Genomic DNA, 129,714 nt, shown 5'->3' on the forward strand with positions numbered 1-129,714 from the left:
GACACTTTTATTTATTTAATTTCAAAGTCTCAACAGCCATTAATACAAGTTATTCATTTTTTAGCCTCGGTACATAAGAAAAAACATATTTAAACTGAAATTTCACATAAACAAGGATTTGGAGCTGATAAAATGGACAGTGACAGTAGGAACAAGGAGGTGGTCATAATGTTATGCCTGATTGGTGTTAATGGTAATATGTGTTTCTTATTTTTCTTCTGACACGTAAAAATAACTTGTTCTTAATGTCTGTTTTGAGTGGAAATTGAAAGAATGAAAGAGTTGTCTCTGACTTTTGCACAGTACTCTATATCATGAAGATGTGCCATTTACATAAGGCATAATAGGCAAATGTTTGACTAAACAAACATGGAAGGTATAAGACAGTAAAATTAACCACCTTACCCTTTTGTCATATTTAATCAATGTGGTTATCAAGCCTCTTAGAAGTCACCAAACTACAGAAACTACAAACTGCAGCCCTCTTCATTTACAAAAATTCAAAGGTGGAAAATCGACAAAAAAATGATAATTAAGTGAAAGTATGCACTCTCAGAAATAAAGGTATGGCAGTGCCCCTCTTGTCACTGGGTTGGTACCCTCAAGGGTACATCTCCACACCTTTAATCAGGGAACATAATTGTCCCATAATCCATTAAAATTATATTTGTATTGACTCCACACCACGTCTTGTCTCCAGGCTTTTCATTGTATTGTTCTATTTAAAACGTTAGGTTATGTAAAGGTACAAATACGTACATTTCACCTGGGAAAAACTTAGGGTACATATTTGGACCTTAAAACAGCTGTTGTACTTTTGAGGGTACATTTACATTGTTTGTACCTTGATGAACAAAAAATGTACCTGCACAGTACCTTGATTTCTAGCAGTGTGGGTACTGTTAAAAATTGTACTCAGTTAAAATTATTAATGTATATAGAATTAAAAAGTAAATGGTTGATCAGGTGGAGCAGCCACAACAGCCTGGTGCTGAATACTGCAAAAACAGTGGAGATGACAGTGGACTTCAGGAGGAGCCCTCCAACCCTCCCAGCACTCACCATCCTGGACAGAACTGTGATGGCAGTGGAGTCCTGCAAGTTCCTGGGCACAACAATCACCGGGGACCTGAAGTGGGACAGCGAAATCACCTCCATCATCAAGAGAGCCCAGCAGAGGATGTACTTCCTGCAACAGTTGAGGAAGTTCAACCTGCCCCAGGAGCTGATGGTGCGGTTCTACACAGTCATCATAGAGTATGTCATCACCACATCCTTCACAGTGTGGGGTAGCTCAGCCATCAAGCATGACCTCCACAGACTGCAGGTCTGCAGAGAGGACAATTGGGGTTAAGTTGCCCACATTACTGGAACTGCATGCCTCCAGAACCAGAAAACGTGCAGAGAAAATCTCCACCGACTCATCACACCCTGGCCAACACCTGTTCCAGCTCCTTCCCTCAGGCAGGCGCTTCAGCCAAATGAGGATCAGGACATCCAGGCTACAGAGAAGCTTCTTCCTGCAAGCCGCCACTCTCTTGAACAGTTAATCATTACACATTAAAATATTCCAGTTTCTAAACTGCACCTCTAAATATACTGGTATATAGTATCACACTCAACATCCTATTCTCTGTAACTACCATCTCAGACCAGTGTTGCTTCTAGCATCTCACTTACCTGCCTTATCACTCCACTTATCTGACTTATCCTTTTCTTTGCCACTATACACCCTTTAACTGCTGCTGCACTCAGCACTTTAACTTAAAACATATGCTTTGCACAATGTAAGGTTTACAGGTATGACCGTGTGTGTGTGTGTGTGTGTGTATGAGTGAGTGATGTTTTTTTATTTTATTTATTACATGTAAATGTTTGTCAGATACTGTGCACTATGAGCTCCTGTAACCAAAACCAAATTCCTGGCCAGTAAAGCTTGATTCTGATTCTGATTCTGAAATGTTGAACTGAAATGTTCTGAAATGAAACAAATAAATGAAAAGTTTTTTTTGTTTGGTGATGCTGATGTGGAAACCAATCGGCAGTACTGTTCCTCACACAGAGGGAAATTATCATAGTTGTAAGCAGCATCATTTTACAATCATATGAATTTGGTTGGATGTTTTACTGAAAACAACAAATTAAAATGCATCAGAACTCAACTAACTGTCAAGAAAAAATCCTGGCCTTTGAGATTTATAACAAGTCCAAATGAAAATGCAAGAAGTAAACAGTAAGTTTTTTGTCTCGGTAATATAATGAGGTGTACTAGTATTCAAATTTAATAAAAATCTTCCCAAACAATTCAGTTTAGTAATGAAATACAGTGCAGTATTTTCCATCCCTGCAAAAATGTTCATTTTTTAGACTGAAATTTCACCACTGCATTCTCTTAGAATTAGAGCTCTGGGCAGACCTGACAGAATTGTGTCCGTACAGTAGATGTCACTGTCTTCTTTAAAAATACATGGAGGACGGCAGGAAAAAAGACAAGCAGACCAACAGAGAAAAAGTGAGAGCCAGAGTAATTTATTCAATTTATTTATTAACAAACGCTGAGAGAGCCTACGTTTTGAAAGTACGTAAATTGACGATTAATTGACTATAACTTCCAATCCTGCGGCTCCAAAGTCCATTACATTGTGCTGTAGAGAGCCATAAAATCATCAACCTCTTCAAAAGAAAGGCAGTGTTTGCTACATAAAGAGAAGCAGCAGTGAGAATAACGAGTGACAAGAATTACAAGAAGTTTTTTATTATTATTTTACATTTTACAGAAAGATTATCCATTATATGGTTTGACAGTTATGTCTGTCGCCTAGTGATCAGTACAATCTCCATGTCCCTTTTGCTAATTAGTCTTTAGTTGACAAAGGGATTTCTTGACCTCTGCATCCTCTGTTTCAACTCCAAATCTTAGACCCTTAAACCTTAAGAAACCTTAACTGTAACACAAGCACACATAAATCAAAAGATGTATGGATCTCATAATCCACTCAGGCCTTTTAAATACTTGTAACCAGAAAGAAAGACCTAAAGGGGAACTCCATTGATTTTTCAAAAATTCTGCATAATTAAATGGTTGAGATCTTCACTTTCTCTTTTCACAGTGGAAGTGATGGGAACCAGACGTCTGAAGAGTTTAATACCTCTGAAAGCTCCCTCACAGAAAGTTATTACATAAAGTGGTTAGATATATGCTGCTTGATGTCTGACACATTGTTTTAACCCTTTAACGTTCTGCTCAATTATTTGGTAGAGCACATTTTGAGTCACTATATATGCCACAAAGTGCCATCTCGACCGTTTGTTAGACGTGAATATTTACCAATATTCACCAATTGTTTTTATTATTGCCCCAAACAAATAAAAAATACAAAATATAAAGTTCCATTGCTTTGTTCTTGGTGAGGACATTAAAGGGTTAAAGTTTTGTGGTACCATTTTGGCTTAAAATGTACTTTAGTCCAATAGTTTTGATCCATTCATGGCAGATGGATACATATGCTACATTGTAAGGCAAAACAGTCCCCAAAGAGATCTTATTTTTTCTTATATTTATGCCTCTTTTACCATTACATATCAAAACTCAGAAGACACGTGCAGGTTCACTGGTGGTTTTGGATAGAAAATAAAATGGCTATATTTGTGCTGTAGGCATGGCAACCCCTGATTCCTGTCACCACCACTGTAAAGAGTCTCTGCAATGAACCACTTCACATCAAACCACTCTGAATGACTCTGTTTACATCTCAAAGACTGAATTATTCACAAATTTTGAAAAAATAGTGGAATTCACCTTCAGATGCCCCCTCTAACAAAGTAAACCTTTATTCCGAGTGGCACGTATCCAAATTACACAAAGTGAGTTCCTGCAAGGAAAACTAGAAACATTCTGGTCTGAACAGATATGAACAGTAGGTACATTCCTTTATGATCCAACAGCGTGTCTCTATAAAAGTGTGATGAGTGAAGTGATCAAGATATTCTAAAGTAGGTCACCATAAGTTGAAAACCACTCGTCATAATGATCAATGCCATGTGGATAAAAGTGGGCCCGAAGTGAAAATATGGGAGCCTTTCCAAAGGAAACAGTGTCAGTCTGTCCCAAGCATTGCTGAGCCTTGGTTCTGCACCTTCTCACAGAAACATCAGTCCAATTACTAAATGACCATGCCACATGTAAAGGAAGGTGCTAGATAAATGTTTTAAGCAGCACTTCTCAGGTTGTGATACCTTAATAGAATATGGATCTTCTATTACTAATCACTTAAACATGTCCATTTCTAAGGGAATACTGTCTCCTAGTTGCAATCACAGTTCATACCGTAATTCAGTGTAAAAGTCAATGAAATTACTTGAGCCATATAATGTGAAGGTTGAAGGGTTTTGTCCCAAACAGAAAAGACTTAAGAGCTGATGAAATAAGAGTGCTCTATTGTGAAATAGTTTTCCTACCCAATGAAAAATGTTTCATGTTGACCAGGATTTCCAAGCCTTGGTAATTCTAGACTACACATGGTGTGATAAGATCACTGGCAAAGACAAACACACAGGTGATTTTTTTTTTTAATGAAAGTGAATACTGCTCTTAGATTAAGATATTGAAAAATCACTTTAATTCTGCTGATTCCTTGTCCAGAATGCATATTTTAGTTAATGGCTTAACAAAGAACATGAGACGTCTCTGGATTATTTACACTCACAATGGAAACCTCATTTCAATTACCAAAAACTTTTCTTTACAAAAAGTAGGTCATGACAGTCAAACAAGTTCATGGGTAGGTCTAAAATTTTTTTTCAGAGGGCATCCATTTCACATTTGTTACAAGAATTATCATTCCATTTAAAAATCTTGCTCCACATTAACTACGCATCTGTCACTAATCTGTATTATACTGACAAAAAATGTATCAATAAAGTGGTTCCTGAGAAACTTTACGACTGTGCATGACAAATGCCCCCATGAGAAATTGAGTTTTTATTCTACTTTGTCTAGATGGATTATTATCATCCCTTTCCTCTTTGTTATCTGTTGGTAGAGGTGCCAGCCCCACTTTGCAACCATCCTTGATCTCCGAACCTTTTCTGGGACCTCTCCAGGAAAATAAATCCGTCACTGCCTTTGAACATATGGGTCAAACAAGTGATCGCTGATGTTTGTCCTCACAGTCCAGTTGGGCAGGAGTTGGCCAATCTCCTTAACAGAGCAACAGAGATTACTTAAGCGTACTTAAAGTTGATTGGCTGGGAAAGAAGAGGTCAAAGGTAAGCAAGGTTTCTGCCTGTAAAAACAAGAAGTAAAACAGTAGGTGCGGGTGATTACGAGGGTCTGGTCAGTGAGTGAATGTTTGGCTCAGCTCACACTGGACATTTAGATAAAATGCCGATAGGAAACAATGGCCTAGTTAAACCTTGTTCATGTTCCAGGGAACACGAGCGCCCAGAAATACTACACTAATGAGTTTTTGGAAACACTGATGAAGCAAGCATTCGTACTTACGAGCTGGTAACTTTGAAAAATATCACAGTGGATGTGGATATGACTAGTCACTGCACAGAGTACACTACTGTGGAGCACTCAAGTAATGCTAACACAGTGGGTAGAACAGTCTTAAAGGGATTTCGACCTTTTAAAATATACTGCAGGACATTGCAGAACTCATTGTTACTTTCCATGGGGCTCTGTCCTTTCAAGGACACAACAAACACATTGAGCTTTTTCTAAAGTACCATTTTTTAAAATCTTTCAGTAAGTTCTAAGGTGCTTTAATTTTTAATGTCCAGCTAGCAATGGCTCTGAGTGAAGAAATGCCAGCTGTAGTTCATTTTATGTTGCTTGGTACAGAAACATCAACTTATGTATGGCAGATGATAAATATTCATATTAACACGCCATATTAAGTGCACACCTCAGCCTAATTCACTGATGCAATGTGCCGAGTACACAATAACAAGATCACAAGAAAAAGAGTTCCAACAGAATCTGTCTTTACAATATTGTAGCACATAGGAACGCTACATTTTTAACATTATCATAGCACTTACGAATACTAGGAGTACTACACTTTAACAGTTAGCACTTACAATCACATTTGACAATGTCATAGCATTTGGGAATATTTTAGGCTGAGCAATACAAGTAATATCACCAATGTTAGGATGTTGTTCTTGTACACATTACCATGAACATTCTCTAGAAAATACCCAAGAAATATAAGATAATAAGACATAAAAACATCAAAAATTATACAGAATATACTTCACTCCTAAATTCCTACAGCCTTTGGAGACATCCTGAACACTGTAATATACTGTGTATATAATAACAAACACAGCAATGCAATACCAGTTATGTCAAGAGCATAAGCTAATAGTCTAAAGTTGTTTGTAAGATCGTTATTTCGTATCTTCGGCTTCAAAAGCACACATTACACCACTATTTGGCAGTGGTTTTTGAAAGCAATTAAAAGTAATTTGAGGAGAAGACAAGCTGCATCACATCACCACCATCACCACCACACCACCTCCTCCCTCGTTGATCAAATTAATAAAGTAAATTACATTAATAAAGTAAATAACATTTGAGACTGATTAACAAAACGTGTGTTCGGACACAGCCCTCTTCTGTCAGTATTCCCCTGTGGTGTGCATATGTATGTTTTAAATATAGGCTCACAAGTGTAGAGCACACTTTTAATATTTTAAGTACTATTTTTTTTTTCAACCTTATGTAATTCTCTTTCTTGATGCCTTTAAAAGGACCTTCAGGGAGGATCCCAATTTCATGGATTAATACAGTTTTAAACTATGCTCAGACTTTTCCATAAAACCTGTTCAAAATGTCCAAACCACTCTTATAAAAGCAGAGGAATATTATCTCTGATTGCACTTATGCCACTACAGTCAGCCACATGAATAAATATTTAAGAAGTAGAACTATCTACACATCTGAAATATGTTTTTTTCCATTATGTGGCATTTCATTTCACCAGAATAAGAGACCACCCTTTTTCCGCCTGACTAATTTCAGTGGCCGTTGTCATTTTCTGTGTGGTTTACATTCAAAATCACACAGGCACCCGACTTCCTCAGTTCATTTTTTTCTATTTCTGCATGATTTGCTCTGGATGTCTCATTCCAAACATATAAGTCATCGTTATTGCTTGTCTCTCTCTGTATAAGCATGCCTTTGTTTTCTAACAATAGCTCAAAACCAAGGACAAATTCATGTTCAGTCTCGTAAAAGGTTTTTTCTATTTCTTACGAGGCCTGATAATGCTTCACCAACGTCATTTCAGTTGCTTCAGAAATCTCAACTCATATAGGAGGATATTCTCAGAACTATTAGAATGTCATCATCAATATGAGAACATTTGCTTCTCATAACAGCAGAATGTCAAAATGTCAGAGCTTGGTATAAGCATCCAGAACACCATTTTGTTGTGTACTGCATGAAACATTTGTAAACTGGTGACTCCCAGACGACACAGACCTCTGAGACGAGTGACGGAACCGCTTCTTAAACACTGCACTGCTCTTTTGCCTCTCTTTCAAGTACTCCTGATAATTTCTGGTCAACAATGTGTAAAGGAAGGGGTTGATGCAGCTGTTGCTATAAGCCAGACAGGTCACCACAAAGTTTATGTACACCATTGTACTACGGGACAACTTCCCAGGTCCAAAATAATAGATACTGAGTAACTGCCACAACCAGAAAGGCAAGAAGCATGCCCAGTAAGTGAGAACTATACCAAAGATCATGTAGAGCACCTTTTGTTTGGGACACGTATTCATTTCTTTGGATGAGAACACAGTGGTTTGGGAGAGCCAGTAAGTCCTGGCCAGTTTGAGATACAGGTAACCAATGATGCATCCAGGAGCCAGGATGCAGGTGTTGAAGAGCACGGTCAGGTACACCTTGTAGGCTGTGAGTTGCCAGGTGGGGTGGCACATGCGCTTCTCCACACCATCCTGCACATGCTTCCTCAAGTCGATCATGATCATGGTGGGAAGGGCGAGGACGAATGAGGCAAGCCACACGGCCCATGCCACAGCTCTCCTGCAGCGCCTGGCCCGGGCCAGAGTGTCTAGAGGGTTCACCACGGCCAGGTACCTCTCGGTACTCATCACGGTCAGGATGAAGATGCTGGCGTGCATGGTGAGGAAGTCGAGGCTGAAAAGGATCCGACAGCCCACGTCACCAAAATACCAGTCCTTAGCAAAATAGGTGCACACCACGAAAGGCACAGTGGCCAGGTAGAGCAGGTCGGCCAGGGCCAAGTTCACGATGTAGACATACATGGTTCCGGTGACGCGGACAGAGATATTCATCACCACCAAGGTGTACACGTTTCCGAACACGCCGACCACAAACATGAGGATCAGGACTGTTCCCAGAACACATGTAATTAGGGTGTCTTTTGGAGAAGCTGCTGGCTCTGGGAGAGGGGCTGTCGGCGAAGTGTTGGCCAACATACCCAAGGAGCCATTCAGCTGGACCCACTGACTGACTGCAAGACGGTCAAGTGTCCCCATATTCCCAGAAGGTAAGAGTCACCAATTTATTAGGAGGTCCGAGTTGAAAGAGGTTCAGGCAGCATCGTTATTCTGAAGGAAATGTGGACAGCTTGGCCAAATGTGAGCGAGTTACATTCCAGTCACGTTTTCAGACAGTGACGAGCCTAAAAGTCCTAAAAAAATGTTCACCATTAACAGACAGGGTAGGTTACAGTCAATTCTGTTGTAATTTTAAAGAAATAAACAACGTACAGACTACATTTCACTAATAATTAACGCTGCGTAAAATGTTAGGTAAAGTGTTACCGGTAGAAGAAGATGTCCTCCATACACCTCGGCGCCGTCTCCGTCCTCTGAGCGTGGAGAAGGGAGCTGTTGAGTCTTTAGTAAAGAGGTTAAAATGAAGATGTTATCCGGAGGTGGCTGTGAAGAGGAGAAAAGCGCGGGAAGGATCAGAGCAGGGAGTGAAACTCCAGCGCGCGGAGGCTCCTCTGCTGTGCGCGTGCAGTGTGATTGCGGTTTTTTACCTCAGAGAGCGAACGCGCCTCCCTCCCGTCTGAACTACCGGTAAGATCAGTCAAAACACAGTACTTACTGACCAAAGCTGACCAAAACACAATCCTTTCGTTTCCTACTGTGGGTTTACCGGGGGAAAACGCCCATCTTGAGGAAAAAAGCGGTCTACCAAGAATTAAATGCGCGCGCACTTCTAAGCGAAATAAGAACCATGTTTTTATTTGACAAAGACACTGTCGGGGGACGTTTTACCTCAGCAATGGAAATAATCCTCTCTTTGAGGCAAAATAATCCAGAAGGGTCAGCAAAGGCGCGTCCAATATATATGTTTCAGTGAAATTCGTGAAATCTACATTTCACTGATTAACTGTCTTTTCACCATGGTGTATATCTATTTGTGAAGCCCTTCATGTGTCCTACAGAGGAGCTACATTTCTGCCCGTGTATATGAAGTTTCGTCTTTTCACCTGCTATCTATCTTTTGGTAGTTTTCATTTTTATCCGTGTAGATTAAAAATGCTAAGCTTTTTAATATTTATTTTATGTACATCAGTAATGTAAAGTGACCCCAAAAGGTATATGGACACTTTAACCCTAACCATGCTAAAAATTGGCTAATTTTAAAGGCGTCCTTTAGGTTACTGCATAAAATGTTTAACAAAATGATATTTGTTTCAGAGAATAACACGTCTAGCACAACGTCAGACTGATAGACTCTTTGTGTGGAGAAAACCTGGAGAAGAGTTCCAACCAGACTTCACTAAGAGTCCTGCAAAGCACAGAGGAGGAAACAAAGTCTGGAGCAGTTCTTCTTGCAGTGGTTTTGGTGAGCTTGTGTTCACTGTTAAAATAAATAGTACTTGGTTTAATATTTTGTTTCTTAACACAGTGAACTTAATACATGGTTAAGTATGGCACAAAAATGTTCAATTACTTCTGGGGAGTCACTGTAGTACACTAGTTTACTTCTACAGCTTAGTATTGACTAATAAAGGAAAAGACACTAAATGTAATCACTTAAAAACACACACAGCTAAAAACCTTAACATATTTCTGAAGACAGTTTTAGGACGTTTTGGGATTCTAGCATAATGCCACCCTATAAAACAGTGCTTCCTATCTCCAGTCCTGGAGGCCCACTGCTCTGCACATTTTAGTGCTTTCTGTGCTTTGCTGCACCCTCTTCAAATCTAAAAGATGTTGTTAAAGAGCCCATTAGTTGGATCAGATGTGCTGAAGCAAGGAAAACACCAAAATGCAGTTTAGTACTGAGTGTCTAAATGGCTACATTGAAGATATTTTTATTCTGCATTATGGGCGGCGCCATATTGCCAAGTTGATGACGTTGGTTATACTTACCCCTTTCCTCTGCTAGTCACTGATTAAAAAGCACGGCTCTAACTAGCAGCCAACAACTAAGCAGTTGAACATCAAACCTTAACTGTTACCCGCAATACTGCAGTACTCAATAGGTTCTTGTAATAAGCAAAAGTAATAGAATAAATCAATAATTATTTTTTTCCCAAATATTATTTATCATTATTTTATCATTTATGATTTTGTTTCACACCTGTTTTGGTAACATGTTTAAATGTCAGCCCTTGTAATCAGTACTCCAAGTACATAGCTAAATCCAGTGTTAGCTGTTGTTGTGATGACATCATGCAGGATTTGTGAAACAAACCTTTTTTTGAGAAAGTGTGAAAACCAGTGAGATTACATTCACAGCCGTGAGACCTCAGCAAAGGCAAAAACGTGATTCTCACAGGTGAACTATGAGTAGTAGCTATGTAGGTTAGTAGCTATGTGTTACTAAAATGATAGCTAAAGCCTACAGTTGTGCAGAAGAGTGAACAAAAGTAATAAATGAACTAAAAATGATAAACAAACTTACAGACTTTGATATGTGATTACAAACTTGTTCTGTTTTAATAAAATACACCAATAGAACACCAACCTTAAACAAACCTGTAAACATTTATTGAACATGCTGCAATACTATAAATGCAAGTGTGTCAGATCCTTTGATGGCTGATCGCTGATTGGTTCAAAACCGATTAAAACACATTTATTGTATTTTTCTTTTATTGTTTTTTTATCAAATAACATTTTAATTTATTACCACAACACACTATATGTGTGTCTTGGTTTCTGTGTTTTCTTTCCCTTTAATGATATGTGATCTTTCAGAAATTTAGATGAGGTTTGGAGGTTTAAATAAGTAGCCTTGTGTTTAACCCCAGTGTTTATCTTCATGCTTCCATGACTGATACATTGCAGACAGCCCTATTTAAGACAAACACTGTTTTAAAGGACATATCAAGATCTTTCTTTACTGTATATGCACGGTTAAACTGTGCAGCCAAAGAGCAGACTGAAAAATCTTCTTTCACCCCTTTTAATGTGTGCATGGATCAGTGCCTTTCATGAATTATCCATACATTCATTTTCCCCCATTTTCCTATTTAAAGTATTACCAATATTGGTCTGTTAGTAGCACAGGGCTTGCACTGTACATTTTATACCACTTGCTCTCTCTCTTTCTCTCTCTCTCTCTCTCTCTCTCTCTATATATATATATATATATATATATATATATATATATATATATATATACATTTAGGTACTGCTCTCTGTGAACTAAGACATCAGTTAATGGTTGACGACTTCTTTCCTGTTTTCGTCATGTACATTATGCTTCCTCACACGTTTCTGCCCTTCTGTACTTACTCAGTGACAGAAAGGTAACAGTTGGCCGGCAGCATGTGATTATACAGATCTTATTTCCAGCATTAAAGTGCCATGCTTTCTTTATCTTTAGATTAAAGGGCACAAAAAATGATCTGAGGGAAATTTATCTAGTCTCAACAGAAAATAGAAATCCAATTGCAATCCATATAGGCTAATAGTCCTGTCAGATTGGCTTGCAGAAATCCAGACCACCTTCATCCTGCAACTGTGATAGTGACTTTTTTCCAGTCCTTCCTATAATAAGAACAGAGAAGCAAATAGGAATGGCAAGTCTTTACATATGTAGCATGGTGTGAGCAGTTGGAACACGTATGGAAAGCAGACCTTGCTTTAGACTATTATTCTGGTCCTTGGGCCCTGTGCAGTCATTGGACATGCTGTCCAGAGCCAGGCAGTTGTTTGGATGACAGTCAACGCTGGTACAGCATTTTCCAAATGTACCATCGTTGAAGGACATTTAAATCAGTGAATGGAAAGGACAGTTTAAAGTCAGTGCTCTGTAGAGGAATTATTAACGGTGATGTATCCTAAGGTTACATCCAAAAGTGATTTTCTTCAGGATACCAACAACAGTGTCGCATAATGCTAGATCTACATCCTGTCTTTACAGAATCCAAATATTATGCCATTGATATATCAGCTACTGCTAGATGAAACAGAGAGGTCCAAACTTGCTGTTGGCAAAGAGCTGTTCTGTGGATTCCGCATCACTGATGGACTGCTACATCAGACATGTGCATCAGTATAAGCAGCCTTAAAGTAGAGCCCAAAAAAAAACAACCAGGCAGGGGAATGGGAATATCACAGCTTCTTTAAGGCTTATCTGTAAAACCGTTCAAAACTGCGGGCGCAAGAACAATCGAAGGCCAACTGAATTCAGACGTTATTACTTAACAAATAAGATTCTCTCTGTGTTCTCTTTGTATTCATTTCAAGGAAACCATACACATCTTTATACTCAATTGTAGTACGTATCTCAGAGTAAAACCGTCTCCATGCATTTCACATGTCTGTTACAGAAAGATGCTGAGAAGTGAATACGAGGCCTTGAGATGAATGTAAGGTGTAGATCATCAAGACCTCAGCATCTTTCACAGTGTAGGTGAGTGTGAGATATAAGGCAATAAAGTCTCAGTATTCACAGTGTACTATATACGTGCCTGGATCCAGATTGAGGTACATTTCAGCCTTACCCCCTGCTACTGCCTTTGGCAGCTTTCATGATCAGGTTTCCGATTTGTAGGGTCTACCACTCACAAAAAGAAACAGTACCAGTTTAAGTTCAAGACATTTTACATTTGAATAGATAAACAAACATACAAGCAAATTCTGGCAAGCACAATTGTGCATATTAGTAAGTAAATCCAATAAGAAAATGCAAATTCAGAGAAAAGGGCTTGTTAAGCTGTGAAGTGTTGTAAATAAAGTAGATGAGACCCTTCAGGCTCTTAAAAAGGGTGGAGAACTTGAGCTTTTGACTAACGATTAGGAAAAATGAAAAGCTTAGAAGAAACATTAGAAGAAAAAATAGTCAGTTGTTCTATACAAATCACATGGAAAAGAGCTTTCAATATTATACATTTCAGAGGCCGGTGGTATCATAATAAATACTAATACATACATTTAAAACAATGATTTAAATATGTAAAAGATAAAACGTTTCATGTAGCATTAAAATACATTATACCTTTTTATATTTTAAAAATGGAATATTTGGGCTCCCGAGTGGCGCAACCGTCTAAGCGTTGGCCCTATCATCAGGAGATCGCGAGTTCGATCCCTGGTGATGCTACAGCCATCCGTAGTCGGGAGTCTAAGAGACCGCAATTGGCCTCGCTCTCTCTGGGTGGGTAGGATGGCCCCTCCTTCTCCCCCCATCACTCAGCGCAGGCGTCTGTTAGCTGACGTAACAGATCTGGCGGTTGGCGCTTTCCTCCGAGCGCGTTCGGCTGTCCAGTGACGTTGCGTGAGCGGCAGCTCGAAAAGAAGCGGTGGTTGGTTTCACAGGTCTCGGAGGAAGCCTGTGTTAGCCTTCACCCTCCTAGCGTTGATAGCATCGTGTGATTGGGGGAGTCCTAACTAGCGGGTGGAATTGGAGACGAAAAAATCGGGTAAAAATAAAAAAAAAAAAAATGGAATATTTATTTTATAATATATTGTATATATGATATATTTAGTTGTAATGTAATATTTTGTAACTTAGAATCTGCAAGAATGACATATTCATCACAATATATCTAAATGTAATGAAATAACTCTGCTGTGAGTTGCTTCCTTTTTTCTTAACTCAATATACCAGTGCTTATAGCAAAACAGTGTCATGCTGTTATCTGCTATCACATTAGCAACATTGTTTCCCGAAAGGCACAGCAAATGAAACATGGTCAGCATAGTGAAACATGTTGTTGCAGAGTTTCCAATACATTGCAGCTTCTGTTCACAGAAGCTGTGAACAGTGATGTTCACCTTTTGATCTTGATGGCTACCTCATTAATGTTCAAGTTGTTAGAAAGTCTATAGAAAGATGTGTGGGCAACTTACCCAATATCCTAAAAGTTTATTAAAATGGCATCACCTGCTGCCATATACAGTTCTTTGTAATAGTCAGAGACAACCCTTCATTTATTTAATTTTCAGTTGAAAGTATTAATTTTTCAGGAGCTATTTATGACAAGATTAGATGTAAGATAATCCACTTGCATAAAGAAGTGGAAAGTCAAAGGATAGTAAGGGGAAAAACAAGAGTTTCCAAAACTGTCACCATAAGAAAGAGAGAGAGGAGAAAGTTAAGCTGCACGCTTTTTTGGACTGGCCACCCCAGAGTGACTGACCTCAACTCACTGAATGTGTCTGGAATGATTTGGATCCTAAGATGCAGATAATATAACCAACTTCTAAGACTGAACTGTGGAGAAAACAATGCAGATTTCTTTGAAAAAACAAAAAGCAAGTCACTTGGAAAGAATGGAAGCTGTAGAAAAGGCAAAGTTGATATAATATTTAGTTGTTAAGGCTTCTGTGTCATTTTCTGTTAAATATATGTTTTCCGCTTTTAGCCTGACACTGGAAAATGAATAACTTGTACTTAATGACCACTGTGATTGGAAATTAAATCAATGAAGGGTGCCCTCTGACTTTTGCACAGTGCTGTACATTTGATTTATATTTTGTTTTTTTTGTGTTTAGTTTTTTTGTCCCATAATCATGAACAATAGAACAAGATAGTGAATTCACTTAAAGAAAGTGACTGTCTTGTGTTTGAAAGGCAGATATTATTTGACAGCTCTACTGTGTTTTTTTGTCCATGAGATTCTGTCTTGTGGACTTTTAAGGTTCTATTACCCTCACATGAGTTTGTCCCTTAGGAGGTAAATTTTCACGGCTAATTATTGATGATTTAATAATAATAATAATAATAATAATAATAACTAGAAAAGTGCATTTCCTAAAGGAAACGCGGAATGGTTGCACTGCGGTTACTATGGAATTCTATAGGAGGAATGAGGGATGAAAAAAGTACTCATAGAGGAGTGCGGGTCAGGACAACTGTGGATTAGAGCTTGGAGCCCTGATCTGAAAGAGTACATGTACTTTGGTGGCTGTTGAGAAAAAGACAGATTAGGACTTTATTGTGAAAGAACATATAAATTGGATGCTATGGGAGGAACGAGGGATGAAAAAATGACAAATAGATGAGTGCGGGTCAGTGTGGCTGTGGATTAGAGCTTGGGAATGTGCCCATGCATTTCGGTGTCTGTTGCACAATGGAAAAAACAGGGCTATGGTTTGGCCGAAAATAAATGGGATTCTAAGGGAGGAATGAGGGATGAAAAAACAAAAAATAGATGAGTGCGGGTCAGGAAGGCTGTGGATTAGAGCTTGGAGACCTGACCTGAATGAGTACATGCATTTTGTTGAATGTCAGGCAAAGAAGTAAGAGTTTGAGTGGTGGTGAAAATTAAAGGGACTATATGGGAGGAACGAGGGATGAAAAAACGACAAATAGAGTAGTGCGGGTCAGTATGGCTATGGATTAGACCTTGAGGGTGTGCCCTGAATGAGTACATGCATTTCGGAGGCTATCGGACAAAGAAGTAATACAGTTTGAGTGGTGGCGAAAATTAATGAGGCTCTATGGGAGGAAAAAGGAATGAAAAAACAACAAAGAGAGGAGTGCAGGTCAGTATGGCTGTGGACTAGAGCTTGGGAACATGCCCTGAGTGAGTACATGCATTTTGGTGACTGTCAGGCAACGAAGTAATAGAGTTTGAGTCGTGGCAAAAATGAATGAGACTCTATCGGAGGAATGAGGGATGAAAAAACGACAAATAGAGGAGTGCTGTCAGTATGGCTGTGGTTTAGAGCTTGTAGACGTGCCCTGAGTGAGTACATGCATTTTGGTGACTGTCAGGCAAAGAAGAAAGAGTTTGAGTGGTGGCGAAAATGAATGAGACTCTATGGGAGAAATGAGGGATGAAAAAGCGACAAATAGAGGAGTGCGGGTCAGTATGGCTGTGGATTAGAGCTTGGGGGCGTGCCCTGAGTGAGTATATGCATTTTGGTGACTCTCGGGCAAAGAAGTAATAGAGTTAGAGTGGTGGCGAAAATTAATGTAACTATATGGGAGGAACGAGGGATGAAAAAACGACAAATAGAGGACGTGCGGGTCAGGACGCCTGTACATTAGAGCTTGGGGACCTTCCCTAAATGAGTACATGCAATATGGTGACTGTCGGGCAAAGAAGTAATAGAGTTTGAGTGGTGGCGAAAATTAATGGGACTATATGGGAGGAACGAGGGATGAAAAAACGACAAATAGAGGACTGCGGGTCAGGACGCCTGTACATTAGAGCTTGGGACCTTCCCTAAATGAGTACATGCAATATGGTGACTGTCAGGCAAAGAAGTAATAGAGTTTGAGTGGTGGCGAAAATTAATGGGACTATATGGGAGGAACGAGGGATGAAAAAATGACAAACAGAGGAGTGTGGGTCAGTATGGCTATGTCTTAGACCTTGAGGGTGTGCTCTGAGTGAGTACACGCATTTCGGTGCCTATTAGACAAAGAAGTAATACAGTTCGAGTCGTGGAGAAAATGAATGGGACTCTAAGGGCGGAAAAAGGGATGAAAAAACGACAAATAGAGGAATGTGGGTCAGTATGAGAGGATAAGAGCTTGGAGCAGTGCCCTGAGTGAGTATTTGCATTTCGTTGGGTGTTGGGTAAAGAAGTAATAGAGTTGGAGTGGTGGTAAAAATGAATGGGACTCTTTGGGAGTAACGCAGGATAAAAAAACGACAAATAGAGTAGTGCAGGTCAGGAAGTCTGTGGATTAGAGTTTGGGGACCTGGCCTGAATGAGTACATGCATTTTGGTGACTGTCGTGTAAAGAAGTATTAGAGTTTGAAAGGTGGCGAAAATGAATTGGACTCAATGAGAGGAACGAGGGATGAAAATATAACACAAGGAGGAGTGCAGGTCAGTATGACCGTGGATTAGTTCTTGTGCTAGCTAAGTACAATTCCACCTTAAAAGCAGTTCCACCTTAAAATAATCATTATGAGTGCTGATACTGCTGAGTATTAGGCTGGGAGCGGGTGAGACATTGGGCTCCGTGCGTGAGTTTGGATGGGTGTGTGGCATGCTGCCAACAGTCTGCTCAATGTAAGTCTATGAGAGAGACGAAAGAGGGAATAAAACGACAAACGGATGAGTGCGGGTCAAAACGACAGTGGATTCATGCTCGGGGGCCTGTCGATCGGACAAGCAGAAGTACCTTAGATTGGCGTGCAAATGTTCACCCCATTCATTCTCTATGGAAAAAAATTCCGCAAAATTCCCTTGCCACACGGAATCCATGCATCCGATCAAAAAGCTGTATACAAGCACGCATCACACAATCAGGCCGGACAATCTGGAGTTGGAACAGTGTTGATATCTTGAAAGCTGCGGGACTAGTTACGGGGCAAAAATCCGGCAGAAAAATAAGAATAATAATAATAAAAAGAATAATATAAATCGGATAACAGTATAGTTGCGCGTTGCTAAAGCAATGCGCAACCATAATAATAATAATGGATGATGTTTTCAGCATTCAAAGCATAAATGAATTTCTTTAATGTGTTGGTTACTGGTTCTATGAGAGGTCTTAAACTGTTGTTGTATTAGGCTTAAATGAGAAGTACAGAACCCCACTATAAATCAAGCCTCAAGAAAATTCTTTCCACAAGAATTTACATGAAATCTATCCTGTTCCTGCTACACCGAACATGGCATGACCATGTCTGCCAGAAAAGGTTTCCAGTCATGGAAACTCCACACCCACATGAACATGATACCCATAATGTTAGAAAACATCAACTTAGTCTTGCGATAGATCACCATGACTTTATTAATGTAACTCTTATCTGTTAAATTTGATTTCCTCTTGTCATAAAGCTCTGAAAACTCAATTTATTTATCATGAATTTGAATAGTCCCACTGAGACATGAATCAACATACTTACATTTAGACTCAAAAGAAGCGTTCTGTCTAAAATGTAACGATACTTTGTATCAGTAGGTTTTTTTGTAAAATTAAGTGAAATTAAGCTGTCAACACCCCTTCACTTGATTAAACAGAATCTGATGTAGGCAGATTGAGATACTTCAGAGAACAGCTTATGGACCAGGTTTCACCTCAGGGAAGATCCAGTGCAGACTGATGATGAGAGCTGAAAAGGCCTCCATTGCTCTTGTGTTGCTGGACCTACGATCTGACTCATGGTGCTCAGAATTTACTTGATTCAAATGTGTACATCATTTCCACATTAATAAAATATAAACATAGTTCAAAATACCTCAACAAAAAGTAAGCCTGTGAGTGTGTGACAATCAGTCAAAAATAACAATTTTCATGTTTTTTCAGGGAGTCCAAAAAGATGTGTTCAATGTTTTTCTTTTTCAGGGAGTCAAAAATAACAGTTACAATGTTCTAGTGAACTAAGCAAAAGTAAAACCTATCCACAAATTATTTCTGGCCAAAATACATGATTCATTCATAGTAGTCTCCCGGATAGCAGTCTCACCAAAGGGAAAAAACTCGCCTTGTGGCATTCAGTAGCTTTTTACTTAAAGGAGCAAACCATGGAACATCACAGGGGTGTATGGAATAATTTATGTGAGATGTAAAAACATGTTCACTACTTCACAGCATTTTTACAGACCTTCATACATGACTTCTTGAAGATAGATCTTATACATTTGAATGAACATTAAAAGAACACATAAAGTACCTTGTCATATTTCTCTATGATTTGGATTCCCCCCTTAGAAAGTCACCAAATGGCAAGTTCTTACATTACCCAGATGTCATAGCAAAGATGTAATGTTCAATCATGCTTGTGCTTCCCTTTAACCCACCACCTGCTGACCCATGTTGCAGACACAGATCCTAGAGGAGAACAGAAATGAAGACAGCAGAAATGTTAACACGTTTGAAATATTAGTAAAGTGTCAAAGCAATACAAGGTAAAACTACCCATTATCAATCTCTCCCTTACTAGATTGCACTCCTAGCATTGAAAAGCTGACCTATTTGCTTTTCACTTTTAGTGCTGAAACCATGTCTAAAGGGACAACATGTAGTTCAGTTCATATTAAATTAATAATATACCAGTACAACTGCTTTAACACCACTGACATGATGAACAAATAAAATTATTAGATAATAAGTATAACTTGGCAATATAGACTATAATGGTTTGTGTTCCATAGTGCTGAGCTAACATACCGTAAAACATAGGCATGACAGCCCCAGGCTCATGCTTCATGTGCGAACCTCATTTTAAGTCGGCCATTACAAAACAGAAAGTAAGTAAATTGAAAAACAGAACTGTGGTGATGTGATATAACTGATTAACGTGGAAATTATGTACACATTTTAATTGAGTAAATTTATTGCATGGAAATGGAATCAGGGAGTCACGCAGAGACAAATGGAGCAGCATTGTCAAATGAACTAAGCCAATGAACTTCTCAGCACCTGCAAATAGATAAATGAAGATAGAATCCAATCACCAGCACTGTATAGAGGTATAATAGATAAATCAAGGTTATGTTTGATTGTTTACAGATTATTGTATAATTGGCAAACCCTGAGTTTTTAAAGATTATACATGGTAGCTAATAATGCTATGGGGTCAAAGTCGTGCACAAAGAATATGATTCATTGGGCTATTGGAGCCAAGATGTTTGGTCTTGAATTTCCTGCGTCACATGTTCATGATCAACCGATCAATCTATTTGTCTGTATGTGAAGTTTGTTAAAAATGAACAAGTAGTGAAAGGAGCTACAACAGTGTACATACAGCCCTGTGCAAAAATCAGAGACCACACTTCACTTATTTAAGGCGCAGGCAAAAAGGACATTAAGCACAGTGTCACAGTGTCAGGAAAAAAGCAGAAAACATATATTTAACATAAAATTACACAGTAGCCTTGGGAATTAAATATAATATCACATTTGCATTTATTACTTTACATTTTTTAAAGAAATCCGCCGGGATTTTATTCCACACCTGCAAAGTTCAGTCTTAGAAGTTAGTTGGATTTTCTTTTTCTCTTGATCCAAATAATCTCAAACATAGTCAGTGACGGTCAGTCTATTGTTCTGAGATAATCAGTAGCTTCTTTGTTTGATCTGCCTTTTTTCCTGTAAAAGCTTCTTGTCAGCTACATATCATTTCAGACTCATAGTGTTGAGTTGTCTTCTCACAGTGGAAGGATGGACAGAAACACTAGTAAATTGTCTCCTCTCTTTCTCCTTTGTCTTTCTCTCTCCCATTTTCTCTATAGCTTTTATTTATCTATTTATTTATTTTCCTTGGACTTTTTTTGCCCTTATGCAAGTGGATCTAACCTAATCTAATCTCCTTAGAAATATCTTATAAGTTCTTATATCCTCAGAAAATGAATAGCACAGTACTGTACCTTTAGATGGTAATGTCTTAATTACTGTGCATGGAACACAAGTCACTCATTAATATGCAGTATTTTACTGTTGGAATCCCCTTTCTTGGTGATCAGGTTTTAGAAAAACCTCTTGAACATTCTGAAGCCCATCACATCATCCATAAATAGAAGATCAGATTAATGCACATGGCCCACAAATGCATTTATGCCATAAGTACATCCATTTGGCAGTTAAAGGACTTTATAAGCACATTGGGTGCCAATAATAAATCAGTTAGCCAAAGTAATTAAGGAAAATAAAAGGGATTAAAAGAGGGATTAAAAAAACAAGCTGATCAATTAAAGAAAACAATCAGAGGAAGGAAGTAATGAACAATAAAGGGACTCAAATGTGTCTGTCAATACTGGCACAGAAATAGCACAATTAGTGATGAGTGATTGCTAGGTGAAGACAAATAATTTACTGCCAATTATCACCTCTCATGGAGAGCTGGCCACCTGCTAGACATTGTCACTGGGTGGGGACTAAATGACCTTGGCGGTATAGGAGACCTCTTACAAGCCCTTTACATTGCCCAACTAATCACACAGACCATCTCGTACCCTTCGCAATGCACTCTCCTTCCAAACGCAAGCAGAAATTTCCCTCAAGGTCAGAGGAAAGGAAACGCATCATGATCATTTTCTTTGTCTGATAAATGACATTCTGTAAGAGCACTAGAGCGTGCATGATTCAATTAGGGATCTTTTCTTTGGCAGTAAATGTTCCGCCTTAATTACTAGGACATTAAATGGAAACTTTTTGATACATGAGTCCCACAAAACACATCCACAGAGATTTGCCAGTCAGGGCTGCTTCCAGCTCAGCTTGAGAAACAGGTAAAGTTCTGATGCAACACTTCCAGTGCTCTACATATCAGAGGCAAACACTTCATTAAGATTCAAAGGGAAACATGGAGAGCTCTTCCACAGTGCATTTGTGTATCTCATCGCATTTCCTGGATTTGTAGCATTTGAAAGAGGCCATCCCAAGCAAAGGCCTTTGTTGATAAAAGAAAAATGGAAGAACCATATGCTTTTAAGCAAGACATTATCATAAGATAAAAGGCATGGGCGCTCTGAAGTAACAGATAAGAAGCCATTTCTCCTCTTTAAGTCACAGACTTGTGAACAGAAGACGAAATGAACAACAAAGAAGCGTTTTGACAGTCTAGGTGCCAGTCACTAGGTTACCCAGACTACAGACTGAGAACAGAAGATAGATTCAGCACCAAATCCAAATCCAGAATAACGCAATTACAACACAGGGATTCATGTTGAAAGTGATCTAAAAGGTGACTTCTCAGCCTGTGCAACTGGTGGCATTGTAAAATGAAAAGGGAACTGATTCTGTGTCTCGTTTTCATAATATGGCTTGGAGGGACGTTCAGTGTGATCAGCATATTGAATGTTGTCTCGAAGTGAGTAATGTTATTTTGGTCAGAGACACTATTGATTGCACTGCAGTTTCCATTTATGCTGTAATCTCTAGATTCACCTTCTGTGCCCTTCTTGATATTGGCACAGAGACAAAGAATGGAGGGCGGTTCCTCGGCTCTGCAGATTGCTGACCAGTCGAGCGGCAGTCCACTGACGTAGATCAGAGATCTCAAGCATGTATTCATTTCACTGGTATTCAATAAATGTGATGCTTACAGCAATAATGTTACCCTCACAGAACAAAGTATCATTTGAAGCTGCCATTAGAACCTAAAATTGTCTACCAAACAATGAAAATCTATGTGGAGTGGTTTTCCATATACTCAACGTTATATCATATTGATTCTCTATGAATCTCTTTCCCCAGTGATCTGTTCCCTATTCCAATTAGGGTACAAATAAGCATACATACATTTAGAAAGAAGCTTAAAATTCTATTGCTGTATCCCAGTGTATTAATGTGAAAACAAGTCTTCTAGGGCAATATACATAGCTGTATACAGTGTCTGTTAAAATGGATTAACATATTTTTTGCCATATGTGCACTAATGTAATCTACTTTTAATCCCATCTGATGATTAATGTTTGAGATTACCTCTGTGACAGTTTGTCATCATAAAGACACATTAATCTCATTATGTATTCAGGTAAATTTACTGAAAATGCTTCAAAACATAAACATCAATCAAATGTGTTACTCATGATAGCAATTATGGCTCCTCAATTAAGAATTCTCCGAAATGCTGGCAGTCAAATAGAACTGCATAGAAGCACATCATGCAGTGACGTTTACCAACTGTTTTTGATGTGTTTTTGAAAGAAGATTCTCTTCTGTTCATTTAAAGAAGAAAAAATACAAAAAAACCAATAAAGCAATGCAATATGCCATACCACTCATCAAGTGAGAGAATAGATTGAGGAGGATGAAATTCAGGTGATGATGCTCCCAGAAAAATTATGAGATTTTAATCCTTTTGAGAACTTCTGGGAATATGTTGAAAATTCTGCTGAAAAACCCTGGAGGTTGGGAATCTGTGATTTAAAGGAACTGCTTCCCATGCGTTCTTCCTTGCTGTCCTTAGACCATCCATAGTGGTTGGAATTTTCTTCTCCACATATTTTCCAACATATTCCTAAGTTTAAATCTGGTGATTTTTCTGAACCTCTCATCACCTGAATTTCTTCTATCTCAAGCCATCCCCTCACGTGTCGAGCAGCTTGGCATCTTGCATTGTCTGGTTGGAATATCTAGTCATTTTTTGTGGTTTTGCAGGACCAAGTTTAAAATCCATTGCTTTAGAGCATAAAGTACCTCTGCCCAGCACATTTCATACAGCAGGGGTGTCCAGTCATATCCACAAAGGGCCAGTGTAGCTGTGGGTTTTCATTCCAACAAAGCAGGAGCACAGATGATCAATTGTTTCAAGAAGACCAAATGATTTAACAAGGAGAATCAGGTGTGCTAGAGCTTTTTTTGGAATGAAACCCTGCAGCCATACCAGGCAGTTGTGAATAAGATTGCACATCCCTGCTGTACAGTTTTCTGTGCTCTTACAAACCTGCTCAAGAAAGGCTTGTTATTTACCTTATAAGTTGAATAACATTAAAAAACATTTATAGAAGAGCCCATATCATGGAAAACCACTTTTTTGGAATAGAAGAGGTTGATGTAGTATGTAAACATTGTTAAAACCTTAAAACATACCATTCATTCCCCAGTCCATACAGTTTCCCTATGTGGAAACTAAACTGCTTCCTTTTTGAATGATGCACAATACAGCACAGCCAATCTGAACAGTGCTCATTTGCATATATCAATCTTTAAGACTTAAGACAAAAACAGCATGTTTGTTTCTAAAGAATAAAGAGAGGTTGTGAAATGGTCATATAAAACTGAATTTGGCACATAAAAACATACAAACATCGTAAGTCGACCTCAAGGGAAAAAAGTTAAATAGAAGAAAATTTTAATTTAATATAAAGTCTAGTCTTTTTGTCTTTTTGTCTCTGTGGGCTCGAATGCAATAACGTTCCTTTTTCTGTCTTGCAACAAGTAAGATTTATAAATGTTGCAATTTTTTCTGTTACATATTTGACAGTATTTTAGTGCAAACGTGGATCACTGGGACAGTGTTTGAATCAATAGGTCTACAGCTTAATGCAGTATGTACAGCAAGTGACGTCTTAAGCCAAAATAATGGTCCAAAGCTACTGCAACCTTTTTGAACTGTAGGAAAGCGCTTATGTAAAAGACCATGTAGGATTTATTTCTTGGAAGAGCCTATGCAGTGCTCTGTGGGGCTCGCTATCTCACTAGCATTATCCAGCCATCTCTGCTAGAAGCATTCATACATATGACAAAATGATGGGCTCTTTGTAACAAATGCAACAATGACATACCCACATCAGCGGCATCTCCCCATATTGCTCCACGTTGAAAACTCAATCTCTGTTCCCTCTAGAAGGACATCAAGGATTTTTCAAATATTTCAAAGGCCTGAGAGATCTCTTTGGAAAGAGATGTTGCAAGAGAACTAATGGAGGCATTTCTTGACACCTTTAGCTCTTATAGACAGGCATTAGAGGTGAAGCCTCTGCTTTCAACTACTCTTATTATGTGCATCGTTGGGAATGGAAAAAGAATGAAATTCAGTGGAGATGATGGAGGCTTAACGGATAGACTAAGTATAGCCCTAAAGCACAATTCTGAGATTCACAAAAATGCTACTGTGAATTGGATTCTTTCCAAGAAGTCCTTATGTGGAGTTAAAGGAAAAGCATAGAACAAAGAGGTTACACTGGCATCTTTCTTTTGAATAAGAGAATCAATAAACACTCAGAGAGCTGTTTGCAGTAATTGTAGTAATTGCAGCAAAGAAACATCATCAACCGTGTCAGTTCAAATGTTCACTCTTAAAATGCTGCTTGCAGAAGTCCAACAATTTGTGCTGAAAGTGATCTAAGAGGTGACTTTCTACTAAAAGTGATCTAAAAGGTGACATTTGGATCAAGGACCATTGTTTACTAGGACTGCATATTGTGTCTGAGTATGTATTAATAATGAAGTAGTTATCGAGAGTCACTGTCTCTTACTGAGTCACTGACTAATCTGTCCCTGACTGACACCAGCTGTTGAAACGCACATGTGCAAAAGTGTCACCAAAGACAAATAGTAGGTGGTTCTAACTAAATCCATAGTGACCATCCATAGTGGTTGGAAGTTAGTGGTTAGTGGTTTTTGCTCGTATTTTCTATACTCACAAGAGAAGTAAATTTGCTTGACTTTCCATATGATTCTGTGTAACATCTTGTGAGTGCATGAGAGTAGAAATCATCTTGGAGTTTGTTATCATGCTAACAGTCAAGCCTGCTAATTTAGACTTAGCAAGGGAGCTAACCAAGTCCATCTTCATGCATTATAAAAGATACAGCATGTCAAAATTCTAAAATGAACCCAGAACAGATTTTAGTCTTTTTTTTGATGGCAAACACTTGTATGACACAAACGGGCTACCATCCAGCCGATGGCAGTCCAGCAAAACTCGGCTTTCTAGTCAAGATAGCAATGGCCTTGACATCTATTACTGCATTTCTGGTAATTATTACTTTCATTTAGTGATATTATGTAATATTAGTACTACACTGTCAAGAAGAGGGAAGAAAAAATCTGTTTTAATTTGTGTAATAAAACGTGGTAAATTAGGTACATACAGAAACAGATACAGTCATACAGAAACACTGTAAAAATGACTATCATTAGGATGATTCCCAGCTTGTTATCTACCCCAAGCTGTAGCTTTACGCTGGATTACAATGGCTAATGCTGTAGCCTTGTTTGTTAGTGATAGCTAGCTAGTGTAGTAGGCCAAGCCGATTTATTTACTTCGATAAATCTGGAAAAATGTTTCTGCATCTAAATGTGTACTCCTGTGTCTCCATGACACCTACGTATGTCTAACTAGGGTTACTGTGTGTCTGGTTTTGGACCAGAGAGTCTGGTTTTGAGGCCTGGGATTTTAAGTGGTTAACATGCAGAAAATCAGTTAGATACTTCACTGTCCTTGGTTCAATAACTCTTAATAGACTTGAATATACAAACAGCTAAGCACATTTTCAAAACATACAGTGGTCACCAACCCTGGTCCTGGAGATCTTTCCTGCAGAGTTTAGTTCTAACCTGCTGTCCTGCCCCTCAGGTAATGCTCCAGCTAATTAACCTCTTCAGAATTCCAATTAGGAATTCTGGACTTCGGAAGACGTTAATTAGCTGGAGCAGGTGTGACAGATTGCAGTTGGAACTAGACTGTGCAGGACGGTAGATCTCCAGGGCCAAGGGTTAGTGACCACTGCTGTACAGCATATGTATACCATATGTATTTCAGTTTGTCCTGATACTTAGAATTTTATTCATAAACATTCACAAGAGGAAAAAGCTTATTGGTTAGAAGTATATTGGTTAAACAACACATACGCTACATAACAAAGTCTCCTCATTGCTAAGAACATCTGGCCTTCTCTAATTTAAGTCCTTCAGAAGATGGACGATAGGGCTGGGACATAAAAAAACCTGGCTAGTTGCTGGTGACTTAAGATTTTGTAATAGATGTTTATAGTGGAACAAATATCTGAGCTCACCTAGACAGTTGTACCATTCTCTTATTCTCTCTGGGAATAAAATGATCCACCACATCAAAATGTTATTGTTTTGTTGGTAATATATCCAGTTTCACACAAAGTAATAAGTATTAGAAATCTTGGAGGTTGTTTACACCTAAGGATAAATCCATGTGACTGAAACATACAGACAAAATAAGTCATTTTGTTCCAGTTCCAATTTATACTTCATGCATGCTTGCTGCTCTTATTGTGGATAATAGCATAACATATAGAGAAAAAATGTAGATGAAAGATTTAATAAATAAAAGGGTCCCTGGACTCTATCTGTTAAATGCATTTAGCAAAGAAGTAAACTGCTTGGTTCCTTAATTTTTTAAAAACAAAAAATCAAAGCATAAAATTCCTGAGTGAATAATTTAAATGTCCTCAGTTTCTGTTGTACTTTCTATGCAATGTTCAGCCAGTACAACCAATAAACGTGTCCAGTTCTGCAGTATTTGTTGTCCAAATATTTCATTTTACTATTTATGCCATTTTGCCAAATAAAACACCTCCCTTAAGAGCAGGGTGGTGTTTCATTTACATGAGTTATGCGAGGATCATATCACAGCTACACTTAGCACACATGATTGAAGGTGACATTTTTTACTTTAGTTAGTGGGTTTTTTTTAAGTGAGACTTGAACCAGAAGGTTCCTGTAAATAAAAAGAATACCATGGTAACGCCTACAACTGATATGATTTAACAACACGTGCATGAAACAAACATCAGTTTAAAGGCATCAGTAATTGCAGTGAATATTTGCAATTGGTAAATATGGCTGTATAATACCAGTTCTGTAGGTCATTCCAAGATTAAGGCACTAGGGCACCAAATGGTTATAGGCTGTTCATGCAAGTCCAATTTCTTATAGGATTAAGCATGATAAAGTATGACTGACTGGAATATTAGGGGTAAACCTACATTAAAGTTGAAGACATACCAATGTTTTAGTGTGTAACTTTTTTTAATGTTTTAGTGTGGGAAAACTAGCTACTGTTGAAAAGAACAGTGATGAGTCAGGAGAACTTTTGGTTTTGTGGACATTGTATACATGGATTAAGTCTAGTCTTGGACTATTCATCAGGAAAATCCAGGATAAAATAACCAGGAATAATGTGTGATATCCTCCTGTCTTGATACAACTGTAAATGTAACATGAAGGGCCAATTTTCCACACAGGGATTAAGTCCTGGACCACATTTTCCTTTTGATCTATAGAATAATGTGTAGTCCAGGACTAGGCTTTAAATTGTGATTTAACACCTGCTGATTGTGATGATTTATGCTATTTTAATATTAAATTCTACAATCTTTATTTCTCAAATGTTCTGAAAATAATAAAGTAAAACATGCAAATGTGTCCATTTGTGCAGTCATAGATGTAAATTTCACAGCTGCTTAACAGTGACGTGGCAGTAGTTGATGCCTACAATTTGATGTGTACATTATTTTTCCTTCACCCATATTCTGACATGATATTGCATGATTCATAAGAAATGACTGGATCGTATTAGCCAATCCAAGCTCAGGTGGCAGGGTTTATCGGAATATGGGAGGGGAAATATATAACTCTCTGTGTGGATAATACCCAGTAGTAAAGAGCTTTTAGAGGAGTGATATAGGAAAGTGTGACTCGCTGTCTAGCCCCTTTTTCCAAACTCATTAATCCACGCAGCAGACCAGTTTGGTCTGGATGAAAACTCAGCCACAGCACCACATTAACTCTGAGCTCATGTGTCAAAAATGAACTAATTAGACAAGTGACAGTTGTAAAACTGGGCTGTCTAATTTGAAACTTCTTCTATTCATTTTCTTCAATTCAATTAAAGTTTTATTTGTATATCTTTTTTCACAACTGCTGTTTTCACAAAGCAGCTTTTCAGAAATTTGGGTCCAGTTCCCCTAGTGAGTGAGCCAAGGGTGACAGTGGCTCAGAAAGGTGTGCTATATGCTTAATAAGCAATTTAAGTCACAGGCAATGTAATATCATTTGTGCTCAAAACAAATTTAATAAATGAATGCAGATTTAATTATGAGTTTAGAGCTGTGGCCTTGATGCTTGAAAGAGAGAGAGAGTTTGAGGCATTAGAGGCAGCTCTATCTTAATGCACTGTTGTGAAGTCCAAAAGGCAGCTTATTAGACAGCCTTGATTTTTCAAAGCTCATTCAGAGGGATGACTGTAGTTCTTTCTTTTGGTTTCTTTTTGTATTATTTTGGTATCACTGTCAGACTGTCTGCAGAGGAGACTTCGTAATGGGCAGGAATGTCTTCCAGGGACAGATTTGTGTTTGCTTAACTACAGGTTTGGGATGAAAAGGATGGTAGTTAATTTCAATGTGTTTTCGTAATTACTCTTTAAAAAAGGACCTTGAAGGTGCCAGTCTTTCCATGAGATGTAGCTGCTTCCTTGATTCATGGACAGAATAGGAAATTCATTTAACAACTTCAGGAATGGAAGTACTAGAAGATTTATTTTCAGCATAGACACTAGCATTCCAAAGTTTGGAATCACTTGTCATTAGCCTCTACAGTGTAAACTGAAATACCCTAGGTTAGATAGCAGAAGGTATTTTAAAGGTATATGTTTTGTTAAATATTTCAACTTTTTTTACTTTTCCCAATTTTCCCCCATTTTAGTCATATCCAATTCCACCAACTAGTTAGGACTCCACCAAATCACACAATACTACCAGCACTAGGACGGCAAAGACTAGCACAGGCTTCCTCTGAGAACTGTGAAGCCAGCCACCGCATCTTTTTGCACTGCCACTAACACAATGTCATTGAACAGCTAAACGTGCTCGGAGGAAAGCGCCAACCACCAATTCTATTACGCCAGCTAACAAACACCTGAGCTGACTAGAATTGTGCTGATGGGGCGACAGGACAGGACACCCAGAGAGAGCAAGGCCAGTTGTGCTTTGGACTCCCAGCCACGGATGGCTTTAGCGTCACTAGGGATTGAACTCTCCTGATGATAGGGTGATAAATACAGGCGTTTAGTGATAATTGTGCACTACCTTGATGTATGTGTGCCTGTCCAACTACCCAGCAAGTCTAGGAGTGTTTAATTATCTTCTGTTCATGTGGAAGTATCTGAACTTACCACACCCCTTTGCTTTCTAGGTGGGTCTGTAACCAAACACATTGCTACAGAGCATCTTCTTTGGCAACATCACACTGATGTCAGAAGTGCAATTGGCAGAGCCAGCTGGAAGAGATGGAGCAACTCCTGAAAGAGATTGACCAGTCTGTGACTGGCAAGAAGAGGAAATGGTACGCTTGTCTGGCTCTCCCAGATGAAGCTAGCCAGATGCAGCAGCTTTGGTGGTGGAGCGGAATCCATGAATTTATGCCTGAAGTATGTCATCAAGGGACCTGTGGGGTTGGTAATCAGCTACATGAGCACTATTTCTGGCTTTCTGGCTCACCCTCGTTTGAATTATGGAACACTCTACAAAGATCCAGCTTATCTATGGGGGACCAGAGGCAACAGGCAAAAAGGGAGATGGTGAAAGATTTGTGTCAGAGCAGCAGTGAAGTGCTTGATGAGAAACAAACCCAGTGACTGTGGGGGCTGCTTGAGAAGGACTGCATGAACACTTTGAGGAGGACTGCATGTGACTTAGTAAAGCACCACATCAACACCAGCATGGCAACCCCTATTTAACAACAACAACAACAACGATATAATAATAATATATTTTTTTTTACAGCACTTTTCATGTTGGTGGCAGCTCAAAGTGCTTTACAGTATTAATTTAGAATCATATAAGAAAATGACACATCAAATTAAAAGATAAATACCAAGAGGTGTAGAGTTTTAATTTAATGCTAGGTTAAAGAGATATGTTTTTAGATGCTTTTTAAAAGTGAGCACTGAGCTTGACTGTCTAATAACAGGTGGAATTGAGTTCCACAGTTTAGAAGCATAATAATTGAACGAGGCCTCTCCATGTTTTCTGTATTTTACAGAAGGTATTTGCAGAAGGTCCGTATCTGCAGATCTAAGATCATGTGCTGGAACATAAACAGATAGACACTCTGTGATGTAAGCAGGCGCTAGGTCATTTAGAGTCTTAAAAACTAGTAGCAGAACTTTAAATGATTCTGAACAATACAGATAGCCAGTGCAGTTCTTTCAAAATAGTAGTGACATGATCTCTCTTTTAGGATGCATGCTGATGCATTTTATTTACCTACCCTCATCATCTCTACCTGGCAAATTGGTAGATAGTGGAGCAAAAAGTAAGGCAAATGGTAGCAACTGGGGTTACTGAGCTGGCTGGCTGTCATTGGACAGCACCAGCTAATAGTAGCTAGCAGTTCTGTGTAGATTATTACCTTCCCAATGGCATCACCAAGCTAGATGCATGCCTGCTTCTCCACATTGAGTGCATTCACATGCACTCAATAATCCGATTATAATCGGATTTTTGCAGTTAGTGATTATTCAAATCGTCATGTAAACACCATACTCCAAACGAGAAATCCGCTGGATTTTAGCTCAGTAATCGCATTTCAGTGCATCTATACTCGTACTCTGATTTTGTTTGGATTTCTCAGTCTGCGCATGCACGAGAACAGATGGTGGTACCAGCAGCGTTGCTGCGAGATGTTACCCACTACATTCTACTGCCCAAAAGAAATCTATATCGACGAAGGTGGCATTTGAATCCAAATGTGTAGAGCACAGTAGATTAGCAGTACCTTTGCGACCTCCTCGTCCATGCAGATTACTACAGTGCTGCAAGAGTGAGCTGGCTGCTAAATAAAGAGCATTGCACGTTTTCCAATACGCTTCCTGGTCTCTTTTTTGCCAACATCACAACGCTCTTATTAATTATAGCTATTCCTTGCCATCGACATTTGATCACTTCAAATACAGAAACTCTTAATGTTAATTTTATTATAACTTCATTATCAAAGTTTTACAGCTTTCTTAATTAACTCTAATTAATTAAATAAACTCTGGACTCTACAGCTCCTGACTAATAAGTCAAAATCTGTAAAAGTCCAAAGTTGTGAAGTTGGATAACCATAATAGAATTATTTCATATATTTATATGCAACATTATTTATTTTATTGAAAACAGTACTTCCAAATACTTCAACTGATTCTACATTTTGAACACTAGTGAAAATGCGATAACTCACACTAAATTTCATTTCATGACATGATCATTTCCTAAAAGGTGCAGTGTGTAAGATTTAGTGTCAGTCTTGCAGATTGCAACCAATTGAATACCCCTCCTTCACCTCTCCCTTTCTAAGCGTGTAGTGGAAGCTACAGTGGCCATCAGGTTTTCGCTTCTTTCATCCTCCTTTACTTTTTCTTGTGCTAAATAATAAGTACGCTCCTCCATTTGTCAAAATTTGGGTTCTCAAACCTCTCACAACACAAAATGGTTAGCCAGCAATAGCAGCAACAACTGATTCTTCTTCTTTCTACAGTGCTGTGGAAAAGTATTTGCCCCCACTCAATTTCTTCTATTTTTGCTAGTGTGTCATATTTAAATGTTTCTAAACCTTCTAGCCTGCTTCACATTGCCAGACAGGTTCTATTTAAGTGATGTTCAGATTCAACAGGTCTGGCAATAATCATGCCTGGGGGTACCTAGTGAAGCTGAACACAAAAGTCAATTAAATTTGGTTGATTTAGTAGCACCGCGACCCTAGCTGGACTAAGCGGTTAATGACGATGATGATGATGATGATTTAGTAGCTAAGGGGTCATTTACTTTTTCACATGGGGCCAGTTAGGGCAGAAGAGCATTTTCCCTTCAGTAATTGAAATCATCATTTAAAACAGCATTTTGTGTTTACTTGTTACCTTTGTCTAACATTAAAAGAAACATTAAAGCGTGACAAATATGCAAAAATAGAAGAAATTCGAAAGGGGCAAATACTTTTTCACAGCACTCATCTTCTAGCTGGTGCTGTAATGGCACCAAATTCAAGCTGCCGCTTCAATGTAAAAACACAAAAGACACTCTCTAGAGCAGGGGTGCACAACTCCGGTCCTGGAGGGAGAGTGTCCAGCACAATTTGGTAGTGTCCCTTCTTAAACACACCTACTAAACCTGGCAAATAACAGATGAGTGTAATCAGGAATGTTTGAGCTGGTAAATCACCAAACTGTGCTGGACCCCAGCCCCCCCAGGACCCACTACAAGCTATAGGAAGTGCACCCCTAGAGCCAGTGTTTGGTTTGTCCATACTGGGCTACTGTAGAAACATGGCAGCGCAACATGGCGGCCCCTGTTGGAAGAGGACCTGCTCCCTATGTAGATATGAAGGAATCATTCTAAACTAAAAAAAAACACATCAATTCATAATTACAGGTGTATTATACACTAATGAAAACATAGGTTTGTATACTATATTCCTTTTCTGCTAATAGATCCTCCTAAATCTTACACACTGCACCTTTAAAGGATTCAGACCATTAGTTATTGTTCTCCTGTGAAAAATGACAAGTTTCTGCTTGAAAGCCACGAATATTATGGCCTACACACTCACAGAACAGTGGCAAAATGTCCTTGTGTGTTTGAGAGATTTAAAAAAAAAAATACTAAGAAAGAATTTTATTTACTTTTGTAAATGACTCATAAGAGATACTCTTGGCACCAAAATGGCTTTGGACTTTTGAGACTATAGCCAAAATATTCTGAATTCTGAAATGATGGTGAAAGTAATGGCATATCATTCCAAGACAATGTTTTCTCAAATGTTTTGACTACTTACGTTTTGTGATAACTGGACCATCGACTTCAATGGACTATGAAATAAGTTTTGAATATTATATCAGATTTTGATAATGGTAACAAGTATTATTTAATTATAATAAATTGAGAGTTAAATAATGTTACTGACGCCCATGTCTGACAATCAAGAAACAGACATTCAGAGGTTGAATGAAGTGTGGATGTAATATGCAGGACTTTTTTTTTTCATTCAATTATTGCTTGTAGCTCACGTAATACATAATGTCCCAGTGCAGTCCAACTACTTTCTCTCAGTTCAGTAGTTAAAGCCCTGCAACCTTTCCTTACATACTGTGTGTGTGTGTGTGTGCATATATATATATATATATATATATATATATATATATATATATATATATATATATATATATAGATCAGGCATAACGTTATGACCACCTCCTTGTTTCTGAGAGCAGGTACAATTTGGGTGGTACTGCTGTATCTGATCCACTCGTACCAGCACAACACACACTAACACACTACCACCACGTCAGTGTTACTGCAGTGCCAAGAATGATCCACCACCCAAATTGTAGCTGCTCTGTGAGGGTCCATGGGGGTCCACGGGCATCCTGACCACTGAAGAACAGGGTAAAAGGGGGCTAACAAAGTATGCAGAGAAACAGATGGACTACAGTCTGTAATTGTAGAACTACAAAGTGCACCTATATAGTAAGTGGAGCTGATAAAATGGACAATGAGCGTAGCAAACAAGGAGGTGGTCGTAATGTTATGCCTGATGGGGCTGTGTGTGTGATATATATATATATATATATATAAAAATCACTGTTGTATGATAAACACAATTCTCTCAGTAGAGAGATATAGGTCAGAAGGAGAGACGGAGAGCAGAAGTATTTTCAATTTAGTTTCTTTAATATAATCTTATTTACATGGAATCTTTTCAGAAATGTTTAGTACATTGTAAGTTACATTATTCTTGCATCCAATAAACAATGACACTCAGGACCTTATAATTGTACATAGTAATGATACTGGTCACATCATTTGGAAAAGTTGTTTTTAAAAACAAATGTAACTTGCAGGCAAAGTCCATACTCATCCTCAAACTCACTAGTCATTCCCACTATTACACAACATTAAATGTCCAGCTCTTTTGTGTTTATCCGAGTTTAATAACAGATCACCACTCTAGTCATCTGGAAAAACAAAGGACTCGGTTCACACAAACGCTGTCAGAATTAAGCTCTGTCCAATCTGTTACATGTAAGAAATAAAGACATGTTAAGACAGAACCAAGAGTATAAAGGTGTCAGATTTTATTGCATATATCACAAATATGAACATGACCACCGGGGTCCAGCCTACATCAAAGCTAACTCAATCCAGGCCAAGGGACAGGCTTCTTTGAATTAGCAGCAGGTTTAAATACTTTGATTCATACATAAAATAAAAAGAGAGTAGTGTACAGCTTTCACAAGAAAATTGGCCTTTTCTGAAAAACAGGGAATAATGATAATAGCAGCAATACTTAAAAGGACATTACATAGTAATAAATAATTAGTTTAGGATCAAGTGGTTGCAGAACACTTAAAACTAAAAATTGGCTCATTTTTTGTCAATTTTACGAATAATAATCTGGTGCCATGCACATCAAGCACTACATAATGAAATCCTAGACACCTCACTGCTCTGTTAAATCCGTATGCCAAGACCTAAACGTAACGTGCCTGAAGCCAAACACTAGAGAAGAGACGTAAAACGGAGAGGATCACCCCAGCTGAACAGGGATTTAAAGCACTGCCGTCCAAGTCTTTAGCTTTTTAATTTCCTACAGGGGAGAACAAGTCACGCTGCTCGGAATGAAAATGAGGGATGACTTTACTGTATGTGCTAGTGAAAGTGCCATAGAAAAAATGTTAGTTTTAAAAAAGTGGTTTCAGTGACAGAGACACATGAATAACAGTCTTGCGGTGAATGTGAGTGAAAGCACTCATGTACAAATGCAGGCGGTACACGTGGTACAAACAGTTAATGCTAAGTCAACAAATAAAAACAAATCAGCATTGTCCAATTAAACTTGAGGACAATAAGAGCTTCTTAGAAACATTCATGATTCCAAAAAACATATTTTTCATAAATCTCCCATGCAATGGAATATGCACTACGGCTAGTAGTCTGCTTTAGATCTGCGGGATAAATCTGGTAAAAGGAAACTGATGGAAACTGATGAAAAAAGTGTGTTTTTAGAACCTGATGGACTACTTGATACATGGCATCACTCAAAACCACCTCTCAAAGGGAGCCATTTGTTGTTCAGACAAAAAGGTCAGCAAAATAAAAACACTAAAAAGAAGAAAAAAAAATTTGTGCAACATGCAAAAAGATTAGAAGTTTAAAAGATTAAAACATGTCATTGAGAATACTGGCTTATTCTGGATAATGCTGACATCGGAATTTCCAAGGGCTTTCTGTCCCTCTTTAGCCTGTACGTGGTCTGTGAGCCGTAACAGATGTGCTTCTGTTAGAGAAAGTAGAGACACGCACACTTGCGCTGTGTAGCCATTTCATTAAACGGTCCCAAAAAGGTCTAAGACTTGCCAAGCTTTTGTGGCCTTGATCGTATGGATGGGAAAAACTTTTCATTAATACCTTTCAAGCAACAAGCAATCAAGTTAAAATGTCTAATACAAATGACAAAACATAAGAAATGGATACCACTGAAATGTACAATGTCATCCTATAATAGAACTCGGACAGAAAAGGGTGAGGGATGCTGTGTGTAGATATCATTCATTTCAACTTATGAAACAACCAGTCCATGTGTTCCTTAAACAAACATATTAGGTAGACTGGGTTTTGCCTTTAGAGTCTCCTGTAAAGGTTAAGATCTTCACCACAATTAAAATATGACCTCTACTTCAGACCACAGGCTCAGAGAGGATCACATTATTGCAACTAAGCGGTACAAATTCAAATTAATCAGACTTAAGACTATGTTCCACAGTTTCAGTGACCAAAAAAAGGCTGGATTTTAGAGAGATGACAAAAAAGGACATTGATCTGATCTCTCTTTTTTCTGGTACCTGTGATTATAATAATGCAAATAAAAACTTGCGTTTCACAACAAGAACCAAGAATAAATAGACCTAGAGTAGCCTGAAGGTTGTGTGGGAGTAACCCAGGCTGTGCATGTGTGCAAGTTCCTGCCCCTGGGTAGTGGCTCCCCTCTCTGTGCTCCTGAGAGAGGGGCTGGCGGGTGACGCTCAAGCCTGCAGGGAGGCACCAGTCTGTCAACCCCGGGGGAGAGTAGGGGAGAATGAGAGGTCTAGAAGGGGCTGTTAGGTGGGTTAGTCAATGCTGGCTGGCTGGCGAGCTGGACGAGGCATTTCACTCCACAGCAAACCCACACGTCTCCTCCACGGCAGTCAGGAGCTTCTCATAGAGCTTCTCGTAAGACTCATAAGGCGGGATGTCGATGCGGTTGAAGCTGGAGAGAAAGAAGAATTGGAACATTTACAAAAACAACCCCATCTTCAAATGCTATGTTTAATTATTATCAACCTGCATAAATAGCACCATCATTTGGCTAACTCACCATGTATGGGCTTTAGGCAAATTATCCGTGTTGGCATCGATCAAATGGATAGTGAAGAGTCTTGGTCCTGCAGAACCTGTAGAACCTTACAAAGATACATTCTAGTTATCACTGTTCCCAGTCTCATTACAGGTAAAGTACCACTAAGCTTCAAGAATCATTTTTCATTCTAAAGGGAACGCTGACTGTTAAAGACATGTACACCATTCTGAGGCTCACAAGTTCAATATCACTAAAATATGTTGTATGAACTGAGCAAAGTACTTTATTCAAAATAAACAAAAGACGATTTGTCAACAGAACCAATAAATCAATAAGTCTTATAAAAGATCTAATAAAAGAATGTGGTGTAGGGAAGTCATAAAGGGTTCCTTAAAGCCACACTTAGCATGATTTCAATATTGATTCATTTGGGCTTCTGAAAATGCCACTTGACACTTTTCATGTTCAAAGAGACTGATAAATACAAAAGCATCTTAAACTGGCTCATATCAGGAGTTGCTAGATGGTGTGTTTTATAGATATATAAAAAAAATGTCATTATCTACACATAATTCATGTAAAGGAACTTCATGTCTAGTGCTTTAACCCCTTCAAATTCCAGGCTTATTACATACCAAAACTTTTTATTCAGTAACTACAGGGACGTCAATAAAAACTGGCTGAGCTATTCTTAGGTTTTAGGAGTATGTCATAAAACTTTGGGCCATGTAAAGGGTTAAGAAATGGTATAACTAGGTGCGTGAGGGGTGTGCATGGCTCATCTCTTAGCCACCTTGCAGTGCTTTGAAGCCTTGCAGAGGGACACGTGTTGAACCGGTGACGAACTGGAGCAACCTTCCTCTTCTCTCCTCATCAAATGACTCCACGGCCTGCCAGAACCACTTCACTATGTTACTGTCAGCCACGCAGTGCTTCAGCCGCGTGTTTGCCTTCCAGTCATTCAGATCGATCTTTCCTAGGCCTCCAATGATCAGCTGCAAAAGGCACACACAAGGCATTAACTGAAACATGCTGAAGACTGACCAACTCTACAGTATACTAATTATTACAGCCAGAAAAAGTGAAAATAAGTCAAAGATTCCAGTATTAGAGACCGTTATTTCAGTGTTTAAGTAACTCTGTACCTCAAGTTCCTTGTTGTCAAAAGGCTTGAGCAGGTGTTGTGGGATGAGCTCATTGAACCCTTTCTGCAGAGCAAGGAACTGGGCCTCAATACCCCGCATGAACCTCCAGTTCACATAGAGTCTAAAGAAAACATTGGAAAATCATGAGAACACTGCAGAAAGACAGTCAAACCGTAAATCCAGGCCCTTGAACAGTTTACAGATTGCTCACATCTGGCATTTGCTCACCTACAAATAAAGACCCTATCAGGAGCTTATAAGTCCAGGATTACTCAATCATGCTGACAGTGGAAAAAGCATGAATACTCTGCCAAACTCCCCCATAGTGCTGCCCTCTGCTGGTAGATATGCTTCAGACAGACAGACACGAGCAGAATTATAGCTGCAGCTTAGATCACAATGGGTGCATCTCTGCCATACCTCACATATTCTTTCTTATTCTCCTCGGTGACAGGGATGTTTCTGCCATTGGGCTTCAGTTCATGCTGCAGGAATTTGCCAAAAGCATTGTGTTCTACGCAGAACGTATGATCCAGAACAGACGTGATGTCATTCTCTCTGTATAATAAAAGAAAAATAGGCATTGAGGTATTTCTTTAAAGCCTGAGAACAAAGTCATTCAGGTTTTAATTCCTCACACACGCTGCAAACTAGTCTATGCTCTCATCCAATAAGCATCTAACAAACACTCTATTCAAAACAGAGCCACCAAATGTACAGTATGATGACATAACACCGTATAGTGTAAGGTGTTTTTTTCTGAATAACAAATACACGTGTAAATAAATAAATTTAAATAAATGAATAAATGGTTAGAGACCAACATGATCCTAGGTCACTCACAGGATCCAGACGAGGCTTTTGTGAAGCTCAGGGTCCACAGTCTCCAGGTCGGACAGTTGAATGGGCTTCCCCAAGAGCTGCTTGTAGAAGGGCAGCGTGAAACCTCCATTAATGTAGTGCCCATGGAACACTGCCAGGCCCATGATCCGTCCCACAAAGTGGAAGTAAGACAAGTGGTCCTAAAACATAGCATAAGGCTTAGCACAGGGCCCAGTCTTACCAGACTTGCAGTCACCCGCCTGAGACACATGACTTCCAAATGCTGGAAATACCAGAGTTGACCCTTTATTTGTTTAACCTTTTCTAAACAAGAGTGATTTGCAAAGAGGCAGTGACGTTCAGGATAACAACTCTGCCAAAGGAGGTTACGTAACTCACAGGGTTGATTGATGAGTCTGGGTTGATCTGCAGCGTGTAGATGTTGTCTGTGGAGTACTGGAATAAGCCATAGTATGGATTCAGCATCTCATGACAAAGAAGGTACAGCCACTCCCTGGGAAGCAAGATTTCAAACACAGAAGTTACACCACTTACAAATGCATTTGGGGATCAATGCAACAGTTCATTAATCTAACCCTCCTGTCACATCTGGGAACAGATGTCAGAGCACCTGCAACATTGTGGATGTTCTATCTTTTTCTTTGATAGGCTTGGCTAAGATACAACCAAACTGTTTAATTCATTTAGTTTGACGGGTCTGAAGGAGGAAACCTGAGGGGAAGCTATTAAGCAGGGAAAAGAAGAAGAGGAAGCCAAGACTAAAGCTAGATCGCAAAACTCTAATTGATGTCTTCTCAATTCCTCCCTCCTCTGTCCTTCAGCCCATGACCTGGCAATCAAATGAAATCTGGCATCTTTAAGGACATACCAATTCTTTAAATGCGCCTGGAGGATTTGAAGAAAGAGAAGGCATTTCAGAGCGAGGAAACACATGCATTAGTCAATTAAATTGTTGATGTATCTGAATTTAAATAAAGCACACTGATGTGAAAAGTCAGTTGATAATAGGATTTTAGAGTTATTATCTGCAGATTCTTCAAGCCCAGTAAAAGCTGATGAAAGTTACAATCTCATTTGTCAAACACATTTGGCATCTCTTCCTCACGTTCTCAGATTAAGAAGCTGAGACATGAGGAAACGATGCAAGGAAAGGAAACTATGACACAATTAAAGATATGAGATCCATCCAGGGTCTCACCTTGCTACTCCTCCGTAATCCAAGCCCTCTTCTCCACGGAATTTAACCATCAGCCGCTTCTTCAGGTCCTTGGGCCTCATCTTCATGATCTGCCTGTACGACTCCTGTGAGACACACAGGACATTGCATGTACTTAAGTGACATCAACCGGCAACCAAAACAAACATTGAAATCAAAGCAGCTCCAAAATGTTGCAATCCAAGTAAACGTCTGTAGACTTCAGTTAGTGGTGATGTAGAAAACGATGTTGTACCTCAAAGATCTCCTCTCGTGATACCTCTATGCGGCAATGCCCAGCCTGAGGCTGCTGCAGGGAGAGCTCGTGGCGCAGCACCTTGAGCTTTTGGACCAGATCTCTCTCATAACGCACAGGCAACTCTCCCTCACCTTCTTCTACGGGAACTTCCATCTGCACCGGCAGAGCCTGGCTTGACTCCTTCACCTGAGAGTGCTGGCTGTTATACAAACACATATTACTGGTTAGTCTGCACATCAATAATACATTTTGAACGTCTAACATATCGTCTGGGTTAATTTTCACTTCTACAGCTCAATGAAAATGAACTGCTACAATGTAAATCAAAATGAACAAACCCAAACATGAGCAAGCCATTATCTTAATTTGGGTCTCAAATTATTCAGGGGAGAGTGCTGATTGTAACAAATTATAAACATAATTTAATGAGGGATCATTAAAAGGGGTCAGTAATCAGGTGTTATGAGCAGAGGCACAAAGACAAAACACGCGAGTGTAAATCCTGTGTGGTGTGTTTACCTCATGATGTGGTGTAATCTGGGGTCTGTGAATTGTGTGGTTCTGTTATTGTGGTCGACAAAATAAATCCTTCCTGATACTGTGCTCCTGATCTCCCAGCCAGGCGGCAGAGGGCCCAGCTCCTCACAGCTCACACTGTTCAGATCCCTGCAGGGGCAAGGGGACTGATCACCATGCCGTTTTACACCAACAGATATGCATAGGACTAGACCCCTTACTTTCCAATTTTGTTTTTTCCTGACCGTTTCATGTCTTTTCTTAGTATCTTTTGTGTTCAGATATTCCTATAGTGTTTTATTAATGAGTGCAACACAACACTGGTCATCATGTTAGAATACTGATTATCATGTTAGTTGGTCAATAATGAACTTGTAAGTTTGAATGAGAAGAAATGGGCTGATTACTTTAGTGAAAAAGGTCATGAGGGGTTTAAACCTACCGTGGTATTCTGGGATCATGCCAAGTGCTCACGCCAGTCTGTGTGTGTAGAAAATAAACCTGGCCCTGCACGGTGGTCCTCTGCTCTGTAAAGGGGCACAGAAGAGAGCAGATGATCCCCAGGCTGTTAAGACAGCAAATCATAGATGGGCCAGTTCTCTTGAGGCCCAGGCTAACAGAGGTCATACTTTGTGCCCAGCCTGAGGCTTAATTACAGCTTCTGTGTTCACTGATCACAGCACAAGGGTCATGCTGCCACATCAGAGGGGTCAGCTGTTAGCTACTCTCCCGAGAATCTTAATGGTGCCTGTACGGTCAACGCAATTTAAGCAGGGCAGCAGGGTGAATGTGTTTGGCCTATCCACACTTCAGTCACCTCACCTCAGCCGCCTCTCAACAAGCTCACAGTGGCACAGGCAGCTGGAGCCAGTTTAATTACACTGGTGGAAGATAAAAGAACACAAAACTTCTTCGAAGTAAGGAGCACAAACTCAGGACTCATTTACCATAGCCCTCAGGCAGGTCAGGTGACTGATGCCCATGCGGCCGGTTCTGTGGGGTGTGTGCATGACTTCTAGACTCCTGGTTTCTAATTCGTTGTGCTTGGAGCCTCTGTTCCTGATTGGGCGACTCCAGTGCACGGCAGCTACCTCCCCCAGCAGCCCCCGTGGGGTCTGTGTAAGGCAGAGGCTCCTCCATGAAACAGCTGAGAGGCCGTCCAGGTCCAGAGTCCTCAAAGACCGGCCTGAAAAGCACACATAAGCAGTGAAGTGTAAATACTCCAAAAACCATGGCTCTCCGTCAGTATATGATTTGTGAGTGAAGATAAATCTAATCCTTCCAGCAGGGGGCAGTGCTGATCAAGTGTATCCATCAGAAGAAAAAAGGACCGTTCTGCTGCAGAGCTCCCACTCACCCTTCATTTTCTAAAAGTCCTCTACAGTCTACCACAGGCCCACCACTGCCAATCCTGTCTCTGGTCTGGAGGCTCACTAAAAACAGAACATTGCAAAGGATATTTAGTCGAGAGACAATTTATGACTTTATGGTGTTTCAGAAGGCAAGGTGGTATTCCCCAAGACAGTTCCACGTTTCATTGCTACGTACCAACTATCTGCCCTCGCACAGCATCGCTGTCGGAGGCGTTCAGCTTGCATAAGTCCAAACGCTGGTCTGTTGAGATGACAGACATCCAAAAGGTCAGTCCTCAAAACATTCAAGTTATTTAGAAAGACAAATGATTAATATTTCTTCATTGCGGCCCTTTTACTGCACTACTAAATATGAGTCGTGTGAAGACCACTCACAGCCTGTATCCTTGAGTCTGCTGATGGCGTTGGACAGGAGCCTCACACAGCCTAGAAAGCCAGCCCCCTGTTTCTTATGGATCTTCTTATGGTTCCACACACTAATAGTGATGGAATCGGTCTTCCCAATATATCTAAAAATCACACAAATGAAGAAAATTCTTAATATAATAATTAAGGCTGTTCAGAATAATTAATTGTGATGATTTTTTGTGTAGTTAATCGCAATTAATCACATTTGCTTCTTTGCTCTAATTTGACCCCAAAGAAAAAAATTCCCCCCTTTTAAAAAATGCAGCATTTTGTTACAGCTATGTGAGTGGCTGTATATAATGCACAGTTAAAAGTTTCAACTCCTGTGATTGTATGTCTTGTGTTGTACAGTGGACAATCTCGAGGGCAACTGTAACAGGTTAGATGAAAGATGATTTAAAAAATGATACTGCAAGTGCAAATTTTAAACTTAAGCCAGGAATATGCTTACAAGTCATAATGCTGGTTCCACTTGGGGTCCAATGTGCTCTTGACTGTGTCTGTGGAGTGGCATTGACCCGAGCCGTCAACAACAACTTTGGCAAAAGGGTCAGGCAACCCTGCAAGAGAAACCAGTGTTGCGGAAGGATTAAATCTGAGGACGAAAGAACCACTATCTATTGCAATCTATTGCAGTGGAGCACGGCAGAATAGGAAACGCCCTCACACCCTTTTCCAAAGTCACTGCGTGAAAATTCACCTGGGGCCTTTTGCATCATTTTATGACTTGGATTTAGAGCTTGATTCATGAACTGCACTCATTCATAAGGCAATCCTCATGCCCTGAATACATAGCAAGAGAGGTCAAGTGCTCAAGAGCTCTCCAATTAATACAGATGTGCAGCGAGAATACAAAAGAAGCATAAATTATGAGCTGGGAAAATACTCAGCTTGCCTCTTAGGGAATAACTCTGAGCTGAGAAACAGTCGCTGCATAGAACTCTTAGATTTGTCATTGCTGTAGTCACACTTCGTCTCTCTCTTTTACACATAGTCCATCAATGATTAGCCGCTGTCACGCCAGAGCTCAGTGCAATGGTTTGAAAAGCCAGCCCTATGGATGTGGGCTGAATATGACGCATTCACACTTCTGTCATTAGCATAATATGTGGGCCATGAATGGTTCAGGGCAGTGGGACAGACAGTCATGTCTGTCACTCACAGCAGCCTTGTTACTCTGTGTAGCCCTGACTGTACAGCAAGTTTCAAGCCCAGTGCTGCGTGTCCAAATATCTGTGGGTGGAATGTGATTTGGAGCTAGTGAAAGAGGAGGTGAATTCCCCAGCTGATGGAATAAAGAAGCCAATCGTGGGTGGTTCTGAAAGCTCCCCATCATTTGGAGATTCTGGGATAATAAATGCGATACAGTCAAAAAAGCCTGTGTGCAAGAGGCTCTTCGGGTTGAAACGCAAACGTTCAGCTACACTTTGTTGCTGAGCATCTGAGAGGAAAAACAAACATCTACAAAGCTGTGGCAAACATTGGACTATGTGGAACAGACACAACAAAACGAGAAAGAAAGCATGAGTACTTACGGAAGAAGTCTTTCTTTGCTAGGTTCTTGGCACATAATACTGAAAGAAAATCAGAAAGTCATCCATCATTAAATTAAACACTCACTGCTTTCTAGTCATGACATGTCTGAAAACTTCACTACTGTGTATATAAACATTAAAGTAAAAACATGGCCCATGCTAGGGCTGTGTTCAAAATATAGATATGGCAATATACCATGGATAAGATTGTGGCGATATGCATATTGATACAGTGATGACTATCAATATTCATGAATGTACTTCCACACGGCATGTGTATGCACGAGTGGAACCGATAATTATTCAGATCTGAAAGTGCAATATATTTAAAGCATCCAGCATTTTATTTTCCCATCATCAACATTACATATAAAACTTGGGTAGACTCACTGGTGGTTTTGGATAGTAAATAAAATGGCTACATTTGTGCTGCAGGCCTCTGACGCATGAACCCTGGTTCCTATCATCACTACTGTTAAGAAATCAGAATCATTGTTTCTCTACAATTAACCATTTCACATCAAACCATTCTGACAGTTTACATTTCAATGAGAATTATGCTGAAATAAATGTACTGTGAAGTTATAATACTCAGCCCTAGCCTAAACAAGAGAAATTCATGGTTTAGTTATATAAATGGTGTTCTCTGTATATGTGCAGGCATTAAGGGAGTATGTCCAGGCAAGCTGCTTTCCTCAGACTGTTGGGAGAGGTTGGCATATTCACCTAGAAGCCCACAAGAGTGACCTCAGGGCTACCCCAGCACCCCATCTGAACAGAATGAACCATCCCTCTCAGTCTGTATTTCTTTACCGCAACCCTCCCTGAATATCTTAAGACTTAAGCTATCAGCCTAAGAGGCCTTTCCTGTTTTTTCCCTTGGCAGCACGTAAAGGGAAAATATCAAAGGTCATTGAACATTTGGTCAAACAGTGCTTTTAGATCGTTTAAATTCACTGTACTGAGTAGTGCCAGTGCAGACCACAAAGAAGATTTGTGCCAGCATGTGTTAGGCAGGTGTGAGATTAGGTGTGGTCAGTACAGCGAAACTTTACTTATCAAAAATAAATGGTGTACACTAAGAAATGAAAGAACATGCTAAAAAGAAATTATCAGGACCGAGTTTCCCCGATACCAATTAATCATAAGGTTAACGACTGTGAAACAACTGTGCAAAGTTGCTTATTAACTGTGTCCCAGCACAAGTGAAACAGACAACACAGATTAACAGTAATCAAACAATAGACTGAAAATAAGAGATCTGTTTTGTCAAGCCGTGACACTGCTGGTCACAAGTATGAGGACATTTCTACTGTTTTACAGAAACAAAACATATTAAACATAAAACAACATGATACAAAAGCAGTGAGATAATTACAAAACACATATTACAATTAATAATATAATTACAATAGGTATTTACAAGGTATTTTTGGCACATTGTGTGCACATATAAAGTATAGATTGATTGGTTACTGATCACGATAACCACAGAAGTAACCACACTGCTTATAGATTTTTTTTTCCATTGTATTCAACTATTACTGTAAAAGCCTACAGTGGCCAAAGTTGGGTCCTGTCCACTTCCAAAGAAACCCTGGTTCAGTTCATTTTTGTGATTAACTTCACTGAACGAGAGAAATCAGCATCAGCACGTTTTTTCCGTTTCTTCTAGCAGCACATCAGTGCTGTACTGTCCACATAATCTGCCAATTTCATCAGAAGCTCATAAAGCTATGTAGCACAAACTACTGCCAACTGCAGACAAGTAATAAAATAACAGCAAAGCAATGCCTTTGATTTTGGCACATAGATCGTGAAACATCTTGTATCAGTTACCTGATTGGTTACATTGAAATTGACAAACTAATAATAAAGAACCAGCTATCGAGCAAGGCTTGTTATTGCTTTGACTGTGATATAGTTGTTTTCTTTCAAAGTACATTTTTTTTTTTCTCAAAAAGGTAGCAAATGTGAGAGCAACAAAAATTGAATCCCTGCAAAACCTCCAATAAATAAACTAAGAAATTAGCAAACACATGTAATTTGGTGCACTTTAGCCATTGCAGTGTGAAACCAACTGAACCAAATGAAAAAAATACAATGTCACAAAAAAACTTTCCATTTGCCAAAGTCTGAAACAATGTGTGAAAATATCCTTTCATTCATTTATTTGCCTCAACTTAACAGATGAAAATGCACCAAATTTACACTCACTGTAAAACAACTGGTCAGTTTAAATAAATGGGCAATGGGCGATTACGTAATAATTGAGGCCTTGTTACTAGTCTGTGTAATAAATAAAAAAATGCAGACATTAGGAAGAACACATGTGCATGACTGAGTGTCACAGGACAGTGAAGAATCGTCTGTATTTCTCACTGTACCATGACAATGCTGACTACGAGGAAATGCTCCAGTGGACAGTGAAGGCCTCGTCACTGTGTGGGTGGACAAACACACATCAGTAGTGTCCTTTCTGTGAAGGACCTTCCTCAGCCGCCAGCTCATTTTACAAATTTATGGATGTCATATAAACTCACGGTGCAATGGGCACTGCTCTATATGACTGTTCACACACACATCTGATCTCTCGGCAGACTTCAAGCCAATAAAACATTTACACAAGAAGCAGCTGATTACTGTACGCTACCCTTTCCCACAAATTAGCCATCCCTTCACCCCTGGCTCAAATAATTTAACGCAACATATCACTGTCTTCATTAGTTGGCAAAAGATAGAGTTACGTATTGTGGTGGGGTTTTTTTTGAGCCCCTTTGTATTCACTGTCATTCATCTGAAAGAACATAATGCACCCACCTGGTGACATCAACAGCTAGATTAACAACCAATAGTCTATGCAACGGACAAATAACGTCTCTGGGTCTACTCTGGGGTGTGCAATCTTATCTGCAAAGGGCCAGAGTGGCTGCAGCTTTTCATTCCAACAAAGCAGGAGCACACCTGAACAGCCATTTGAAGACAGACTAACAGATTAAAACAAGTGGAATCAGGTGTGCTGCTGCTTGACAAGAATGAAAACCTGCAGCCACACCGGCCCTTTGCAGATGAGATTGGACACCTCTGCACTATACGGTAGTTTCAATTTCATCATGATTATTTATCGTTCTTAAATTTAGGGTATCTGCTGAAACCCATATTCACAACTGTGATTACATGTTGCACCATATCTGTTAGTAACTACATGCGAGTTTAAACAAGATGACAGAACTTCTACACAATGCTATGGACTCTGTTGAACTGTAAAAGAGTGCCTTAAGCAACTTGAAACTATGAAAATAAGTAGCTGTTGTTTCAAAGAACAGTGTCCACAAAACTGTTTTGTGTTAAATGATGACAAGGAATTGATCACCAGTTGGTATGTTTGTGCAAGGACATCTGTTAGCAGTGGATAAGTGGATATTTGACATAAATGCATAAAACATAATCCCTGTGTGCCCATGATCACAGAGTGGTCAAAGATCACAGATTATCTGAGCTGAATAATTGAACAGAGTAGTGCTGTATGGCACAACACCAAGGTGTGTGTGTGGGGGGGTATATAAATAAAATAAATCACTAAACTAGAAAAACAGCAACATGGGTAAAAGGATTCTGATTGACTGAATGACTGATTAATACATACATACAGACATACATAAGCAGGCAAGAAAGCTAAATTTACCCAAACTTAGAGTCTTGCACAACTTAAGGATTTTGTCCTGTAGCAAACTACACAGATGTTTAGATACTAGGGCTACATTTAACAATTTCCATAATCAATTAATTGATCCATTTTGGGTTAGGGTTAGAGTAATCAGTCTGAAAAGAAAGTACATTTATTAGTTTGTGAATAATTAACACCTAAAAAACAAAAACAATACAAGCATTTTTTCTCCTTATATTTCTCCCCAGCATAGTGCTCTTTCAAACATAAAACATCATCCCTATCCTCCAACTCATCTTTACCAAAAAAAAAGGACTATATCCAAGGGATCAGCAACAGATCATCAATGCTCATGAAAACACTATTTTAATGAGTGTGTACCATGTTAAAAACAATAAAAGGAACAAATAAACAAATAATTTTTCCTCTAATGATAAATCTAATAAGAAATATATGTTTACAATGCTATTTGGACAAATCGTTTCAAAACACAACTTATTCCTTCAACCAATGTGGTTTACTTCTCTGTTGACTAAATCAAAACAGAGCAGGCTGAAAATCAGACAATGACACACTATTTTTGGCTTTTGATTACAGTTTGGTAGCATAGTTACTCACCATGCTGAGCTTCTGCTAAAGATGCAGTGTGTTTTCTGCTACTGTATGACAGCTGTTGTGGTACATGAGATCAGTTTAACACAATTTACAAGATGATGTAAAAGTGAACTTTCACATTTTTTACTTTTTGGGGTTTTGCAGGACTTGGCCCTGTAGAGTCTGTTGTCTGTATTTTCTTTTAAGGAAGTGAGGTGTCATCAGATGGGAACTGTAAGCGGCGTCAAGCCAACTAATCTATAACAATATGTGTAGGCAACTATTTTTTTATTATTGACATTATCAATTTTACCGATCCTTGGCGTAACAGCATGTTCCATAAGGCTGCTAGGCCAACACTAAGTGGGTGCTCCTTATCAGGCTGAGGGAGCCCCACAATCAATCTTCATTCTTAAGTAACATGTAGTCTACTGTAGTAGGTTATTGTTATCAAGTCCTCAGGCTGGGTTTATGGTTCAATTAAGATGTTGTTCCATGCATGGAAGGTAAAAATGAGCAATACAGTTCTCTCACCCCCCCCCCACTGACTACCTCTGCGTGACGTGAATGATGCAGCAGTGTGACTGGAACAGCTCGCAAGCAATGGCCATTCATACACAGCACTGACGCTGCAGAGCTGTTTAGCAGACCTATACTGGAAATTCTAACCTACCGCAACAAAGTTCTACAGAGATTACACACAATTAGTCTCCTGTCATCCATTTAGCTGTGCAATAATAAAGATCGTGTTAAAAGCATGTGCATTTATTTACCCCCGGCCAATTTCTGGTTTGGGATTGGACAATCATTTCAAGCCTATACCTTCTGAACACCTGTGTAGCACAGAATGTTTAACTCATTTTTCATTTAGTAACAGCCACAAACTATATAATTAATGTAATTAAGTGTGCAGCGGCTTGTCCATACGTCTGAGACATAAAATAAATATCATAAGAATGAATCATACGGAGCGGACACGGAGCGGGTTTTCTCGTGTGAGAGTGAGGTATGAGTAAGAAGGAAGTAGAAAACCTGGCATGGAGTTGGAGCAGAGTGATTACAGAACGCTTTGAGTGAGGAGCAGAAATGTCTGCCGGTCCAATCCACTCACATACTCTGGTGTAGAAATACTACATAGCACAATTATTGCTCATTAGTCTTTGCACAGTGCAGTATAAACCATCCCATCTGATGAGTGGGGCCATAAAACATTTTTTGAACAAGAAGGTGAATAGAAGAAACCTCTTCCCTCAGGCCTGAGCCCCATGCTTATATCAAAGGCAGGCACACAAGTCCCCTTTGCTAAAGCTTACATGGCTGGGGAAGCAAAATGCACTGGGAAAGCAAGGGCTCACCTCTTCCCCTAGCCTTTTCGACATTACAGCTGTACAGAACCATGAAGAGAGAAAGTGCTATCTGTGATTCAAATGAGGAGCTAGACCGTGTTAGGAGGCCAAGCTACTGCTGAATGTTAATCATGCAACAACAGCAGCTGCTAATTGAAAGGTCCATGCAAAGCCTTGGCCTTGAGTCCAATTTATGACCCGACAATGAACGCTTCGGGGGGTGGGGAAGGTTAGAGGGGGGGTTTGGGTGCAAAAATGCCACAGCAGTTTTACTGTGGAAATGGAGGGAGGGGAGAGAGTAACTAAAACACAGTAGATGCTGCAGCGAGCTTGACACCACACACCTTCACCTCCCCCACCTTTTACAGCCCTCACTGTAGGGAACACCTCATTAGACCTGAGCTTCATCACAGCATGCGTGGGAGAGCGGGGGTTGGGGGGCATCAACAGGGGGAGAGAAAGCAGGAGAGAGAAGACAAGTAAGAAAAATATATGAGAGGAGAGAGAGAGGGAGAGAGGGAGAGAGAGAGAGAGAGAGAGAGAACATGACAGAGTGAGAGAAAGGATGCATGACAGTGAGAGAGAGGATTCCACATTCCATCTCTCTTGTGGCCACCAGGCAGTCCATCAACACCCAATAACGGTTACTGAGGCAACCAGTGGATTAACTGGAAGAGCCACACTGCATAAGTAATGAGTGTGAGATCAAAGTCCACTCGTATGATTAAGCTCTGTCTCTGCCCTCCAGTTAAGCAGCCAGGGAGAAATGAACAGGGAAAAAAAAAAAAACCTTATACCTGCTATTTCAAAGACTCGAGCAGAAAAGTCACCCCTGCCTCCCATACGCCGCTTACCACATCTGTAGCCATGGAAACAAAGGCGGCAGAAACTTTGCAACAAGAGGGAGGTTTTATCAGACAGTCAGGACTGTCAGATCTCTGGAGTTGATGCCAGTCAGACAGATGCCAAAGGTCAGAATCAAAACATCAATAACAATATTGCTGGAAGGGGTGCATTTTTCACATTCTTCCTATTTGCCTCTCTGACACTTTCCCCATTATGTGAAATAACCTAATGAGTCAGAAAACCAGCCCATCTCACAGATTCTATAAGAGGCAGCTCATACAACTTGCATCAGAAGCTCAATCAGTCCAGCACAAGCTGGGGTTGCCCAAAAGGCACCAAATGTAAACACTTGGTAATAACACAGACTTGAGTTACTAACTTTTACTAATTGTTGCCCATATTTGGAGCTCTAGACGAAACATAAAATACATCATAAGTGTTGTTTATTTGGCAGGAAATCAACTCCTAGTTTCTAAGTTCTGAAAATAGAGCTGATGAAATCCTTGGCTTCAAACAAAAATATTTCAACAAACCCCATTACTTTAATATCACCACTGATTGGCTCCTCCAGACATGCAGAACAAGGAAAAAGAAGCACAAAATTGTGGCGTCAGTACAAACTAAGTGCTTATTAAAAAGTCTGTTCATTCGGCAGCCATCTTTGCAACGCTGCTGAGCAGTTATTTCCAGGCAATCCAGGCTCTTATCTATTTCAATGAGGAGAGACCTATAAACTTGAAGGTCAAATTACTGTTGCAAAAACATATTTGAAGTCTCAGATAAATTTTGACAAAAACCTCATAAGTAGTTTGTAGCATTTGACTCAATAATGCACAAACGTGTTTTTTCGTAACCAGTAAGCAGATTGGCTCTTTTTCTTATGATAGACAACATGTCAAGCATTACACGCTTTCCTCTTTATATTTCAACCAGTGACCGGTCTCCTATAACATCTCTGGTACAAATCAGCAGTAGAAAGTCTGGCTGTACTTTCCAAAACCACACTGCCACACACCTTAACTGGTAACTCACAAGCCTGGTAAATATGCTAATCCAGGTAGATCTAATTCCAGATTTTACATTTTATAAATGCGTGTGTATGGGCATCAGCATCAGCACTGACTGATATAAAAACAGAGGGATTCTGGGCTGATGACGAGATCTAATTACAACCCAACTACAGAGTGTATTGTATATTATTGTGCTTTGCTGCATTTTTTGCTTTGAGAAAATGCTTCCATAATCTAGAAGAAATTTACATTTTCTTTTCTTATGCTTTGTGGCAACCACTGGCAACAATGAACAGTGCTCACTGTTCTATACAGGACCATATCTTTACTAAAGAACTCCTGAAGAACCATCTTCAAGAGTATAGGCTTCTAAAAGTTACAGCTCACGCAAAATAATCTAAAAGAAATTATTTTACCTCAAATTCATTTACTTTTTTTTGAGTAACACAGTGTTACTCTTTATTCAAAGTAACACTGTGATACCAGTATGAACATTTCAAATGATTACGCAGCTCTAGTTCAAGCAAAAGGGGAAAAAAGGAAAGATCAAGTCTACTAACAGGGACGCTCAAGATATTGTCCAGTACCCCTCCAACATCTGGCAACATTCCTCCAAGCGAGTTTTTAGGGCAGGCGGAACAGTCTGCAGCTGGGACCTTAAACAGAGCTCTTCTTGTTGCTTTACTCCTGTCTTCTTGGTGAGCAAATGGCAAAGCAAACATGGACAACATGTTCCAAGTTAGTGCCGCCCAAATGCACACACTCGCACGCAAACACACACACATGCGCGCGCGCGCACACACACACACACACACACACACACACACGGCACATGCACATGTGAGATGTGAGAAAAGCAGAGTATTATTTGGCCATCATGTGTCCAGAGGCCTGCAGGGCTGTCCAAACATTCTTCCCCATCTGCTTTCATTAAGCCTTTTTGAGAGGAGCCCAAACAGTCTGCTATGGCGTTATCAGGCATGGGAAATCAGACTTAACCATTTCATTACGCTGGATTAGCCTGTAGAAACCAGTGCTCAGAAACAGCAGTTCAGCCACAGCTGGAAGTCTGGCCACTCATGAGCTCTCATATCCATCGACCACCTCACGGTAACTTACAGCCTCCTGCTCTAAATTTAGCCTGCTGATCTTTATTGAGAGTCACTACGTGGTGTCTGGGCAGCTATGCTGCTACAGGCAGACACTGGGGGAGGTTTTGAGAAGATTTCCATTCCAGTTTAGGGTCATGTACCCTAACTTTGTCAAACAACTCAATTTCTCCTAGGGCAGCAGTCAACAACACTGGTCCTGGAGATCCATCATCCTGCAGAGTCTCCTTCCAGCCACACTCTGCCACGCCTGCTCACTAATTAACCTCTTCAAAAGTCCTTGTTTGGCTAGATCAGATGCATTAGTGTTAGGTAAGGGGAGGGGGAGCATGTTCGATGCAGGTTGGAACTAAACTCTGCAGGAAAGTAGATCTCCAGCAGGAGGGTTGGTGACCACTGCTCTAGTGAAACAGAACAGGCTTGGTTTATTAACTGACAGCTTAGGGGATCATAGAGTTTCTGACTGTCTGTATGGCAGTGAACCATCAACAGCTCAGAGCATTCGTCGTTGGTACCAACAGTTCCAAAAAAACGTTCACCAGCATCACCAGATCTCACCTCGTGTGACTTTTTTTGTGGGGGTACGTTAAGGATTCTGTTTATCTGCCACCACTCTCAAAAACACTATGATTTCCGAAATCGCATTGAAAGAGCCGTGAGTGCAGTGACACCCGATGTGCTCAATTAAGTACGGGATGAATATGACTATCGCGCTGATGTTGTCTGTACAGCTGGAGGAGGTCATATTGAGCACTTGTAAAATTACATAATAAACTTTATGCTCACTTAAACCATTTACAATTTACTGCATTGTTCTGTAATGATTTACAAGTGAAAATCATTTTGAAATCAGATGAATCGTTTTGAATCACCCTGTACTTCACTAATGAGAGGGTGTAAACAAAGTGAAAGTGATACTCTTATCAAAAATACAATGAAAAAAGATCTAGGATATCCACTGGAAATGTACATTTGAAGATAAGCATTTTATATGGTAAGTATGAAAAGTGGGTTAAAAGACTACATGGTTGCAAGGAAAAAAAAAGGAATTTCAACACAGGGATAAGTCAAAGCCCCTTAACCACTCTGATTTATCAATACAAGCATAGCAGCAGTTAGAACAGCTGTGCCTTTGAGTCTATCTGTGCAGAGGGAGGAGAGATAAGGCAGGTCTACCGGCTGGGCAGAGAGAATAATCTCCCTATTCCTCTAGCGCTGGCTTCTGCAACCTTATCAGTCAACTATTGCCGTACATGAACGACAAGGCCAAACGGAGCAATGGCCAGTGGTTGGGGAGAGCTACCTGCTCAACTGGGCCTCATCCGCTCTGCTCTTCTGCTATCTCTGTCAGAACCAGAGACACTCTCTTACTCACATGTACCCCAGTCCCTCAAATACAGCCTAGGTTTGAGTTACAGCAGCAGGAAGGCTATGCGGATATGAGACGGGCCGGATCCCACACAGTCGTTTTAAGCCCTGTCAAATGCAGGGGCTGAAACACAAGCCGCTAGGCCCCCCAGCACCAATGAAATATCCATGAGCTTTTCGCAGAGTTATCTTCTGCCCTCCTCCCTCATTTCTTCCTCCACCTCTCTCTCTTGAAAATCCTTCGAGTGGAGCCATGCAGATTACACTAAAGGGAGCCATTTTGTAAGGTCGCCAAGGCAGCAAAGGCGCTGCGGGCTTTTTTAAAAATACATTCCCATCCAGCAGCGCGCAAATGAGCGTTGTCAGTCGGGAAGCTATTTAAGAGCGCCGCACGTCCATGCGTGCATGACTGGACATGACATTTCCTCAGGCTGAGAAACAGTGGGTCAGTCAGCCCACTGTGAGTGCACTGCGAGCTTCCCCCGGAAGAGCTGCGGCCAGGCAGACTTCCCCAGCATTGAGTCACCCAGCCGGGGCGCTAGTAGTAAACCACAAAAGACAAGGGAAACCTGAGACACACCTTGAGGGTGAACAGACGGAAGTGGAAAACTGCACAATGCAAAAGAACTACAGCAGAAGGCTCATGCCATTGCAATGCGTTTAGTCAGACAGTGTTAGTGGAGAAGGACATTCTGAGTCCAGTGCGCTGCACATTAATCACAGGGCTGAGCTCCACACGGACATGCCGCGGTCTTACAGCAACCAGAGGATGAACACACACATGCCTATTTGTACTGGTAACTGTTTGGCTGACATACATTCACTGATGTTCAGATACGAGACGTAGTTAAATGATCATTATTACCTGTCCAAACAACATTCCCTAAAGTGGCCTTTAGTAAGGCTGTCTTGGACTGGGCGCTTTGAGTAAGCTAATTAGTTCCAGAATGCCGACAATAAACAAGACGGGGACTTGCAGGAATTAACACAAGCTGAAAATCTGCCATATCTGTTGGTCCAGTGAAATATGCCCTTCAGCAGCTTGTGTTCATGACAATATGGGAAGGCCACTTATTACAGTGAAGACTACTCAAAGCACACGACCCAGATGAAGATCTGCTCTGGGCAGTGATGACAGGAGATAAGACAGTACTGACAGAGAGAGTGAAGGCGGGGGGGATCAAACTGGCCTAGTTTTCTGTCAAGTTTGCGAATATGAAACACTGAACTGAAACAAAAGTAAGTTGGGAAATCTGAGTGAGTGCAAAATCCCGGCACACAGCTTTTCTTGTTTACAACAGCGGGGGAGGAATGCAGCCTAATGCGCTGTGTGTGTCCTAATGAGGGAGGGGGTGGTGCGGGGAGGAGGGCGGCTGACCTCTGGGCGCTGGGCAGTAACCTAAATCCAGATGAGGTGTACGGGGTGGGAGCCAGCCAGGCTGCTGAGAGAGGCTGAAATCTCCACATGAGCACTTCATCCTGTCTGGAGGCCCCACAGTAGTGTCTGCAGCTTACCATGTAGATCAACACGGGTATCTTTCAGAATGCTTTACAAAAGTCAACACAGTAGTGGTCGAACCAGCTGACTGCACTTTTCTCATTTGGTTGCTGCCTATAACACAAACAGAACACTACACACAGGGCTGCAGGGGACAGAACTAGACACAGTCAAAGAAACACATCTGGTGCGGTTTATTTGGCATGACTGCAGAATTGCGGCAAAATAAAGATGTAATGATTCCAAAGTGAGGTGATTTCAGCCACTACATGATAAGTGAGTAATAACACTCAGATCCAGACATCAGCTGATGCTGGCTAAGAACTGTAATGCAGACAGAGAGATGGACTGATTTCAGCAGCTTCTGTATGCTGTTCTCAGCCCTGCTCTCAACAGTGCACCGCAGAGACATTAATCTACTGAAGAGTGGCACTCCAAAACCCTGACAAAAGTACAATATGCTTACACACAACAGCACCAGAGCTACACTAAAACACAATAAACTGTGAGCACACACTTACTATTAAAAGAGCTTTGCATGATAATCACTTCTTTTCATGGTGTGTTCATATCGCAACCATCACAATAATTAAACTTGATTACTCAGTTCTAAAAAATATTTGATGACATTTTACCTAAATCAGCAGTAACTAACCCGATAACAATCTGAACGATGATGATGTATAGGGATGTCCCAAACCAATCCAAAGTATCAAGATTGGATGTCAATTAGGCATTTCAACAGATCAGGTAACAGTTATATTAAGCACAATCAAATTCAGATCCTTTGTTTCTTGTTTTATTGCATCCAACTTATCCCACTGTTGTAGAGGTGACAAACAGGCATTACCCACAACCTGCAAAACTGAGGTATGCTTTCAAACGTTAACAAAGAGTTCTAAATGTCTGCAGTGAAAACGATTTTACAGTTGATTATCAAAACCTGTAATATCTGCAGCGCCATTATTTCGACATTATTTGCCATAGACACATTTCATCTAAACACAAAATGAAAGCACACAGCAAGTGTCATACTACCAGAAGCATGTACAAAATACACTCCTGCCACTTTTTTCACTCGTGAGTTGTAACTGGTTGAAAATAAATAAAAAAATAAATATTAAAAATATGCATATACTAAAAAATGAAACTATTTTAGTTTAGTACTAATTGGCAGTCTAGCATTTTACCTAAATTATATGGCTGTAATATCTAGAAAACTGAATTTGTCCTGCCAAAATTTGCTTGAGTTTGAGTTTATCTTCCACCCCCCTAATTAATTATCAAATTAATTGGTAGATTGTTTATTTGACTTTAACCCATGTACCTACAGAGAACTGTGCCCATATGTGAGCATATTTCACTAGTTCAATATTGTCTTGTGGACGGGCACAGTTGGGAACAGTTGGCAATAGTCTTAAAATGCATATCATCTGTTAAAGGATAGGACTGATAATTCACATTGCGCTGAACAGACGACCAACCACTTTTCGCCACACTTCTTAATCGATACATTTACTATCCATACCTCCTGTATCGCCTCCGAAACCTCCTGTTGTCCAAATCCAAAGAAGCATCTATTTACACAGGCTGGGTAACAGCCTAGGTCTGATCAATAGTGTCAGTTTACGGAGCGTGGTGCAGCAGACAGTCACTGAGGACTGCATAATTAACAGCAACCCCACGACCCACCCCCAGCTGGACTAAACATCACACAGAGGAATGTCAGAGGGGCCGCATGCTCTGAATGCCTACACAGTCATGAACATGAACGCGCTCCCTAGAACCTGACCTATCCGTGTGTGGGATGGGGCGAGCGACTGAATGAGCAACAGAGAACGGGACAGAGAGAAACGGAGGCAACCAGGCCGCATGTGATGAGAGCACTGACGGGGTTTAGAGTAGACTCGTGCTTTGCTCCTTACTGAATAAGCAGGATTCCCCAGCCCTCCACCCTTCCGTGCTAAAACAGCCTCACAGGCACAGTAAGCCTATTTCTTACCACCACTTACCTAGTTGCTGTGTTCCTTCCTGGAACCTGGCACATGCCTTGCCTTTGTCATTTCACAGCTTTTCATACTAAGCTTAATCTGAGCCTGGATCAGTCCACAAAAGGCAAACACACACATGCAATAACAAAGGATCACAACAACCTATGCCTTTAACACTGTAATACAGACCCAAAGAACAAAAAGACAAATTATAGATGAGATGGTCAGTAAAATTTTAGCGTAATCAGCCAAAACAAAAACAACTGAAAAAAAACTGCCTAAAAATACTAATGCAAGTTTAATTGCCGGTTTGCCCAGCATTCAGCAACAAGTTCCAAAACTGAACCAACCAACCTGGCAATGTGGTGTGGAAACAGCTCTGAAGGGCTATTTTTCCATTACTGCCCCAATCATCCCTGGTGGCATATGTGAAAATCAAAGGTTTTATAAATTATTCATAGCATCTACCATAAAAACAGCCCATGGCTTCAAGCAGACCATTTAACAGGTCAACCTGGGAAATTATTTACGACCATTTGTGGCCGAAATGTTTACCGTTCCAACATTGTCAGGGTGAGTCAGACTGCTGAGGCGTAGAAGTCTGTTTTGAGACACCTCAGACAGCACTGAAGGAGAGGTTTTAAAACAGGTTCAAACATCCTATCAAAGAAACTGAAAATGAGTAGGCCTAGAGATGAGAAGAGATACTCAAGAGGGCAAACGGACAACAAAATCGGGTACTGACAATCGATTGCACTCATCAATTCAGGACTGTGCTCAAGACAGGTGGTTAATGTTAAGGTGATGAATTCAATGCAGGCAAATTCCTCTTGCAAAACTGCCCAAAAACTGAAGGCACAGGTCAGATTTAACACTTCTTGGCACTCCGAGTGCCCTGCAAACATTCCAAACAACAGTCCAATCCCATTTACCTTTTAAAAAGAAGATAGTCTACAGAGCGTGATAATTATTAACATACACACACATAACATGTGGATGCCACATGGTTAGTCACCCTTTCTTCCCTTTCTCATCAAACATAAGACTATATTTAGTAGGCCACAACAAACAAGTGTGATACGTCAGCATTAGTTTCAATTTAAGAGTGCCTTAGTTTGATTAACTGTCCTAGTCTTTATACAGAAAAAATGAACCAGACTTTGTTGCCACTTTTTGTGACAAATGACTAACGTAAATAACTTGACTGATAGCAGTTATCCAGAAAAATGTGCATTTAAAGTGATTCTATACACCCAATATAATTTCTGAAAACATACTGTTTGTGACCGCCCATGTGTCATTAATCAGAGGGTTGAAAAACAGCTTCTAACTGTTGTGGCAACTTTATAGGTCTAGGTCACAGACGCCCGCATCTGGCTAGCACATTAAGGTAAACACAGCTGTTTAGCAGTGACAAGCAAGCCACAGTGCTTTATCCCTCTCAAGTTTGAGTGATTAAGAGCTTACTGTACTTCCTTGTTGTGTGTGTGAGTCTGAGGTGGGGGAAGAGACAGAGAGAGAGAGAGAGAGAGAGAGAGAGAGAGAGAGAGAGAGAGAGAGAGGAATATTTAAGAACTTAAGAATGTTTTGGTAACTATGGCTTTACATTCTCGCATAGCTGCATCCAGGCCATCTTGTACATTAACACAACAATAACTGTGAAACCGCCCCATTAATCCCCAATCCCCAGGGCTGAAACCCACTCCAGGGCGCAGCAGAAAACATGAAAAAGAAAATGCCTTTACAAAGAAATATCAACAATAAAGAGAGAAACAGCACTTCACAATATTGACCTCTCGGATCACCAAAATGCTGTCATGGCTGTTTGTTTCAGGAATGAAGTACAAGAGTTTCGCAAAAGGAGGGAAACTGAATAGAATGAGGGATTTTTTCAGGATTTCCTTTTTAGTCGTAATGAAATTACTCACAGCTGCCTCAGGCTCTGGGCCACATGTTTTCACAGAAAAGGCTGTGGCCACCAATCCCGTTCAAATCAACTCAGGTGTTCTTTTGTGAACGAGGTTTACCGACCTGGACGTGTTTCTTCTTAATTTCAGTAAACCTTTCACAAACAATTTATGTTCACTGTGTGACTGGCAGTAAAAATATGCATATAAATGCAAAATAATAATCTGACACTTCCTGTTGCTGGAAAAACCAAGCTGACATAAACACAGCAGAGAAACAGAACTATAAAATCCACTCTACAGTCCAAGGAATTCAGGCAATTCAGCCAGGATTCCAAAAGCAGGGGAAATGTCTTTTTTCTTCATGCAACACCTATCCAAAATACTGCTGCACTTGAAGGCACTGCATTTTCCCATCCTAGTCAGCAACTGTAAAATTGAATTCCCATACAGTATCAAAAAACAGACACTCTGTGTCAGTGAGGGACAGGAATTCAGAAAACACTATAATTCAATCTTCCCACCATCTCCCCTTTTGTGAAGGAATGTGTCTTGGGCACAGCACTGTGCTTCACAATCTACAGTGGTCTATCCCCCCTTCTATGACCCCTCATTGATGAAGAAAAGCAGAACAATACATTCACAATTTCCCAGGCTGAAGTTAGGTGAGGGGGAGGTAGAAGACAAAAGTTGCAAAAGGTGTTAAATGTCAACACTGTGGGACAGCGTAAAGCCATAACATGGACAAACAACTACCAGGTATTGGCCTGTTAAGACACACTGACTAAATATTTGCCCTTAAAATGAGTCGAAATGAGAACGCCAACACAGAGGAACACACTCTTTCACAAAACTGGGATGGTTTTAAATTAAAAGAAAGGTTTAAAATCAAATTTACATAATTGTTCCTCTACATGAAATTGATCAAGTTCTGCAATGGAGCTATGAGGCTAATACAGCCTCCAAAAAAGTCCATCACCCAAAAAAGACACATACCTCATTTACCTTTAAGCTACATAAGTCTCATAGCTTTTAGTTCAAAGCTCAAAAAGAAAGCAAACTTTGGATACCAAACAAATCTTCACCAGCTGACTATGTTGGGGTTAAATTTGGGTAAATGAGATTTTTTCGCTGAACAATTCCTTTAAAATACGAGGGCAGACTCTAACACAACAGAACACTAAGATGTCCAAGATGCCACCATCTTCTTCAAACCTGCATGCAGGCCGCTACTGTTAGCGATGAAACAAAGCACTTTTGTACTCCGCAAGCACTGTGAATACAATGGTCTTCATGTTGGGCAACAAAATAATTGTGCTTCAAAACAAGGCTCATGTGTTCATTGAAATTCAAGCACACACTTTGTTTTTCAAAGCAAATAATTAACAAATAAATCATTTTGTTTAAAAATAAAACACACTGACACTGATAATACTACAAAAAGCAGTTAGACAAGTAAAGCTTTAAAACTCAGGCAAAAAAGTTTGAAACATCCATTGGCCCTATATCTTCGTTTTTAACTCAAAAGGATCACTAAGACTCTGGTCTTTCAGTAACTTGTTTTTCTGATAAACTTAGTTAAAATAAAAGAGACACAAAAGGAAGATTCTGTGGAAAAAAGACGAACCCTAAGACAATAAGACGCTCATATGGCCTTGAGGAAACTGTTATAACTAATCTAGAGAACAGAAGCCACAGCTTCCACTGATCTTAATCTGGCAATAACCCCGTCATGTCCTTACTGTGCGTTACACTGGATTAATGAACACTATTAAAACGCGAGCGGTGTTCCACTAGACCCATCACTTAGGAACACAAAGTTTGGATAGATCTTTTGTGAGCGCATTGACAAGTTAATATACAGCCAACATAGTAATCAAGTAAATTACGGGCATCATAAAATATACATGAACAGTTTTTCACCTTTACCATTTATAACGTGTAATACTCAAGCCAAAGGGCTCACCCTAACTGCTAGCCAGCTTAGCTAAAAAGAGCTAAAACACCATTTTTCAAGACATGCTGGCAATTTCACAAACTATCACACCACAGTAATTAACACAGCTAACCAAATGCTTCACATATACCCGCAAACTACATAACTGCCAAATGACTTTTTGTGATGTTACTCATCGACCGAATGTTAGTCTACTGATTACTCCTCCGTGGCTAAGCTAACACTAACGTTAGCGGATACATAACTGTCTCTGCCGGACTCAGCCTGCCTGCTAGCCCGCATTAGCGGCTAGCTGAGCATGTTAGAGCTCCACATATTAAGAGCCGAGAAACCTTACTCAACAATACAGCCAGTAAAATTAAACCCCCCTGCATAAATCGACAAGTGCCAAAAGGGGGTATCACAGAAACACTGTTACTCGTTATATTTCAGGGCGTGTAAGCGTTGAGTTTTTACCTGTCAGTCTGATTTTAATGCTTGACCCGTTCCTCCGAGTCCCGGGATTCGACATCACTCCTCACAAATATCGAACCAACTTTCTCTCAGGAGAGTCCCCAGGCGCTAAACCCAAAGCCAGGCTCGGTGTTTAAAAACCGCACTCCAGCAACGTTAGGTTTATACGGGCGTTTCTAAACGGAAAAATTATATTATTTCCGTCTAGCAAATCCCTCCGTCGGCTCCAGATTTAACTACATACGCTAACATTTTCGAGCTCGACAGCGTCCTGACGTCACGCGAGTACGTGCTCGCCCACAGGAAGCGCGTGTCCGCAGCGCTCCACAGAGCTGCATGCTTTCAAGAGGATGACGGCCGTGGAGATCATACAGAGGAATTAAGGTGTTAAAGGACGTTATTTTATTGCATTTCCTAAATCTTTGTAGTTTTATCAGCCTATTTACAGTACTCGTTATCTTTGTATTTTAGAAAGTGCTGACATTGCAGTGCGCTATGTTGTAGAGTTTGTAAAGTGTCCTGATGATGCCTGAATACATGATGATGATGATGACTCTTAATACATCATATTACTTTATTTATGTATCTAATCTAAAATTATTCCACATTGTTCAAAGATGATCAAGGCCAGAGTATTAGTCCATTAGCTAGATTTTTTTTATCATTCAGTCCTAATTGTTTAATCTGATAATTTAACCTGAGGAAAACTTTTTTTACACTGTCCATTCTGCAGCACTGGACAAATAACAAATTGCAGCTGGATTTGGCACATTACTGTGCTTAGAACCGCCAGTCGTAACTATAAGATAATGAAACACAAATCTACGGTTCATTTATGGGTTCGGATCAAGAAGAAAAATGCACCATTTTGACCCAAGCATTCCTGAACAGTCAAATCCAAGGATGTAGATGTAAGCTGGTAAGCAGAGCGTGGGACTTAAAGGGAAATTCCACTGATTTTTCAAAATTTCTGCACAGTTCAGTCATTGAGATGAAAACAAAGTCATTCAGAGCGGTTTGATGTGAAATGGCGCGTTGTAGAGAAACTTACAGAGTCAGAATTGTTCACAGTGGTGGTTGTAGGAAACAGATGTCCAAAACATTTATTGTCTCTAAAGCTGCCTCACAATTAGTGGTTACAAATATGTTGCCTGATGCTTGAGAGTTTTGAGATTATTTTGAGACAAGCTTTTGGCCTGAAACAGATTTCTAAAATCCATTAATGGCAAAAAGTACATGCAGGGTGTCACAAGGAAAAACAGTGCCAAATGAAAATTTGTTCAGATTTACCATTATCCGTTCAAATTAACATTATCAACACTACATATAAAAAGTCAGAAAACGTGTAGGTTCACCGATCATTTTAGACAGTTAATAAACTCGCTGTATTTGCGTTGTAGACATTGTTACCCCTGGTTCCTGTCACCACCAATGTAAAGAAAAACATAGTTGGCAAATTTCTCTATAATGAACCATTTCACATGATGTTACTCTAAAAGCCTTACATCTCAACAATTAAATTCTGCAGCATTTTTGAAGAAAAAAAAATGTGGAATGATGGAAGAACCATTTGCATATATAGTACCATCTATATAGCAACAAAAGGAGTCTTATATTGTCCCCAAGCTTGACATTGTAACAGCAGCAGATCCATTTTTGATGCCAAATAGAATCATTTTCAAAAAGGTTCAATATAGAACCAAATACAACACATTCTCCATCAATCTAAAGAATGATTTTACCATGCATCAAACCGTTTAAGCATGCAAATGGTTCTTTGAGCACTCATGGTTCTACATGGTTCTACAATATCTTTACTAAGGAACTGTTGAAGAGCCATCTTTTTAAGGAATGTACCTCTAAAACTTTTAAAACAAACAAGCAAAACACTATAGTTTTTATTACAGGACACAATTAGCCTTCTATACATATCAAGTGCTAAAATTCAAAAAGAAATTGCTATTCCAAAGTATTAAATGTATAAATATTGTGCGTTCTCACAATGATTCATGCCTTGGCAGTGCTATAGTCCGGTGAGGCCTGGAAACATTCAGTGCCATTTCACTGCACACTAGCATAACAGTGTGTGTCTGCAAAATGCTTAAACATTCACAGGAACAGGATTAGTGAGCCATGCATTGCCAGTTCATCTGTAAGCTTTTAGAAACCTCTCTGATCGCAAGATTTGGATTAACAAATTGATTGCGACATTTAACCACATAATGAAACTAAACAGCAAAACAGAAGCAACAGTCACGGAGTAAGTATTGGGCCTGTCGGTTTGCTTGAGTCACACAATAAATTATGAGCATAAATGACTTTGTTTAGTCTCTATATGGTAAACAGATCAGTAGATCAGTCTTATTTCTCCTGGGCCTGGAATAAATAGCACTAACTTAAAAACAGCAGCAAAATGTATAATTCCTGTTAAGTTATTCTCTGTTTAATGAAGTGTTAAAGCCACAATCAGGATTTGTAAAGCTGCTTTTAGTCACATCGGAGTTGCTGCATATATCCACTGATTCTTGAAGAGAGCATCATTTAAATGCTTCATTTGGCAAGTTCCCCATCATAAGGCGCAACAGGAGGGCCTTTTTCAAACTGAAATAATAAAAACCTAGCCGACTCATTTAGAGCCTTATAGTGTTGTTTTTCATCTCATGGATTGTTTGTTCTTGCATTCAGAGTCAGGATCCTAAGAAAACAACTTGTTTTACAATATTGCAGGGCTACAACCACTGATTATGACTTTATTGAGAAAAATGCATCTCACAGGCTATAATTAAACCTTAGTGAGATGTTCAGTCTGTTTCTTAAACAGTATTTCACACAGCTACAGTGGTCAGCCAGATTTATTTTACGAACATTAGAAAACTGAAAAGCATGTTTGTTAACAGTTTTAATTCATTTAAATCACGAAATAGCTCAACTCTGCCACCTACTGGAAGTGAAGTGTAAATGAATTATAGTGTTTGCTAAGGATAGATTATGCAATGCTACATTTAATGAATGAATGAATGAATGAAGGCTGGTCGCCTTACAGAAACAGTCTGGAGTATGTCCAACACTGGGGCTAAATCAGATAATGATATTCACTTTGACTGTAACAGTGCCTAATTCTTTCACTACATTATATTTCATATATGTGCAGGATTTTCTTTTTCTGTGAGTTTGTCTGCCCAGCGGTTATTCAAATTCAAATCCATCTACTATAATACTGGAATCTGCACCCAACCATTTACTTAAAGGGTCCACATCCTACACTTTTCTTGTATTTTATTTTTTTCCCTGTTAAATGTTTGTGTGTGTTTACGTACCAAAAACAGTCAAATTCAATTTATGTGACCACTTTCTTACCTCTCTTTACCCACTAGGCTGCCACTAGGCTGTTTTTGTTACTCTCCCTTTGATACTCATATGTGTTCATATATATGCTGCCTTGTACTGTGGCTCATTCAAAAAGTGCTCTCGGCTGAAACACTCTTTAACTTAAGTGTAAACGGGCGGGGCTAAACCGCTGTAGGCTGAAAAGGGCAGATATATGTAAATGTGTTGGTTTTCATGACCAAAAAAAACAACACATTCAAAACAGACTGTTTTTGCAGCTAAGTTTTCATATGTGGAGTGCATACATTGGGGCATGAAAGGTACAATTTCAGACTTTATCAGTGTTTATACACTATGTCAAAATAAAGTCTTTTATTTTGAAAAGGTGAGGAAGTGAGATGGGCCTTTTAAATTGATAGCTCAGAATTCCAGAACAAAAGTCAAATCTTCTCCAAAGTTCAGTCTTAAAAGATGGTTGAATTTTCTGCTTCTCACCATTCAAGTAATCCCAAACACATTCAGTGATGTTGAGGTCTGGGCTCTGGGGCAGAAAACCCATTGTTCTGAGAACATCAGCAGCTTCTTTGTTTGATTTGCAAATTTTCTTATTTATTGTCCTGGTCTGGACTGCCCATCAGAAGGCCAAGGAGATTTCCCAAGAGCCTGGTCGGTCAGGTGGCCCACACAGTCAGGCCAGATGCAAAGATGAACAAAAATGTAGCTGCATAGAGCAGCTCAACCATCTAGATAGTTCAGTAATCCCCTGCTCGCCTCTCTGCCCTTGTCTCTCACACGACTGGTCAAAAATAACTTTTTGAAAACATGCGCGTAATAAACGGTCATATGCAGTTCTGACAGTAATTTGTCCTACCCCTTGAACGGTCCTACAGAGCATGTGCATATCATTAGTACAGCATAGCAAGGGGTAGGGGGACTAGGAACTGCCCTCAGGGTGGAGAGAGAGAGGAAGAGATGTGATCTGGGTAGAGAACGAGTTGTTAGAGAGAAAAAAAGCATCGCTTATGTACAGCGTGGCTGTGGCCAACAACAGCTGTAAAATAAAGCACAATGACGTTTGTGAAGGCAGTGCCTCTTTTAATAGCAGTGAACGCTACACTCTTTAACAAGATGGTTCTGCAAGTGTTTTTTGGTGAAGACAATGGTTCTATATAGAACGATGAACACTCAAAAAAAAGCATTCTTTGCATGATGAAATGGTTCTTTAGACCAATGGACAATGGTTCTACATAGCACCAAAAATTGTTACAAGTTTGACATCGTAACATTAGCAGATCCTGTGTTGATGCAATTTAACAAATACATACAACGACTGGAGTTCAAACTTGTGTTCTTCTAGCTGGTTTATTCTAACCAGCATATTCATGATTAAAAGAAAACATTCTTATGTTTCACTGTATTTATGTTTGTTTGTATTTTGTATTACTGCCAAGACAAATAGTTTTAAACAGTTTTAAACAGTGTGTGAAATACCCCATTCAGTATTCAGGTGGTCCTATGTTGACTGGCTACTCCAGCATTGGTTAGCTTCTAGCTAACTCACTCGCAATAGCGGAACTGATGCTAGCTTTAATGGCAATGAAATGTTTTTGAAAATGTGGTCTTCCACACATTGAGGTCTTACATTGAGATTGAGATCTCCTCTTCTGTCTTCAGTTTGAGAAATGAGTAACAATTCAGCCCTTCCACCAAAATCTTGAGAAAGTTTTCAGATTCAAAAATATGCTGCAGCATATTGTAAAGTTCTTCAGACATATCAAAGGCAGAGTTACAGTTGCTAGGCTGTGAGGACTAATTGGGTGAGTCAGTTTGCTGCATTGTCACCCTGAGTCAGATCAGTGCTGCATCTCTAGTAGGTTAAGAATTCCAAAGTCAGAGGCTCATTGTTTTGTGGGTGAGGCAGCTAAACAGTAAACTCTCCCTGAATTTGTATTTGAGCATCTGTTTTCTCCATAAAGGACAGCATAACATAATAATACGTTTATTTTCAGGGACCCCCAAGAATTTTGATATTGAGACATTCAGGGGGTCCAAGAGGTTAATTAGGGGGTTCTGAACTCCACAGGGCCCCCTGTATATCGTATCTTGGTTTTAAACTGCCCTAGACTTTTGCAATATGTGTGTGTGTGTGTGTGTGTGTGTATGGCCTGGGTTACATTCCCCGCCTGAAAAAAGATCCCCACCCGGCCCTGTTTTTGTCTGTTTCTCAGTATCAGCTTCTTGTCAGCTACACATCCTTTCAGACCCGTAGTGTTGAGTTGAAGGATGGACAGAAACACCTGTGGATTTTTTCAGATCTGAATCAAGAGTGGAGCTTGATTTTCTCCTCTCTCTCAAAGATGAAAGCTTTATGTACTGTTTATCTGATAGTGATAGTTGATAATTTTGGTGGTCTACCAGGTCTTATACGGTTGTTAGGAGTCCCATTTTTTGTATTATAATATAGAGATGATAATTTAATAATGTTTAACTCCAGTTTTAAACTTAGGTTCATTTTCCTTTGCCTTTCACCTTCCTTACGCAAGTAAATTGATTATCTTGTATCTAATCCCACCTGAAAAATGAATAACTTTTACTTAACGTTTTATGTTTTGACTGGGAATTAAATAAATGAAGGTCAGTCTCTGACTTTTGCACAGTCCTGTAGGCCATCAAGATGTTCACCATAAAATGAACATTAAATTAAACTGAAACCATGTTCACGACACTGGATTGCCGTTCCTTGTTGCTAAAGAACTGCAGAGGAAAAAGCTGCCATATAATCTTACATGGAAAATTCCAGCAATAAGACTATTCCCCGGTGATAATCCATTAATGATATACAGAGGCTTAAGCTCCATCAGTGGCTGCCTCTAATTGTTTGCTGTGTATATTCATTTCACTCAGCACTTGGCAAGTGGCAGCCGTAAAATTATCCTGGGCTTTGTCCCAGCAGAGTGGAGCCTCTACCCGTATACTCGTATTAAGAAGTCAAATATAACCTCACCACAGCCCTCTGCCAAATGTGGATGCTTAAATGATGCGTGAACTTGTCAAGAATATCTGCAGTGTAGCCAGGGAACAGCATGTGTGTTCACAGCTCTGGGTAACCACGCTTAATGATCCCCTCTTACGTCCACACCTGCCTGGAGGACAGCGTTTAGCTGCATTTTGCTAGAGTGTCCGGGATTAACACAACATGCTGACATTACAAGCAAGATATCAAAGGCAAATATTTCTGTCGTGTTCTGTTTTTCAAAGCAGCTGTGGTACAACGACAGTGTCACCACCTTCCAATTAGAGAAAAATGGTTCTGACTTAATGGTTTTCAATGCACTTTCAATGTATCTGTTCATTAAGAATTATTATAGATGCAATAATTACCATAAGACAGATTAGTGTGCTCATGAATAGACCTCTGTTTTTAAGAGATATATAATTGCTGCAGTCACTTAGATATGACTTTTATTTAAATTATTAAATAGTGCATATCTAAGTATTTAAATATGACTTTTTATAACACAAACAAACATGCTGGGCATAATCATTTCCATTTTTAGCCCTGTGTGAGCAACAGTCTGTATGGTGCTCTGCTTCAGATAATCATAGACCTTAATTAAACACAACAGGATAACATTGCTGTCCAGAAAAATGCCCAGAATGGCAGCTTTACAGGAGAAGGCAAAAACATTCATAACATTTTATGTTAGTTAATGTAAATTTTATTCCAAGTCACTTTAGAGCATTTCTGTTGGTCCATTCATCATGAAATTTTGACACAACAGTCACAAAGGGACAGCTGCTGTTTTTCTACAAATGGTGTAGAAGAATAAAAACTGAAAAAATTGAGATACATTTTTGTTTCTTTATTTTTTTCAGCTATGATGAACAAAAAAAAGAAGAATAATTTCTGTTTCAGTTTTGATAAACGCTAAATTCTTTTTATTAATGCATCATGTCTCTGAGGAAAAGGATAGATTTTATTTCGTGCATACCCTAAAAGGTCACGCTGTGGGTTCCCCTAAACTCAAAGCAATCAACTGATTTTCCCTTGACAGAACAGTGCCAGCCTACTGGTAATGCCTTTCTTAATAGTTATGACCAAATCAGGATGCCCACTGCTCATATATAACAGCTTGTCCAGAATAGGCATCCACATCAGCAAATGCTCCCTCTCTGTATTGTGCTCTGGTAAGTAAACATTTAGCATTTACCATTGAACTTTGAGTGACTTGATTTTGAATCATATTTGCTTGATATTAAAGTAAAATTCCACCAACTTTTCAAAACTGCTACATAATTGAATCATTAATCATTAAATAAAGTCGTCCAGAGTGGTTTAATAGGAAATGCACCGTTCTAGAGAAACTTACCAAGTCAGGATTGTTCACAGTGGCAGTGATAGGAACCAGATGTCTGAAGAGTTTGATGCCTCTGAAAGCAACCGAACAAAAGATTACATGAAGTACTTAAGAATATGATGCCTGATGTTTGAGTGTTTTATGATAGTTTTTAGATAAAGTTTTGGCCTCAAATGTATCTTTAAACTCCATTAAAGGCAAAAAGGTACATGCAGGGTGTTGTAAGGCACACAGTCCACAAATAAAATGTGTTTTTTACAGATTTAACACTGTCACATCTGCAAATTCACTGGTCATATTTGTGCAGAAATGGTGACCCCTAGTTCTTATCAGCACCACTGTAAAGAAACACGAGTCTGTAAGTTTCTCTACAATTAACCATTTCACATCAAACCACTCTAAATAAATTTGTTTACATCTACATGATTGAATCATGCAGAAATGTTGAAGAATCAATGGAATTCTTTAAATAAACTGTTAAACATTTGTAATAACCTCTAACAATTTGTTGAGTGTTTGAAGTCTGTGGTTCCTGCTGTTGGAGTACCCTGCAAATTGTAGTCCTCAGCTGATCCAACTATTCAGCCAATTAACAAGCCTTTCCTAGGTTCAAGTACGTGTTAGAGCAGAGAAAACATTAAAATATGAAGGCCAGACAGGGGTCCTCCACACTGTAAAAATGACTGAATGTTTTAACTATCTGGTTGCCTTGAAATTTTGAGTTCATTCAAATAGTAAGTTAATAGGACAATAATTTGTTTTACATTGTTACCTTATTATTTTGAGGTACAATGAATTTAATTTTTTTCTTAAGGCAACTAGGTTACTAACTTTCACTTAAGTTAAAACACTGAATCATTTCCACAGTGCAGGATGCAGAATCAGGGTAGGGAGCCATTGTTTTAAGCATCTTTTTAAATTGGTATCTTCTCTGATGTAGCTGCCTGAGTGAAATCCTTCTTCGACTGGCCAGTTTGTGTGCTAAGGAACTGAGCCACCATGCCAGGTGCCTACAAAGGTGAGTGTGGGGATGATGTGGACCCCATGCCCTTCCTGGCTCCCTTAGAAAAAGAGAGGCTGGAGGCCATGAACAAGTCCTATGACATCAAGAAGTCCTGCTGGGTGAGGGATGAGAAGGAGGGCTTCATCTCAGGAGAGATCCAGTCTGAGGACGGTGACAAAGTCACTGTGAGGACAGTCAAAAACATGGTATGTTTACGTCATGCTCATGACATGTACACTGTATTGTTTTGTTTTTATTATTTTTTTAAATAACATCACCCTAATCAGTCTCTGTCCCATCTGGGCATACTTTTTCAAAGTTCATGATAAATGCTTTTTTTTGCGGAATTAAAATTGAATTTAATACTTGACAGTAATCTTATTTTAAGTTCCACACAGCTGATTTTGCCTTTATTGCAACAGACAGTCACTGTAAAGAAGGATGACATGCAGCAAATGAATCCTCCAAAGTTTTATCAGGCTAGCGATATGGCTAACCTGACCTTCCTGAATGAGGCCAGCGTGCTGGAGAACCTTCGTTCACGCTACGTCCACATGAGAATCTATGTAAGTCCAATGTCTTCTAATCATCTGTTGTACAAAAAATACAAACTACACCCTTAAAAATTTGTTTGTCAATAGTTCTTCAGTAAAGGCAATAATGATAGATACCGTGAGAACTTTTGCATGGCTTAATGGTTCTTCTCTAAGATGGAAAACTTGTTTTATATGGTTCTTTAAAGAATCTATAAAGAAGAAATGTATTCATATAATTAATTATTTTATCCACTTTGTTATAGAACAGAGCTTGTTTAGCATTGTAACGTTTTTACTGTCACCAGTCCATACAGTACATACAGTTGTATGCAAAAGTTTGAACACCCTGGTCAAATACCATGTTTTGTTGCATTTTACAGCATAGTTTTCATTGATTTGCTGAATTTAACATGTTTTGCACAGGCGACATTTTATGTTGTTTTTTTTTCATATCTGTTAATTTCAGAAAGCAAATAGTAATTGTGTATTAAAATGTACAGAAGTTCTCTGTAGAGGATGTGTGAATTCATTTTCACCTAGACAATCAAGAAAAGGGGTGCCCAAACATATACATATGACTATACATAAAAGCTATGTTGCAAAAACAGAAAGTATTATTTTTATGATTTAATGAAAACCATTACACATACATATATCTGCCTACTCAGCCTGTAGCAGTCTAGCTCCACCCATTCATGCTAAAGTTATGAGTGTTTCAGCCTGGGCTGTTTTTTGAACAGTACAGCGTAGCCAATTAGAACAGAGCTCATTAACATCAATCAGTCATAAAGGCACAAGCAGCCTATTTCATTCAAAGAAGTAAAGAAAATGGTCATATTCAAAAAATGAATTATAGCTGTTATAGGGATATGGCCCTTTCCTTTAAAATGGTTCTGTATAGTACCAAAAAGGGTTCCACTATCAAGAAAGAGGGTCAAAGAACCTTTTTGTGGTGCTATATAGAACCATTTGGTGTATGACAAATATAAAAATAATGCAACAATGTCATCTGTATTTGCAGACCTACTCTGGGCTCTTCTGTGTGACTGTCAACCCTTATAAATGGCTTCCAATTTATGGGGCGAAAGTTGCTCAGATGTATAAGGGGAAGAAACGCAATGAAGTTCCTCCTCATCTTTTCTCCATCTCTGACAACGCATACCATGACATGATGATGGGTGAGTGATGAAATGGCAAACTGACTTCAGTGGTACAAATTAGACATAACACATTTCAATATAAAGTATTCCTCTAGAAAATATGCTGTTAATAAGTTCATTTATTGTGCTTATCATCTCTAAATTTAGAGCAAGAGAACCAGTCAATGCTGATCACGTAAGTTTTTACTGTAACAGTTATTATAGAGAATGGTTGTAACTTTCCACATGTATCCAATAGTTCTTCATGCCAACCATTATTGTTCTTAATATGGCTTTCAATTTGGCTCATTTTATATTAAAGAAAATACATCCAAAGAACGCTCCTCTAATCCATTCATTAAATATCCTTGTTCCTAGTGGAGAATCCGGTGCTGGCAAGACTGAGAACACCAAAAAGGTCATCCAGTATTTTGCCAATGTGGGTGCCACTGGAGGAAAGCAGGCTCCAGATTCCAAGGCAAGCAAATGTTGTTGATGTTCTTGTGTGGAACATGATGCTCCATCGGTTCCAAAATCCAATCAGCCAAGAGTTCCTGTTGTTGCTCGTGTTCAGTAATGGAGATGATCCTTAATGGTGAAAATATGCTTTTACAGGGCTCCCTGGAGGATCAAATCATCCAGGCTAACCCAGTCTTGGAAGCATTTGGCAATGCCAAAACCACTAGGAACAACAATTCTTCTCGATTTGTAAGGAATCTTTGTGTTTGATTTTAAAACAAATATAGTGCCTGGCCAAAAAAAAGGTCACCACCTGGATATAACTAAGCAAATAGGTAAGCGCCTCCCATTGGATAATTACTGCATGGGTGATTATGTTTCAGCTGGCAACAAGTTATTTAACCCTAACTGATGCAGTGAGTAGCTTCTCATTTGTTAAACAACCATGTCGAAAGACACATCCTGTGGTTGTGGAAAAGATGTTAATCTGTTTCAGAAGGTTCAAATTATTGGCATGCATGAAGCAGAAAAAACATCTAAGGAGATTGCTGAAACTACTAAAATCGGGTTAAGAACTGTCCAACGCATTATTAAAAAGTGGAAGGACAGAGGGGAAAGCATCATCTTCGAGGAAGAAATGTGGTCGGAAAAAAATCTTGAATGACAATTCAAGGCAATCACTTAAACGTTTGGTGAAATCAAATCTTAGAAAAACAACAGTAGAACTCAGGGATATGTTTAATAGTGAAAGTAAGAGCATTTTCACATGCACAATGCAAAGGAAACTCAAGGGATTGGGACTAAACAGCTGTGTGGCCTTAAGAAAACCACTTATCAGTGAGGCTAACCGGCAAAAACGGCTTCAATTTGCTAGGAAAGCATAAAGATTGGACTCTGGAGCAATGGAAGAAGGTCATGTGGTCTGATGAGTCCAGATTTACCCTGTTCCAGAGTGATGGGCGCATCAGGGTAAGAAGAGAGGCGGCTGAAGTGATGCACCCATCATGCCTAGTGCCTACCGTACAAGCCTGTGGGGGCAGTGCTATGATCTGGGGTTGCTACAGTTGGTCAGGTCTAGGTTCAGCAACATTATGTGCCCAAAGAATGAGGTCAGCTGACTACCTGAATATACTGAACGACCAGGTTATTCCATCAATGGATTTTTTCTTTCCTGATGGCACGGGCATATTCCAAGATGAAAATGCCAGGATTCATCGGGCTCAAATTGTGAAAGAGTGGTTCAGGGAGCATGAGACAACATTTTCACACATGGATTGGCCACCACAGAGTACAGACCTGAACCCCATTGAGAATCTTTGGGATGTGCTGGAGAAGACTTTGCACAGTGGTCCAAATCTCCCATCATCAATACAAGATCTTGGGGAAAAATTAATGCAACTCTGGACAGAAATAAATGTTGTGACATTGCAGAAACTTGTGGAAACGATGCCACAGCGAATGCGTGCCGTAATCAAAGCTAAAGGTGGTCCAATGAAATATTAGAGTGTGCAACCTTTTTTTTGGCCAGGCAGTGTATAATGTATATAGTGATACTTTATACTCCTGAATAACTGCCATATTTGTTTTAGGGAAAATTTATCCGAATCCATTTTGGGCCAACAGCTAAGCTGGCTGGTGCCGACATTGAAAGCTGTAAGTGTCTGAAATGTATTCTGAATTTCATACTGTTTTGGCTAACATTTTGTAACATTATTGTAATATGTAATATGCTTTTGCCTAAAGATCTACTGGAGAAGTCTCGTGTGATCTCTCAGCAACCAGCAGAACGCAGCTATCACATCTTCTACCAGCTTCTGTCAGGGAAGAAACCAGAGCTTCTGGGTAAGCATGACAAAATTTTATCAGACACTAGACTGTTAACCTCTTAAAATCCCAGGTTATTACATATGAAGATTTATTATTCAGTAACTACAGGGACTTCAATGCAAACTGATTGAGTTATTTTTAGGTTATAAAAGTGTAGTTTAGGGTTGACATGATGATTTAGTGTAATTTGTAAGTACTAGGTCTGTAACAGGTTTTGTTGCTTTTGTTGCAAATCCACTGGATCTAAAATGAAACAATGACTTTGAGGTTATAGTTCAAAGGTGTGTACATGTATATTGGGTAAACCATATAGGATTTACAGCTATTTATTTAACATTATTAGTTTAACTCTTTAAAATCCCAGGCTTATTACATATTACAGCTTATTATTCAATAACTACATAGACTTCAACCCAAACTGGTTGAGCTATTCTCAGTTTATAGAAGTGTGTAATAAAACTTTGGGCCTGCTGACAGGCCCTGGCCAAGGGATTAAAATCCTTTGCATTAATGTTTTTTTACAGACCTAGACATTGCATCTCTTCACTAGTGAAATATTCTTGACTGGCCAAGTCGATCACTTGACCTGATAACTGAGGTCTTTTAGGCCTTTTTCTGATCTTCTTTGAGAGGTTTCCTATGATTCCTATTTGATTCCTGTATAGAAGTAAATGCCCATAAGCTGACATTTTCTAACTTCATAGTCATTGTTTCATTTCAAATCATGTGTGTTGGAGTACAAAGTCAAAGCTGTTAAAACACTCTAATTACTTATGAAGTGTACTTTACATTCCCACAGATTTTTACCATTTCTTGGTTCCTTACAGAGGCTCTCCTTCTGGTTCCTGACCCTAAACAGTATGTTTGGATCTGCCAGGGAGTTACTGTAGTGGATAACATGGACGATGGTGAAGAACTAATGCTAACTGATGTAAGCCAAAATGTATCATTAGAAGCATCCAACAAAAATACTGTCCAGTGTTATAAGAAAAAGAAATGTTATATAGAAACACATGTTTGTTTTTCTGTCTGTTCAAAGATGGCATTTGATGTTCTTGGCTTCACTGCTGAGGAGAAAATGAGCATCTATAAACTAACTGGGGGCATAATGCATTTCGGTAACATGAAGTTCAAACAAAAACCGAGAGAGGAGCAGGCTGATGTTGACACAACTGAGGGTGAGCAGACATCATCAGTTTTTAACTTGTGAAATGAACTAATGGAATGTTACACACAAGGGTATTTGCTATCATAATAATCTGCATTAAATCCTCAAACCCCAAGTTTATTATTTTGTAATAAATCTTTAGATTTATTTTTCAGTAACTACTATGAATTATTCAGAAATTACTATGAAACTAACATGCAAGTTATCTACAGTATTACACACAAAAGATGGTTCTTTAAGGGTTCTTTAGTAAAGGGATTGGTTCTATTTAAGACCATGCATTCTATATAGAACCATTTCCATGCTTAAATGGATCTTGGCATGGTGAAATAGTTCTCCAGCTTGATAGAGAATGTGTTGTTCATGGTTTTATATAGAACCTTTTGTGAAAAAGTCCAGTCATAGAAGTTGGTTGCATTTTTGGCTTCTCATGATCCAAGTAATCCAAACGCTTCTACGTAGTACTATAGTTATGAAAGTGAGTCCATGAATGGGTCATTAGGGTTTAAGGGTGTACTCTCTTGCAATGCACTTTCAGTGGCTGACAAAGTTGCCCACCTCATGGGAATCAACTCTGGGGATCTGCAAAAGGGGATCACAAGGCCTCGTGTTAAAGTTGGAAATGAGTTTGTGACCAAAGGTCAGAACCAGGACCAGTGTGTCTACTCCATCGGAGCTCTTGCTAAAGCCGTCTATGACAGAATGTTCAAATGGATGGTGAACAGGATCAATAAAACACTGGACACAAAGTTGCAGCGCCAGTTTTTCATTGGAGTTCTAGATATTGCTGGCTTTGAAATCTTTGAGGTAATTGTTATTTTTTTGTGCAATTATGCTGAACAGACTGAGTTTTGCATCTCAAACTGGCCAAGATGTTAAATGTGTTGTTATTTTCTGGCACCTCTTTCACAGTTTAATAGCTTTGAGCAGCTGTGCATCAACTTTACAAATGAAAAACTGCAACAGTTTTTCAACCACCACATGTTTCGTCCTGGAACAGGAGGAATATAAGAAAGAGGGGATAGACTGGGTCTTTATAGATTTTGGGCTTGACCTGCAGGCCTGTATTGACCTGCTGGAAAAGGTTAGTCAAATTTAAGTCTATGAGGAATCTGTGCTGAAAATATTAGACTTCCCTAATTTTCAGCATTTCCTCACTTCCAAACTGTCTTCTGTATTGCAGCCGATGGGTATCTTTTCCATCCTCGAGGAGCAGTGTGTGTTCCCCAAGGCCACAGATGTCACTTTCAAGACATCCTTGTATGACAATCATCTGGGCAAGTCTGCTAACTTCCTCAAACCAAAAGGTGGGAAGAAAGGTCCAGAGGTGCACTTTGAGCTGATTCACTATGCCGGCACTGTGAGTCTACTTAGATGTATTTTCACAGTAGTTTTTTTTTTACCTCTACAGACTTTGAGATTTTACTCACTGTGTTTTCCTAAATCCAAATATTCAGGTTGGATACAACATTGCAGGCTGGTTAGAAAAGAATAAGGACCCGCTCAATGAAACAGTGGTTGCCTTGTACCAGAAGTCTTCCATGTCCCTCCTGGCTCAACTCTTCAAAGAAGAGGAAGCTGCCGCAGGAACCAAAAAGCAGAAAAAAGGCTCTTCCTTCCAGACTGTATCTGCTTTCTACAGGGTACTAGAATATCCAGTTCCTCATTTTTTTAACAATTTTAATATAGGATTAAATGTTCTGTTCCTGACTCTGCCTGCTTCCATCTCATTCAATAGGAGCAGCTGAACAAACTGATGAGCACCCTGCGAAGCACGGCACCCCACTTTGTACGCTGCATTGTACCCAATGAATTCAAACAATCTGGTAAACATGAACCATAAAATGACCAAATGCTTTTGCTTAGAACGTTACAGAACGTCTTACCACTATGTAATTAGTACACACTCATAACAGTATCATTCCTGTGTTTGAGAGTGCTTATGTAAGTCATTGTGTTTGACCAGGTGTTTGTGATGCAAATTTAATCCTGCACCAGCTGGCCTGTAACGGAGTCCTGGAGGGAATTCGCATTTGCAGGAAAGGCTTTCCCAACAGACTGCAGTACCCTGAGTTTAAGCAGAGGTATTACTCTCTCATACAGTGTCTTAGGCAACGGTGACTAATTACCGCCCTTTAAGAGATCCCAGGTGGTCAATATACACCTACACTGCCTTTCAAAAATTTAGACCCACTGTTTTCAGTAATATCAAACCGATTTTGTTGTAGATGCTTTTATACAACAGTCAACAGTTAGTTCTGATCACAATCTGATTAGTTGTATAACAGCTATTTTTTCTGCATCATTCTGCTGAGGAACAGTTGCTAACTAACAACTTTAAATAGCTGTTTCTAAGTTTCTACATACACACAAAACAGAAAATGATTATAGTACAAAACTTGTATAAGATATTTGACCAGCAGCCCATTTGGTCATACTATGAAGAGTGAGACAGCAGGTCAACATTCAATTTTCAAAGCAGTCATTGCCCCTGAGAAAGCACATCTAAACAAACTGGAATCAGCTGGAAATGAACAAAATATAGTTTGGCAAACAAGACAGGCTGTCAAATGCTTTCCAACTGTCTGTAACAAATCAATATTTAGGTTAATCAAGTATTGAAAAGGCTGATGTAAAACTTTTAGTTTAATGGCCATAATACAAAAGGCTACTACTTTTTGGCAGAAACATTTGTCACATTTGGGGCCAATTTCCCAGACATGGATTAGGCCTAGTCTTAAAACTAAAGACTAAATTGCAATGCTGGTGGTGAATCACCATTGGATATTCTTTTTTGTCTAGGGTTATGCTTCATCTGTATCTAGAAAATTGTTCCTTGATGCAATGTTTATTGCTTTAATACTTTCTTTATTTTCTTGTTTCATGACTTATGCTGTTGTATAAAAGCAATAAAATCATTTTGTACTTAAGCAATAGAAGTATGTTATCCCTTGCATGTACCATTTTTAAGTATAAAGTGATTTTATTAAGATTCTTATATTTATAGGTTTCAATTACTTTGTAGGAAGTTGCAGACATCTAAGGAACATTAGATGTGTCTAGAATGATGAACAAAGCTGTGGGTGGCTCCATAATAACTGAGAAAACTGTAGAACAGCAAGAAGTTATACTAACATTAACATCCAAAATGCCTCATATTTGAAAAGTGGTGATCAAATCTGTAGATAACTAAGTGAGAAATTTAATCTAAATATATAATTACACTATATCACACACTATACACACATGCACACATTATCTAAGCCACATATCCTTCTGGGTCATGAGGGGTGCTGGAGCCTATCCCAGCAGTCATTAAGCGGAAGGCAGGAAACACCCTGGACAGGCTGCCAGTCCATCACAGGGCAGATACACTGTGTCAGCATTTCTGAACCCAGCTCATGGCATCCCACAGCATTGCGCAGTTTCTTTATTCTCTGCACCAACACACCTGCTCAAGCCTATAAAGGGGTCAAAAATCAGATGATGAGCTGGATCAGCTGTGCTGAATCAAATACTACGAGGCACAGGATTAACCAGGGCCAGGGCCCACTGGTAGGCCCAAAGCTTTTTTACACACCTCTATTACCTAAGAATAGCTCTGCCAGTTTGCACTGAAGTCACTGTAGTTACTGAATAATAAGTCTTAGTATGTAATAAGCCTGGGATTATAAGGGGTTAAGAAATGCTGCACTATATTATTTATGATTTACCAAAAAAAACTTGAAATATAAAATAAAACATCTGGCCTCCAGCTTAGGGTATTTCAATTTAAACAGTATAAATTTTAATTGCATAAAATACCAGCAATTTTTAAGATGATGAGTGATTACAAACTTTTGAATCGTATACTGTTAACATTTTTCAAAGGTACTACATCCTGAACCCCAGTGTAATCCCAAAAGGTTTTGTGGACAACAAAAAAGCCTCTGAGTTGATTTTGGGCTCAATTGGGCTGGACCATATGGAGTACAGGATCGGACACACCAAGGTACGATCACTGGACCACAGTGTCACATGTTTTAATACCTGAATGCAGAATGTTATCAAGTATGTCTTGAATGTACATTGTAGGTGTTCTTCCGTGCTGGAGTCCTGGCTAAGCTTGAGGACATGCGAGATGAGCGGCTGGCTAAGATCATGACCATGCTGCAGGCCCGTCTTCGGGGCACGCTCATGAGAATTGAGTTCAAGAAGATGCTTGAGAGAAGGTCAGTCAGCACTCATATAACTTTTCCTGTTCTGCTTTTTAGCCTTTTCCTTGTCTCTTTTTGCATTCATAAGAGACCTCTCTTATTTCAGAATTGCTCTCATTGCCATCCAGCGAAATGTGAGGAAGTTCCTTCAGCTCAGATTCTGGGGTTGGTGGAAACTCTACACAAAGGTGAGTCTAAATTATAAGGCTGAAGACTTTTGAAAGGTTTTTTTTTTTGCTCATTTCTTATCTTCTCATTTACCTTCAATCATATTTTTTCTTTCTTTCTAGGTTAAGCCTTTGCTCCACGTAGCTCGTCAGGAGGATGAGCTGAAAGCCAAGGAGGAAGAGTTACGAGTTGCGCTTGAAAAAACAGCGGAAATGACTGAGAAGATCAAAGAGCTTGACGAAAAACTAGTCACTCTCTCCAAAGAAAAGAGTGACTTGGCCTTAGCCTTAGCAGCTGTAAGTTTAAGGGTATAATCATAACATATAATCATAAAATACATGTGGAGAGAGAATTCAGCTGAAAATTATTTGATGGCACTTTTTTTCCACTCATAGGAACAAGACAGCATAGCAGATGCAGAGGAGCGCTGTAACCAGCTGATGAAGCAGAAGATGAACATGGAGGAGCAAATTCAGGATATGAAGGAGAGGCTGGAGGAAGAGGAGGGTGCAGCTATGGCATTGAGTGCTCAGAAGCGCAAGCTGGAAGGAGAGTTGATGGACCTGAAGAGAGACCTCGAAGGCTTGGAATCTACTCTGGCAAAGTCAGAGAAGGAAAAACAGGTGAAATGCAAGGCTGAATTTACCCAGTGGAGACACCACAAAGCAGAGAAGGCCTAACGACTTCTGTGAAATAAAAAAAATATATATTTTTAGTTTAATATAATAATCATGCTTGTTGTATCTAAATAAGTAATGTAGTACTACTCTTATTTCATTGTTAAGTTTTATTTGGAAATGCCCAATGGAAAATTGTTCAATTGAGATTTTATATTTCTTCATAGCATCTAGGTAGACACAGCCAAGCCAGGGAACTAAACTGAAGGTCTAACTTGTCATTTTAATCACTGAGATAATATAACTAGGAACTGACAGCAGAATCAACCAATCACATTTTGATTTCCAATGGGTGGGACTAACTTAGAGGGAAGCAATATCACTCTAGGCCTTTCAGAAGTCATAGATACACCACTGACATCAAATAGAGGTGGTAGCCTGATTAGTGCATTTCAGTTACACGTTAGAAATTGAGAACAGCAGCAGCAACTCAATAACAGGGCTCTTTACTGAAAGAGTAATTGAGAAAATGCTACAAGGTAAAACATGTAAATATGTTTCTTACAAGTTTAAAATAACGAAATTTTACAAGTTTTTACAAGTTTCGGATGTCCACATTCAATGTAGAACGGTCAATAAAAGTAAATGTGAATCGCCATTAGCTGAATACTAACATACTATTAGAATCCCACAGGGGGGCTAGCAGAAATTAGTATTATCATAGAGTAGGGGTGGGCATGTTGACAACATTTTAGCATTATCGGGATAAATTATGTTACAATATGTTTCCATGAGCATATTGTGGATATGGTCAATACTTAAAGAACACTGACTAACTACATGTTTCATTACAAAGTGAGCATAACTAGGCCTGCTTAATAGGATTTAGTGCAATGCAGTTTACAAAACATTGAATCAAAATCATTGCAGTTGTAGGTATTTTTCATATATGGCACTACATGGTTTATTTTGTCTGTTTGAACTTATTACATTTTGGAAAAAGTAAATATCGTGATGCATGTCATGTATCATGAAAGTATTCGTGATTGCCATATCGCCCACCCCTATCATACACTCTCAGAAAAAAAGGTATGAAACTGTCACTGGGGCAGTACCCCTTTTGTCACTGGGTTGGTACCCTCAAGGGTACATCTCAGTACCTTTAGTCTGGGAACATAATTGTACCATAATCCATTGAAATTATATTTTCTAAGTTGTATTGACTCCACACACCCCGTCTCGTCTCCAAGCTTTTTATTGTATTGTTCTGTTTTAAAACATTTGGTTATGAAAAGGTACAAATCCGTACTTTTCACAGTTGGACCTTAAAACCACTGTTGTACCTTTAAGGGTACATTTACATTGTTTGTACCCTAAGGAATGATAATGTACCTGCACAGTACCTTTATTTCTAACAGTGTAGAGGTCATAGAGATAATGTCTTTTACCTTGTTTTTTAATTATTTATGGCCCGGATTGGCTACCAGGATAGGCACCAGCTCCCCCTGCAACCCAGAAGTATAAGTGGCTTAGAAAATGTGTGTGTGTGTGTGTGTGTGGGTGTGTGTGTGTGTGTGCGTGTGGCCCAGATTGAAGGACTATTTCTAATAGTCAAGGTTTGCCACTGTATTAAACAAAATTTTTTTGGACTCTGACCAAATGGGCTGCAGGTCAAATATTTTTTTGGAAATCTGACAATTCCAGACTTGTGTAATACAGACATGATAGATTCACCCAGAAAAATAAAAGCAAACAAAAGCACAGTGATTTGAAAAGAAACATTTTAAAGATTCACTTGTGGCATTCCAGGGCCTGGACACCAAAGTGCGTTCTCTGACAGCAGAGCTTGGTCAGAGAGATGATACCATTGCCAAACTCCAAAAGGAAAAGAAGGCTCTGGAAGAACTGCAACAGGTTAGGCTCTGCCACACAGTTTATTTCTTCCCCCATATTCCACGATCATTGCCATATTGAGACATATCAATCCACTTTTCCATTCCCAGAGTACTCTGGATGATCTTCAAGCAGAGGAGGATAAAGTAAACCACCTCACAAAAACCAACAACAAACTCACCACACAAGTGCATGAGGTGAGTCTGAAAAAACAAGACATAAGGAAATTGTCTCAATGAGACACTATAACAAGAAGAATCATGTTTCTTTAGTTGGAAGACAACTGGGAACAGGAGAAGAAAATACGAGGAGAGGTAGAGAAAGCCAGACGCAAAACGGAGGCTGACTTGAAGATGACCATCGACAATCTCAACGAGATGGAGAGAGCTAAAATCGATCTGGAGGAAGTTGTCAAAAAGTACGCACAATAGTTTTCACACTCTAGCTAATCTTTACCATCATTAGCATATTTTAAACAATGCAATTTCATTTCAGGAGGGACATGGAAATTAACCATCTGAATGCAAAACTGGAGGATGAGCAATCTCTCAGCTCCACTCTGCACAGGAAGCTCAAAGAGCACCAGGTTTTTATTCTGATAATCTCTCACCCTTATTTCGGTCTTCTCTTTCTAGATGATTATGCCAAGAAAACAAATGACTGCTATTCCCTTGCAATTCCACTGACATATTTTCCTGTCACCCAGGCCCGCATTGAGGAGCTTGAGGAGGAACTGGAGGCGGAAAGGGCAATAAGAGCGAAGGTATATGACTCTGTTCATTTCACTCCAGTGCATTTCCACACGTTCTGTTTTCTAGTCATTAGTTTAACTGTGTCGTCTTTTCTAAGGTTGAAAAGCAGCGAGCAGATCTGTCCCGGGATCTAGAGGACCTCAGTGACAGACTGGAAGAGGCAGGAGGTGCCACTGTTGCGCAGGTAAGCACGTATAATTGAAATCTTGTCTATATACTGCAACTTGTCACATTTCGAATGTTGGACCAACTCACTGGAACAGATAACCTTGCCACTATGCTTAGTGGCATCACAGTTCTACACAGGGGTAGAGTCAAAATTTTTGATTGTAAAAATATATAAATAAATATATATAAACAAGTAAAAACTAAACGGCACCACATGCAGAGGACGGGAGCTGTGGGTGCTCAGGAATCTGTCTCTTTGTCCCTTCATGTCCAAAGTGCTATTTTTTGTTTTTGTTTTTTTTTTTTTGCAAAGCCTTGCCCTAGGCAAAGTTTCAAAGTTTATCAGAGTTGCAAGAAAGAACTGAGTAAATTCATCATTTATTTACATTCTTCATGTTAAAAAACTCTCTTTCACGCACCATTCTCAAGCTCTGCCTGAATTTCTTGGCCCTCTAATAACTGCTCCGCAACCTATCCAACCATTACCTCTGTAAAGTTTTCAGTTATTTAGATGACCAGCGTTTCTCCTGAATATGATTTGGATGTACAACTATACCTATGGTCATAAGACGTGCTGGGGGAACACCCAATATTTTGACACACTGAAGGATATTCTTTTCAAAACTGATCTGTTATGTCTTGTGGGCGCTGATAGGATTCATAGCAGTTAGATAGCATTAGGGTTGTTTGTAGACTGCTGGTCGTACTGGAGCACTCTCTAAATTATGGGGGGCACAGCCCAACCTCTTTGCTGGCAGAGGTGTCTACAATAGGAATGAAGGCTGCATCCAACTTTGCTAACCAGGAAAGTTGTCCAACCAGGTGCAATTAAAAGCTCTCTTTTTTGGGTGTGGAGACTGAATCAATCTTATTTGCTTTGGACATGAGTCTTGTCACTGTTCTATTTGTACTTTTGTGTTGAAGATTTCACACACATGCATTTGAAATAATTCATTTGAGACAAAACTACATGCTAATTGTGATTTTGTTCAGGCTAACTGGCAAATGAGAAGTTATTAACTGCACACTGTCCATTTATTTTGAAAATGAAACACAATATTACTGGCATATTAAATTCAATTACACAACATAACTTTCTAATTTAACTAATGTTTTTACTGTCACTGTCCCAAAAAAAGTATCTCTAATTTCTATGATTTTCAGTTTTCTGAGTAACTTGAGCTCAACAGATGCCCTTTACATGTAAAAATGTCATGATGAATGGGACAATAGAAATGCTCCAAAATTGGAATAAAATCTCTTCATTACCTTCCATTAAAAGCCCAGGCCGTGATGTAATATTTAGTGTAATATATATATATATATATATATATATATATATATTTTAGTATAATAAAATATATACCAATATATTTTGGTAATATTGGTTAGCCCTAACATTAAGCATTTGCATTACTTTAGCTGCTCAAAGGTTGACTTGCTGTTAAATGCAGATTGATAAACGACTGTATATCTATGTAGATAAATACTTGAGTTTGTCCACACTCTTGGAAAAATGGCTCTTTATAGTACCAAAAAGGATTCTCTGGCTTGTAACAAGAGTGGAACCTTTTTTGGTGCCATATAGAACCCTTTTTAAACCATCTACAGCATATTCTCCAGCAATCTGAAGAATCCTTTCATGATGCAAAGAACCCTTAAATCATGCCAAGGGTTCTTTGAGTGTTCATGTTTCTATATAGAACCATTTTCTTGACTAAAGAACGCTTAAAGAACCATCTTTTTTAAGAGTGCATGTTTGTCCTTTAAACATCACATGCCCTAATAAACTGGGTCTAGTAATGACCCCTGGATAGCATATTAGGTAATGTTAAGGCCTTGTATGTTGGTGATCGTGGTTCAAATACCTGTTTGGGTAGTAAAGCTAGTATTTTTGGCTGGCCTTTTCCTTGATTTCTTGATAAGTGTAGTTGCTACATTATAAAGTTTCATTTATGCCCTTTTTCCTCTTGAGCCCCAAAATGTCTGCCCAAGGGTCTGTCAAGTGGTCATACATATAAAATTTTCTATATATATGATTAAGATTAAGTGACCCTTATTAGTCCCACAGTGGGGAAATTTCACCTCCACAATCTAACCCATCTGTACAGAGAAACACCACATACGCACTAGTGAAGACACACACTTGGGGGCAGTGAGCACACTTGCCCGGAGCGGTGTGCAGCCTTATCCGCAGCGCCCGGGGAGCAGTTGGGGGTTAGGTGCCTTGCTCAAGGGTACCTCAGTCATGTACTGTCGACTCAGGGGATCGAACCGGCGATCAAAAGGCAGGTTCCCTAACCTCCAGCCCACGACTGCCCCCTATGTTTCACATATGTTTCCACATGTGTAGATTGAGCAGAATAAGAAACGTGAAGCTGATCTCCTGAAGCTCCGCAGAGAGCTGGAGGAGGCGGCTCTGCAGTCCGAGGCCACCGCCTCTGCCCTGAGGAAGAAGCATTCAGACGCCATGGCTGAGCTGGCTGAGCAAGTAGAGAATCTACAGAGAGTCCGCATCAAGCTGGAGAAAGACAAGCAGGTCATGAAGGCGGAGATTGATGATCTGAATGCCACTGTGGAGTCAGTGCAGAAATCCAAGGTGAGAGATAATCACCAGCAATACATCACCCATGCAGTGATTTCTCAATACGTACCCCAGCAATGATTATCTTTTATTATGACATAGTATTAGTTGTTTACTGTAGCTCAAGATCAATGCACCATAGTTTGACTGACTCCTCTGAACACACAGCTAAACGCTGAGGTCCATGTCCGTAAGCTGGAGGACAGCCTAGCAGAGGCTAATTCCAGACTGGCAGAGATGGAGAAGTCCCAGACTGAGCTCAATGCCTTCAAAATCCGTCTGTCAGGTAGAGACAGCACATCCCTGCCCGGAGCTAAGATTACTAGCATTACTCATGCTATGAATAAATCATATGAATAAAATGTCTCTATGATCTTCTCTCAGCCGAGAACAGTGATCTTAGCCGTGAACTCGGGGAGGCACAAAGTAAGCTCAACCAGATCACACGGATCAAGGCTTCACTGACCACTCAAAATGATGAGCTGAAAAGACAGGTGGATGAAGAGTCAAAGGTGAATGTTATTGAAAGATAGAACAATAAACTCTGAACATGCAGAAGATCAGAACATAGCGGACATAATACGATACTTCTGTGCTTTAGTAAAAGTAGAAATACACTTGGTAATTTATTTCTTGCATAACAGTGTAAGTATTCTATCTACATTTCTACTGGAGTCAAAAGTACAAAGGTATTGATCAGGTTCTATTAAACAGGAATACTGTATTGCTCAAATGTATCTGACGGGTTGGAGTCTTAATGGTGTTTCTCCTAAAATTCCTTGGGAAATGGAGAAATGGTGGAGTTCCTTTCTATAGTTCAGTTGCAGATAAAGATGGATGTTATTTTCTTGGCAAATCTAAGCATGTGTGACTTTACTGAGATCTACTAAAACTCCAGAGGAGACGTGAGATTACTCTTTTTCTCAGGAGAAATATCTGGGCAGCAGGAGACTTAAGCAAAAGTCTCATTGTTGACTAGGGGAAACTACAGAAATATGAAGGTGATTTTTCTTTCCTATGGTTGCATGACGGGAGACACAAAGACCTTTTTTCACATCTACAGTCACAAGCGTCTCTATAATAGAACTTGTTAATCAATGTTACCTGTCTCTATAATAGAACTTGTTAATCAATGTTACCTGTCTCTATAATAGAACTTGTTAATTAATATTATATAATACAAACAACATCTCTATATACCTTTATTGCATTGTGTTGCCATATGGCAACAATAAGTTTTTGCCTATTATTGTCCTTAACATCATAAAATTCTTTTGGGAAACTGAAGTCTTTATGTGTAAAATGATATACTTTTATCTGATCATAAGCCTTCTTGTTGCAGTCTGTTGCAGTTGACGTGCTGTAGGTTTTACCTAAAATGATAAAATATAATTGTTACCACATGGCAACAGCATGCAATAATGGAACTGCTATCTGCGCTGCATACAATTAGAATAATTGAATTGGACACACTGGACACTTTCTAATAGTTTTTCTAACTATTTTATATTCCAAGTTGATTATTTTATCAATACCATAATTTTCATATCTTTCTGTATTCTAAACAAATACTTCTGCTAGATGGACGTTATGTCCATGTTTTTTTTGTTTTCAAGCCAGGATAACAAAAGTGGCCAATGTCCAATGACAGTGGACTGGTTTCCTCACATTGTATGAATTGCAGCTTGCAATTTCATTATCACGTACTGTTGCCATATGGCAACAAAATGCAAAGTATCACTCCAAAAATATTTTTTCCAAAACTTTTTCAGATTTCTATTAATTGTGCCATTTTGAATCAGAAAAATCATTTTTATATGTATTTCATATTCATGCAGTAAATGGTTAAGTACATCCACAAGCAAGCACTTTTGTACTTTTACTCAATTATGAAAACCGATACAATACATTTTCTTTTATTCAAGTAATATTTAACAAAGATTATTTTTACTTTAACTCAAGTACAGAAGCACTTGGTGTGTTGAAAATGAACCTAGCTTTATCCCAATTCAGGCTCGAAGTGCAGCTGTCATTGGGCTGGCTAATGCTCAGCATGACCTGGACCTGATGAAGGAGCAGCTGGATGAAGAGCAGGAAGGCAAGACGGAAATGCAGCGGCTCATCTCTAAGCTGAACTCTGAGGTGACTACCTGGAGGACCAAGTATGAGACTGATGCCATCCACAAAACCGAGGAGCTGGAGGAGACCAAGTAAGCAGATGAATGCTTTATGCATGATTTAGATAACATAAAACCCAAGCACTGTTCACAGGTATTTCTCCATAGGAGAATTACTATGCAAATAAAAAACTGATATTAAAAAGAGAGCCTTTCTCCTACAGGCGTAAGCTGACCCTCCGGCTCCAGGAGGCAGAAGAAGCTACAGAAGCAGCCCAGGCTCGTGCAGCCAGCCTTGAGAAGGTCAAGCAAAGACTTCAGGGAGAAGTGGAGGATCTGACTATTGACCTGGAGAAGGTTAAGACTACTTACTCATAGAACATTCTATTCCATAATCAAGTAAATGGTTTCCCACAACAATTTATACATTTCTGATAGCTCTCTTCCAAGTTAGCTGAGAGTGGGGGCTTTTTCTCTTCATTGTAGTCCAGTGCTGCTGCTGCTGCCCTTGACAAGAAGCAGCGCACCTTCGACAAGATGATTGCGGAGTGGAGCCAGAAGTGCGAGGAGCTGCAGCTTGAGCTGGAGAATTCCCAAAAGGAATGCCGCTCCTACATGACGGAGGTGTACAAACTCAAGACGGCCTATGAGGAATCACTTGATCACCTGGAAACTGTTAAGAAAGATAACAAAACCCTTTCTGGTAAGATGACATGCTAATAAGACATGATCATGAATTACCCCAGCTAACCCTTGTTAATAACTTTTATGAAAATGATATTTTCTGTGAAGACTACTTAATAAAAACACTTCACAGAAGGAATGGGAGGATGTGCAGTTAGCACCTTAGTAACTTGTCATGCTAATACGGTAATCATTATGCTAATGTTTATTGATCATACTAATTGCAACTTTCATTTATTGTTATCCACAAGTCTTATGCGAAAGTTTGGACGCCCCTGGTCAAATAACATAAGTAAGTTTGAACAAACTGAATGCTTTGACCTCTAGATGAGATCCGAGACCTCATGGAGCAGCTGGGTGAGGGTGGAAAGAGTGTTCACGAGCTCCAGAAAGCTAAGAAGAAGCTGGAAGTTGAGAGGGATGAGCTGCAAATAGCCCTGGAGGAGGCAGAAGCCTCTCTGGAGGTATAACGAAGGATCTGTATACACTGAACCACTGTATATGTATTTTGTTGTCTTAGTATTGAGATGAGTAATTCTGATTTTAAGCACTCTAGCCTGGTGTGTGTATGTACAACTGCTCTCTTCTATCTTTTTATGAAGGTTGAGGAAGGTAAGGTGGTCCGAGTCCAGCTGGAGCTGGCTCAGGTCAAAGCAGATATTGATCGCAGAATTCATGAGAAAGAGGAAGAGTTTGAAATCACAAGGTTAGAATCCTCGCACCAAGTTACGTTATTGATTAAAATGACACTTAAAATACTCTGGAAAAAATAAGAAAGATGGAACCGCTTTATCTCATACTCACCTCTTAACTGTCATGGTTTTTTCCAGGAAAAACCATCAGCGTGCCATAGAGTCACTGCAGGCTAGCCTGGAGGCAGAGGCCAAAGGCCGTGCCGAGGCTTTGAGACTGAAGAAGAAAATGGAGGCTGACCTGAACGAGATGGAGATCCAGCTGGACCATGCTAACAAGAACAACAGTGAGCTGGTCAAAGCCCTCAAGAGGCTGCAACAGCAAATCAAAGTAAGTCTTGCACTTAATGATAAACTCTTGATAAGGTCCATTGTTTCCCACAGGCCTGAAATAAGCATTGGGGAGGCATGAGGGTAGCATTGTAATATATATATATCTTTTTACTTGTGCTGCACTATGTAAGATTTTTTGTTAATACACCATTATGTGAGTGATGGTATTTTTTGCTCTTGGGATCCCCCTACAGTTGGGGAGAGTATTTCACTTTTACACCACTGTCATAAATCCAAATTGTGCTGTGAGTCCCCATCATGTACACGTGCATTTGTCAGCGAGCTGAAGCATACAGAATCCTGCTTCGCTTCACATACATGTGCGTCACAGAGGCATATGGATGCTACAGATTACACTTGTGATTTCTATGTTTCTATGTGTAAATAACTGAAATCGCGATTCTGAATCTGCAGCGTTCATGTGCCTATATGACGTGCGTGCATGTGAAGGGAAGTCAGATTCTGCTGGAGAGTCAGAATTCGGCACAACACTGGCAAACACAACATCAGAAGAGAGTTCTTAACTTGAATTAAAAGGTAGTGTAATGTTACAGGATGCTAATATAAGAGGTTGCAAACTTTAGAGGCTTATTTGGCATCAGATTGATAAAGACTGACCAAACACAAAGATAGGAGTACAGAGCTTTTAAGACGGTTCTTTCAAGTGTCTCAGTTCTTGAGACATGCAGCAGTCATGCTCGGGGAATTGTGAGAGCAGCAGTGGACTGAAGCAGGTGATGAGAGGGAAAAAAGAGAGAATTTTGGAACTTTTTTTTGGTAAATTTTCAAAAAGCATTAACAGTGAATTACATGAAAAAAAAAATAGTAACAGTGAGGGATAGTGTGGGTTAAGTAAACGTGACCACAGCGGAGTTTCCCCATGTCCCTTATCAAGAAAACTAATTCTAAATGTATAGTGAACATGTTACCTTTATGTATTGTGAAAGAATACATTACTGAATACATCGAGAACAGTGTATTCGGTATTCAGCCAACTACCCAACTCTGGGTATTATAGCATGTAGTATAGCGATGATGAACAAATTACAGCTCCATTTAAAGCATTTGAATCTGAGCAGATGTTCTCGTCTTCTCTCTGCCTGGCAGGATATGCAGATGCAGATGGATGAAGATGCACGACTGCATGAGGAGCTGAGAGAGCAGTACAGCCTGCAGGAACGACGACTCTGCCTGCTGCAGACAGAGATGGAGGAGGTGCGCAGTGCTCTGGAAGCCTCAGAGCGCTCCAGGAAACTCATCGAGCAGGAGCTGGTGGACGTTACTGAGCGCCATAATGAGCTCAATGTGCAGGTAAACGCCACGTGCTGCAACAGAGCACTGTTCACTGCTGAAAAAATATATGATAATAAAAATAATGCAAAAATGAATGTTGTACATGGTGTGTGCTATAATAAATATTTAACTAATAATAATAAATAACAGTGATAAGTACTATATAGTATAGTACAACATACTTTATAGCACTGTTATTATTATTATTATTATTGTTGTTGTTGTTGTTGTTGTTGTTATTAGTGCTAAAACAACAAGTACAAGAAACAAACAACAACAACAATAATATAGCTTTAGTTTTTACACGTTTTTACAAGCTGCAAACCCTTTAAGGGGGACATATTATGCTTTTCCAGTTTCTTTTCTTTAGTGTGTTATATAGATTTTTGTGCATGTAAATGGTCTACAAAGTTACAAAGCTCAAAGTACGTGCCAGAGGGAGTAACTCTCTCCCACAGAATCCAGTTTTCTCAGCTGCCTGAAAGGCCTTGCTGGAATTCCAGCCTTTTTCCTTTATTACAAGATGATGCAATCTTATAACACAATCCTTATTGCCCGCCTACCTGCAAGCTTGGCACACCAACTACTGGAGGCCGCAAAGAGTGTGTTTAGTTTTGTAGCCGTATTGAGAAGACGCTGACCTGTCTTTCAGGATCAGACACAGGCTCAAACTCAAACCGACACCATTGGAAAAGTAGCCACACCAGTGTTTACAGTTGCTCAGGAGAGAAAGGTCTGTCTGCAGACTGCAAGATGGGTGGAACATGTAGGGGTGGAACCATTCTGGCGGTGGGCAAACTGACCAGTCAGAGCACACTGGGCTTATTGGGGAGGGCTAATAGAGATGTACAGTATAAGAAAAGTACTGTGTTTTTGGAACATTGAAGCATGTGAATCAATTCTAGTAGACCCCAGTAGTAGGTCTCCTTTAAACGTCATCAGATTCATCTGGATTACAAATGACACTTTAATATTTTGTGCTGTGTCATATTTTTAAAAGATCAACCCTCAAAATGAATTAACTTAGAGTGACACTGGTTTTATGTAAGAAAATATTCTATGACAAAAAAAAAAAGACTAACTGAAAAATGCTGTTCGCATAAATATTTAACCGCTGTCCTGTGGAAGCTCCAAGTTTACACAGATGAGGATTTTTTATTGTCCTAATGAGGACACAGTCAGCTTAAAGTTGGCCTCTACCTGTGAATCATTACAAAAGTTCATCTTTTCTTGCTAAAAGACCCCCTTAATTTAAGTACTGCTGATTAGACTGTGAATCTAAATGATAGTTGTGAAAATGAAGAATAAAAAACATTATAAGGAAGTTATAGACATGCAAAATAATATCCAAATGTTCATATATCAGTCTGTTGGATAAACTGTAAGGAAATGGAAGCAGCATCACCCAGGCACTGCCTAGACAAGGCTGTCCCTAAAACTTAGTATCACAGCAAGAAGGCGACTTGTGAGGGAAGCCACAGAGAGGCCATCAATCACTTTGATGATATTACAGAGTTCAGTGGCTGAGACTGAAGTGAAGGTGCACCAGTCAATGATATAAAGAGCTGTGCACACCACTGGCCTGTATGGGGTGGTGACTGAATCACAATCAATCTAGAGTTTAGAGAAAGCATCAGACTAACCCAGCTAATATGTGGGATAATGTTTTATGGTCAAATGAGACACAAAATGGAGGTTTTTGGTGAAAACTTCAAATTGCTAAGTGTGGTGCAAACCTTAGACTGCCCATTCCTCAACAAACACCATCCCAGCAGTAAAATATGATGATGGCAGCATCATGTTGTGGGGATGCTTTTCCTCAGTGGACACTGGGCGTCTTGTTAACATTGAAGTACAGATGGATGACGCAAAATACAGGGAGATACCGCAAAGCAAGACAAGACTGCTTTAGTCTGTTCAAAATCTAAAGGTTGGAAGAAACTTCAAACAATGGGCCTTACTCACCAATATCTTCTAAGTTTTTACCTAAATTTGTTCTTGAGAAAGGTCCTAAGAAAAAGTCAGATGATCATGAGGTGTTCTTAAAGTGCAGAATTGTGCACACCTTTGTGCTGTTGAGTGTGTTTAGATTCTGTTGTTACCTAAGAACAAATCCCAAATAAGAAAATACTGGTGAATGTCAGAATCTTCATGAAAACTATGTAAGAGTGTTTTAAGAAGAAATTTCTTCTGAAGAACAATTGGTGAATAAGGCCCAATGATCCCAAGTACCCAAGTAAAGCTACAGCAACACAGGAGTGGCTCAACAAGAAAAGGTAAATGTTCAGATGTGTAAATGTCAAATTTCACATCTCAATCCAGTCAAAAATCTGGGCTATATTTGAAAATTGCGATCTAAAAGCATCATCCCACCAACCTGAAAGACCAAATCTGCCATCAAGAAAATCACTACCAAACACTGTGTAAAACTGGTAGAAAGCTGTTATTGCAGCAAAAGTTGGTTATAATAACAACTCCAGGGGTCGGCAACCCAAATGTTAAGAAGAGCCATGTTGTCCTTTCAGCAAAAAATCAAACCACCTTGGTAGCCACAACATTTTATGTTCATTGTACCATCTTGGCTGTAAATATGTCTCAGTATGTGCTGATGTGCTGGTATAGGCAAAAAAAAATAATAGAAATGAAAACGCAGACATACTTTGCTCTGCTTTAAGCTTTAGCTGAGCTATAGCTGCATTTCTCGCATCTCGGGCAGGAAACTTTGCTGTGGAATAGTTGGAAAAGTGGAAGAGTTTTTGTAAAATGTCTCTCAAAGTTTTTTTTTTTGTACGAGGCTGAAGTCAGCTTCTTATTCACCAGCTTCTTGTTTGAATTTTCCTGCTCCACCTTAAATAGTGCCTGAGGCGCCAGAATGTAACTGCTGCACATTTAAGGTGGAACAGGAAAATTCGAACAAGAAGCTGGTGAACGAGAGTCTGACTTCAGCTTTGCGACTTTTGTGTTTGACAGTTTCTCATTGCAGATTAAATGAATCAGGAAAGCTGCTGGAATGATTATAAACGCAAATAAATCAGTTGAATCTTTCTCTTTGCCTTTTCATTAGCTACTAGCTAGCTAGGCCAAAAGTTGGTGAATAAGCAGATAAAGGCTACAGTAACTCCAGCGTTTAAGACCATTTATTCCTAAAACTGTGGCAACAGGGCAGTAGAAGAGTTGCAGTCTAAAGGTGCTGAACGCTTATGCAAGCAGCATTTTTCAGTTTGTAATTTTTTCTTTTAAAATTCTGCTGACAAATAATGAATACTGACTTTGAAAATTCACTTTGGAAGCTCATTTCTTTGCGAAAAATATTTTGGCTGGAATAATCTCTGTATGTTTCATTTGTAATCCAGCATGAATGTGGTGACTTATAATGGGTTGAGTAATTTTGTAAAGCACTGTGTATTAGTATATTCATCACGCATGTTCTCTCCCACAGAACCAAAGTCTAATTGTTACCAAGCGTAAAATGGAAGCAGACCTGACACGCCTCTCCAACGAGAATGAAGAGCTGATTAGTGAATTCCGTGCAGCTGATGAAAGAGCCAAGAAGGCCATCACAGATGTTAGTATTGGACTCATCCCTGAGAACATCTCCACAGTCATTCAAATACCTGTGAACCAGATAAAAAAGACTCTAGTGGGTTTTTCATCTCTTTCCCAGGCAACTCGTATGGCAGAAGAACTCCGGCAGGAGCAAGACCACTGCATCCATCTAGAGAAGATAAAGAAAAACAATGAGCTGACGATCAAAGAACTGCAGCTGAAAGTGGAGGAGGCAGAAGAGCTCGCATTAAAAGCTGGCAAACGTACCATCCAAAAACTGGAAGTCAGGGTGAGCCCCAAACACCTCTCTCTCTCTCTCTCTCTCTCTTGGATTCTCTCTCTCTCTCTCTTCTGATCACTTTATTTCATGCACACACTCACACAGGGAAGTGAGAAGTGAGGGTGCTTAGGGTGTTACAGCACCCCCTACTTTCAGGACTGTTTAAAGACCCTGCACAACAGTTTCTGTCCTGAAAGAGAACACAAATAGGAAAAACACAAACTAGGAGTGGAGTTCAAATATACAGATATCCAAATTCATCTTAGAAATTGAAGCCTTAAATGTGTACTAAATAAGTGTTACACAAGAACGTGTTTTTGTTTAACCAGCTTAGCAGAGCTTGGGTAAACATGCTAACAGGCCCATGCAATAATATATACAGTTAGGCTTTAACTTTAAGCATTTATTAAAGAATTTAGTGGTGTTTATCAGATAAATAAAAGTAATTTACTCCGTTAATTTTTCAGTGAAAGCACACAACTGCCACATGTCAATGGGTATATGCCAAAAATGAAAGGTTAATGAATTTCCTGGAATATCCCATGCTTTATTTTTTGTTATTAGCTACAGGTTGTTCTAGGCTGTGGATGAAGATGACCACAGGTAAATAAAAATACAGAAAAAAATTCACTACAGACCCACACAGAAATTTGAGCCATTTGAGCACTAATTAACCACACCATGACGAACATTGGCTTTTAAACTTCGCATTGGTAACAATTGGATTGGACCTTTTCTTCTTTGCCTGGAGAACATAATGTCCATTATTTTCAAAAACAGTTTGAATGGTGGACTCGTCAGACCACGACACACCTAGTGTCAGTGCATCTCAGATTAGCTTTAGCCCAGAGACGTTTGTGGTGTTTCTGGATGTTGTTGATATATGGCTTCCACTTCGCATAGTAGAGTCTTAACTTGCATTTGTAGATGCAGCGACAAACTGTGTTTACTGACAAGGGTTTTCCAAAGTATTTCCAAACCCATGTGGTTATATTCATTACTGTAGCATGTTGTTTTTTAATGCATTCCTGTCTGAGGGATCGAAGGTCATGGACATTCAATTTCAGCCTTACCGTTTATGCACAGAGATTTGTCTGGATTCTCTGAATCATTTAATAATGTTATGGACCATAGATGGCGAAATGCCTAAACTCCTTTCAATTATGCATTGAGAAACGTTAACACTGATAGTCCTTAAACTTGCACACTGTTTGCACAATTTTTCACAAACTGGCAAATGCTCCTTTAATACCCAATCATGATAGCTTCACCTGTGGAAAGTTCCAAAACAGGTATTTTGATCATTTTACAAACATCCCAGTCTTACATCAGGATAGATTTTAAAGTTCTGCTACTAGTTTTTAAGACTCTAAATGACCTAGCGCCTGCTTACATCACAGAGTGTCTATCTGTTTATGTTCCAGCACATGATCTTAGATCTGCAGATACGGACCTTCTGCAAATACCTTCTGTAAAATACAGAAAACATGAAGAGGCCTCATTCAAATATTATGCTTCTAAACTGTGGAACTCAATTCCACCTGTTATTAGACAGTCAAGCTCAGTGCTCACTTTTAAGAAGCATCTAAAACATATCTCTTTAACTTAGCATTTAATTAAAACTCTATGTCTCATGGTATTAATCTTTTAATTTGATCTGTCATTTTCTTATATAATTCTAAATTAATACCTATAATTTCTTGTATTAAGCTTTATCACCTGTCTGTTGAGCACTTTGAGCTGCCGCTGGCATGAAAAGTGCTATATAAATAAAATAATATATAATTGTTATTGTTATTATTATTATTATTGTTATTATTATTATTATTATTATTACATTGCCCTGTCCCAGCTTTTTTGGAATGTGCTGCAGGCATCAACTTACTAGTGGAATTAGCATATATTTAGAAAAATTAACAAACATAAAAAGTTAAGTTAAAACAAGGTGAAATATTACATATCTCTTCTTTTTGCTGTTTTCTGTTAAGTACCTGTAAAATACAGTTTTTGTTTTTATTTGCATTTTACCTGCTGTCCTAAGTTTTTTGAAATTTGGTTTACACTCATGTATGTGACGTAGATGCTGCTTAAAATTTCAGCACCCCCAACTTAAAACACCTTCCCGTGTCACTGCACTCATACATAACACATGAAGTGATGTGCTCTTCACTGTGAGCAGGTTAGAGAGTTGGAGAGTGAGCTTGATGGAGAGCAGAAGCGGCACGTGGAGACGGTGAAGACGCTGCGTAAAAACGAGCGCCGCCTTAAGGAGCTGGTCTTCCAAACAGAAGAAGACCACAAAACCAACCAGCGCATGCAGGAGCTTGTAGAGAAACTGCAGAACAAACTGAAGTCTTACAAAAGGCAGATAGAGGAGGCTGTGAGTACATTCCTTTTTTGCCTTCACTGCACATGTATTACATGTTGGTAATAAAGACAGCTTGCCTAAATGCCTTCCTGGCCTAAGATGTTTGTAACGTTGTTGCAGGAGGAGCAAGCAAATGCAAGTCTATCCAAATACAGAAAGACTGTGCATGAGCTTGACGATGCCGAGGAGAGAGCAGGCATGGCAGAGATGGCGCTGAACAAACTCCGCACTAGGAACCGAGCTTCTGTGAGCAAAGGCTTCACTAATGTAGAGATTGTGCAGGTCACTAAAACATCCAAGAGTTCCTCTGAGGAGTAAGAGGTCCGACCCATGCAGGAGGTTAGCATCAATGCTAATTCAGTTTATTTTTATTTTTTCCCCAAATTGATATCAGGACTCAGTTTCCCAAAAGCATCTTGGTGTTCAAATGATCATAAGTGTTAGTGAGAGAGTTTTCAGTGTGATACTCGCTCTACCATTTAAGAATCATCTTTGTGCTAAGATGTTTTCGGGAAAAACCCAGCCTAGTCTGTTTAGAGTAGAATGTCTTGGGGTGCAGGAATTTGACATTCATTCCATGTTTTTTTTTCCTAGAGTGACAGACAAACCAGCACTCATTCCCCACCTGAAGACTTTCTCTACAGCAGATGGGATTATTGAGGAACACGAAAGTCTTAAAACTACACTGTAAAAGTCTTAAGTAATCTAAATGTTCTTCTGTGTGTCTGACGTGTTTTTAATGTTAGATGAAGTCTAATGTGTTAGTCTAATGTAATGAGTGTAATTGATCTAGCTTGTCTAAATCTCTTTAGAAATGGCCTTCAGTAATGGGGAATGACTGGGGGAAGCTGCACTCTCATATCAACGATGGAGAGTACACCTGTGTTTGTCACTCTCCTGTCATGAGCTCATGTCTGAGTTTGTTTGCAGTCTTAATAAACTTTAAGCAAGTATTATCCCTCGTCTTATTTAATTATTCGGTAATGGCAAAAGAGAGATGTCTTTGTGCTTATACAGCTCTTGCACAGGTACTAGCAGAGCTCCGTGTTCATTTAATTGTAGAACTACCAGTAGAGGGTATGAAATGGAGAAGATCAAATATAGTCAAATATAGACAAATAATGAGAAAAGCTAATAAGACTCATATCTGGTACATTCCTAGAACTGAACACTGGAAATGATTGGGGTTGCAATCAGTTCACGCTACATTCCTCAAAAATGACTTCACATACATGATACATGAAGATGATTTAGACTGCATGTCACTGTACTCCTCTGAAAGTACTACAGTGCCTCATTAGGTTAGGCCAAGTTTGTTACTCTTTAATCAAAATATTAAAAATGGCCATATTATGGAAGCATTTTCTTGCTTCACTCTGATATTCTTTATAAACATTGTTAAAGTTTCAAAATATCTCTCTACATGGAAACTAATGCTGCCTTCAAGTGGCCTTCAATTTATCAGAAAAAACAATTTCCCACTAGGAGACACCACATGATGATGCTGAGATATCAGTGCTGATTTCTGCCGAGGACAGACGTGAACAGTCCATCCACAGACAGTAATAACACCGTCTAAATGTTAAATTACTGGTAATAGTGAACTTTTTTTAAATATGCAATTAAAAAAGTTAGAAGAGACCAAAAACAATTCGTGCCAGCTATTGTTTCATGACCTCTGTGTTCTTATTTACATCCAACATGAACAAAACCAAAATCGGTGGACAAGTTCTTCCCTAGAGAAAACTCCCCGATTTGCACATCAAAGCAGAATAGCTTCAAAAAATTCTGTTTGAAATACATCATGGCTGTAATGTCACAACATTGAACAACACATTTACATGTGACCACAAATGAGGAGCTGGCAAATGCCAGCAACCGGCAAGTCCTAGTATGGGTTACAGCAGTTTAGCCTGACTATTCTTGTTGAAGTGTTAAGGAATGTGGTCACTTTAGACAACCTGTAGCACAGTTACCAGAAATTGAATAAACATTGTTTTTGGCTGTCAGGAAATAAATGTACTGCTGAATAGCCTTCAAAAGGGTCCAGACATCTGATCAAGATTTCAGGTTTTCAATCTGTTCCTATCTGACAACTTTTTGAACAAACTGTGCCCCATTTGTCTTGAAAAGGCATCAACCAGTTGGGAGAATCTTGTTCTAGCCAATCAGATAGCCGGACGGTAAATTCAACTAACCAATCCATGTCCTGACATTTTATGAGTAAAGCAGTGTATTTCAAATGGTCCTGAATATGTATGTGTAGTTTGTTACTCACATGCTGCTGACAAGTCTCATATTGCTTTCATGTTTTCCTATCAAGTGGACAAAGATTAGAAAACATTAGAATTCACTTTCCTTTTCTTCCTAAAAGGCACCTTTGCACCAATAAACACAACAAAACATTGAGAATAACTAATACACACAACACACAAAGAAACCAAGACCTGATAATAAAACCAGTGGAAATGGAAGGGCTATAAATGCTAGTAGACTAAAAACAATAACCTGGGAACAATTACAGGGAGAGGGGGCGGGGTTACACACAGGTGGAAACACTAATGACAAGGTAAGACTAGAGAGGAGGCAGAGGAGGAGACTGGGAGGGTAGAGCCTGGTCTGGGAAACTGTTTGTCCCCTACACTGGACACAGAAATGGAAAAAGACTGACAGGAGACAGGATGGACACTGAGGCTACATTCCAAAATCCATGTCAATTCCAACCTAAATAGTATGTACCAATGTGCTCCATGGCCACTGCAACACCAGCAGCCTTCCCCGGTCAGCTGAGCAGCAACGCAGGAGCTGAGGCTTCCCATTTTCCCTACAGTGACATATTTACATTTATCATATCAGAAAGATGATAGGTAGGAGTGGTGGGAATGACTGATTGGTTAATATACTGAACAAAAATATTGTAGCGTGTTTAAATTTAAGTTGATTCTAGCCTGTTTACAGCATTTATTCTGTATTAAATTGTTATTATTTATTAATTATAATTTTATTATTCTGATGAGGACTCTTACTGTGAAGGCGAGGCTAACCGCCAGGCTGTGTTTATGTGTAGATTAGGGAGAACTGAGAGTCAGTCAAGAACTGACTGCTGAAAGAATGAGGCGTAGCTTAGGGTAGTGCATCTAGTATGCAGGTGTGCGCACCTTCTGGCAAACATAGCACTGCTGGTCCGCTGTCGGCCCAACAAACTGCAGCGGAGCCAAACATGGCCTACATTAATACGTATTTATTTGGCCCACATGTCCTAAAACAGATCTGTGTCAGTTATGGCAGAGATATGGCAATGCTGCCTGTGCGCTGACACTGGCACACTGTATGTGAGCCAAAAGTGGCTCAGATGTCGTGAAACAGATCTGGATCACTTTGGGCAGTACGTAAGGTGGTATTTGAAAAATAGGTAGTCCATCACAATCTGCCTCAATATTATGGACTCTACTAAATATCCTAGTTTGCAATTTAATTCAAATTTGGTTTAAAATCATTTGTGGCTAACAGAGTCACAGAGAGTCAAAGTTAACAAAGTCATTGCATTCAATCCACAGCAGTATGTGGGCCGGATATAATACTAAAGTGTGGGACATAACTGCCCTCACTCGTTTGCAAACTGGGTGGTGTGGGAATTCTGTTTGACACCCCAGCTGGTTTGCCTGGTTTCACTAAAATCCTTTATGGAAAAAGTGCTGCGTTTATATTTTTATTCAGTATATATAATTTTTGGTCCCCACCCACAGGTGCACAGTGACGTAATCAAAATCGAGAAGACGTTTTCGGGACAGAATTCACACAGAGGTTACAGGAAAACACCAATTTTGTCATTAAAGTGAGAGCTAATGTGAGAACCGCATTCTTACGTGGTGAAATACATTTCCTGCAGGTTCGGTTGGTAGTTTGACATGTTAGAATCCGATTTAGCGTTTTCTAGAACTAATGAGATTTGACTTGTTCAAATTAAATTTTCGGTATCAAATACTGCGGCTGGATTAAAAGCTAAAACGCTTTTCCCTCCTTTTCGATTCTGTGCGTACGCATGCGCAGTGAGGTGCGTCTACGCGGAGTGTCGTTGCCATTTCCCGGATTCCTGGACAGGCCGAGATCAGGAGCAGCCGGAGTGGATTCGTGTCGACTGTCCAGAGTCCGCGAATTCAAGTCCGTCCGAAAAAGCGAAGCAGCGGCGAGGCGTTTGTGGATATTTCACAAGAACCTCTCTCCAGGTAGAGTGTGTGGTATGTGGCGGAGCGGTAGAGGCCTCGGGCGCCGCTGTGTGTGTGAGAGAGGGCTGCGGTAGTGAGTGAGCGGAGGGAGCCGGCATGTCGGCTCAGAGAGCGAGGCCTTCATAATGAAATTAGCTTCAGGAAACAGGACCATGTCCCCTACAGCCTAACCAGCTCTTTTTGTTTTTATAGTGTTTTAAACCGGTCAGTCTATCAATTATCTTTTTAAAAAGTGAAGCTTATTTTTTCCTAGAACATCGCTGCTGATTTGACAATTAGCTTCCTAGCTTGTATGTAAGCTAATGCTAGCGAGCTTCAGCTAGCTTTGGGATTTGAAGGATTGCTAGGCGTTAGCCAGCCCCTTAGCAGCCCACCGACACTGGCAGACTGACTCACTTTACGCTAGCAATAGCTTAGCTCACTGGCTAGCTAGCCATAGCATTAGAAGCTGATATTGATCCACGCCCTGAAACCAAGAAGTGGTCCTTGACTGAAGTTCTTGTTCTGCCGGTTAAGTGAGAAATGTTAGGGTTGTTAGCGAACATTAGCTAAAATTCAACTTGATAGCGATAAGTTCAGGAGTGTTGTTTGAAGCTAGCGTTATCTGGGCTGCCAATGAATATATTTCCAATTCATCATGTCATCGTTGTATTTAATCCGAGGACTAAACTGACGAGAAATAGTACTAAATAATAGTATAGTATTAGTAATAATAGTACTAATAAGCTATTCAGTGCCTTTAGATTTTGCTAACTTGCACACCTAGCTAGGTTAGCTAGCTAAGCTACTAACGTAGAGTTTTCGTTTATTTTACTATGGCGAGTCCTGTGACTGATCAGGTGAGACAGTTAACGTTAGGTTTTTCCTTCTGATAACACTCAAATAACTACGGCCTATTTTTCATTTAGGGTTGCAAAAAAAAATTGAAAGAAGAAAATGTCACTCCACCAGTTTCTCTTGGAACCTATCACATGCCATGCCTGGAACCGGGACAGGACCCGTAAGTAACGAATTCATTCATCCTGGAGTTTATAAACATGTTGTATGGTATTTACTGTGTTACTTTTAGGAATGGTTCATTTTGCTTGTGTCTTGTTTTCCGTAGAAATTGCTATCAGTCCAAACAATCATGAGGTTCATATATACAAGAAGAGTGGAAATCAGTGGGTGAAAGCCCATGAATTAAAAGAACACAATGGACACATCACAGGTAAGCTCTGATCTGATCACTCAGTCTTAGATTATGTCATAACATTTGGGAACATGACTCAGCTAATCCTGATATGAAATATAATTATTGCACAAACATTTTAAGGGATTGACTGGGCTCCCAAAAGCGATCGGATTGTAACCTGCGGAGCAGATCGCAATGCTTATGTGTGGAGCCAGAAGGACGGCGTATGGAAGCCCACTCTTGTCATCCTCAGGATCAACCGTGCTGCCACGTTTGTGAAGTGGTCTCCACTGGAGAACAAGTTTGCAGTGGGCAGTGGAGCTCGCCTCATATCTGTTTGCTACTTCGAGTCTGAAAATGACTGGTAAGTCTAATACAGTAATGTCTTGGGGCTTTCTGGATGGATTTTTATTCTCACTTTTAGCAAACATTTTTGGAATATTCAGTTGGTAATAGATGGCACTGAAACTGCTGTGTGCAATGATGAGCTTTCCTTGTCTTTAAGGTGGGTGAGCAAACACATCAAGAAGCCTATCCGCTCCACTGTCCTCAGTCTTGACTGGCATCCAAACAATGTACTTCTGGCAGCTGGGTCATGTGACTTCAAATGCAGGTAAAATGCTTGTGTATCTTAACCACGAACTGGAATGTTGTACACATTTGCACCCGCTATTTCCGTTAGGATATTGAATAGATAAGTGAATGTATTTCCCTTTTGTTGTAATGAAAATAGCTATGTGTAATTACAACAGCACACCTAAGTTGTAACACTTTAATTCATCACATACCAAGAGATCTTTATGTCTGAGGAAATGTTAGATGCACTTGAACGAGCTGCTACTGGGTTTCAGTGAGTTGGTGGACTTTCATTGAGACATGGCAGTAACATGTTGGGCCATGCTCCAGGGTGGTCTTCCTTATCAGAAACGTTGCACTAACTTTGGTACTCGTATCTCTTTCCAAGGGTATTTTCTGCATACATCAAAGAGGTGGATGAGAAGCCAGCTCCAACTCCATGGGGGTCCAAGATGCCGTTTGGCCAGGTGATGGCAGAGTTTGGTGGGGCAGGTAGCGGAGGATGGGTCCACAGTGTCTGTTTTTCAGCCAGTGGGAACAGACTGGCCTGGGTCAGCCATGACAGCACTGTGACTGTGGTGGACCCTACAAAAAGCTCAACGTGAGGATCTAGCACAACTCACTTATTTAATGTTTGAATTTAAAGTTTGCAGTGTGGTTCATCACACATTGGCTACTTTTAATGGGCTACTTTGGACTCTTGCTTTTTGTTTTGCAGGCCAAGCCAACTGAAGACGGAATTCCTTGCTCTCCTGAGCGTGACTTTTGTTTCTGAGAACAATATTGTGGCAGCAGTAAGAACACTTTACATTGTAGTGCACAGACAACCATGATTCTCATGACACTGTGGGGATGCCATGTCTCAGTTTGTACTGTTTTTCCTCTTAAGGGTCACGATTGCTGCCCAATGCTGTTCAGTTTTGATGATGGTGGAACCTTGACCTTCATATCCAAGTTGGACATTCCAAAGCAGAGCATCCAGCGCAACATCTCTGCCATGGAGCGCTTCCGCAACATGGACAAGAGAGCCACCACTGAGGACCGCAATAGCACTCTGGAAACCCTTCACCAGAACAGCATCACGTAAGTCTTAGGCTCTCCTCCTGATGCTGAATGTTATCTGGTTTTCGACACTGGCTGCAGGTGTTGTTTGACATGGGGAAACTTTCAAAGACGTGCGTAAGAGATGGTTAAATGGGGTGAAAACATTCAGCGTTAATGGTTAAAAATGTCTTATTCGTAGTTGGTTTTGCATGTTTAGTGTTCAATGCTGCTTGTACAAATGAGCAGAGCACTTTCCTCTCTTTTGCAGCCAAGTGTCTATATATGAAGGAGACAAAAGAGATTGTCGCAAATTCTGCACTACAGGAATCGATGGCGCAATGACCATATGGGACTTTAAGGTTTGTAATTTTATTTGTTTTGATTGTTTCTCCCCTTGAGCATTGTTTTAATAATGAGTTGTTCGTTTTGGTTTTAGAGTAGAATATGTTTCGTCTCTGTCTTGCATTGGAAACTTGCTTTGAACTTGTTGTCTCATTTTATTTTATCTTTTCTGTCTCCCCAGACTTTAGAGTCCTCTATTCAAGGCCTAAGGATCATGTAAAAGAACTCACTCTGTACTAGCATGACACAGCGCAAGCAATGCAGCTTGAAGACTAACGAGATTTCTGATAACACTTCTGAAAGTTTTTAACTGAAAAAAAAGCACTGAACAGTGGTGTGAGCTGACGTGACACTCTTAAAACGGAAAAAAAAACACTAATGGAAAATGGGGGTTAGGGTCTTTTTTTGTTTTGTTGGGTTTTTTTTTTCTTTTTTCTGTTCTTTTCTTTTTGTTTTTCTCTTTTTTTAATTCTATGCCAAAGCTGGTGCTCCAGCAGTCTGACATTTGATCTTGGTGTTCTGGTCCTTTAGGGGAACCAGAGTGGCGTTAAATTAAAGGAGAATTTTATGTAAATGGTCTGCTAGAAATAAATGAAGTATACAACACAACATTTTGGAATGTAGTCTCATGTGTGTGTCTCTCTGTTTGGTTCAGTACATGTGTTAAATGATAGCAAATGCTATTGTAGCATGCAGAGGAAAACAAATGTTTCCTCATGGCTTAAAATGCACAGCTAGCAAATTCTTGAAACATTTGAGCTATTGATGGGGAAAGTACAAACATTCACATTGGGGAAGTTGTCCCAAGTATGTTTGTTCATATTAACATCCACACACAGAGGAGGCTCATGAGAGGAGCTTATGTTATACATGACTCTGAGCAGGATGTTGAAGGGAGTTGAGCAGAAGGCTGGCCTCACTAGCAGACAGCCGCCCACACAAGGAAGTGGTTATGTGTCTCAAACAGGAAGGGGGAAGAACAGTTTTTTATGTATATAAAGGTCTAAGGAAATAGTTCAGTTCATTGAGAGCCAAGCCAGCGTTTGTGTTGACTGCTCAGAGTCCACGAACTCAGGCTTCTGTTCCACATCTTATCCGCTACACCTCAGGGACGTTTTGTTTAACCATTTCCAGGGTGAGTAGGATAACAGATCTCTTCTTGTTTATCCGAAGCGTAGCAGATTTTAGGCTGCAGGGCGGGTTCTGGTATATGACTTCTAGTGTTGTGAAACTCTACTCACATGAAGTAACGTTACATCTTTGCATAGGAATGTGATAACGGTGTTTCCCACTATAAATAGAATCTTTAAGCTTTGGTAGCAGCATATTTTCTTTTTGTAAAAGTTTTTACAGATGAAACCAGTTCCACTGGTGGAGAGTTTGAGCTGGGAGTGCACTCTCAATGGAAAGTCTGAAAGATGAAAAAGGTGTTTTATGTGTTTTTCTTCTGCAGTTGTCACCAGTGTGTCTGACCTCATGTCACATTCCTTTCTGGTCTGGTTTTAATTTACTGCAAAAGTGAGAGAAAGAGGAAGTTTGCAGCTCCGAAGGCCAGTGGGGAGTTTTTAGACAGAAACTAAATTTGAACTAGACATGGAGGAATTGTGTTTATGTGCAAATCAAACATTGTAGAGTCAACTAAATGAGGAAGTTCTGAAACTTCTCTTTTCAGAGCTGCTGCTCTTTCTTTGCGGAAGCACAGGAGCATGAGCAGTCTTTTTTTGTTGGGTTGATACAGTTGGTTACAACGTTGCAGGGTATAAGAAGGCACTGTAATTCCTGATCTCCTGATGCTTCTAATTTGCAGAGACATTAGCCATGGCTTACCACAGCTTTCTGCTAGAACCCATCAGCTGCCATGCCTGGAACAAGGATCGCACTCGTAAGTTCAGCTGTTCTGCAGCATCTCTGAATGGTGTGGGATCTTAAAAGATGTTAAACTCACCATAGAAACTGTCTGTACACATTGCATACAGGTAGAACATATGCTAAGGCAATTGGTGGTGACATTGATTTTGAAATGAGGCTGTTTACTGGAACATCTGGTCTCAGGCCAGGTAACTCCAGGTATTTCCTCTGGACTCAGGAGGAAGCTGCTGGATTTTCATATGCGTTCCAGATTTATGTACTCGGTCCTGATCCTTAATTCACTGTTAAAGCAATTCGTGATGTAGAAGCTCTAAACAGATAGAAGTTAGGCTGTCCTTGCTTTTGGCACAATATAAGAACAAGGCCGGTTTTGTTCAGGCCCTCACTTCTGGGAATCACAAGATGAAGATTTTTGGTGACATATTATTCATAAGTTCCTAAACTAAAAATATTAGTGCACATAGTTACATGACAGATCAAAAAACAATATAAAGAGGGCCTTTTTCATCTCCACAAAGAACAGCAAAACATCATAGATGGTACATCACCGTCTCAAGCATGTGCCGTGTGCTCACAAGTGAAGTACCATTCAATCCCTGAGAGCCAGTTGTTGTTTTAATACAAGGTTCTGCTGAGTTCACCATTCTCCAAGAACCACAGTCCACGGTGCTTTATCTTCGCTGCCAAACAAGACTTTCAAACTTGGATTAGTCAGGTTTTTTTGCTCCCCTCCCTGTGCTTTCTCAGTCATCCCAGCGCAGCTAGAATTAAGCAGCTTGGGAGGAAAAAAGAATTGGTGAAAACCCATCAAACAGAGAAAAATCAGGTCAAGAACAGTTGCCCCTTTGTTCAAAGTGAGCAGAAACTGAGGATAAATGGAGAAAAGGGCAGCGCAGTGTCTTTCTCTGTCGCCACCCTGCTCATTTTTTTTCCCCTCCACTGATGAGAGAAGCAGTAATGAGTAATCCCACCCCTCCCCTCCCACACACACACACACACACACATGCACATACACACTTCCTGTTTTACCATGAATGGTGCTCTGTTGCTAATGTGTGATGTCTTAAGCAGACCGCACGGCCTGAACAGCAAATGAGCTGGCTGCACAGTCTGCAGCAGCTCTGTGGAAACAGCAAGAAGCTTCTGAGCTTGCATACACTGACAAGACTATAAATGATGGAGCACATCTGCTTTGGCAGAATGGAGAAGCTCTGACCCAATCAGATTTCTTCTGGGAATTGTCAGGCTCTTATCTTCTTGCTGCATTCTTCAGTGGATGTTATCAGGTCTTGTAGCTGTTCTGCTTTTGGAAGCAGCGGAGAAGTTATTAACGTGGATTTGGCTTGAGGGAAAAAAGTGTCAGAAACCACACAAACAAGGCTATATGAGATTATTTAACTATTCAACATAGTTTGAGGCAAGTGTGAAATTACTTAGTCATGCAGTTTGCATAATGCTAATTGGTAAATATAAGCTTCCTCTTATCGCTTGTTAGCTACATTTGCTTTTTAGCCACAGTGCAAAACTAAAGAAGCAAACTTTAGACACCAAACATGTCTTCGCTGATCATTTGCATTTGGGCTAAGGATGAAATGGGATACATTAGATTTTTCAGTTTTTAACCTCTAGAAATTGCAGTTATCATCATTAATAACAAAAGCATGTTGTAAATATTACTAATTTCTTACTCCTGGCCAAAAGGGAACCGTCAGAGCCCTCTAGGCCTACAGTTTTGGTTGGAAACAGTTCTTAAAACGGCTAGTAGAAAAGTGTCTAGACAGAATTTTTTCCCCTAGTATCTCAGTAGATATAGCCGAGTGAGCTCCCCCATTGGTTAGGGCTTCAGGAGCTGAACTGAAGGCCTAATGTGTCAGAATAACCAATAACTTAATTAGGAACTGACAGTGGAATCAACTAATCATGTTTTGATCTATATATACTGGGTGTGACCAATTTTATGAGAAGAAACTTCGCTCTACACCTTCTAGAAGTCCTAGATTAATCACAAACTGTGAATATGAGAAGGCTGACCAATGCATTTCATTAGCATTAGCATAAAGGTCCCTGCCTGGCACTTAATAGTCATGGTTTGCCATTGCTTCTGGCATGTTGATGTAAGCACAGAAAATCCTTCATATTTTTGCCCTTTTTTGTCATATTTTGAAATTTAAGGAAGCATATAGATGTAGAATGTTAATTGAATGTAGATGTATTTCAGTATGTAAGCTAATTATGTTATTAACTAAGTAATTATATAATTACATTTAAATAGTGCAGCAAAATTATCAAAATAACATTACACTTCTAAGAAGTAAGCATATTCCACAAGGCAAACACATGTATTCTCTAATTACTTTGCATTTCTGCTTTGTTTAGAAATTGCACTGTGTCCCAATAACCATGACGTTCATATCTACAAAAAGGAGGGAAATGGCTGGACGAAAACGCATGTGCTCAAGGAGCACAATGGGCAGGTGACTGGTGAGTTGTGCTGTCATGGTCTAAATCATAAACCTACAAAGGTGAGTCCAAGCTACATCTTAACAGTCACGCTTCCTCTGTCTGGCAGGTATCGACTGGGCTCCGGAGAGCAACCGCATCGTCACCTGTGGCACTGACCGTAACGCCTATGTGTGGACCCTGAAGGGGGATGTTTGGAAGCCCACTCTGGTCATCCTCAGGATCAATCGTGCTGCCCGCTGTGTGAAATGGTCCCCCAAAGAGAATAAGTTTGCAGTTGGCAGTGGCTCGCGCCTCATCTCCGTCTGCTACTTTGAGCAGGAGAATGACTGGTGAGCTGTTCTGGTTGATCTGCAGCATTAGCCAGTTTGCTGTAGGTGGTCAGTGGGGCTCATCTGCTGCAGCAGGTTTAATATGAGTTAATCCGCCTAAGAGGCAGATGGGCTGTCTGTCATTTTGAAATTGCTCAGTATAATGTGGCAGAACATGCAGAGCAGTCTATCATTGTGATATACTGAAACATAATAAAATTATACAATTATAAAATTATATACATACATACATATATGCATATAGCTGATAACATGGACAATGAGTTTAGATACAAGGTATGTGTACTTAATAAAGTGCTCAGTGAGTGTATATTGCCAGGATGTCATATTCCTAGGATTCATAGGGACACTGAATGCATTTATTTTACTAGTAGTGTTTTATCAATTTCCACACCTATTGGCTTAAAGATATTTTGTGATATGCAAATGTTTCAGTAAAGGTATCAGTAATCCTCACATTTATGATTCTGATGTATGGCAATTAGTGTGTTAATAATAAGAAAGAAAGAGAAAGATACAGAGCCTCATTTATAAAAAAAAACAAAAAAACATGAATATCCGAAACTTGTTACATTTGGTAAATTCTTAGCATTCATGTGCAAATGATTTATACACAATTTTCATGAGTCTCACACTCTGTCAATAGCACATTCTGAAAGAAGGCTTTGATCTTTGCACATTTTTACGCCACATACATTAGATTATTGCTTAAATGTAAATTTCCATATATATTTTAAGATTGAAGCTGTGCATTGGCCCTATTGTCAAGAGATGGTGAGTTTAATCACTGGCGATGCCACAGCCATCCATGGTCAGGGGCCCAAAACAGCATAATTGGCCGCACTCTCTCTGGGTGGGTAGGATGGCCTCCCTCACGCCTCATCACTCAATATGGGCATCCGTTAGCTGACGTAACAGAATTGACAGTTAGCATTCTTCTCCAAGCTGTTCAATGACGTTGTGTTAACGGCAGTTGGAAAAGATGTGGTGGCACTTCACATGTGCTAGCCTTCACCCCCGCAGCTTGGTAGCATCATGTGATAGAGGGAACTGAGTAACTGAGGTAATCTTGCTCTTCCAGGTGGGTTTGTAAGCACATTAAGAAGCCCATCCGCTCCACTATTCTTTGCCTGGACTGGCATCCCAACAACATTCTGCTGGCTGCTGGCTCATGTGACTTCAAGTGCAGGTTGGGATGAACCACATATGCTGTCCATGTGTTTTACAAATACACTGACCTAAAGGCATGAAGATACAATATATTTGTACTTTATATTATGTAATACATTCATATTGTATTTTTTATATTTAGCAGCATATTCCAATATATTCAATTTTCATATGAGATTATAACAACATGAATCACTGTTAAAAATAACACACAAAACAAAGTTATAGGGTGCTAGTTATCACTACATAAATTAGCAAATGATCACACTAAGCACCCACTGTTTGTTACATCTTTTTGGGTGATGCATTGTCTTTAAATTGTATTTCCTTCCAGGATTTTCTCTGCTTATATCAAAGAGGTGGAGGAGAAGCCTGCTCCTACTCCGTGGGGCTCCAAGATGCCATTCGGAGAGGTGATGTTTGAGTCCACTGGCACTGCCGGCTGGGTGCACGGGGTCTGCTTCTCTGAGAGTGGGAACCGTGTGGCCTGGGCCAGCCATGACAGCACTGTAGCTGTGGCTGAGGGAGGCAAGACTGCTGTGTGAGTTATGTTTTGCCACACCACCAGCAAATAATATGTATATCCCTGTAGTGTACTAGTAGGCCCAACATACTGTTCTTCAGTCCTTAAATTAAAGGCACAAAAATCTAATTTACCCAGTTTTTCCCTTACAAAAATGTAGTGGCTGAACCAACACATGATTACCTGTTTCGTTTTCCTCTGGAACTATGTGGCTAAAGTAGCTAACATGTAAGTTTAAAATCAGCGTGAACTGAAAATCATAAAGCATTTTACTTTGGTACCATGATGCACTTCTGAGTGAAACACGGTGTTGGGGGAGCTAATATTTTTGGTTAACATGATATTATTTTTCATCACCTACTGGTGCACAGTAATGCAATCAACACCCAAAATAGTAATGACATGATATGATGAACTGTGCTTAAAATGACCAGGAATATTTACTAAAAAGGTAAAAAAGGTCAGTTTAAATTTAAGGTTGTTTTATAAAAAAAACTTTAAATCAATCATTCAGCTAAAATTCATATTGACACAAATTTCCCTTTATATTCTGACATACTGTTGTCTACATTAATGGACAAAAATGCAACAAAATTTAGGCTTCAAAATGGGAGCTACTACTGTACTTTGTCTTTTTTATAATGAGAAGTCATACATTAGCAACCACATAAGCAGAAAAGGTTATTTTTTTGGGTTGAAATACATACACTTCTTATACGAAGAACAGACTTCTACATATTTTTGGTGCATAATTATTACTATTATTCATTTTCTTTATTATCTATTTTATTAATTTAACATATTGGATAAAAAAAAACATAAAATGTAGCCTGTGCTACTTTTGCCTAAGCTTTCTTTACTCGTTAGCTACATTAGCCTTGTAGCTTGGGGCAAAACTGAAGAGGCAAACTTTGGGCATCAAACATATTTTAGCTAATCAACAACATGCGAATAAGATATTTATTTTGAAGGAGATCAAAACATAACGTCCACAGAATCAGGAGTGACTGTACCTGCCAGTGCCTTTACATAACATTCATAATGTAATCTCTCCTCTTATTGTATCAGAATTACCAGTCTGTCTTCAGAGACCCTTCCTCTGCTTTGTGTGACCTTCATCACTGAGAACAGCTTAGTGGCAGCGGTAAGTGCTGGTGACCTTCACGACTCATTATTTTCCTGACCTACACTGTAAAAGCTGTAGTTTAATTATCGAATGTGTTTCAGGGCCATGACTGCTACCCTGCGCTGTTCGTCTACGATGGTGAGAAAGGGACTGTGACTTTCGGAGGGAAGCTGGATGTTCCCAAGCAGAGTACTCAGAAAGGCTTGACAGCCAGGGAGCGCTTCCAGAACCTGGACAAGAAAGCCACCTCTGATACCAAAGAGGCTGTGCTGGAGTCCCTGCACAAAAACAGCATCAGGTAGAGTTTGCTTGCTGTCATGTCTGGACATTTAACACACAAAACACTCTGTGTTCCTAATTGTATCGGTCTGTCTCTCGTAGCCAAATCTCAATTCTTCAGGGTGGCAAAGCTAAGTGTGCCAAGTTCTGCACCACTGGAATGGATGGCGGCATGGCCATTTGGGATGTAAAGGTGAAGCTCATCGTATTCTCTTGTTATGATTAGTGATTGCTGTTGATGCATGCATAACAGTACCACACTTTCGTAACACAAGATCATTAAAACATTTTGTTTTCCCTACACAGACCCTTGAATCTGCTATGAAAGACCTGAAGATTGTCTAACTACGGGGTGTCCTACAAAAAGAGTTGGCCACAATATCAACTCCTTGCTGCTTCTATGCAAATATACAGCAATACATTTCAAATCATTGTATGGAAAATTGTTAATCAGCAGTTCTGAAATAGCAAGCTTTTATGCTCATAAAACTGAGGTAATGGGATTTGGACAAACCATGCTGGTATTTGATGCTGTAGTGCATTTCAATTGAATATGCTGGTCATAGAATGCTTTTTATTACTGTGTGCTCTGATTTTTAATAAATCATGTCTTTAAAACATGCCTAAATATCTGACAGCATTGACAGGATGAGGGAATAAAGGGATAAGATGTGGACATATCTAAAACAAACTCTTTGATGATATATTCAACCGGAGATTTTATTTTATCTTTATATGGAACAATTCACATTTTATACAAAAATCATTTAAAAAAAATTATAGTGGCCTACAGTTGTCAGAGCTCAATGGCTGATGAAGAAAGTCAATCAGATAACATTATTATTTGTTCTGGTATACACCATCAGGTCATGCTCAACTGACAATCATGCATAGAAATTGGAGATTTGGGAGCCTCTGGGTTGCTCCGTTTGAGAATTCCGTCTTGTTTGAATGGTGCCGAGTACATAATTCCGTCTCCACTTTGTGCTTGCTGGACATACTGGAGATGATTATGTATCTAGAACGTTTGATTATCACATTCACAAGCCCTCGTCTCCTCTTTACTTCTCATGAGAACTTGGGACCCCTTGAGACTTAACAGCACCACTGACCTGATCTGTCTCAGCTGCCAGACCATGTGACCTAGGCTTCAGCCGTGTTTATTAAATAGATGACGGTCCAGTGGGACGTCCATGGGAACATGCCACAAACATAGACTCATACCATCTAGTCTGCAATTTTTTCCACATCTGTCTGGAAACAGTGAGCTGCACAGTTTTTCCTTCGTGCAATGGAGGATCTTTTTAACTTTCATCAACAGTGTGATCAAAATACAAGCTCCTCTCCTAAACAAGAAGGTGAAGCTGGTTATATCGGTCAATTAGGTACTGACAGTAGCTCTGGGAGAGGGAGGATGAGTTCAGTACAATTCATTTATTAAGCTGAAAACCAAACAATGGCTGGCTTGCTGAGCCTCTTTTATTACATAATATCACAGGGCAGTGTTTCCACACTAACGTCAGCCAAAATCAACACATCAAATCACCTTCATTTCAATTTCAAATGAAAATAATGCTGTTTTTATATCCTTAGTGACACTAAATTCTTCCATTCAATTACATCAGGGTAGGGCAAGACACTGGGGTGACGCAGAGACTTGTAACCTGTTTGTGCCTAATTGGATAACCAAATGGTCCATAAGGTAGTGTGGATATTGGTCTAAAAAACAAGAAGTGCTTCTTTGTGTTATTCAGGCCAAAACTAAAGATGACCCTCAGAAAAGTACAGCCTGTGAATACTGTTTGTTTAGACAGACAAGGTCACCTTTCAAAGTTTTCGTGACTAGTCTGTCAAAGCAACATGGAGGCATCTTAAGCACTGCTAATGGAGGACGATATTCACATCTCGGCGCTAGAACAGCCACAGACGCAGATGGGACAGAAATCACCCCACATTTCCGACACAACGGAAAAACACTGCACAGTATGCAGTGGCATGGCAGGCGTATCAAGCCAGTTAAGCAGTTTTTAAGAAAGAAACACACGCACACACACGTTAAGCGTCTGTCAAGGCTCAAGAGGAGGATGTCCACTGAACATATCGGAACCATCGACACGAGAGCAAATTATGTCTAGCACTCCTATACTTGGCACATGTACATGCAAAGCTACGAGACGTGATGGCTGTAGCTCGGTTTTCTTACTTAGTATTATATTAAAGGTACATCTGGGCATCAAAATTCACCAGATTTTAAAAAGCCACAAAAAGGGGAAAAGAAAGAGAAACATCTATATGTAACAACAGACAGAATGAGGCTACAGCTAGGCTCGCTTTAAAAATGCCCTCTTTTAATCCCTTCTCCACCAGGTCACATGATCATAGCAGCACCAGAGGAGGAAGAAAGTCGCCCCCCTCTGAAATGTCACTCCGTCATCTATTTCCTGCCCCATGGCGTGAGGGAGGGGGGATCTCTCAGTCAGTCTCCAGGATTAGGGGGGGCTGCTCATTTTCCTCGTCCAGATGCAGGGCGTTCATATCATCCTCCACCCCAGCCCCGCCCACTGCACCCTGATCCTCAGAGTAACCTGTCATCAGAGAACCCGAATGTTCAACTGTTAGGAAATGTTAGCAAACGTGAAGTCTCAAAGGCATGAATGTCCAATGAATGAACGTTGAAATATCTGTCCAAAACCAACAGGACCACACTGCTTACTTTGGGCTTTTGGTAATTTCCATAGTGTGTGTTGCGCTTGGACTGGGTTCAAACTTTACCTTTGGGTTCTCACAGCCTAATTTCACTTTGCATTTCCACTGCTTTAGTCTCCTTACTTTACTCTTCCTTAAAATCTTTTATTATCTGACATGCTGGAGTTACCCACTTGCAAGAGAATGGTTGACAGAACCAGCTACATATTCAATGTATTATATGTAACATGTTCTACATAATGAAGTTTGGCATATTTTGGTTTAAAAACGTTCATCGATAAATATATTTAAAATTATTTTTATTGTTTATATGTAAACAGACAGCTGTTTTATTATATTGTTACATTAGCTGTAGGTGCACCGATCATGATTTTTATGGCAAATGTCCATTTTTGGCCAAATTGGTCAACAGATGACACGCCGATATTGATTAGTCTTGATTTTTTTTTCTATCTGAAGCTTACACAGTGTGGGCTAAATGAACACAAAACATACCAACATTTCCAGTTTTTTCTATTAGTCACAGTCACAACATAAATAACATTATTTGCTCTTTTATGCTCTTTTAATCTTAAATTCTTGCAGATTCAAATTTCATATTCAAATCACCATTCAAATCACAACAACTTACCCAGCATTATATGATCAGACTTTATTTAGCACTTTTAGGTGATGATGGGCACGTTTGGATCAGTTTTGGACAGAATTGTGACTGGCTTGGAGTGGACTCGGGCTCAAGTTTTGGTGCTATGGTTCAGGTCAGGTTGGGCTCGAAAAAAAAGTTCTCTGACTACATTCGAGTTCAGACCAAAATTTCTAGCCCAGTTAAAGCTTTAATGTAAAGTTAAACAATTCTTACCTTTGGCAACAGCAGCACTGTAGGTCTGGGCCACGAGTGGACGTTCATGGGCTGTCTGTTCTAAGATTTCATTCGCAGGTTCGGCACTTCCATCTAATCTGTAGGCAACAATCATAATTACTTATGATGTTCACACTTTGACAACCAAAAAAAGAAATACAACTGATGGCAATTTTTTTCAGTATATTCTTCACAACTTACAATTTTGAAAAAAATCTATTTTTCTTTGCAACTGTCTGGCAAACAATGGTTATATTGAATGTTTACAGATATGTTTTTAAAAAAAACCAAAAATAAATAAAAAAAAAGCCATGTGTCCCAAAATAACTGCAAACTCAATCTTTCATTGCAAATGTGATATCACCATGTGCTTTTTTTAAAAACAGGTAGTACTACACTGAACAGGAATTCAGGCATTACTTGTGCTGCTTCATTAGTGTGCACTCTCCCCCTTCCTGTGGGTCTAGGTTGTACAGGTAAAGGTAGCCATCTGCTGCTGCCACCAGAAGCCGTGGAATCTTCTGGATTCTAAACAAAAAGATCATAATTTTAAAATGCTCCATGTTGTGCTACTTGAATTGTTTTTGGTTTTTAATCATTCTTACACGGCAAGTGCACAGATGTTCTTGTGTCCTGAAAATGGCAGTCTGACTGTGGCGAAGGCCCTTCCTTGCGTGAACATTTCAGACACCTGCGCAGGCAGATATGTGGTGGAGGCCATGAGCACTTTCCCAAAATACCCTGTCCAAGTAGTGGGCTCCTCCTGTGGCCTGTGTGTGGAAGAATAGAGCCGTTTACAAACTGCCCTTAACAACTGAGCACAATACTTGCCAACACCAAGTACTAAATCAAAACAATATAGCAACAAAATTATGTTTTTTTTAATAAATGTATTTATAAAATTATGAACAAGTTTCTTATAACAACAAGGTGTTAACAGATTGCAAAAAAAATATTTTGGAAGGTCAGGACAGAGGATTTCACAATAACATTTTTGCAGCTGGGTAAACTCTTCCTCTCAGTAGAAGTTATTTTAACACTTACTTTTCTCTCTGTGTCTCCAGTTTAAAGATATGAACCGTCTCCGTGTTGCTAGAGGCAGACAGATAAAGTCCCTCCATACTGAAGGCCAAGGAGCAGATACTCACACATCTAGCAACAAAAAAAAAAAATTTGAATGTACATCTCTGCCTTAAGTATTACTCATTCGGGCACTTTAATTAAACTTATCTTTTCTACAATCTACAAGACTGGTTTTTCTTGAGGGTGAGGCCGAGTTGCTTTGTGGTGTTTTCTACCTCTTCACTCCCCTCCTAAACTCAAAGAGTTTCTGTCCCTCTGGAATGGAGAACACACGGATGACAGTGCCCTAGACAACAGCACAATAAGACAATTTTATATTAAAAAAAGAAAACCTATTAGAGGCTAAAAGATCATAAATAAAACAACTAATCTAATTTAAAAAGTCTACTTATATCCTTGGTTCATAATGCTGACTCTGAGAAGAAGCTCAAAAATTAGTACCTTCTCAGAAGCTGTGGCAAGTTTTGTACCACTTGCATCAAATGCCAATGCTGCTAGTGGGCTGTCATGAGCAGGAATCATATTAGCAGCCCTCTGCAAAGGAAAAATGGCAGCATTTCAGTGTAATTCACCATTTTGGACGGTGGAGGTCATAATTAAAACATTTCACTGAAACTTACCAAATTAACAGTGTCAAAAACTTGCACTTCCCCTATTGTTGCACTTCCTGGATATGCCAAATAGCAGTTGTCATTGCTGATTGAAAGTGCACATAATCCTGTAATTGAACACAAACAATTTTAAATGTTCTATCAAAAACATAAAGGCCATAAAAACATTTTCACATTTCTGTAATAAATATGATTAACCATGTGTCACATCATATTTAGGCCTCCTATAACCAGCCAGAAAGTTTCAGTTCCAAAAGCATCAATATGGAAATGAAGTACTCATTTCACTGTTCGCTTGTGAAACAAGAACTTACAGTGTCTGTGTAAATGTGAGAAGGCAGGCAGGAAATGCAGTACTTTAAGCTGCCCAGCAAAGTGTATCAGGAAACAGGGGGGCACAGCTAAAAAGTGTTCATATAAAGTCCCTACATGTAAAGACCAATATGAAACTAATACATTCAACATATTCACTGGCCAGAAAATGGCCTCTTGTCATGCCGTTAGCAACACTTCTGAAAATACACAACACTTGTGGTCTTGAAGCTACAGCACCATCTGCTGGATAAAAACTCAGCTATCTACAAACCTGATGGATTTGGAGGAGTTTCTCGAATTGTATGTAGTACTTTCATATCCCTGATATTGTGGATATACAGTGATTCTTCCAGACATACTATCAATCTCTGTTTCAGAAAAAAGAAAAAGAAGATACAATAACAGATTTACATATACACATTACACAATATACAATATAAATAAATAACATACAAATGCATTTGTACACAATAAGTTCCACCTGGTTTGTCTGAAAGCCTGTTAACCCCACAAATTTAAACCCATTTACAATTTTTAAAATGAGGATATGAACTGAGAACTGCCTGACGGTATGCACTGGCACCCACAGTACAGAAATAGTAAATAGAGGAACTAAGAAACTGTACAAATGGAAAATAAACCCTTTATAGCAACAAAAAGTATGCAAAGACACAATGTATCTGTACTTACTTGTCTGTTCAGTTTTACAGCCAGTATAGTGTTGGAGTAGCTGTAGTTACATATCTCCGTCCCCTTCTTGAAGTGACACACTTTGAGCTTCCTAGGTGCCTTAAGGCTAACAATAGCAACAAGGCTACTGGAGAACAGTCGTTCCACGATGCACACATCTTCTGTGTCGGCTACAGAAAACAAACAAGACAAATGTTCTCAAATGTTTTTTTCAGAAGTCATGTAAAAGCAAAAAATGACAAAGATGACAAGTACCACATCATCTACAGGAAACAAGACAGATAAAGCAATTAAAAGTGCAGTGTGTAAGATTTAGTGGCATCTAGCAGTGAGACTGCAGGTTGCAACCACCTGATTACCCCTCCTTCACCCCTTCATTTACAAGCATGCAGTAAAACCTACGGTGGCCGTCAGGTGTTCTGTCACTGCCTGTCCTAATTTCGTTTTTTTATGTTGACGACAAGGATTCACTTTCTCTTCTGCTAAATAATAAGTACGATCCTCCATTTGTCAAAAGTTCTCAGACTTCTTACAACACAAAATAGTAAGCCAGCAACAGCACCAACCACTGATTCTTCTTTCTATGTCTATTCTTATTCTAAGTCTTACACACTGCACCTTTAATACAATGTAAACTCAAGGTGAATGGCCTGGCAGTATCGTTTTGAAGATGCTATACAGTCAAACTGTGTCGTAATAATTACGTGTAGGAATCCCAATGCGCCACAAACAGTGTTACAAAGAGAGAACTGCCATGCATGAAAATGACAAGAAAACAGAGTTGTACGACTGTAATAACATCATTTGAAGGAGCTCTGGATCTAACAACTGTAACTACATTTGTGAAGTACAGCCCTCGTATGCTGTCAAGAACAAATAGCAGGAGAGATACTTACTACATTCATAAATCTGTTCCAATTTGTCCACCGATGACAAAGAGAAAAATTTATATCCAGATTTAGTACCAACTGCTAAGGACCTAGGTGGGAGAGAGAGGACATGTTTAAAAAAGTTTTCTATAGTAGTAACCTAAAGACCTGGCTACACCAATAGCTTGTTGACAGCGGACATGTAACGTTACACAAACTGATTGCAAAATCTTCCTAACACAATGACGTCTAACCTTTAAAAAGACGAACAAAGAACAACGCTGCCTTCGCAATACATGACAATTTGACTTAAACGTTTGTGTTAAACGATATTTTTATTATAAAGTTAACGTGCTACCTTTCACTTGCCTTATCTAGCTAGATTACTTAGCTACTAGCTACATGTTATAGCTAGCACGCTAACCGCTAAGTTAACCACAAACTGCCAAACAAATTAGGGCTGACTAATCGCTTTAGCGCTTGCGGGTAAATTTGGGAAAAGGGAATTTAGCCAGCTAACGTTCACTAAACTTAGTTAACCTACCGAAGCGTCTGTGCGATATCGGCCTGGATACACTAAAATACGTCCATGTCCGTAGACCTACGTTTTAGCTAACTTCATTAGCTGACCACAAACTCAAAGTTGATAAGCAGGCAGTATGTAGCTAGTGAGCTAACGGACCGCACACACATCCAGCAACAGCACAGTCCTCAGGTGAATTCATGTAGCTAGCTTATAGAAGCTAACGTTAGCTGGCATGTGTGTAGCTCAGCTCACAAGCGGAGATGACAGCTAACGTTAGCTTACATGTTTATCTATCTAACCGTAACGCACATTTTGCTTGTCTCGTTAACGTTCATACATTCGTCTGCGTGACTTTTAATAAACGTGCTTGTGAGTAAACGTTTCAGGAAAAGAAAAACAGGCCTCTGCTCTTCTGCTGAGGCAGTGCCAATGAGATCGTACGTTACAGTTTACTGGCGCAGGTGCTAATGCAAGCTAGCTAACTAGCTAACGTGCTGCCAACTTTTTGGAGTTACCTAACCCAGTCATACAGCCTCTTTTAGCACGAAGTAAAATGTAAACTTAGGTTAGACCAATTCAACACTACGTTACCGAGCTTGGCGCTAATTAACTGGGTAAAGGCCATAATAAAATGCCAACTGAAACTAGCTAACTTTAGCTGACGCAGCCTCGCAGCTAGCTCCTCTGGCAAGGAGCTGAAGGGGAAGGCCCCCCATCCATCCCCGATCCCCACAGCCATTCCCTCCCTTCACTCTTACGTGTTATCCTGATTAAAGTTGGCGAAGAGGAGCTGGCTGCAGCCGGCCTCTCCGCTCTGACTGGCCAGGTTCATGAGCACGGCACCATCTACAAGTTCAGTCGAAATTGAAATAGCCGTAAATGCGGGTAGGTTTTTTCACGGTAGGTCCAAAATCCCTGATCACTTCACAGAGTCATTGAGTTCCACCCTTCTTCTCCCAATGAATGTTGTTGTTTTTCTCTCTCAGTGTTGCTCCCTCCTCATGCGCAGTGCGCAGTCAGTTCAGCATGCGCCAGCTCCGTGAGATTTAAAGACACAGACACAGAGAGCGAGACATGTCAAACGGAACGTAGACCTGAGACCGCATTCAAACTAGATTTAAACTACGGTTGGCTGAGTCTAAAACCGTACTGTACCACACTATAGCCCATAGGGGGCCGTGGTTTAAAAAAGTAATAACATCGAAGTTACACTGAACTTACACTGATAACATTGCGTTCCCTCGCAATATTTTTTGCCATCGCAAGAGAAAGCAAAAAGTTTGCGTGAGAAAGCCAAAATTTTGCAAGGGAACGCAATGTTGTTGCAATTTTTTTTTGTAATGACTCTTTAGAGGCTCTGTCAGTAGCAATTTAAGGGGCTAACGTGGGCTGAAACCCAAGGGACCTAAGTAATTCCCGCTCCCTATGTAGATATGAAGGGCTAATTCTACAAAAACCCAACGATTCTTAGTTACAGGTAATTAAACACTAATGACTTTTGAGTTAAACAGGCCGTTTTTTATTTTTTAATGAGATTTATTTATTCCTTTTACCAACATTGATAACAGGAATAACCAATGAAATGGGGAAGAATATTTATTAAGGCGACTTTTTAAGATAATAAATTTTGATTTGTTTTCAGTGAGCACTGTCACAGAATTATGGCCAATCACAGCTCTGCCTTCTTTTCTTAGCCCTCCAATCACTGCACAGCAGCCGTTGCTATCCGCAATTGCAAGCTCAGCTCATTATGAGTGCCCGTGTTTGAATCTGAAGCTCCAATTTTCATCTGAAAGATTGAACCGAGGTTCTGTCCTGTAAAGTATGTCGATTTCTACCATCATTGTAATCAGTTTTCTGTAAATTTGGTACCTACAATGCGCTTTTTCTACAAGGGCTGAAGTGGGCTTTGTGAAAATGTTAAAGCAAACATTTATCAAAGGTAGCTAAGAATAAACATTTTGGATGCCTTCCGTGGCCAAATGCTTTACTGACGATGATTAGGTTTAGGTTTTTAAGTCATGTCGTCTTCTTTGGGTCCGTGCATTTGGAAATTGTGTCTACCAAGTTAGCTTAGCCACTTCTCACAGGACTACCCAATGATTTATGTCTGCCTACGCTGCTGGATCAAACGATACGCTACAGCTTGTTGTAGACCACAAAGCTGAAGTTAGCTTTCCTATTTGCCAGCTTCTTGTTCAAATTTCCCAGCTTCACCTTAAATGGCACCACAATGTAACTGCTGCACCATTTAAGGTGGAAAGGGAAAACTGGATCAAGAACCTTCCAAAAAAAGACAGAGATTCTAGCTTCGTTGGGCCATTCAGTTTTCTGGTGATGTTGGTGGTTTTACTGAATAAACTATACCGCACACCAGTGGAGAAGCGTCATGGGACAGATTGGACGAATCACTGTTAGCTAACGTATATGAGCTCATGTTGAAATTCAGTTCACTTCAATTTCAAACCTTGACCGACTATGGCTTTTAGTGGTTTGGTTCTGGATTTGAGGTTGATGATGCTAAAACTGGCTTCCTGTTTGCCAGCTTATTATTGAAATTTCCTGTTCCACCTTAAATGGCACAGCATTTGCAGGTGCCAGTATGCATGTGGCACCATTTAAGGTGTAACATAAAATTGACAGATAAGAAGCTAACTTAAGTTACTGCTTCTACTTTGTTCTTTCTCTGAGAACTAGGGGTATAACGAAAAATCGGTTTGCATGAGAAAACCGAACAGCATACAATACCATATCATTTTTTGATACGAAACGTTTTTTCAATAGTTCATACAGTTACATTGATTTGCAAGCCTGTGGGCGGGTCAGCTTGAAAAGGAAAGTGGCTAAAAACTAGTAAGACTGTCTAAAAGCTAAAGCTATAACACAAAATGGTTAAGGTAGATATTTTTGAGACTGTTTTATGATAGTTTTAGAAAAGGTTTGGTCTGAAATTATATTTTAAAAAATCCATTCAAGGTGGAGAGCTACATGCAGTGCATAAAGAAAAAAAAAGTACAATCAAGAAAACTTATTTTTTCCTAATTTACAATTGTTTGTTTGTTATCAACATTACATATAAAACTCTTGTATAAGACATGTGGAGGTTTACTGGTATATTTGAACAGTAAATAAAATTGCTATATTTGTGCTATAAACATTGCGACACTTGGTTCCTATCACCACTGTTGTAAAAAAAAAGGTCGGTAAGTTAAAATTAAGCACAAAGCCTTGCAGTCTCGATAGACAAACACTGGCAGTAGAATGAGTCATACTAATGACTTTAAACATGGCACTGTCATAGGATGTCACCTCTGCCACAAGTCAGTTTGTGAAATTCCTGTCTTGCTAGATCTGCCCGTCAACTGTAAGTACTGCTAATGTGAAATACAATCACCTAGGAGCTTAGCCATGAAGCAGTAAAATATTACCTGCCTGACTACGTTGTGCCAAGTGTAAAGTTTGGTGGAGGAGAGATAATGTTATGGGGTTGTTTTTCAGGGGTTGGCCTAGGACCCTTAGTTCCAGTGAAGGGAAATCTTATTGCTTCAGCAAAGCAAGACATTTTGGACAATTGTATGTTTCTAACTTTGTGGGATAAGTTTGGGAAGGCCTTTTTCTGTTCTAGCATGACTGAGCCCCAGTGCAGAAAGCAAGGTCCATAAAGGCATGTGATGAACTAGAACGGAGATTGTGAGTCAGGCCCTCTCGTCCAACATCAGTGTCTGACCTCACAAATGCTCTTATGGATGAATGGGCAAAAATTCCCATAGACACACTCCAAAATCTTGTAGGAAGCTTCCCAGAGGAGTGGAAGCTGTTATAGCTGCAAAGGGGATGAACTCCATATTAATGCCTATAGATTTAGAGTGGGATGTCATAAAAGCTCCTGAAGGTGTAATGTGTAGGTGTCCCAGTACTTTTGTCCATATAGTCTATCTGAAGCCCATTTCACATATGCACAGGCATTTGATGGTCATTAAACGGGCAGGCGTTCAATGTGAACTCAAGCTGGAGTCAAAATTCTGGTAAAGTTAACGCAACAATTTACCTGCACAAGATCTAGTACAATACCCAGCAAATTACTGGGAGGGCTCACGTGTGAACAGAAGCTGATACTTTACCGGAAAACAGCATTTAGATTGCAGCTGGTAAAGTTGAACATTTCTGTTCTTGTTTTACAGTTTAATATTTTTGTTTAGCTTTGTGAGTGAAACATTACAGTGGTGTATTTTACACACAATTCTAAAGAGAAATGGAAAAAATCAACCCTGAATACCCCTAAAAATATCCCCAAAATATCCTGTGTTTTGGGTGTGCCAAGGGCTTTGTTGACTTTATACCTCAGTGATGGAATTATGCAGACATTCTAAAATATTGGTGGATTTCCACTTTAACAGGCTCTCTTTCAAACTACACTGTAAGTTTTGGGGATTTGGAGACCTCTCTGGTGGAAATGTGTAATTGCATGCAAGATGCAGATGAACATTTTGTAACATTTGTTGTGCGTCGGATTTCTTCCCCAAGCAGAATCTGATGATTGTAAGCACTCTGAAAGAGTGTTCAAAGAGAACTCCTCAAAACCTGGTGAACAACAGCTTCCATTAATGTAAGTGAATTATCAACTATTGTCATCTTATCTTCATTAGTATAATGTTGATTTGAGACTTAAACATAGAGCTGGAACCTCTTTTTGAGAGGGTTTACTTTTTAATTTTTACCAAAAACTTACACACTGCAGCTTTAAGTATGTTCTATATTCTCTGTAACTGGAGATATTTAAATGGCTAATAGGCTCAGCAGATAACTCAGCTAACAGGCTCCTGCACTAACATTTAGAGACAGACTTTAAGGTCAAATCTTTCCTAAAGAAGTTACTGTACTGTAACTTTAAATATACAAATATACAGAGTAAAGAAGATAATTATCTCTTATAAGCTTCAAATGCCTGTGGTTTAGACTGAACTGCCTACTGTTAGCTTCAGTAGCATAAATAGGATCTTAAGGGCCCCATTATAAAAAAATAATGGGCCACCCATACGAAAATTACGTTAAATGAATTGAAAATTGACAATATGCATGTTTATTCTGTTTGTTAGATGAATAAAGCCAGATTAGCAAAAGTTTGGTTCCTGACTTTTTGCTGTACTCCAGCCAATGTTCAGTTTTAGTAGCAGCACCTCATTTAATGAAGGATTGATTTGGTAACCTTGGTATTAGATAGTAACTGTGATACTGGAGGGCGGCTTGTTGGCGCAGTGGGTAGTGCTGTCGCCTCACTGCAAGAAGGGCCTGGGTTTGATTCCTGGCTGGGTGACCAGGGTCCTTTGTGTGGAGTTTTCATGTTCTCCCTGTGTCTGCGTGGGTTTCCTCCCACAGTCCAAAGACATGCAGTCAGGCTAATTGGACATGCTGAATTGCCCCTAGGTATGAATGTGTATGTCTTTCTGTCTGCCCTGCAATGGACTGGCGACCTGTCCAGGGTGTATCCTGTCTTCCGCCCAATGACAGCTGGGATAGGCTCCAGCACCCCACCGTGACCCAGAAGGATGAGTAGTTTAGATGATGTGTGTGTGTGAAATACTGGAATTCCTTGAGGAGAGCTTTGGAAATGGTTTAACTAACACACATCAAATCACAATGGTTTGTTTGTTTGTTTATTTATAGTTATTATAGTGTTTGCCAGCTAGTTCTACAACAAATAGAGAGATCGGGGGCAGAGGGGCAGGGGGTGGGTTTTGTTCACATAATAGTGGAAGTGGATGCGCTGTGCTTTATTTCGTTAATCTTTAGGACAACTGACCTGGACAGCCCAACTGACAGGTCAGGCTGAAAGTCTGGAAAAGTCTCCAGGCACTCCTGATGGGCAGCCCGAGCCTGGAGGGGCCCAATAAAAAAATTGTATTCCTAGACACTATGGGCCTCCCTCCACCAAGGGCCCCCTGCCCCCAGGTAGTTACCCCAATGGTTAGCTTGGTGCTAACGCAATATTACAAATTACACTAGCAGAAATTAGCATTATCGTAGCACTGGTAACTGAATGAACAAAACCTACTCATGAATTAAATTAAGTTTCTGCATTACAAAATGCTATATGATAACATGCACAACTATCACATATTTATAACAATAATAAAATTATTCAAAATATAAGTCATTTGGATGTCCTCTGTGAGAGATATAAAGCGATCCCCTTGGAAATGCTTGTGTTTTAAACCATCTGCTTAATCTATATGAACTAAATATGCCTGAGTCTAGCTCTCAGTGTAAACAAAAGTTCATGAAGCCACTGGAATATCCCATACTTTATATTTAATACTCTTTCATTTTTATACAGCTGTTATAGTCTATTGCTTAAGCCACGTTACAGACTCAATATCATGGTTTACAGTTACTGTGATTCACTCTAAAATATATCACAGTATGGAGGGAAAATGCATTTGAATGCATGAAAATGAAACGAAAATGCATGATTTCTCATTCATGCGGACTTCAAGGAGCCACATTTGAAAACGAACACAGGGTGTTTCAATACACTTTGAAATGAAATGAACTTAATCATATTGGATCAGACTTTAATTGAATGCTTGGAGCTGAACTGAATTGAAGTATATCAAAGCATTACTTGTTTAAGTGTGTCATATCATTTAAAAAGTGGAAGACACACACCCACTGCTGAGAAATTTTATGTATACAGGACCAACTCAGCTGGAGAACAACAATTCAGTCTGTTAAAAACCACTCACCAAAGTTCAGTTCACTGACTAAAAATAACAAATTCACTTCACTGTCTTCTCAGCTAAACACCAAAGCCCAGTACTACTGTTCTCAGAGCCTATACTAAAAATTACATCTATGATAAACAAGATACATCAGATTTCTATTGTTGATGGACACTGGCTTTCTTATTGTTTGAAATCAGGGAAGAACATTGTTATTTTTTCACCTCCTTCAGCTGATGTAGCCCTGCAATGAAGATGTATAAAGGTAAAGATATTGGCTGTTGTACAGGGCTTATATTCACATTTCATTGTTCTCAATACATTAAAGTTGTGAGTTCACCGAAATATCGTGGTGTTTTTGAGTTCTAGCTGCTGTTCAGTGGGCTTTGTCAGGTGTGTGTTAATAGTGTGTTAATTTAACTTCAACATATACCACCATCTCACAAGGGCTGGTGTTTTGATCATGATTCTAATCATTTTAATCATGTTATTCATTTTTCTCAGGAGATATTTCTGAGGAGATCAGATATAAGACAAGCCACTCGCATAAGGAAGGGAAAAGTCAAAGGAAAATAACTGAAGAAATAGGAATTTCCAAAGCTCAAAACGGTATAGAGAAAATGCCACTCTTAAGAGCCGTGCAAGACCTGATAGACCACCAAAACTGTCACCATCAGATAAACAGTACTTAAAGCGTTGATCTTTGAGAGCGAGGTAAAAATCAAGCTCCACTCTTGCTTTGGGAATGCTTGTATAAAATATGAACCTACAGAATGATTTGATGTGTGATAAGAACTTAATTAGTCTGCCATCAGGGTAAGGAGACTGATCTGACAACCATCTGTGCTAGAGACTCCAACAATGTTTGATTTTTATCCCAGAGCAGATTTTGACCTGTAATGTGCAACAGCGTGCCAAAGCTAGAGATCACTCTTCATTTATAACCCTGTTTCCAAAAACAGGGTTGGGATGCTGTGAAAAATGGAAATAAAAACAAAATGCAATTATGTGCAAATCATTTAAACTCTATATTGAATTGAAAATAGTACAAAGACAACATGTCAGATGTTGAAACTGAGAAATTTTGTAGTTTTTTGAAAAATATACGCCCTTTGTCAATTTGATAGTAGCAACATGTTTCAGAAAGTTGGGAGAGGGACAACAAAAGATTTGTAAAGTTGTGTAATGCTAAAACACACCCGTTTGTTAATTGGCAACAGGTCAGTAACATGCTTGGGTATAAAAAGAGCATCCCAGAGAGGGGTTTACCACTATGTGAAAGACTGCATGGGCACATAGTGCAACAATTCAAGAATACTGTTTCTCAATGTAAAATAGCAAAGAACTTGGGAATTTCATCATCTACAGTACATAGATTAACAGACAAGATTAACAGAATCCAGAGAAATCTCTATATGCAAGGGACAAGGCTGAAAACCAATATTGGCTGGCCATGATCTTTGGACCCTCAGGCAGCACTGCATTAAAAACAGACATGATACTGTGATGGAAATCACTGCACAGACTCAGGAACACTTCTGAAAACCATTGTCTATGAACACAGTTCACCTCTCCATTCACAAATGCAAGTTAAAACTCTACCATGCAAAGAAGAAACCACTTATAAACAGGATCCAGAAACACCGCCGCCTGAGCTCATTTAAAATGGACTGAGGCAAAGGAGAAAAGTGTCCTGTGTTCCAACAAATCAAAATTTGAAATTCTTTTTGGAAATTATAGACACTGTGTCCTTCGGGCTAAAGACCACCTAGCTTGCATTAGTGCATATAGCATGGGTTACTTGCACATCTCTGAAGGCACCATTAATGCTGAACGATACATTACGGCAACAAATGCTGCCATCCAGATGACGTCTTTTTCGGGGAAGGCCTTGCTTATTTCAGCAAGACAATGTCAAACCACATTCTGCATGTACTGCAACAGCATTGCTCTATAGTAAGAGTTAGGGTATTAAACTGTCCTGACTGCAGTCCAAACCTGTCACCCATTGAAAACATTTGCCGTATTATGAAACAAAAATACGACAAAGGAAACCTTGAACTGTTGAGCCGCTGAAATGCTATATCAAGCAAGAATGGGAAAACATTTTACTTTCAAAACTACAGAAACTGGTTTCCTCAGTTCCCTTAGTGGTAAACATGTCCCTGTCCCAGCTTTTTTGGAACATGTTGCTGGTATCAAATTAAAAAAGTGCATACAGCTTTCAAAAAACAATACAATTTCTCAGTTTCAACATTAGATATGTTAACTTGTACTCTTTTCAATTAAATATAGGGTTTACATGACTTGCACATCATTGCATTCTATTTTTATTAACATTTTGTACAGTGTCCCAACTTTTTTGGAAACAGGGTTTATATAATATTGTAACAGGGTTTGTATAATATTTAATAAAAGGATGTGTAGCTGTCAATAAGTTGTTATTGAAAAAGGGAATAGGCAACAAAAGCAGCATCTGCTAATCAAACAAAGAGGCTGCT

At 39.5% G+C, this 129,714-nt stretch overlaps 6 protein-coding genes across 7 annotated transcripts; 3 read left to right on the plus strand and 3 right to left on the minus strand.

Moving 5' to 3' along the window:
• Positions 1-7,407: 7,407 nt before the first annotated feature.
• LOC118805069 (urotensin-2 receptor) lies at positions 7,408-8,947 on the minus strand. The gene is made up of 2 exons (XM_036565674.1): positions 8,827-8,947; positions 7,408-8,693 (listed from the first exon to the last, which is right to left on the minus strand). Exon 2 carries the CDS (start codon positions 8,536-8,538, stop codon positions 7,408-7,410), a length of 1,131 nt encoding a protein of 376 aa, XP_036421567.1. The 5' UTR covers positions 8,539-8,693; positions 8,827-8,947.
• A 25,553-nt stretch (positions 8,948-34,500) lies between these two features.
• On the minus strand, positions 34,501-62,476 carry smurf1 (SMAD specific E3 ubiquitin protein ligase 1). Of its 2 annotated transcripts, none has more exons than XM_036566725.1 (18): positions 62,210-62,476; positions 44,461-44,499; positions 43,377-43,485; positions 42,893-43,026; positions 42,693-42,758; positions 42,502-42,577; positions 42,092-42,330; positions 41,587-41,671; positions 41,148-41,294; positions 40,626-40,827; positions 40,373-40,476; positions 39,553-39,667; positions 39,175-39,353; positions 38,752-38,889; positions 38,332-38,452; positions 37,980-38,181; positions 37,205-37,280; positions 34,501-37,096 (listed from the first exon to the last, which is right to left on the minus strand). In XM_036566725.1, exons 1-18 carry the CDS (start codon positions 62,262-62,264, stop codon positions 36,997-36,999), a joined length of 2,187 nt encoding a protein of 728 aa, XP_036422618.1. In that variant the 5' UTR covers positions 62,265-62,476; the 3' UTR covers positions 34,501-36,996. The 2 variants fall into 2 exon arrangements, with proteins under 2 accessions (XP_036422618.1, XP_036422616.1); XM_036566723.1 differs by having other exon boundaries at positions 37,205-37,289.
• A 7,200-nt stretch (positions 62,477-69,676) lies between these two features.
• Positions 69,677-98,667, plus strand: LOC118805717 (myosin-16-like). The gene is given in 44 exon segments (XM_036566726.1): positions 69,677-69,721; positions 70,832-71,100; positions 71,317-71,460; positions 72,452-72,608; positions 72,738-72,765; positions 72,948-73,047; positions 73,185-73,277; positions 74,618-74,681; positions 74,772-74,870; positions 75,683-75,786; positions 75,895-76,033; positions 76,562-76,830; positions 76,936-77,007; positions 77,009-77,107; positions 77,207-77,383; positions 77,481-77,666; positions 77,762-77,849; positions 77,990-78,107; positions 79,894-80,014; positions 80,098-80,234; positions 80,326-80,407; positions 80,510-80,683; positions 80,783-81,010; positions 82,814-82,918; positions 83,008-83,094; positions 83,170-83,315; positions 83,393-83,483; positions 83,604-83,660; positions 83,747-83,833; positions 86,171-86,416; positions 86,570-86,687; positions 86,786-86,913; positions 88,415-88,611; positions 88,743-88,875; positions 89,005-89,221; positions 89,530-89,666; positions 89,805-89,908; positions 90,033-90,225; positions 91,335-91,538; positions 94,960-95,085; positions 95,185-95,355; positions 97,526-97,726; positions 97,835-98,053; positions 98,309-98,667. Coding segments are annotated over 42 exon segments (5,835 nt in total). The 5' UTR covers positions 69,677-69,721; positions 70,832-70,890; the 3' UTR covers positions 98,033-98,053; positions 98,309-98,667.
• A 3,099-nt stretch (positions 98,668-101,766) lies between these two features.
• arpc1a (actin related protein 2/3 complex, subunit 1A) lies at positions 101,767-105,685 on the plus strand. The gene is made up of 10 exons (XM_036566728.1): positions 101,767-101,940; positions 102,849-102,940; positions 103,046-103,150; positions 103,256-103,478; positions 103,620-103,727; positions 104,079-104,291; positions 104,409-104,484; positions 104,580-104,773; positions 105,003-105,093; positions 105,258-105,685. The coding sequence occupies exons 2-10, from the start codon at positions 102,877-102,879 to the stop codon at positions 105,294-105,296; spliced, it is 1,113 nt and encodes a 370-aa protein (XP_036422621.1). The 5' UTR covers positions 101,767-101,940; positions 102,849-102,876; the 3' UTR covers positions 105,297-105,685.
• A 373-nt stretch (positions 105,686-106,058) lies between these two features.
• Positions 106,059-113,457, plus strand: arpc1b (actin related protein 2/3 complex, subunit 1B). The gene is made up of 10 exons (XM_036566729.1): positions 106,059-106,211; positions 106,884-106,958; positions 109,322-109,426; positions 109,515-109,737; positions 110,819-110,926; positions 111,242-111,448; positions 112,499-112,574; positions 112,658-112,854; positions 112,938-113,028; positions 113,142-113,457. Exons 2-10 carry the CDS (start codon positions 106,895-106,897, stop codon positions 113,178-113,180), a joined length of 1,110 nt encoding a protein of 369 aa, XP_036422622.1. The 5' UTR covers positions 106,059-106,211; positions 106,884-106,894; the 3' UTR covers positions 113,181-113,457.
• Positions 113,458-113,534: 77 nt separating this feature from the next.
• wipi2 (WD repeat domain, phosphoinositide interacting 2) lies at positions 113,535-121,522 on the minus strand. The gene is made up of 12 exons (XM_036566727.1): positions 121,253-121,522; positions 119,996-120,078; positions 119,100-119,269; positions 118,681-118,777; positions 118,104-118,201; positions 117,925-118,017; positions 117,699-117,769; positions 117,445-117,552; positions 117,006-117,170; positions 116,821-116,928; positions 116,401-116,498; positions 113,535-115,420 (listed from the first exon to the last, which is right to left on the minus strand). The coding sequence occupies exons 1-12, from the start codon at positions 121,324-121,326 to the stop codon at positions 115,308-115,310; spliced, it is 1,278 nt and encodes a 425-aa protein (XP_036422620.1). The 5' UTR covers positions 121,327-121,522; the 3' UTR covers positions 113,535-115,307.
• Positions 121,523-129,714: the final 8,192 nt, after the last annotated feature.

This window comes from Colossoma macropomum, unplaced genomic scaffold (assembly GCF_904425465.1).
Source record: "Colossoma macropomum unplaced genomic scaffold, Colossoma_macropomum, whole genome shotgun sequence".
In the NCBI taxonomy this organism is placed as follows: domain Eukaryota; kingdom Metazoa; phylum Chordata; class Actinopteri; order Characiformes; family Serrasalmidae; genus Colossoma; species Colossoma macropomum.

Excerpts from the sequence above, each read along its gene's own strand:
- smurf1 (XM_036566723.1), bottom strand. The coding sequence starts at position 62,264 with ATGTCGAATCCCGGGACTCGGAGGAACGGGTCAAGCATTAAAATCAGA. Across the intron at positions 41,672-42,091 it reads TGACCTGCCTGAGGGCTATG|AGCAGAGGACCACCGTGCAG; the intron begins GTAAATGAGTCC and ends GCCCCTTTACAG. Across the intron at positions 39,668-40,372 it reads GATTACGGAGGAGTAGCAAG|GGAGTGGCTGTACCTTCTTT; the intron begins GTGAGACCCTGG and ends CTTGCTTCCCAG.
- wipi2 (XM_036566727.1), bottom strand. The coding sequence starts at position 121,326 with ATGAACCTGGCCAGTCAGAGCGGAGAGGCCGGCTGCAGCCAGCTCCTC. Across the intron at positions 116,499-116,820 it reads ACACTAATGAAGCAGCACAA|ATTAGATGGAAGTGCCGAAC; the intron begins GTAATGCCTGAA and ends TGTTGCCTACAG. Across the intron at positions 115,421-116,400 it reads CAGTGCTGCTGTTGCCAAAG|GTTACTCTGAGGATCAGGGT; the intron begins GTAAGAATTGTT and ends CTCTGATGACAG.
- arpc1b (XM_036566729.1), top strand. The coding sequence starts at position 106,895 with ATGGCTTACCACAGCTTTCTGCTAGAACCCATCAGCTGCCATGCCTGG. Across the intron at positions 106,959-109,321 it reads CTGGAACAAGGATCGCACTC|AAATTGCACTGTGTCCCAAT; the intron begins GTAAGTTCAGCT and ends TGCTTTGTTTAG. Across the intron at positions 112,855-112,937 it reads CTGCACAAAAACAGCATCAG|CCAAATCTCAATTCTTCAGG; the intron begins GTAGAGTTTGCT and ends TGTCTCTCGTAG.
- arpc1a (XM_036566728.1), top strand. The coding sequence starts at position 102,877 with ATGTCACTCCACCAGTTTCTCTTGGAACCTATCACATGCCATGCCTGG. Across the intron at positions 103,479-103,619 it reads TTCGAGTCTGAAAATGACTG|GTGGGTGAGCAAACACATCA; the intron begins GTAAGTCTAATA and ends CTTGTCTTTAAG. Across the intron at positions 104,485-104,579 it reads AGAACAATATTGTGGCAGCA|GGTCACGATTGCTGCCCAAT; the intron begins GTAAGAACACTT and ends TTTCCTCTTAAG.
- LOC118805069 (XM_036565674.1), bottom strand. The coding sequence starts at position 8,538 with ATGGGGACACTTGACCGTCTTGCAGTCAGTCAGTGGGTCCAGCTGAAT.